Source organism: Paramisgurnus dabryanus, chromosome 20 (genome assembly GCF_030506205.2).
Source record: "Paramisgurnus dabryanus chromosome 20, PD_genome_1.1, whole genome shotgun sequence".
NCBI classification, from domain to species: Eukaryota; Metazoa; Chordata; class Actinopteri; order Cypriniformes; family Cobitidae; genus Paramisgurnus; species Paramisgurnus dabryanus.
This window is the reverse complement of record NC_133356.1, coordinates 29,798,830-29,929,949: the sequence shown is the minus strand read 5'-3', so window position 1 is coordinate 29,929,949 and position 131,120 is coordinate 29,798,830. Positions and strand designations below refer to the sequence as shown.

General features: G+C 37.2%; 3 protein-coding genes across 6 annotated transcripts; 2 read left to right on the top strand and 1 right to left on the bottom strand.

The window, feature by feature from the left end:
* Positions 1–29,711: 29,711 nt before the first annotated feature.
* On the bottom strand, positions 29,712–46,402 carry phf10 (PHD finger protein 10). The gene is made up of 12 exons (XM_065250895.2): positions 46,294–46,402; positions 45,768–45,874; positions 45,513–45,643; positions 45,339–45,422; positions 41,961–42,103; positions 41,384–41,533; positions 40,263–40,372; positions 39,977–40,127; positions 39,736–39,873; positions 31,587–31,695; positions 31,121–31,309; positions 29,712–29,942 (listed from the first exon to the last, which is right to left on the bottom strand). The coding sequence occupies exons 1-12, from the start codon at positions 46,360–46,362 to the stop codon at positions 29,857–29,859; spliced, it is 1,467 nt and encodes a 488-aa protein (XP_065106967.1). The 5' UTR covers positions 46,363–46,402; the 3' UTR covers positions 29,712–29,856.
* Positions 46,403–46,932: 530 nt separating this feature from the next.
* Positions 46,933–66,521, top strand: actr2b (actin related protein 2b). Of its 2 annotated transcripts, XM_065250905.1 has the most exons (10): positions 46,933–47,077; positions 48,279–48,389; positions 48,613–48,627; positions 52,802–53,017; positions 53,967–54,039; positions 54,194–54,330; positions 57,089–57,238; positions 58,416–58,561; positions 62,590–62,722; positions 64,623–66,521. In XM_065250905.1, the coding sequence occupies exons 1-10, from the start codon at positions 47,030–47,032 to the stop codon at positions 64,791–64,793; spliced, it is 1,200 nt and encodes a 399-aa protein (XP_065106977.1). In that variant the 5' UTR covers positions 46,933–47,029; the 3' UTR covers positions 64,794–66,521. The 2 variants fall into 2 exon arrangements, with proteins under 2 accessions (XP_065106977.1, XP_065106986.1); XM_065250914.1 differs by lacking the exon at positions 48,613–48,627.
* Positions 66,522–68,615: 2,094 nt separating this feature from the next.
* On the top strand, positions 68,616–113,822 carry spred2b (sprouty related EVH1 domain containing 2b). 3 transcript variants are annotated; one of them, XM_065250941.2, is made up of 6 exons: positions 68,616–69,032; positions 94,149–94,326; positions 94,544–94,712; positions 95,810–95,874; positions 106,789–106,929; positions 108,164–113,822. In XM_065250941.2, exons 1-6 carry the CDS (start codon positions 69,007–69,009, stop codon positions 108,827–108,829), a joined length of 1,245 nt encoding a protein of 414 aa, XP_065107013.1. In that variant the 5' UTR covers positions 68,616–69,006; the 3' UTR covers positions 108,830–113,822. The 3 variants fall into 3 exon arrangements, with proteins under 3 accessions (XP_065107013.1, XP_065106998.1, XP_065107004.1); XM_065250926.2 differs by having other exon boundaries at positions 106,789–106,965; XM_065250932.2 differs by lacking the exon at positions 68,616–69,032 and adding an exon at positions 79,947–80,587 and having other exon boundaries at positions 106,789–106,965.
* The last annotated feature ends 17,298 nt before the right edge of the window (positions 113,823–131,120 follow it).

Here is a 131,120-nt window from a genome sequence, read left to right as displayed (position 1 = left end):
CTCGGGCACGGTTTGGTTGGGATAATGTGAGCGTGCCCTTAGAGCCTGTTTACACCTGGTATTTAGATGCATTTTGGTCCGTCGGATCACAAGTGGACGACGCTAAAGACATGTGTAAAACAGGAGGTTTGTACCTTGACCACATATGGAGTTAGTTGAAAACACAATCGACCAGATTGCTTTTGTGGTGTAGACGCTCATGTGGTCAAATATGTTGGAACAGCCACAAAAGACAGCCTACTCTCCACCTATTGGTCTAATGTGTGATGTACGAGCACAATGTTTTTCCATCGGTCCTGACTTCTAGCGCGAACCCACGCACGGTGTTCACAACAATCTTTAGGCTTTCACTAATAAAACTGAAGGGCTGCTCTTCACCTCTTTCATTTTTGTTTTATTCTCCGAAATATCAGAGAAAGCTCTTACATTTACACAAACAAAACTCTTGGCAGCATGTTTACTAAGAACACAAGCAGCGAACACTGACCTAATATTAGTTTTGTCAATTTAAACCCATAATTTCTCTCACTTGCATTTAAATGAAAGCAGAGGGACTCGCCCAAAGACCACCCCCTCAGTAATCAGGACAGAAGCGGTCGAAAGTGGACAAAAGAGATGGATTAAAATACCAGGCATAAATGTGATTGTCTCTCTTGTCCACTTGTGATTTGACTGACCAAAACGCATCTTAATTGCAGGTATAAACAGCCTCATAGTATTTTTGCAGATACATCTCAACATATTCCACTAACCCTTTACAGTCTAACTAATACCCTAATGGTGTGTTCACACCAGACGCAGACGAGGCGGCAAGCGCGAGTTATTTCCATATTAAGTCATTGCAATGACGTAAATAGGCATCCTGCTGCGCGATTTTGAGCGTTGATGTGTTATCCGCGCGAGCTGAAAAATCTGAACTTTGGCGGATTTTTGACCTGCGTTAACCAATCAGGAGCTTGCTCTAGCAGTGACGTGATTACAGGAAGCGAGCGGAGGCAGAAAAACAAAACAACAATGAAGGACAATGATCTTCGCTATACAAGACATCTTCGTAATAATTTTACATGAATTAAAAGGATCTTGTTTGAAATTTTTCATTCATTTTTTCATTTTTGCCACCACTTCTGTGTCTGGTGTGAACGCACAGTAATGAGTTAGTTGTCATATGGTTGTAAATTAATGAGAGATAGTTGACATGTAGTTGCAAAGTTATTTATAGTTAGTAATATGTCTAAAAAGTGGACTACCGAAATAAATTTTGCTTGCATCTAATTTGTTATTTTAGGCAATATTTTTTGTGTATTTTTTACTTGGGTGACACTAAGTTGCCGTAGCTGCTTGGTAGACCAGATTCTGACTTGCGTTTCACATAAGGAGCATTATTAGTCACTTATGGTTTCACTAGAAATAAAAACAAAAATTTATGGTTACAAAACTTAAACCATAAATTTTCCATTGTTTTACAAATGTGACCCTTGACCAGTCAAAAGGGTCAATTTTATTTATACATCATCTGAAAGTTGAATAAAAAAGCTTTTCATTAATTTATAAATAGTACAATATTTGGCTGATATATAACAATCAGAAAATCTGCAGTCTGAGGTTACAAAAAATGTTGAGAAAATCGCCCTTAAAGCAAAAAGTTGTCCAAATGAAGTCCTTAGCAACAAATATTACTAATGATAAATACATTTTTCATATATTTACAGTTGGAAATTCACAAAATATCTCAATGGAACGTGTTAATATCCTAATGATTTTTGGTATAAAAAACATACAATTTGGTTGTCAACAAGCCAAAAAACATGGCTAATACAGTTTTACTAAAACAATACAATCTCATCTCGTTGCACAAAATGTCATCACACCCCTAAAGTCCAATCTGTTTTGGATCAGAATTTTCTTTAGGTCTCCACGCTGTGAAATGTAAAAGTTAGATCTACTTTAAAATTACTTCAATTCGTAACACTTTAAATTTAAGTTAAAAAATATTTTATTTTTAGGTGTTACCAATTAAAGTAATTTTTTAAGTTAATCCATCTTTTACTTTTTACAGTGCATGTATCTCCAGTCCATCCTCTGTGTCTGCATTTCTGGTTGTGTCAGTAAATTCGACTGGTGATGGAAAAACTAGAGACCTTTGGCTCCAGACTGCCTGCTCCACAATCCAGCCCACAGGTCCACAGACTGCTCCGGCATTGCGACGAACAGATGGTGAGCACCGCCCAATAATGGGATGACTAGCATTGCACCGTCCTTGCCCTGGTAACTGCTGGGCTGTGCTGGCATTTTCTCATCCTTAACCCCCCCCCAACAGTGATGGCAACCCGTAACACCCTCACTCTCGAGTATGTAAATAAGCTGACAGAGAAGAGCTGCTTTTATCTAAATATGAATAGAATGAGAGGAGGCCGCTCACAGGGAGACAGCGAAAGAGAAAGGGGGGCAGGGCCCAATCCCAACTCCTCCTAACAGACTTCATTATCAAAACATTAGACTTAAACAAGTCACAATCACGCTGATTACAACACTAACATAGATTTACAGTTATTCTAATTCGGCGTAATATTAGATGCTAAATTATTCATCCTTTTTTTGGTCACTGTGTCAGATTATGCACTTTTTACACCTCAATTCTTGTTGTGTACAAATAACATATCGGACTACACGTGGCTTCCTGACCAATTATGACTATCAGAATTATTGACCCATAATAATGAAAATAATGAATATTAAATCAGTAAATGCTAATTCCAATACTCATTGGCCTCCGATATCGTTCTTGAGCATTTATCTTTTTTAATTGGTCATGGTAGTCCCTAGACAATAAAATTATAGAGGTATTGTTGTCATAGCTCCATGAACTCGTACTCCATTGCATAATTCCACATAGCAGCACCAAGACCATCGTCTCTCTTTGGTTACAAGAGAGATTCTGTGTTCCTATTGGTCAATGTCACAGATGTGACAGAACTCGTCATGGATGATGGAAAAAAAATGAAAAAGATGTGGTCAGTTGTCGTGTACTATGATAAAATTATCAAGACTTGCTTCCCGATGTTTATTGTCATTTACAAATCACAATGATATTGATTGTGGTAAAATCAGGCAGTGTTAAGGTAAAAAGCAAATTTAATAGGGTGAAAGCTGATTGTACTAAAACATAAATAAGGTTGTACAAATTTATCTCACAAAATAGTTGAAATGTCATTACACAAACATGCTGTCAGTCACTGACGGAGCAATATACAGACACCTTTAACATTATGAGGAAAACCTTAAAGAGATAAAACCTCATGCTGTATGACAAATACACATTATTAGCTAAACTGCATTACGAAGTGTCTTACTGATTCTGAATTCAGATCAGATTTACATTCAAAGCTTCAAATGCAAATAAATCCACACATTCAATATTATTGCTTTTAGTTGATACTTTATTGACAACCCTAAATAGCCTTTATGGTTAATCTTGTGTGTCGAACCTTTGACTGTGATGTTTTATTGCAGCTTCAATTGGCTAAGAACCACCCACTTAGACAGGAAGAGACATCTAACTGACATGTAAATCATTTGGGCGGAGTTATTATAGTTAAACCTCTAAAAATAGTGAAAAAATAACTAGTTAGAGCAGAAAAAATTTAAATGAAAAAGGTACTTTGGAAAAGTACTATTAATATTAACGTTAATAAAAAAAAAATTGGTGGGATGAATCCTCTCATTGGGTCTTATTCATAAAGCATGCGTACGCAGGTATTTGTTCGTGAAATATGCGTTTGGATGTTTTAACTAACAAATCATGAATCAACAAAAACTTTTATACAAAAATTTCCTCTAAATGTTTGCAATAACTTGAGAAAAACTTAGACCACAAGAACGCAATAATCATAAACAAGGAAAAGAACCCTATAATATATATGTGTGATATATATTTTATATATTTTTCCTTGACGTGTTATGATTATTGCGTACGTGTAGTTGTTCTTACGTTTTTGCATACATTTAAATTAAATTTTAGTACACTCAAAAAAATTGTTTTTCAATCAACATAATTGAATTAAGGAAAACTTTTCCACGAAATTAGATTAGGCTTGTACAACAAGAATACAATAAGTTAATTTAAACAAATAATCTTTTGTTGCACCAACTTAATAAATATATTTATATTGGTCATAAAAATATCTTGTTCAATAAACTAAATTCAGTTAAGGAAAACTTTTCCACGCAATTATTTCTGGTCTCTTCAACAAAAACAAAACAAGTTAATTCAAGCAAAAAAGTTTAGTTAAACCAATTGTCAGTTTCTATATAATTATAATTAGCATAAGCACACGTTAGCATGCTAATGACACATTGGATAAACATGTGAAAAGAGACTGATCTTCAAACACTCATTAACACAGTTAGTGCTTATTAAAATAATTACGTATGTCACATCCACAACTTAACCACAAGCGCCACTCTTCTGTACGATGGTAACCAAACAATTCGTAAAAATATAACACAAAATCTTCTAAATCAATAAGATAAACCAACATTAAACACTATAAAGTGTTTCTCTTTACCTAAAAATGCATAAAATAACACTTAATTAAAAAAATTACTCTCCAAAGGCAGTTGCATGCAAAGCATGCTGGGAAATACAGATTCACGGCCCAGTAAGTAATAGCAACAAAAATCATTAATGTGGTCCCAATATAAAATTATTGAGTTCATGTAATTTTTTTTAAATTTAAGCAGATTGAACATTATAAATTCATTTAAGTAAATTAGACAAGGTGCAAAAATATTTTTTTTGAGTGTATGAAAGTTTTTGTTGAATCATGATTTGGTAGTTAAAACATCTGTATGCACATTTTACGAACAAATTTGTGCGTACACATACTTAGTGAATGAGACCCATTGTAACTGCTGGACTGTATTGAAAGAAACTATTAAACTACTAGAAAGCTATTACAAAAACTTCATAAAATATTAAGTTATGTACACTGAAAAAAAATTATTCATTGAATTTAATCAATTTTTTTAAGGTTAGTGGTTGCAATCAATTTATTTAAGCTACATTTAAACAAAAAAGATTAGTAAAGTAAAATAAAATATAAAACCTTTGTTCAAATGTAGCTTAAATAAATTGATTGCAACCACTTACCTTAAAAAAAGATTAAATCATCTTTTCAGTGTATATAACAATTCTTATCTATTTACAAATATGGAGGCAAATTCAAAGTTTTTTGCATAAATTTTTTTTTTAAAGGGGGACATATTTTGCCCATTTTTACAAGATGTGATTGTAAGTCTCAGGTGTGCCTAGAATATAACTGTGAAGTTTCAGCTCAAAATACCACACAGATAATTTATTATAGCATGTCCAAATGCCCCCATTTGGGCGGGAGTAAAAATGCTTCATGTGTGTACCTTTAAATGCAAATGAGCTACAGCTACTCACTTCCTTACCAACAGACAGTGATCGCTTTCGGTTAAAAATAGATCTGATTCATGTGAATACAGCCTGAGACAAAACGCATATATATACTACAAAGTGCTAACAAACACATTAAGAAAAACTTTTGGGTAAAATTAACCAGTCAGTGAGTGGCTGTGGGTGGGGCTTTATCAGTGTGATGTCACATTAACAAGAGAATCAAAACAGACTTTTTTGATTAATTTAAGATTTTTTTTCATTGTAGGGTGGTTGTTTTCACACACTGCCAAGTACACACATTTATGTCCAAACATCTTGTAAAAGTGGATTTTGCATAATAACTACAATTCATTTTATGATAAGCATTTTCACTCAAGTCTGCGTTTAATATTTACAACTAAGATGGAAGTCATTTGTAAACCTCTTTCTAAACTCTTGTGTTTTGTATAGTGAAGTGTTCGACCCCTTACAGGGTGACAGAACAACCCTCCAAGCAAACAGCAATGCTTCCTCTTGTGGTAGAATAACAGAGAGTTGCTGATTAAGATTGGTTTTGCTGAGGAGTGATAGCAGACGACCAGTGTTAGTACAGCAGGAAACTCTGCCTGTTTCCTCCCTGGAGTCCCAGAAACAGAGTGAAAACAAAGCCATTGATTTGTTTATGGATTAGAAGATCAGCGCTTACGCAGGGCTCAGTTTACACCTAAACAGATTGTAAGTCATCCCTTTCTCTTAAGATGCTAAAACAGTTCGGTAGGTGGCTGCTTACTGGCTCAAGTCAGAAGACCCCATCCAAGATATAGCTTGGGTGCATTTATTGAGACCGATTGCATAGAAATTTCAAAGCAAGCCATGTGATTTGATTGATGTCCATAACACCACTAGTTTGAGAAACCGCTAACGCTATGAGCAATACAAAAACTATCATTTCCTTAATAAACAGCACTAAACAGGACACATTTTGCTATGCAACATTCTCCACGTGGCCAAAACAAACAGTTTGCAAAGCAACAGTGAAGGGAGATCAGTCAGGCGAGGCGTTTGCTCTGAAAGACCTCTGCTCGCTGTCAGGAGGAATGAACATTAAAACTCCCAGAGGTCCAGCGAGATCCACTGACGGGGCCGTTCTGCCTGCCCTGCCTAATGGGCATGGGACACAGGGAGAGTCTGCAGGGCGGGGAGCCCCGCATGCCCGGATTTGTCATTTGCGAGATTTAATTTGTCCAAGAATGAGTCGGAGTCATAGGTCAGTCGGTTGGAGAGCCGACCTGCTGGCAGGTTGAACGTTCACAGGGGGCTAATGAGAGCGCTCGAGCCAATGAACGGAACAAAAGCAGACGGATTACATGGACTGGAATCAATAACACACAGTCACTGGGACTCAAATATCTACCTGAACAAGAAGTAGGACAGCAGAGAGGTTTTTTTAACTTATAGGCTCAATCTGTCCAGCCTGGTCTCACTATTAACATATAGGGCTGGGTATTGGCAAGGGCCTCACGGTACGATACATATCACGATGCATGGTTCATGGTGCAATGTATCACGGTACGATATACAATACATTGCATTGCATGCAAAAATGTAAAAAAAATAGAATTGATTTTTTTTACTTTTTTTTTTAACCAAAGTGCTTCCACCCGTCGGCTTTGAAAGCTGCAGGTGTTTTTTTTTGCCATTTTCTCACTACCGCTAACTTCTGAGACATTGGCCATGACAACACAGTGACAACTACAGCAGCGGCGGAGGAGGTCGTTTGAAGCACACCGAGGGATTTGATGGGTTTTTAGTAGAGATTGAAATATCGATACACTATCTTGGGTCAAATTTATCACGATAGTTAGCGATATTTTAGCACAGCCCTATTAATATAGTAGTATTAATATGTAGGGCTGGGCAAATATTTTTTTTTATTAATCTGTTTTTTTACTTGGTCGATTCAAAATCGATTCTTAAAGTTCACACATCGATTTTTTTCATCTATATTTCCGCGAATGTAATATTAACGTTGATCAAATTACTAGTCTTCTTCACTAGATGTCACCCTCTTTTTTGCCTTGCAAGGAGCGAGAGGTGAGGCTGTCATTCATTCATTCATTGCTTAAAATTATGGTTTCAGGTGCTTCTTCATCGACATTGATGCCACCTTCACATAAAAAGTCAGAGGTATGGAAGCATTTTATATTTCGCAAGCAAGACAACCACAATAGTTTTGTGGCTCTTAATTTCTTTTTATTAATAACCCACTTTTAAACTTCTGTTCACTGTACTTTTTTATAAATATAGTATTTGTATTAAATCTATATTTATTGAGTTGAATTGAGAATCGAGTATAAAAACCGCCCCGAGAATTGGAATAAAAAATCGAATCAAGAATCGGAATCAAATGGATTCGATAGCTTGTAAATCGAAATGAATCAATCTGGAACATCTGAATCTATACCCAGCCCTATTAATATGTATCTTTCAAAAACACAAAACATACTTTTTTGTACATTTAAATAGATGCTGAAACATACAATGTAGACGTATAAATGTAGCATTATAAAATTTTTACAGCTACAAAATGTAAAACATTTACAAATCTTTCATACCATAAAGATTGGTGTATAATTTCCCTTTAACCATTTTATTGATAATGCTACCACCCTAACCCACCCCAAACCCATTCCTTTTTATACAAAAGTTTTAAAAATGCATAATGTATTTTATTTATATTATGAGAAACAAACAGAACGTGTAGGAAAACAACAATACCAATATGGCATTTAAGAGATTTTTTAAGATGCTAATACAGTCCTACCCAAAACAGTTCATTTAAATCATGTACTGTTAGAAATAAAAGCCTAACAGACAGACAAATGTAATCCCAATAATTTATTTATTGCAAAATAGTTAAAAGTGGTTACTTTTAATTTTCCGTCGGTCTTAGTACACGATGTTACTACAGAAGAGTCAAGTTTTAAATAGGAAAAATATCAAAACTCTTTGGTTATTTTTTAGCATGATGCTAATGGTCTAATCAGACTCAATGGATTATGCTAAGCTATGCTAAAAGTGCTAGCGTCAGACCCAGAGATCAGCTGAATGGATTCCAAAACGGTAAAAATCAAATGTTTAACTCTAGGGGAGCTGGAAAATGAGCATATTTTCAAAAAAAGTTGAGTGTCCCTTTATTAATCCACAAGAACGTTAATCCGGCTTCTTTCTGTCAAGCCGCGGATTTCAAATTTCCAACAATAATTGACTGAAAGACAACAATGATGTAAATCTGTGACGTAGCACGCAAGATCCAATGAGCGTTTGATATCACTGCCGTAAAGCAATGTGTCGTAAAGCTTCTTGAGGCGCAATATTTAAATTCAAATTGATAATGAATGCAAAATTTTACTTTAACAGTGGCTGATAAGAACTGGGATCAAGATTGCTGGAAAGGGTTGAATTTGGATCTGTTCTTTGCAATCGTATGATTTGTTTAATATTGTGTAATTCTCTGAAAGTCATGAACATTTCATTTAGTAAAAATGAGTAAACTGTCTTAAATAAATAAGTCAGAAAATGCGACTGAAAACATGTCATTAATAGAGTAAGACCACCAATGCCCATGAATTAAATATTTGAATATTTATGAATATGAATACATACTATTTACATAAGTCAATTTGTTTTCATCTACTTTAAATATTTCAAATTCAATCTCATGTAAGTGTGTTTATGTATGTGTGTGTGTACATTTGTTCCAGTGGAATGCTTGTGATATTGTTCAGGCTGATGAGGTCTGGCTAAAAGTTTTACAGAGGAAGTGCATCAGGACCTAGAGGAAGCCCTTGCCAGTATCCGCCCTCTATCTGCTGCACATGGAAAGGGAAAAAGAAACGCTAATGTAAACAGAAGCATAGCCATAAACTGTCTGATTGAACCTGACACAATGTAGAAAGTGTTTACCTTTTCACTTATATACGTTGATTGATTTTTATTTGCTTTTATGACATCATTGGTTTTGTCCTGTCGCTATCGTTGAAACAACTGTTGATGAATCAGACCTCAAAACAGTGACTTAAAAACAAGCGAAAGAAAAGCTGGAAGGCTATCGGGAGTTTTCGAAGGCTCTCTGCTGGTATTGTAAAGCCGGCTTACTTCACAGCGGGGAGAGCTTTACCTCTGCCAACAGTGTGTGCCACAATTGTCAAAAGTGCCAGATGAATTACTGGATAAGAGCTGAAGAGTAAAACAGTTTGGAAATGCACAAAATAAAGAGCAAAAGTTGTATGGGTTAACTGAAAAATTGCAGGATGGGTTACAATAGAGAGGGCACAGTGTGACTTATACCTAAACATGCTATAAACAGGCTATAAATGATTTACAAAACAATACACTGCACTTAAACAGTATTAGTGATTTACTTATAAGTTTTAGTATAAGTGACAACATCCAACATACAAATAATATTACCAACAACAGCGATATAGCTGAACCGTACACAGATTGTGCAGTGCTTGTAAACAAATCGAAGTATTTGGCAAAATGTGTCAGGTTTGTGACATCAAATCTTTGAAAGTTACTCAGAAATCTGAGATACTCTTAATGGAAATAACACAAATGGCCCATTCCCTACAAAATATTCTACCTAATTTTGAATTTATGTCTGAAGTAATGTTAAAATAAATAAAAAACATGCTTTTTGACAGACAGAAATCATAAAATATCACAAATGCTCTCTGTTTTAATAATGCATGTCCCTGGGGCGTTACCTTTTTTTTAAGTACAATTTTCTACCTAAAAGGTGCATATTAGTACCTCAAAGGCAGTGTTGGATAAGTTACTCAAAAAAGGAATTAATAACTAGTTGCTAATACATCTTCAACAATGCAGTTACATTTCTGTACAAATGAATCTCTCCAAAAAAGATTGAATTACTTCTTTTTAAATCCTATTTAGTAAATAATACAAAGATAGGATTGAAGTGGCTTGAATAAATCATATTAAAGTACATCAATTATTAAATCAGAAGTAAGCCATGTTGCAGATTTGAGTATATATATTAATTCAATTCAATTGTATTTATATAGCGCTTTTCAAAACTGTTTAATTGTTTCAAAGCAGCTTTACGTTAATAAAAGCAGAAAAAAACACAGAAAAATCAGGGGACAACAGTAGCAGCAGATTACAGCGGCTAAAATGAAGAAATACTAAATTCTAAGTTAAGCCAATGTCAGCATTGATGTTTTTGATGTTTTTTTCTAAAGTCTGTATTTAAAAGTGTATAACTCTGGCCCTGAGTGGTAATGAAACCTGTAGATAGTTTTGTTTGATTCCAGCCAATGTCAGCTTACAGAGGAAAAAGGATTTTTTTTCTCTATCATAATCTATGCAAAAGTTATTTTACTCCAACTGAAGGAAGGATTAATACCCTTTTTGTATTCATTTTCTGCCTAAAAATATTTGAAGTGTCCTCATAACCACATACAGTGGAATAAATGCAATATCTTTATATCATTTTATAGAAAACCCTTTGAAGTTCTATAAAAAGCTGATGTTTGTGACAAATATTGTTATTTAGGTTGTTTTTCATATGATGAAATGCCAAATTTTCTTATTTTATGTTGTAAACACTGTCTACATTTCTGGTTGTTAGCAGCAGCAGACAGTAAACACACAGAAAAAGAATGAACTCTTTAGCATGTCGCATTAAAAAGTTATTCTTATTTTACTGAAGGGTGTGAAAATACATTTTTCATATACAGTAAATATTAATTTTTTGTTTTGCACATATAATAAATAGCAAGGGATTATATATGCACACAACCAAAGAAAATGCTGTGAATGGATTCATTTTTTAGAGTAGGACCTAAAATAAAAGATGGTGTATCATTTGTGGCTATCTGTGCTATCTGAGGCAGTCCACACTCAAGTTTCCCATATGTTTACAAAAGACAATTTTTTACCTTATTTTTCATTCGATGATTGTTGGATATGTGATGATAATAGAACAAAAAAAACCACTGCAGCCTTATTCCTGAGAGTGAGAGCTTTCATTTGATATAAGACTTACCCATGTTTGTCATACTTCAAAAAATATGAAATATGTGAATATTAAATCATTTAAAAAATTGTGTGTGTGTGTGTGGGGGGGGGGGGGGGTGATAGTGTAAATTAAGTGTAAATAACTTTCTTACAGTAAAACATATCTCAAAGTGATGCATATCTGCAGAAAGTAGAGAGTCTAAGCTTTCAAACAGTATCTCATATGTGGTACTGGGTCCTTGACAGACCATTAAATATTAAAGGAATATTTTCAAAATAAGATCATTTGTGACCCGGTACAGGGTCCACAGAGTCAAACAAGTTAAAACAAATGAATGTTGGCTGGGAGCAATGAGTAAAGTAATAATATTACCTTTAAAAGAATTAGCTAGTAATGAGTAATATATTATATTTTTTGAGCAAAATCCATGAATGGAAAATTATGAATGAGTTTACAACTACAGCTAGGGTCAGCTATCAATAGTGTAAACAGTTTTCTATATCTAATCCAAAATATATTGTTATTAGCATTGTTAGGCAATATGTTGCTTATATTTTAGTACTACTCTATACTGATACAATACACTTTGAACAGAAGAACCAGACATAATCTTCTTTTCCAACAGCAACACAATAGGAACAAAAGGAACATTTTGTGAATGACAGGTGTTTCAATTCTATAGGAAGATGTCCCATCACAGATTCCTGAAAAGCTGAAAGACACACAGCAAACATTTGACAGCAGTCAAATCTGTGGGTGGATGTATGGCTTGGTACAGAAAGGGTCTAAAAAGGGTTTTCTTCGTCAGAGGAGGGTCCAAATTATTAGTCAGGAACAAGACGGTTTCCTTGGAATCTGTGCCCATTTCCTATTTGACAGTGTAAAGAATGAGCTTTTCCTTACTGTGGCCATTTCCCCCTCATATCCTGAGACCACCCTTTCCATTCAGGCCTGTTACCGATTTAACTGTTTCAACAACCAGAACAGCCTACAAACAATAATCACAATCTATTCAGGTCACCAATATAATTAGCATATACATAGTTAGCATATAAATATATAGTTGGGCTGTCAATTGAAAAAAAAACAACATGAAATTATATATAAACTATAGTTTAATATAGCCTTGTATAATGTTTATTAATAAAACACAGTAATCACTAATATGTCATACAAAGATAAGTGTAAATAAAAAAACAATACTAAAGCGTTTCGTACAGATCATTAAAAGTCCCTTAAAAAAATTAGCCGTGGTTTTACTACAAAAAAAAAACATGGTTACTGTAGTAAAACCATGATAACCACAAAATAATTTTAAAAACTGTTGTTAAACCATGGTTATTGGGGTAAATCATGATTTTGCTGACTGTAATTAATACACAAAAAAAAACATGATTACTAAAATTTTACCACAATAAAGCCATGGCTCATTTTTGTAAGGAATTTCGTTTAGCTTTATTTTATTTTGTTTCATTTTCATTTTATTATATTAATATATTCAATTTGCTTTTACTTTTATATTTGTTTTTGTGTTCATTTTAGTACTTTTACTTTGAGCATTTCTCATTTTATGTGTTTATTTCTAAATAATATATCTATTTAAATTGATTTTAGTTAAGTTGTTTTAAGCAACACTATGTAGTTTTTTACCTTTAAATAATGTCTCTAAAATTATTTCAGTGATAGAATAACTTTTAACTGGACGAATTGTACTGTTGCTGCAACCTGAGCAGCCTCCTAGCTGCTACAAGCACACTCTGAAAGTGACGGTGGAGGGTAGGAAACACAGCCCCGCCCCTCCCCCTGCCTGCAAAAGAGTGTCTGATGTTGCGCTTTTCAACCACATGGGGGAGCTGTAAGTCATTTTTACATGGAAACTACATAGTGTTGCTTTAAGTCAAGATTTTTGTGCCTGAACTTAAACTTATTTTAGTCTATCGCTAAGGCAACATTTACATGAACTTTCATTTCCTTGAAGTTTTTCAGCTAATACTGAGGCTTATATTTAACTTGAACGTTTTTAATTTCTATAATGTTGAACATAAGTCTTTATGGGGCCGTTTAATCTATAATCTATCTTTAAATCAATGTATTTGGCCATTGCAAAATATCTTGCAGGTTTACTGCATTTCACATATTGTCTGAGCATTTTAAGATAGTGTGTCCTTAGTTGGCAGAAGATTGGTCAAGAAGTATCAAAATATCGAATATATCAAAATTGAGCACTCCTAGGGGACAATGTCATGCTCAATATGGCCGCTGTGGTGTACAGAAGTCCCGCCTTCACATTTTTTGTCAAATCAACATACAGTATATTTTTATGTTCCTTTTGTAAATAATATACAGGTCTAGTGCCAAAGAAATTTCTGGATGAACAATTACTTAAATTTTTTTGGCAAATGATTACGCAGAGTTAATAAACAAAATTATTGAAATAATAAAAAGAATAATTCATAATAAAAAATCTCTCCACCAGAGGTTTGGTAAATAAAACAGGCAAAGTGAGGCATGCTGTTGAAAACCATCTTTTATACAATGTCCCACACTAATGGTCAGTTGGATGGAGCTTTATAAAGTGGAAAGTTTAATGGAGTCGCCGGCAAGGCAATAGTGGGGACAGTTCAGCGTGCACAGATGGCTCTTTGTAACTCCTGACACCTGCCAGCTGCCTGCTCTTCAAAATGATGGTGATGGGGGGGAGAGGGGACAGCCTCTCTTCTAAGCTGACTACAGTGGCTGAGGTTGACCCCTTAACCCCTGGTGTCAGACAGGGCCAGCGAATGTTTTCTCTCCTCCCAGTGGGTCTCCAGCTCTTGTCTATGGCCTCTCACAATCCATGCAGTGTCCTGCATGGGAGTCTGCCTGTTTTGGCAGGCCTTTGTAAATGTGCCGGGGATTAGATGCCCTGTGTTTCTGACTTCATTATGAACTTGATTAATCAGTTCGGTTTAAAAGTAACATTGATACTGATACCAGCACAACACAAAACGTTGCATTTTGTATGCTTCAACGAATGGGTCCGATTCTGGATGATGATTGGTCAGTACAGCTTTCCAGATGTGCTATAAAACATTCAAGCTATACATTTCATCAGAACCAGTGTCATATACTTTTACAAAGCATCTCAAGAAGCTGGTAGAAACTTAAATCCTTTAAAAAGTATAAAGCACTTGAGGTTGGGCTATATTGTAAATACTGTATAGCTACGACTGAATTGGTTGCTTAGCAACACTCAAAATATAGCACAGCCTCTCACATATTTTTGCTTAAAGTTTCTCTTAAAATACACAAAGTATTTTAAACGTACATCCCTGCAGCACTTAATGCTCTTTTCATTGACCTCACATTCTTTTTATCTTTTTTTTTTTAAAGGAATTTCAGAAAACAGTCGGACTACTGAAAGTGAAACAGTGTTTAAGCTGTCAGATATGTCTGACACCTGTGATGGAGAAAGATGGATTGCATCGTGCAACGTAAATGAGATAATTGCACTAAATGGTACTAAATGTTTTCTTTGGCAAGTGTTTGCTTTTTGTTTTTAGATATTCGCTGAAGTTGGCAGTGGATTATTTTGAAAAGTAGAGCCGTTGTTTTGAAGAAAAATGCTGGAAATCAGTTACTGATTTTAAATTTGATTGACAGAAGAAGATAAAAATAAAGTATTATAACTGTAAGTAAATTATATTAAGATTATCAAACATTTTATGTGAAAAATACAAATAATCACATAATAAAAATCACTACAGTTAGTGATTATATGAGCAATTTCTGATGTGAAATGACATTTGCAGTCAATCTTGAGTGCATTTATTATCAACATATCCAACTTATTTTGTGCGAGACGCTAGAAAACAATGGGTCTCATTCATTAAGCATGCGCACGCAGACTACGCATAAATTTGTTCGTAAAATGTGCGTACAAATCATGATTCAACAAAAACATTCATACTAAAATTTATTTTACATTTATGCAAAAACGTAAGAACAACTTAGACCACACGTACGCAATAATCATGAACAATGAAAAAATATATACTATAGGGTTCTTTTTCCTTGTTCATGATTATTGCGCACGTGTTGTCTAAGTTGTTTTTACCTTGCAAACATTTAGAAGAAATTTTAGTGTGAAAGTTTTTTTTGAATCATGATTTGTAAGTTAAAATGTCCGTACGCACATTTTACAAACAAATTTGTGCTTATGCATGCTTAGTGAATGAGCCCCAATGTTGCGGGAGCCCCCACAAAACATGATTAAAAACCGGTATGGTAAATATTTACTACACCTGCCATGTATGACCCAGTGGGAGGATAAAATTAAGAAGCGTCCTGACACATCATATGAATATATATTTAATCATTTTGTGTTGTTGCTCGGGGATGAGGGGTCTTTGATTCGCAACTATAAATGCACAGAGGCATACCAGTATCTCTACAGTGGGACAGTCAGTCGAGTGTTTGTACATGAAAAAAAACAAGCAATTATATTTTTACCTTTTTCATGCGTTTGTTTGTTTAAAATGTCCCACCTGAGTTCTTATACACAGCAGTATCTTTCTCATTCAACACATTACGAGTTATTCGAACAAACCATAATAAACATATTAAACTATTACATTTATTCAGTATTGTTTTCGTTTTATGCTAAATATTATTATATCGCTAAGTATGCACAAATACATTAAGAACTACTATAAACATGAACTAATAAGCAGTTTATGTCATAAATATTATGTACTGTAAATGCTTTTTTAAAATAATATATAGTAAGAGAATAAATAAACTAGCTAATATCAGCATATGTTTATCAGAATAATATGTTGTTTTTGAACAATGATTGTATTCATTGTTTCCTGTCAGTTTCTATAAAAGGTTTTACTGGATGAATGTGTGGACACTGATAATGGGTGCACGTGCGCCACATACATATTCGACTCTTGTGAATGAAATGTTTTGTAGAGATTTACTGCATTTTTACCTGCTATTATGGCAACCCCTAACTGCATAAATTATGCTGGTCTTATAGTGGTTCACTGAAAGTCTTACACATAGAAGCTCAAACATGGCAGCGCCCACATTTACGTCAAAAATAAGGTGGATTGAGAAACCGTAATCCGTAATAATCGCACGTTTTTGCACAATTAACTTCGTAGGAATTCATATAAATTAGCCAACTCATAAACTCCCATTTCAATAAGCTGTTTTAAATATTTCAATATTATTGTAAGAAACATAAGGAACCTGCTATAATTTGATGTGTCTAAAAAAAAAATGATATTGTTGTGGCTGTCCACAACAACATCATTTACAAATGAAAAGGACAAGTGAGATAGTTTGGGTCTTCTCGGGTCCGTTCGGCAAAAACACCTTCATTTTAAATGACCTGAGTCTGGCGGTCACTAATATTATACCCGACCCGTGTCCGAGACACATGTGAAACTTTAAGACCAAACCCGCTTGTGTTTCAGGTCGGAGCTTTCCCAAACAAGAACACTCTGAGAAAGTACAGAACAATGTCTTTATAGCAGACTAAAACTACTTCGCTACTGTCCACCTTTGTTCAATGAAAAAAAAACTCTCTGGTTGCATATCTTAGACCTGAAGAACCGTCTTGGCACAACTCTTCATAAACAGCTCAAATTTCTACAAACACCTTTTCCTATTGACACATCAGACAGGATGAGATCCCAGAGGATGGGTTAGACCTCAGGAAGATCTTGAGTCTGTAAATACTGCCGACTTGAATTACATCTTCACTACATTGATGTTGGGAGGTGACTTCAGTCCAACAGCTGTCAGGGCCAAGCAAAAGGAAACAGTAAAATAGGGGCTACAGGCGTAAGATTACATCATTAAATCAGACAATGAGGGCAGAGTACTTCACAGCAACACTATATAGTCATTGTTATTTCGTAGGCCTATATAATTTTTATAAAGTAGTTATAAAGTTGTTTTAACCCATGGTTTGGTAAAATATGGACAAACCCATTGGGTTATAATGTTTCAGCATAGCTTTATTTATAACCCACAGTTACGTTTGTCCATATTTCACTCAACCATAAGTTAAAACAGCCCAGCATTTATTTATTAAAAACTAGGGTTACGCCCGTTTATGGATAGACAGTAAAATAAATAATTTACAAATGTAAAAAAACAACTTCATATTATGTAGTTTAAAGGTGCAATGTGTGCCTTTTAAATGGATCTCTTATATAACATACATAACTATATTATCACAGCTAGATGCCCACTTTGCACCTTTAATGCATAAATACATAAAAAATCTAGTACACCGTAAACATGTTCACATTCTTTAAATTTTAAGTAAAATCAAATTGACCAAATGTAAAATTTTAAGTTTGTCCTGTGGCGGCTACTATGTGTTTTGAAATTGGCAATTCGCAATCTCACCACTAGATGCCGCTAAACTTTACACACACACCACCTTTAAAACAAAAGACTGTCACACTACAAGTAAGGGAATAATGTAGAGGCAGCCAGTAGTTATCGGGAAATAAGCCCCGACAGTGTGATCAGGACCCGATGCGAAGCGCGATAACTACAGGCTGCCTCTACATTATCCCGCTTATTACACGGCAACGTGCCACATAAGAAAAAAACTGGACATGAATATGAATTTGAAACATTTTATTGGCATATTTGTTTTAAATTAACATTTTTATGCTTCCCTGAAACTTTGCACAGATGCATAAAATGATCGTAATACCTTATTAAGATCCTCCGCTTCATACTTGTCTGTCTCCATTTTTTCTCTTTTAGCCAGTCTTTGAGAAGTTTTAATGCCCATTCTGTATTTTTTTGTGTGTTGGCTTCGTAGCTGTCATGCTCTATTTTGTCAAGTTCAGTCTCAGTAAGCTCTCTGTGTCTTGTCGTTGTTTGTTCTTCTATCCACTGTTTAAATTTTTTGTTTTTTCCGTACTTTTTCCGTTTATGTCAAAATTTTAAAATCTTAATGGTGGTTGTCCAGTGTTTGTCACAAGATGGCGCCAAACAGTAATCTTTATTGGCGCGGAGCAATTTTAATCGTACAAGTAGTACCGGCTATGCGTTATTATTTGAAAAGACCGAACCTGCAAATGTCTCAACTGACCAATCAGAATCAAGCATTCCAGAGAGCCGTGTAATAAAATAAATTTAAAAATAAAACAAATTGTAACTGGACATGTTAGAAGCTCTATCCCATGGACACACACGTGAATAATCTACCACATTACCAATACGGTACATACCAATTTGAACCCTAAACTGTCACACCACACAGCCTTAAATCGGAACATCTGTGTGAACCTGTAATAAAATGTACAATGATAAAAGTTTTATTTCACTATAATCTGTCACACCCCTGGGGCGGACCCGAATATGCTAAAGGGTCACGTCCCTCTTAACTCTTCCACCTCGAGGAGTTTCCCAAGACCACCCCAATGACCAGACAGACGAGTATACTATAATTAAAACAAACTTTATTAAATATTTAAAAAGGGAAAAGGGGGAAGGGAAAAAGGGAACTTTAAAATTAATGTGGCTCTCCTTTGCCTCCAGGGCCACTTGGGGAAATGACTGGGGCCGGGGCTCTGGCCCAGCAGTCCGTGGCGCGCTCCGCTTCTCCTGGAGGCAGAATCGAACACAGTCAGGCCAGGGCGAACACTCCACTGATGCCCACAGCACTGGGGGATCCTCGTTCCCACACAGGGCCTCACTGGTTCAGGTAGGTAGTTGCCACAAGCACCGAACAGGTTATTCCACAGGTTGCGTTGCTCACAGTGCCGGGGGATCCTCGTTCCCACACAGAGCTTCACTGGTTCAGGTAGGTAGTTGCTACAAGCACAGAACAGATTATTCCACAGGTTGCGTTACTCACAGTGCCGGGGGATCCTCGTTCCCACACGGAGCTTCACTGGTTCAGGTAGGTGGTTGCTACAAGCACAGAACAGATTATTCCACAGGTTGCGTTGCTCACAGTGCCGGGGGATCCTCGTTCCCACACGGAGCTTCACTGGTTCAGGTAGGTGGTTGCTACAAGCACAGAACAGATTATTCCACAGGTTGCGTTACTCACAGTGCCGGGGGATCCTCGTTCCCACACGGAGCTTCACTGGTTCAGGTAGGTAGTTGCTACAAGCACAGAACAGATTATTCCACAGGTTGCGTTGCTCACAGTGCCGGGGGATCCTCGTTCCCACACGGAGCTTCACTGGTTCAGGTAGGTGGTTGCTACAAGCACAGAACAGATTATTCCACAGGTTGCGTTACTCACAGTGCCGGGGGATCCTCGTTCCCACACGGAGCTTCACTGGTTCAGGTAGGTAGTTGCTACAAGCACAGAACAGATTATTCCACAGGTTGCGTTACTCACAGTGCCGGGGGATCCTCGTTCCCACACAGAGCTTCACTGGTTCAGGTAGGTAGTTGCTGCAAGCACAGAACAGATTATTCCACAGGTTGCGTTACTCACGGTGCCGGGGGATCCTCGTTCCCACACAGAGCTTCACTGGTTCAGGTAGGTAGTTGCCACAAGCACCGAACAGGTTATTCCACAGGTTGCGTTGCTCACAGTGCCGGGGGATCCTCGTTCCCACACGGAGCTTCACTGGTTCAGGTAGGTGGTTGCTACAAGCACAGAACAGATTATTCCACAGGTTGCGTTACTCACAGTGCCGGGGGATCCTCGTTCCCACACGGAGCTTCACTGGTTCAGGTAGGTAGTTGCTACAAGCACAGAACAGATTATTCCACAGGTTGCGTTACTCACAGTGCCGGGGGATCCTCGTTCCCACACAGAGCTTCACTGGTTCAGGTAGGTAGTTGCTGCAAGCACAGAACAGATTATTCCACAGGTTGCGTTACTCACGGTGCCGGGGGATCCTCGTTCCCACACAGAGCTTCACTGGTTCAGGTAGGTAGTTGCTACAAGCACAGAACAGATCATTCCACAGGTTGCGTTACTCACGGTGCCGGGGGATCCTCGTTCCCACACAGAGCTTCACTGGTTCAGGTAGGTAGTTGCTATAAGCACAGAACAGATTATTCCACAGGTTGCGTTACTCACGGTGCCGGGGGATCCTCGTTCCCACACAGAGCTTCACTGGTTCAGGTAGGTAGTTGCTATAAGCACAGCACAGATTATTCCACAGGTTGCGTTACTCACGGTGCCGGGGGATCCTCGTTCCCACACAGAGCTTCACTGGTTCAGGTAGGTAGTCGCTATAAGTACAGAACAGATTATTCCACAGGTTGCGTCACTCACGGTGCCGGGGGATCCTCGTTCCCACACAGAGCTTCACTGGTTCGGGTAGGTAGTTGCTATAAGCACAGAACAGATTATTCCACAGGTTGCGTTACTCACGGTGCCGGGGGATCCTCGTTCCCACACAGAGCTTCACTGGTTCAGGTAGGTAGTTGCTGTAAGCACAGCACAGATTATTCCACAGGTTGCGTTACTCACGGTGCCGGGGATCCTCGTTCCCACACAGAGCTTCACTGGTTCAGGTAGGTAGTCGCTATAAGTACAGAACAGATTATTCCACAGGTTGCGTTACTCACGGTGCCGGGGGATCCTCGTTCCCACACAGAGCTTCACTGGTTCGGGTAGGTAGTTGCTATAAGCACAGAACAGGGTATTTCACAGGCTGCGTTACTCACAGAGCCAGGGGATCCTCGTTCCCACACAGAGCTTCACTGGCTTCGCTACAGTGTATAGACGAAGCTCTTGTTGTCACACCCCGGGCACAAGGCTTGATTTTCTCTCTTTCCCTCTAGGACTCAGGCCACAACAGATGTCATCATCTCGTGTCTCGTCAGAGGCTGGGCAGTTTGAACGCTACAAGCACAGCATACACACCGCAAGTCAAGCGTAAACACCATCAATCAGTGAAACTCACCCACAGCACTCTTATACCACGTCACGTGAATTTTAGATCGTCCTTGCCACCTGACCACGACGACCCCGAGAGACTGGTTGGGCAACAACTGGATCACAATTGAGGGAGAGATGTGTGGTATTCACAGGCCCGGCGTGTCGGTTATCACTTCCCTGGCTCACCTGCACTTCCTCTTTCCCACAGGGCCACTGGCTTACTGGCGGACGGTGCTTTGTCCGTGCTTCCGGTCGACCCGCGGCTCACCCACGCTCTCCTCTCCAGTGGGGCCAGGGACCTCACGAAACACAATAACACACACCAGGATAACTCTTCATACAAGTCATGTACAGAGAAGTATCACGGCGGTTACTCACGCTTGGTTGCCAATAACCTCTGTTCCCTGTGCTCTCGATGGCTCTGTGTCCACTCTTCCTCACGTAGACTCCACAATATTCCTTCGTCCGCTGACTGTCTCTTACTCTCTTCCCCAGGAGAGCGATCCGACCAGCGTGGTCCGTCTGCAAAGCAGCAACACAACGTACACAACGTATACCACAAGCACCCCGTTTAATGTCTGCAAAGGTGTCTTTATACCCTGACTCTTCTCCTCGTCAGCCTATTAGCAACCGCTGTGTTAATTTGCCCCACCTGAGCGTGATCAGACTTAATTTGACTTCGGGGAAACCCCGGAAATGAAATGTGGAAGCCGGGTTCCGCCCGTCGTCCAAATAAAATGTGGAAGCCGGGTTCCGCCCGTCGTTTATACAAAACGTCACCTGGTGACAAAAGTCTTTCAGCTCCTAAAATGTTAACCTATTATGAGCTTTCGTAGATAATCACATCACACAATAGTCTAAAGTAAAAGCGGTGACTAATGGACGGCTGTCAGTTTCTTTGGCTTCTCTCAGAAAGGGGAACGCTTCATCATAGGGTTCCTATAGTACTGCGCTGTATTACCAGGGCCAGCTGGTGTGCTGCATCCTCTTCTGCAGATCCCATCATCTTCTCACTGTGGGTCAGTGTAAATGAGTTCTCCAAGAGGTCAAAGGTAACGCTCCTCTTCCCAGGAGTCCACCCATCCAGAACAACATTCCCTTAAAACAGGAAGGGAGGGCATTGTGCATATGTTGCGCTCACTCATAGGGGCACAGAACCGTTAGGCTGTGACACAGTTTAGGAATGGTGAGGTGTATTAAACTATACCTTTTAGGGAAGCTGAAATGTGCCAGATTATTATTGTGGAGGTTCAACTGGTGTGGCTATATTGGTTAAACCAGAAAGTATACCCGAAAACCAGGTGTTGTTTGGAGAGTGGGTGGCCAATGTCCAGTCCTGATAGTGCGAGCATCTGTAGACATTTTGTTCCACATACTGGCCTACATCATCAGCTGGATATGTTTCAGAGCATTGTGTAGCAGTGTGAAAGGTTGTATATCTCATAATTCACTGTAAGTTGCTTTGGATTTGATTATTTGCCGATGTAAATTTTCTTAAAATGGCAAAATATCGAACGCTTTATCAGACAATAAAATATAAAGTATTTGTAGCCTTTTCATACTTTATTCCTAGTTCCAGAGAAGATGGACAAGCTTGGTTTCAGCTTTAAACAGCACACGCCGACTCCATCTCAGCATCCTAACAGCTCAGACATTGAAGTCATTTCTATTGTGAAGTGACAACAGGTGTAAAGCAGGTGCTCGTGTTTGCAGCCCGCTGCTCAAAAATAAATGAGTGTCTCCATTGCTTAACTGCTGTTTTGTGGTTATAAGTTTTAGAAACAGACAAGGAGGGAAAGTGTGATCCATTTGTTACCCAATCATCCACTCAGTATGCAAGGAAAGTAGAGAAACATTTCATTTAAATCTTGTAATGGTGGTTTCTATTGCATGCGGTTAACTGTTTAATAATTGATTTCTAATAGAGAAATGCAAGCACTCGCTTGACCGCAGGTCAGGGAAGATCAGTAACCCCAGTCCACTTACTGTTCACACGGCACTTTGGTCCCAAAACATTTCCGTAAAATTGGCAGAGAGGCTTCTGTGTGAACACAAACACATCCCCCGTAAACCAGGGATGGGCAACTTCTGTCCTGGAGGGCCGGTGTCCTGCAGAGTTTAGCGCCAACCATAATAAACCACACCTGAAGCAGCCAAATAAGGTCTTACTAGGCATACTAGAAACTTTTAGGCAGGTGTGCTGAGGCAAGTTGGAGCTAAACGCTGAAGGACCGAAGTTGCCCATCCCAAAAAAGAGGACCTATAACATTCCCGGAAAGCATTCTGTGTGAACAAGAAGCAGCACCAATGCTGTAAGATGCCTGCTGAAGTGAGGACGTGCATTCTCACAACCAGAAGTTATGGTTCAGCTCTTTGACACAGGGATTAAACGCAGATCAACATTCACATCTAGAAATGCCTGCAAACTGGATTGAAGCAGAGATCAGGGAGCTCATCACTATCCGCGCTGAAGCTGAGATTAGTCATTAGCATGACAGAACAGCGCATCACGCACTCCTTATGATCTTGTCATAAGCAAAAATGCAGACGTGTGGTTTCTCGAGAGAGGATAATATAATAATAGCAAACTAGCAAACCCTGGTTATGTTTACATGCACAAAATTGTGTCAATTTTGTACGATTGAAGGTTACGACGATACAGTTTACATGCACCCTTAAGATTGCAATCTGATTAAAATGTTCGTTTACATGTACATTTTATAGAATCTGAATCGAACATCTGCGCAAGCACACAGCCAGGGTTACCAGATTCACGTATCAGAACCATCCCAAATGGACATTCATAACTAGCCCAAAAGCATCCCAATGACTATTCACAGCCCAGATACCAATAACTAATGAACAAAATACTTTCATCTTCAACCCGCTGAAAAAAACATCTGGTGGAAACTGTTTAAACAGTAGCTCAAATCTAAACGCAAAAAAGCAGAGGATTTGGCAACGCCTCGCCGCGGACAGCATCTCGCGTCGAGTTCAGGCTTTATCTCTGGATTTAAGTCAAAACGGAGTTGGAGAAAGTTGTTCTTAAGAAGTTTTCGATATAGGTAATGAAAACACATGTTTCAAAAGTCACACCGCTATTTTATTGCTTTAAGTAGCCTAATGTTTCAAAAGTACACATAAACGCGGCAGAATGTACATCGCGTAACCCCAGTAACCTTACCTTAATAATGCGTGAGACTACTGCCTTGCTATTGCGTGTTTCTGTGACAAGAATCATGTGATATAAGAGTTTAATATAAGGCATGAGGCTTGTGCGACTTCCTGCGGCGCCGGCAGAACTGACAGGCGGATGACGTTAAAGTGCCGCGAGAGCGAGACAAAATTACACTTCGTATGATTTCTCGCGGTACTTTGACGTCATCCGGCTGTCGGTTCTTGCAGCACCGCATGAAGTCGAACAAGCTCTGAACTTGAGCACAAATGTTCTGCGCATGTGCACACTGTATTTTTGCATCCGATTGAGAAAATACTACGATTCACGCGTTTACATGCGTACTTTTCTCCTGCGGATCGGAGTACACCACCCCCTTCAATACGATCCAAATTTGCATCCGATCGTCCTCAATCTTATAGATTAAGGTGTTTACATAAAGCCTTTTCAATACTATTGAGCCAACAATACGATTACAAACGGATTATTTGGTTGCATGTAAACGTACCTACTGTGGAAAAAACCTACCAAGACTTTAAAGGAAAACACCACCGTTTTTCAATATTTTACTATGTTCTTACCTCAACTTAGACGAATTAATACATACCTATCTTTTTTCAATGCGTGCACTTAATCTTTGTACAGAGCCTCGTGAATGTTGTTAGCATTTAGCCTAGCCCCATTCATTCCTATGGCTCCAACTAAAGTTTTATTTTATGCCACCATACATACTCGTATAACTACTCATGTAACAGTCTTTAAATAGGGAAAACATGGAAGTGTTTGGTGGCTTTTAAATTCATCCCTGTTTGGATCCTAAGGAATGAATGGGGCTAGGCTAAATGCTAACACATTCACGACGCACTGCACAAAGATTAAAAGCACACGTATTGAAAAAAGATAGAGATGTGGAAGAGCATAGTAAAATATAATAAAAAAAACGGTGGTGTTGTCCTTTAAATATGCCTTTACGGGATCTTTACAGTATGTGTGTGAATGCACACAGATTCTGGAAAATCATTGGCAGTGTGAATAAACCAAAAATTGAACGATCCCAGACAAATCCCGGATGCTTTTTCTGTGTATTTTCCGTAATCTCTGTGTGAAAAGGGCTGACAGTAGTATAGTTTAAAAATGCAATCTAATGACGGAAGATTGAAGACTAATCTCTGCAATAATTCTGTACAAAATTTTGGGTTATGTGGTTGAGTAAAACCTGGACCAACCCGAAACTTGGGTTCGAAAATTTGACCCAATGTACTGAAACAACTCATCTTCACTGTAAAGCTTGAATCAACTTAAAAAAAAATACTTCAATTGGTAACACCTACAATTTTTAACTTATATAATTAAGTGAAAATTTTAAGTTAAAAAAACTTACTTTTTTTGTTTGAAGTGATTGTTTAAGTTGATTTAACCTTTACAGTGAAGGTGGGTTGTTTCAGTACATTGTTGGGTTTTACAAGGTTTATTTTAAAGCGTTTGACATTATTCTGGTCCTTCCTTCAATTCAAGTCTATAATGATTTTTCTTTATTGAGATAAAAAGCATTAGAATGCATAGAAATGTAAGTGGATCATTGTTTGTATTAAACAAAATTAATAACATTATATTTAAAAATAAATTGAAATGCATTTAGTCATCTGTTCCTCCGTTTAAGACTCTGGTATAGCTTGACTGATGGATTTACATAACATTGCTATGCCAAAAGCACTTTTAAACCCAGGGAGTACACTGGGGATTTGTGTGGAGGTTCATTCAGCTTTATTTATACAGTAAAACTAGTGGATGATTTTGCCAGTGGCAAATATAGAGGGGTTATTACTGTCACTATAAATTGTATTATTGCTATACAGTACCTTTCAGAAAAGTAAACATTTTGTATATACAAGGGTAAATAAGAAAGCCAAAATATATTGTGGTAAAGCTTAGGTCCTTAAATTAAAATTAATTAGAACTTTTATCATTATTATTTACATGATGGAAAGAAAATGAACAGGATGTCAACAGAGCTAAAGTGAGTCATTGGTAACTTGATTTGTCTAATGTTATATTATTATGTCAAAGTAAAATGTCTACCACAATGTTTAACTTGAGACAAATCAACTAAAATCCTAGAACAATCTATGGCTGATATATAATAATGTTTATGGCTTTGAATTTCCTGGGGGGACATTTGGATCCCACAATGTGAAACCCTGCTTATTATTTTATCCAATATTAATGTCAATCCGTATATGACAGGATCATACCCAAAATATTGTTGAGTGAATGAAAGCGGAGTAACTGCGCCCTCGTGTGGTTGCGAGAGTTTACGCAGAGGAACTTCACACGGTCGTTTAACTTTTTTCAATCAACCACAACAAACACAAAAACACGAACTTCAGACAATATCTTAGTTTGATTTCTTTGCTGGATTAAAATAAGACCACAACACTAAAATACTTTTTCAACTTACTTTACCAGTAAAGAGTTGCTATAAATTATAATAAATTATATAAAAAAAATACATTTAATTATAAAAATAAAAAGTTATTTTAAGTATATATCAAGAAAGCCCTACTGAAAAATCCATCAAAGACCAGCATAAGCTGGTAGCTGGTTTTAGCAGTCTTCCAGCTTGACCAGCAAAGTCCAGCATGACCAGCTTAAAAAGTGAGTCCAGTACAGACCAGCTTGCTACACCAGCAATACCAGCTAAAATCAAACCTGGAAGACCAGCTAAAACAAGCTCACTAGCTTATGCTGGTATGAGCTGGATTTTTCAGTATAGGGAGCTGAAATGAATTGAAATTTCAAATTAATTAAACTTAAAAATATGAGTGCAACAAGGTGCAATAAGTGCAATTTTTCAGTGTAGCTCTGTTAGATGTGATACCTACTTCAACTGCTATACAAAAAGCTTTAATAAGCCAATAGAAGTAAACTATACTGTACAATCATGCTTGGTGTCAATCTAATGAACAATTATTCAGAAATAGCCAGAAACTGCATCCACTATCTGCTGGTTGTACACACCTTCCTTCTCATAAGTTGGTATATCATTTACTTACAATGCAAACTTTTGAAAAGCTACCTGAAGATGATGAGATCCAGTTACATAACACAAACCGCCAGCCGCCAGACATCAGCCACCTTGGTTTTGGACGAAACAAACAGTGACTACTCAATGGAAAGCTGAATCCTTTGTATTAAAACTTTCACAAGTGTCTCTTTACCAAAGAGTAGGTTGGCGTGTCCATTGTGGTCCATACACACCTATCAGGTGGCACAGCAGCAGTCTCGCATGAAGGTCGCCCCCACACCTGTTACCTGCTGTTTTTCTATTGACCTCCACGTGGCATCTGCTACAACACGATAGTTGCCATTCACTAGCAGTGAAAGGTGAGATGACGGACTTGGGTCATTATGGTATAGTAAAAACACTCTGCTCCGCCCCTCTCATTGCTGCATCATTTGATAACAAGAGATGAGGCATAATGACTTCAACAGGATGGTTTTCAAATAAATGTTTTTTAAGGTTTTAGTTATGACTGAACTAATAAGTCATATATAAAGGAGTAGTTCACTTAAAGAAGGGGCCCATTGACTTACCATAGTATTTTTTTCCTACTATAAAAAGACAATGGACCCCATCTTTAAAGTGGACCACTCCTTTAATATTAGAGGGAGCAACTTAAACCCATTTACTGGCACAGCCCATTATCAAATTAATATAACTCTGGCATTTTTTTGGTCTAGAAGGCTTGGTCTTGTTTTAAAGAGAGTTTTCAAAATGTTTTTGACGGAAGAGTTTAAAATGTTAAATAAAACTTTTTACATTTAATGTTATAAATTAAAAATAATGGAATAATATATATAATATATAAATTATATATAAAAAGAGGTTTGTGTTGCAATTTTAGTGGCCCCTATGTGTCATCAGCATACTCTTAAATATTTAATACATTCGAAAATATTTTAGAAATTAATAAATTACTGTTACTGCATATTAATACTGCTAAAAGGTTTTGAAATATTAAATACATTTTTAGGCCTTTTCAACGATATTTACTTTGTAGTGAAAGATAAAAAATGTACATGCAAAATATTGAAGTAAACTCATCCATTATGTTGGACAAATTTCATCACAAGTTGAAAAAGTATGTGTTAATTTTTTACAAAATTTTTGTGTTATACTATTTAACACATCATGTGTCATTTTGTGTCGATTTTGTGTTAAAATTAATAGAAATGACAACACAAGCTGAGCAAAGCTGCGTTTACACCACCCGTGTTTCAGGCGTCAAAATCGCGTCTATCGCGCCTAGTTTGCCGCTTGAACAGTTTGAATGCATTCGCTCGTCTAGAGCGAAGTAGATGCGCGGAAAAAGCAAGCATTTGACACGCATCAGAGGCAAAATCTGCTTTTTGTGGGAGGGGCAAGTGCTATGCGGTTGCCTGTTTGCAAGATGGCTGATGTTGATCGTGCATTTATCAAGAGAGTTACCGGTTTGTATTAAGTCACCTTACTATAAGGGGAAAATAAACAGCGCGGGTTGATAAACGTCACGTGACTCAAAAGTGAAGAGTGTATTACAACTGACACTCTCCAAGCGAGGTCCTTTTTATTTCCGTCTCAATAGAAATAAGAACTTGTGTCGTATAGCTCCGGGTGACTGCTCACGGACAATATCAAGCCTTCATGCTGAATGAGTGACTTCGGGCGGGGCTGCCGCCACAGTAGCAAGCAGGCTCATGATTGGTTAACGCAGCTCGAAAAAGTTCAAATTTTTCAACTTGGGCGTCAGATGCAAATTCATATCAAATGCGAAATGCACAAAAAGCACAATTCGCGCGTACCGTGCCAGACGCTCAATTCACGCGAACCAGCGAACGAGGTGGAATTGCTTCGACCGCTTCGCGCCAAACACCTCATCCGCGCTGCGAGACTTCCAGGCGCGCATCAACGTGTCTTCACATCGACTTAACATCGAAATCACTTGCGCTTCACGCCTCTACCGCGGCTGGTGTAAACGCAGCATAAGGGTAACATACACAAAAATGTTTTTCCAATAATAACACTGATTGTTTTGTTTTAACACATCCGTTTGTAGTGTGTAATTATATAACAATGTGTGTGCGTGTTGGTGTGTGACAAATACAATCTTGAATCTAGAATGATCAAAAGAGCTAGACAATTATTAAACTTTATTTATAACTATTTTAAACAATACAAAATTTTATACCATAAAAAAGTACCCATCTAAAAATAAAAAATAGTTACAAAACAAACAAAACCTTAATGCAACATAGAAAACATTGAATGGGGTTGTCATAAAAGCAGTAAAAAAAATGAATATCAAAATTCAAGGCTTTGGAACTTATTTGGATTTTTTGGGTGTTTTTGCCATTCCTTTTTTCTGAGGTGTAGATATCTCTTTGTTGCATAAATCACAGACCCAGCAACCTGTCGCAAAAACAAAGAGAAACGTTTAAAACGTGACTTACAGTCCGGAAAATAAGTATTTGACACATCAGCAAGGGGATTTCTAAGTGGGCTATTGACACCAGTTGTAGCCATCAAGCCAAATATTGAATTCATACAAAGAAATCAGATTATTTAAGTATACAAGTTGAGTCATAATAAATAAAGTGAAATGGCACAGGGAATAATTATTGAACACATGAACAGAACAAGGTGCAAAATGGCATAGAAAGCCAGATCATCACCTGAAATCTGTCAGTATTGAGAGAGAAACCCTACCCCCTATCAGTACTAATTTACATCAGTTGCTTTAGTCCTAATTGATGGCCTATAAAGGCTTCTCATTACCCAGGAGGCACACAGGAAAGACTTCATGATGGGTAAAAGCAAAGAACTCTCTCAAGATCTTCGTAATCTTATCGTAAAAAAAGCATTTTGATGGGAATGGTTATAGGCGCATTTCCAGTATGCTGAATGTTCCTGTGAGCACTGTGGGGGCCATTATCTGGAAATGGAAAGAGCATCACTTCACCATAAACCGGCCACAATCAGATTCTCCACGTGAGTTTTCCAAGAGCCAAGAACCACTTGGGCAGAACTTCAGGAAGACCTTGCATCAGCAGGTACTGTTGTTTCAAAGAAAACTATAAGCAATGCACTGATGGCATCCATGCATGCTCACCACGCAAGACTCCACTGCTGAACAAAAAGCATGTTGAGGCTCGGTTAAAGTTTGCGAAAGAGCATTTGGAGAAGCCTGTGGATTATTGGGAGACTATAGTATGGTCAGATGAAAGCAAAACTTTTTTTTGCTAGAAGCCGTAATCACCAAAAAGTCTTTTCTACAAAGTATTAAATAAAGTGGGTTCAATACTTAATCCCCTGTGTCATTTCACTTTATTTATTATGACTCAACTTGTACACTTAAATGTTCTGATTTCTTTTATGAATTCAATATTTGGCTTGATGGCTACATCTGGTGGAAATTTTGTGTCAATAGCCCACTTAGAAATCCCCTTACTGATAAAAATGCTGATGTGTCAAATACTTATTTTCCCCACTGTATCTGGTCATTGTTAAACCAGAGAAAACAAAAGGCTGTGCGTACAAAAACATTGTCGGATGATAAATTATGTTGATTTATGACTTGATGGACTCACCTAGAGGAATGGAGTCCATGCCCACACAGAAAGTGTGGAAACCTCGGTCACATTTATCACAGAACATCATCTCCTCCTCGTGGTGCGGCTGCTCGCAGACGGTGCACGTCTTGCACTCCATACATTGCCATGGGTACATCTTTATCTGGGACACCAACCCCGGGCTCATATCCAGACAGGACGGGTGACCTGTACATAAAGCAAGGCTTTTGCTACAAATCAACACGTTTTTTTCAATACCACGACTTCCAGGATTCAGGCACTTAGGAAAACTACTTGAGATATAACAACAAATCGTCTTCAATCATTTTAAGACAATGGTGACTTTGACCTTGTGGCCTCAGCAGTTACCAATCATCATGAGTGCTGTTCATATCTCTACATATAGAATACAATAAAGAAACACATGCTAAATACTAAAGAGTGATTTGATTTGGGGTTATTGTTTTTGAAAATGTTGACTTACCGCTGTTTTGGCACTGGGAGCAGTGGATGAGGGCTTCTGGTTTGCCTCTCTTGTTGGCCTCCTTACCCTTCTGACATATGCCACATATAGCATTGGGAATGACCTTAGGCTGCAACGGCAGAGCAATGCTATAAACGCCATGGCGACCAAGGTCATGTGATATTATACTCGAATTAAACACAATAGGATTTTTAAAGATACATTTACAGGTATATATTTGTCAAATACCCCAGTTAGGACCAAATCTATTATTAAGGACAAACATTTTATCAATGTAAAAATCGGTAACACATATTTATTAACATTAGTTAATGTAACTAAGGCCTAGTCCTGGCTTGATCTAAACCCCACCCTGTCCGGGATACCACCCCATAGAAAATGTTAACAAATACAAACTTATTGTAAAGTGTTACCAAGAAATCAAGAAAAAATCCTGATTCAAAATCAGTAACACTTTATTTTGATAGTCCACTTTCGACATTTGACTAATTATAAGTAACTTTCCAACTACATATCAACTACCAATCTTTAGAGAATTAGTAGACTGTCTGCTTAATATCTACTTACACTTTATTGTGATGATATCTCAACAGACATTTAACTGACTATAAGTATCTTTTCAGGTGCATGTCATCTTATTCCACTAACCCAAACCTCTTCCCTAACCCTAACCCTTACACTCTACTAATACTCTAATGACAGTTAGTTGACGTATAGTTGCAAATTATTGAAAGGTAGTTGGCATGTAGTTGCAAAGTTATTTATAGTTAGTAAAATGTCTAAAGTGGACTATCAAAATAAAGTGTAACCTCAAAATCAATGTCTATTATGTAAACTTTTTTTGTGCGTGAATACAATTTTACTTGCCAATTTCAGATCCAAAATGTTACTAATATTATTTATGCCAGTTATTTGGTTGGAGAAACAAAGGAAAACAAACAAACAAACAAAAATAAGCACAAAATAAAACAAACTGCAGAGACCCATAAAACTTAAATGAATGTTCCACTTTCATTTAAAGTTCTGATAATTTACTCTAATTTTACCTTATATAAGATGTTTATGTCTTTCTTTCTTTCTTCAGTTGAGAAGAAATTAAGTTTGAGGAAAACATTCCAGGATTTTTCTCCATATAGTGGACCTCAACAGTTTACAGTTTCAAAGGACTCTAAACGATCCAAACTGAGGCATAAGGTCTTATCTAGCAAAACAATCATCACTTAAAAATATTAAAAAATGATGTACTACTTTCAAACCACAACTACTCGTCTTGCACTAGCCATGTGACATGCCAGCACAACCTTACGACGCAATCATGTCGAAAGGTGACGCATGACGTATGCAAAACTACGGCTCCAGTGTTTACAAGTGTGGAGAAAGAGGAGCGTTCAGACGTTGTTGTATGTGTGATTCTAATAAGTGTCTTTGTGTCAGTTTATTGTTTAAATGGTCCACAATTTAGATTGTTGACGTGATTACGTAATACATAAGGTCCCACGCCTAGTGCAAGACGAGAAGTAGGGGTGCTCCGATCAATGCCGATATCCACTAAAAATACATGGCCGATCACTATTATGAATTGGACGGCCAATCTTATTCACAGCTTTTTCATGCACTACGGCTTTTGATCAGTAAGTCCTTATCAATCTGAAATCACTGTTAGTTTGACTCGTTTATAACATGCATTTGAAAAAGCAACACTTGTCAAACATAATCATTATACATATTCTTTATTATCATTAAAATACCTGAAAAGGTTTGAAGAACAGCAATATAAATATATCCTTAAGACATTTCCTGGAGCTGCGTGTCATCATAGCTGCGTGTGTATTGTTCTTCATCTACAGCACATATTAAGTTTCTGCACAAGAGCGCCCACTTGCTTTTGGATGTAGTGGCATTTCACCGTAATTCATTGAGAAGCATAGCAAGCATCATCGGCCGATCGATCGGCGCATCCCTAACAAGAAGTTTAAAAGTACTTTTTTTACAAAAATGACAACCGTTTCGCTAAATAAGACTCTTATGCCTCAGTCGGATCGTTTAGAGCCTTTGAAACTACACTGAAACTGTAAACCATTGAGGTCCAATAAAATCCACTGTATGGAGAAAAAACCTGGAATATTTTCCTAAAAAAAAAAAAAAAAAAAAAAAAAAAAAATTAATTTCTTCTCAACATAAGAAAGAAGGACATAAACACCTTGGATGATATGGGGTTAAGTAAACTATCAGTATTTTTTCATGAAAGTGGAGTAATCCTTTAAAGGGATTTTTCTCGTTTTGGAATCCATTCAGCCGATCTCCGGGTTTGACGCTAGCACTTTCAGCATAGCTTAGCATAATCCATTGAATCTGATTAGACCACTTGCATCAAGCTTAAAAATAACCAGAGATTTTCAATATTTTTCCTATTTAAAACTTGACTCTTCTGTAGTTACATCGTGTACTAAGACTGACAGAAAATTAAAAGCTATTGAAAGTTACCAAGGGGACTATTTTCAGGCAGTGCAAAATATTATCTATCTGCCTAGAAAATCATGACTTTTAATTTTCCTTGTCTTAGTACACGATGTAAAATAGGAAAAATATCCAAACTCTTTGGGTTTTTTTGTGGGATGCTAACGGTCTAATCAGATTCAATGGATTATGCTAAGCTATGCTAAAAGTGGTACAACCAGACCGGGAGATCAGCTGAATGAATTCCAAAAAGGTAAAAATCAAATGTATAACTCTAGGTGAGCTGGAAAATGAGCATTTTTTCAAAAAAAAGTGGAGTGCCCCTTTAAACGTGACCCCGTCTGTGAAACCTAGATTGAAGTCTCATAATCTGATGATGAGATTAGGAGCATCAAAGTTTGATTTCAATCTTTCACATGATAGATTGTAGAAAAATGTAAATCACTGAAATGACTTTAACTGGGTTTTCACAGACTAGGTCACAAATGTACAAGACCAGCACTTCACCCAGTATTCAGTATAGACACTTTCAATCAGTGCTCATCCATTAAGAAATCGCTTTACAATCTAATTTCTTTAAAACCTCTTTATTCAAATGTATAACTGTGACGGTTAATCTATATACTGACATGTCAAAGGCTCTACTATAAAAACCATTATACTGAAAAACAACAAAGGCTTATGGAAAGTTGATGGCCAGGCTTCACGATCAGATGTTAGTCAAGCTCACCGTTAACAAAAGGACAAAAGCCTTCAGTCTGTCACAGTAGTATAGGTATCGGCTATACTATCGGTATCACATCGATAAAAAACACATAACAGAATCCAGAACATTTTGTGTTAAACACTTTTAACAATTGGGGGAAATAAACAAGCCAACAACATACTGTACAATGAGAGGATCAACAGAAGCTGGACCTACCGCGCTCTCAATAAATTAATGGTTTCAAACATACAATGATTTATTGTGACTAAAACACACATTTGAATTAGATCCAGTAATAAAGTCTAACCAATGTATCCAGATTTCACAAATACATCTGTTGATGATGATATGGCCGTATTCAACATTTTGTAAGAGCCTTTAATAAATAAAATAATTCTGCATCTATATATCTTGATAATACCAGCCACTGAAGAAATCTACATATTTTTGTATATTTTTGTATTTGTAGGAAAACCTTATAAACTTATTACACCTGTTTTAACTTTCCAAAGGAGAAAAATGTAACACTAGTTTGCTTACTAAATATATAGCAGTATTGTGGGACACATCATTTCATGCAATACTTTACTTCAAGATCTGCACAGTATGCATACTGCAGTAACAGTAAGAATAGTAAGGTAGCATGCTACTGTTATAACTTACACTGCGTATAATTCCTGAGACGATGTAACTACAGGGAAAGGTAAATGTAGGGGGGAATTAAAAATTGTAAATCCTTTTTTACCAGGGTAACACTCTGTTAAGAAGAAAAATTTACGAATATATCAAAACCATTTATTGCACAATAACGTTTAAAATCAAGCAAATGTGGGCATACTACTCAAAATAAATCATGTTTTGTTTTAATATTAAATATCAATATATTTAATGAACAATATACTAAGTATACCTTCCTTTATATCAAGAGATAAAGAATTAGTATTACATTTATGTAGCAAATGCTTTATAGTATTGCTGGTGTAAAGGTAAACCTTTTGCTGATCTAGTAAGCATTCTGTCAAGAACAAAACAACTTACACAATTCAACCAGAAGCAAGCAAAAGAAACACTGATATATATCAAGTATTATAAGGTGCACACAGAGTCAGTGTAGAAAATCACTGACATTCCCTTAACATCATGATTTCATATCAAACATTAGTTTGACAACCAGTTTATGTCTGAAAGAAAGTAACGTATCACTATTAAAGAAGTTAAATAAAGCCAAGTTTAAAGGTGCACTCAGTAGGTTTGTGTGTACGGGGTCTTCTTTAACCCAGAGAAGGTTGTACTTAGCAATACCGTTTTTTCTGGACTATAAGTAACACTTTTTTCATAGTTTGGCAAGTACTGAAACTTCTAGTCAGTTGCGACTTGTACGTCAAAATTATTTAATATGAACCAAGAGAAAGCATTACCGTCTACAGCTGTGTGAGTCCGCTCCTGCTCCTGTATTTATATAATTCAATGGATTCAGTGATGTGGAATGACTAGGACCTTTTTGAACCTGATTTGGCTTTTCGTGTTAATTTAGCCTATTCAGCCTCTTAATTATGTTCTGTATGCTATTATGTATTGTGTAAATAACTGTTAATGTTACTTTAACATGTACGGACACCTATTCAGCATGATGTTCTGTGCTATTGTTTAGTTGAATAATTTGCCTTTTCAGATTAAATGTCTGTTCTTCGGCTTGGATTCTGTGAAATCATTTTCTAAATTAACGCGACGTATAGTCCACTGCGACTTATATATGTTTTGTCCTCGTCAAAATAAATTTTTGACTGATGCGACTTATACTTCGGAGCGACTACGGACTAGTATGCAGTATGCTACTATTGTTACATGTGAATACCAGTACATATCATCTTATCAAGAACACATGGTTGTTTTATTAGTTAGTTAAAAATAAAAATTTGATATCATTTTCAGTTTCTTAAAGGGACAGTGCACCCAAAACTGAAAACTGTAAATATTTATTCCCCCTCATGTTATTTGAACGCCCAATGTCTTTTCTTTGTTCTTCTGGATCCAAATGCCGATGTTTCCATTTCAGTACACATACTCTGTGGCATTTTTAGGATGTTCATCAATAAATAATTTGTAAAAACTAAAACAACACTGATATTCACAACAAGAAAGTAGAGGAGTAAATGTCTTCAAGACAGTTATATGATACATAGATGTGGGCGATAAACCGGTAGGTATGATAAACTGGTAGAAATTTGTCAACTGCTAAATATCTTGGACTAACGTGTCTCTCTTTTACTCTTTCCTCTGCCAATGACGAGTTTTTCCGGCAATACGTATGTTCGCCATTTACCCACAAATAAAACCCAGAAGTATTCCCTTAGGATAAACAGTTCAAACTCTGTGTATTTTTGATCATCGCTCTGCATCTGTTCTCTAACAAAAGTCCTTCACAAAAATAGAATTATCTCAGCTTTTTTCTAAACATGTGGTATTTTTTTAAAAACCTACCCCACCCCTTCGAACTCGACCACTTTTGTCATGTGGTTTTTACGTCAGTAAAGGCGGTGACAAAGGGTCACATGGATATTAACGTCATTGACAGGAGACTGCACTGCCCCGTGTCAATGTTTTGAATGGCAATTTTCTCACGATTTACAAGTAGTTGAAAACATTACAGATATTGATAGTAATCAGCTGGACAAAATATATAACACTGGCCTAGTGGTTTTGGACATTTTACTGCAAATATCTTACAAATTGCACCTTTAAAACATACATTCTCTGGAAGGCATTAAAAGTTTGTGAAAATCATAAAAAATGCTGCCATTGGCTGGCAACTTTTTCCTAAAAACGCTGGCGGGGAAAAGTAAACATTTGTAAAGAAGCACCGCAGTTTTAAATCAAGTGATTTTAAGCCATTAAAACACAAACAACAGAGCTAAATTTGTGCATTGTTTCTGGGTGAGAGGAGCTTGCAAGTAGCGCATCAGCTACTCATTAAGCTCATGAGCATTTTTGTCACTTTATTGGCCTTAAAATCTTTACAAGTCTTTACAAGTATCCTCATAAACACAACCATTTAGGTCTTAAGAAAAAATAAAAGTAAACAGCTGAAAAAGAAAATGCATGTTTAACAGTATATTGGCCCAGGACTTTTGGGTCTTAAAGGGAAAGTTACCTAATTTGCTCCTGTCTGTCAATCATCTTGATTAAATCACTTTTCTACCTTTAATAAGATATATATTATTTATTATCCTTATTTCATTATTGACTGTTTATCTTCAGTGAACTTTTGCTTTGTTTGTTTTTGGTCTTATTTTTTAGGCTTGTATAAGTTTTTTGCAATATTATTGATATTGGTAACAAGAATTATGAAAATTCTATGGTATCAAAAACTTTATTAACACGAGACTTTTTTAACAATGCTTTTTTTGTAATGGATAGTGTAATGATGATCTTGAGATAAGATTTTGGTCATATCGTTAAGTGATTTATTTAACGCTTTTGGGTCATTTTGAGGACTAAAGGGTTTTCTGGTTATTATGGACCCCATCGACCACCATCCACTTCCATAGTTACCACAACACCCCAAACAACCAAAAAAAAAAAACACACTAGGGGTTCAAATGACATAAGGGTAAGTAAATAATCCAAAAATTTGAATTTATGGGTAAATTTCATTAATTAAATCACATTAGAAATAGGGAAGATCAATATGATTTAATTGTGGAAAACAGTGTTTAATGTCTTCCATATCTTTCTAAGTCAGTATTATTTTGCTTTACTGTCATAAATCGATCGGTCCGTGCAGCGCACATGATGTCAAACTCACCTCCGTTATCTGGGGTTGTTGGAATGCGGTGACGCACGGCTGTATGTATTTGTGCTACACATATCAGAATGATAGCTGAAGTTTGGCATTCTGGGGTGCATGGCCTGCCCCCAAATCCACTGAACCGTATCTGAGACCACCTCTGCAAAGCATACACTAGCCAAATTAACCATACTTTGGGGTCAAACGTACTTAGGTACGGTACGGTTCACATAATGCGAGTACATCCATAAATAAAATAAGATTTTCTAGTATTTATGGTATGGTGATAGATATATTCAAACAGCTCTCAATGGGCAGAACCTCAATCAAGCAGAAAATATCCTTAATTTGTAAACTTTAATAAAACATACAATTAACTCTTTCACCGCCAGCGTTTTTAAAAAAAGTTGCCAGCCAGCGCTAGCATTTTTCACCAAAGTTTAATGCCTTCCAGAAAATGTTCTTCTTTAAATATATAAACATACAATATACCAAATGAAAGAACAAACCCTCTGCTTTCAAACAAAAAAACCCGTTTCATCCTACCTTCAGTGGTCCAATCTCGTCAATGGCGGGTAAAGAGTTAAATAAAAAAATAAAATAAAATGGTTTAAACACATTTATGTAAGAATATATTATCATAATCATCTGTCAAAAGTGCTTTTTAAAACTTTGTAATGGAGGGTTTACTGAGTGCACCTTTAATAATAATAACGGTTTTATGTCTATGAACTAAAAGTTAAAGTAAAACTAATAGTGTTTAGCAGCCAATTGAAAAAGCTCACTCGCCTTTCATTTTACCTGACAGGCAGGTTGGCAGGTATAGACAGAGGTATTTTAAGCTATATGAAGTACTGTTCACTTTATCTTAGTAAATAATAAGTATATCGCAGCTAAACTAATGGCAGTACCATACAAGAAACATTATTGCTCCAAAGGTCTGTGCAAAACACAGAAACTGTCACTGGGTTTCTGGCACACAAAAAAAATAAGTGCCACTATTATAATGGAAAATAAAATCCATTGATGAGTGCAGTCCCAATCTATGACCACCAGGGGGAGTGTGTCTGAGTATGTGAGTGCATGTGTTTAACAGGACAGAGGACGTCTCTGCTAAAAGTGCTGGAAAAGAGCGGTGTCAAAAAGTGGAGAAGAGAGATGTTGAGTTATTAAAAAGATCAGGGGCTTTTTTCTTCTACCTTGTACCCAGGGACAGATTTGTGTTGGATGGTGCGAGAAGTGCCGTCTTTGCTCTGGGTCCCGCTTCGATCTTTGCTCTTGACTTTGTTTCCACTGTCTTGGCTGTCTCCGTCTGAAGTGTTTCCAGACGAACTGTCCTGTAAGTCAACAAAAACATATATTCTAATTAACCATATCTACTGTATATAAAAAGTCTTGTTTTTTTAGAAGTCAGGGAGTCTTGATAAGAAATTGACTTACTGAGGACCCTTTATTTTTTTTGGCGTCTTCTTTCCCATCTTCGCCATCATCAGAGTCTCCATCGCTGTCCAGAGCTGGCAGCTCAGGGTCCAGTGGAGGCTCATACAGCGCTGTGTTCATGGGTAAGTAGCGAAGTTCATTTGGAGAATACCTACAAACGTTAAGCATTAGATACGTTCAAGAGTGACATCCTGTGAATTTACAAACCAAATGTAATCAAATGTATTTTATGTGCACAGGAGGAGCCGGAAGTACTGCATAAAGGATGAATTACTTCATGAATTACCTTTTGTAGTACTCTTGAAACTGTCCAGGGATTAGGGCAACCGGGTATGGACCTGTCTTGGTTCTTTCTGGAGGAAGGATTTTGTATTTCCCTTGCGGTACCTGAATAATCTACAGGTGAAAGAGAAAGATTACAGACACAAGCAAAGACAGATTTGATTTTGTCACAACAAATATATGAAAAATTTAGGGCCAGATTTACTAAACAGGGAAAAAAGCGTGAATGCGCAGTTTTTTAAAAAATGTAGATGGAAGTGGAAATTTCTGCAGGTGATCTACTGACAAGGGTTGTACTTGGATACAATTTCAATGTTTGTTAAAAAGAAAGCTATTAAAACTTCAAATTTGTGACATATTTAATATGCTTGTAATCTTATTTTGTGCCTTCCCTTATTTTATTCTCCTTTCTTCCCTCCCTTGTTAGTATATTAACTTGATTTTTATTTGAAATCCATCTGAATTTTATATGATGTTTTTTTATATGATATATTCTGTAAATTACTGAACAATACTTTATTTTCTCATTGGAATAGTTTTTTTGTAATTGCATTTGTTAAAGTTGCCATTACAAAAATGCAAAAAATGTATGCACAGGAAAAAAAAGGTGCACGTTATAGAACCCAGGCGCAAAAATCTTTTTTCAATAATGACCAATGTGTTTTAATACATGCTTTTTTGGGCGTTAAATATTGGCACAAATACCAGTAAAATGACTAATGCAAACCTTAGTAAATCATGTTGCGTGATTCATTTAAGTATTCACATTCCATAAATTTCGTGTCTAAAAGAGAAACGCCTATGCAAGAGTTACAATAACAACTGTGTCCACACCTTTCCAGTGCAAAATTTTTACATCCTGACAGTCATTTTTAATGGCAAAAGAGGTGTTTGCACTGACGCAAGCCCTTAGTAAATCAGGCCCCTAAATGTTGACTTTACAAAGTTACAACAATTTGAAAGTTAGGATGAAGTCTTTGTGTTATATTGAATGTATACTGAATGTTGTCCTTGCTACTGTGCTGGTTGCTTGCTAGCTAGTGTGATGCTAGATGTCAGGCCAACATAATAAAGTTATTAAAAAAAAACAACAACTAATAAACAAACATTAAACACTCATCTTACATGTGTTTGTAGGTCAAAATAAGCTCTTCTCTCCTCCATCCGCTCTCGGTTGAAATTACTATTGAATTCAGCAGCTTTTTTAGCAGCTTTCTTTATGTACTCTGGCACTTTACTGGCTTCAACTTTTTGAGGGTTTTGCTGCTGCATTTGCTTAAAAAGTCAAGAGAGTCAAATTAGCACAAAAACACTTAGCAAAGTAGCACCAACCTTGATCACAATTCCTGAATAAGCTTTTAATTTTAATCAAAAAACAGGCTTAAAGGCGGAGTGCACAATGTTTGAAAAACGCTTTGGAAAAGGGAGTTGGCCGACTACCAAAACACACTTGTAGCCAATCAGCAGTAAGGGGCAGGTCTACTAACTGACCTCCTTGCCGGGGTTGCGTACGTGTGGGGCGGGTCTATCAAAAGAAGGTCCAGATTCTATTGGGGTAGGGGCGTGTATGTTTGGGTGATTTCAAATGTCAACATTGGCTTTCAAACATTGTGCAATCCGCCGTTAATAAGAATCAAACAAACATTACTCTTTGCTAAATGAACTGTTATTAAAACAATCAGTGTGTGTGTCTGTTACTCACTGCACTTAGTGTGCTCACAGAATACTCTTTGGTTATCCTCTGCCGTTCTTTTTCTTGGAGTATGACGGAGTACTCTGCATGTTTGGCTGGGTACTCTTTAATCATCAGATCAATGACCTCATCACTGCGTAAGGCAGTAAGACCTAAAGAAGAAAGGTGAAGGGTCAATAAGAGACTAGAGTCAAACACTGACCACTATTACATACACACCAATAATGTGATAATTTCCAACAATCAAGAGAAAGGACTTAATCACAGTTAATGAAGATGTGTACATGTTGTAAATGGTTATTATCGCCATACCCCAATGTATAGCAGCACAAAGGGTAAAGTCATATACAGTAGGTGTGTTACTGCCCATTGTTTTAATGCACTCACCTAAAGGATTATTAGGAACACCTGTTCAATTTCTCATTAATGCAATTATCTAATCAACCAATCGCACGGCAGTTGCTTCAGGTCATTAAGGGGTGTGGTCCTGATCAAGACAATCTCCTGAACTCCAAACTGAATGTCAGAATGGATAAGAAATGTTATTTTATCAATTTTGAGGGTGGCATGGTTGTTGGTGCCAGACGGGCCGGTCTGAGTATTTCACAATCTGCTCAGTTACTGGTAGTGATGGCCAAACGAGGCTTCCTGAACCAATGAGGCTTTCCAGCCCATTGGTTCGCCAAAAGGTTCATTTACCCGAAGCCTCATGAAACACTGTGCTCTTCAGTGACACCTGCTGTGCAAAGCAATGTATCGCACACGCACACAAATCTATTCATTTTGAGCAACCAAATTGTCATGGTGTGGGCTTTTGAATAAAGTATATTAAAGAAAGTATTTTACTCTGCTTGTGTTAACCTATGTACACACAACTCACACATACACAACTTTGTGTTCAACTATACAGTAGTTCTTGAGTTAGTGATAACAGTGAATGCACAAAATAAAGAAATGAAGAGTTTCGTTGCAAAACGAGATAAATCCATTTTTTAACATTTTTGTCAAAACATGTTTATTATTACGTTATCATGCATGTATTTTTAAGTTATGAAGGTTTAAATCAAAACAAACCAACTGCAGTTGCATTGAAATTAATTGGAATGCACAACCAAAAAACAAGATTTCTGAACAATTAAAAAATGGTGGTTATCTCGTTTTGCAACGAAACTCTTCAAATTATCGTGAGTGCAGTGCTTATTGAACTGGGGCTGCAATAGTGCAATGCTTATGGGACTGGAAGTGTGGAACCGCAAACTGCAACACAGAAAAGGGTTTACTGGTTTTTATTTAGAAACAAAAGTTTTTTAACAGCATTTGGATTGAGGCGGTTTCTGTTTTTAGAAAACACCCTATCACAGGGCACTGATGATGCTGGACAACATAAGAAGATCAGTGCCAGCTTATATAAATTGGGATATTGGACCTTCTGTTTGTTCCAATATCCCAATGGATCCTCAGTCCTTCTAGGTTATCCCTAATACAGTCTAGTCTTATAATAATAACAGCAGCAATAATATATATAATAATAACACTACTACTAATATAGGCTATATAATATAATTACGTATTATAGGTATTAGAACTAGACATATGCTAATTTACTCTAATGATCTACTGAACTAGGCTATGTATAATTTACTCTAATAATCTACTAAACTAAGTGTAATATAATATATAATACAGGCTATGATATATACTGATAACTATACTAGAAACTCACTACAACCTTGCCACTACTCGCTACAACCAACACTTTAACATCAATGCAAACGTACTGCAAAACCCACAAGAGGCGCGAGTTTCGAACCGTAAGCGAAACTCAGAATGAAGCAATGACGTATTCAACAGAAAACGAGGCCTCGTTTGTCATCGTCACGTGATTTTCACGGAAACGATACAAGCCTCGAATCGGGGCTTCATCTGGAACGCCCCTTTTTGCTCGACACAAGCTCCGGAGCCTCGCTTCAGATGTCCCATCACTAGTTACTGGGATTTTCACGCACAACCATTTCTAGGGTTTACAAAGAATGGTGTGTAAAGGGAAAAACATCCAGTATGCGGCAGTCCTGGGGGCAAAAATGCCTTGTTGATTCTAGAGGTCAGAGGAGAATGGGCCGACTGATACAAGCTGATAAAAGAGCAACTTTGAGTGAAATAACCACTCGTTACAACCGAGGTATGCAGCAAAGCATTTGTGAAACCACAACATGCACAACCTACAATGGCAGAAGACCCCACCGGGTACCACTCATCTCCACTACAAATAGGAAGAAGAGGCTACAATTTGCACAAGCCCACCAAAATTGATGTTAAACACTGGAAAAATGTTGACTGGTCTGATGAGTCTTGATTTCTGTTGAGACATTCAGATGGTAGAGTCAGAATTTGTCGTAAACAGAATGAGAACAAGGATCCATCATGCCTTATTACCACTGTGCAGGCTGCTGGTGGTGGTGTAATGGTGTGGGGGATGTTTTCTTGGCACACTTTAGGCCCCTTAGTGCCAATTGGGCATCGTTTAAATGCCACGGCCTACCTGAGCATTGTTTCTGACCATGTCCATCCCTTTATGACCACCATGTACCCATCCTCTGATGGCTACTTCCAGCAGGATAATGCACCATGTCACAAAGCTCCAATCATTTCAAATCGGTTTCTAGAACATGACAACGAGTTCACTGAACTAAATTGGCCCCCACAGTCACCAGATCTCAACCCAATAGAGCATCTTTGGGATGTGGTTAAGCGGGAGCTTTGTGCCCTGGATGTGCATCCCACAAATCTCCATCAACTGCAAGATGCTATCATATCAATATGGGACAACATTTCTAAAGTATGCTTTCAGCACCTTGTTGAATCAATGCCACGTAGACTTAAGGCAGTTCTGAAGGCAAAAGGCGGTCAAACACAGTATTGGTATGGTGTTCCTAATAATCCTTTAGGTGAGTGTATATTGACATTTACATTGTCTGTATTGTTGTTGTTAATGAGTACTGACCCTTTACAATAAATAAAAAGTTAGCCCACAGGCTATTTTTCATCTGTTGCCCCTTGCCAAATTTTAAAAGGCAACAAATGCCAAACACATTCCAATGTCATATTTTGATATTTGGCACAGTGACAAACAAAGAAATATAATGACAATGCTGTTGCCATGTTCTTCAAACAGTCTCTGGGTAAAGATAAGAAGCAGAGACGTTTTGTTCAGGGAAACTTGCTAATGTTATGTTTACTACGAATCTGTGCTTAAGATGCATGACACAAGGTACATGAGGTAATATTACAAAAATCTCATTATAGCATCATTATGAGGGTGCCTGTAAACATAGTGACTGCTACAGTTTATGTAAATGCTACAGAAAGTCTGAATAAATGAAGTCTTACCTAAAGTACACTGTGTTTCCGTAATGACATTCTGCTCTCTCAGATACAGTTTCTCTTTATGCGACAAGTCTCTTCTTTCCAAATCTAGTGTAAAGTGGAACAAAGGTCATAAGTTATCATTTAATGTTTTGGGAGGGGGACCCACAATACAATGATTCAGTTCAATGCAAATACCTGGATATTTCCGTTTAAATGATGTGACTCCTAAATATTCACTGACTTGCTCTTGTAACATGTAATACTCTCCTGTGTCATCTGGAGGCCATTTGTATTCTGTTAGGTTTTCAGCAGGGAAGTACGTTGCTCTATAATAAAGCAAGAAAGATTCAACACAGAGCAATATCATCATGGTGGAGTAAAACTTACATAATGACTTTAGTTAGATAGTTTATGCATCTTTCTTGATAGTGTGCTGAATGTGCTGCTCACCCCAGATCTTGGTTGGATGTGTCACAGCTCCTGGAACTGTCACCTGAACCCATCCTGCGTCTCTTTGGGGCTTGACTGCCATCGCTGGAGTTCTCCTCAATCTCATCCTTACAATAAAAACAAAATCAACAACAAGAGTTTGTCAGAAAAACTTACGCCAAAAAACACATTTTGTAAATTAGCCAATACGTTTCAAAGCGCAACCTAGATCGAATATTTATAAAATCATATTGTATTTTCCAGACAGACTGTCGTGTAGTTGTCCGATAAACAAAAGAGTACATTTAGGATATATTTTCTTTACTTTATATATATTTCACGTCCACGCGCATAATCCACAATAACAATGTTCATCATAATACGCAATCATCTTTGTTTGTATTGATTGAATGTCTTCACCTCGGATACATAAAGACGACTGTGGCGCGTATCACGCTATTTAGGAGTTAAAAAATGCACTCATATGCTAAAATGTAGTAACCATGGTTGTGCACTAAAATGTAGCCACGAAACCACACACACAAACCTTCATAGACTGTGTTCCTGGAGTTGCAGGATTGCTATCGCACGGTCTTGGCGACAATACAGTTGCCATGTTGTTGTTCTTTCTGCTAATAAAAGAGTGTCACATTCCGACTGGAAAGTGGGAACGCAAAGAACGGTTCCGACCGAGTATAGGTTATTTTTCAATGAAACTAATATAAACGTTTCATTGGTAATTTCTTAATTAAATTTGTATTTAATATTGGTTGTACAAATTTTTATTAAATATTTTACGTTTTTATATGTCAAGTTGTATTCTTTTTTTTTTTTTAAACAATTGTGAACGTGGTAAATTAGGTTTATTACTAAATAAAATAACATTTTAATACATATATAAAAACAAATATTACATTGTGTTTAATTTGGAATTATGTTTTTTACTATGCTGAAAGGATATTACTAAAAATAAAGTAATATTTTATACAACACAATATAAACAATATACAACACAATAAATGTTATTAATTTGATTTTTATGCGACGTTAACCCCGCATTGTTTGATATGTTTACACATTTATTTACACTATATGTTCTCTTGTCTGTATTTATAACAAAATTATGAGTTCTTTAATGTTTTACAGCTGCGCGCGCACTGTGTTTGCTGCGCTAGTGCCTGTTACCGGAAGTGAAACCCTCCGCTGCTGCTACTGCTGTTGGGTGGGTGAAGCACTTGATTCAGAAAGTTGGGCTGCCTCTGACGGCTCCTGGGCTTTGAGAAATGGACAGCCAAGGACGAAAAGTGGTGGTTTGCGACAACGGTACAGGGGTAAGTCCGAAAATGTTACACCCAGCATGTATTTGTTGACTCGTTCAGCTTCTGTGTAAAGTTAAATGACAGTGAGACAGACAGAGCCCTAACAGGAAGTCATGAAAGATTAGCGCAGCTATGAGGAATGTCTGACAGCTGCACTAAATTCATTTAGCCCTCTACGTGTTATTTCATCAACAGATGTTTACATTTTCCTTCTTCGTATTTTACCCGTTTACATTCCAGTGTTGTTTATTCTAGACTTTTACGCCTAGCTGTACAGTTTATATTTATCCGATCAGGGGATATGAATCTGTTTATTGTTATACAGTATGGTTGGACCATGTAATGGTGTAACTACTTCCTCACTTTACCATTCGCGTTGTTGGTGTCTTAACTCGATGAAGATCTGATTTAACATACGAGCATTAGGTCATTACACACATTCAATTTGTTCGACTTTATGCGGTGCTGCGCAGACCGATCGGTCTATGACTTCAAGTACCGCGAGAGCGATACGATAAAAAGTATCCTAATGGGCGATTCGCGTCGCTCTCGCGGGACGTGATGTCATAGACCGATCGTTCTGCGCAGCCTCTTTTGCAGTCGAAAACCTATTATAACCAATGCATAATATCAATTTACACATAAAGATAAAATAAAAATTCAGATAAAGCAACAAAAAATGTATTTAATTTTGGTTTACACACCAAAGTAATTAAGTAATGCTTGCTATCAATCGACTCGGCAATTTGCGGGCGTAATCTTGCCCTAAGGTGGCAAGGGCAGGTTTGAACAAAAATATTTGTAATGCATATGTAACGACAACATTAAAATGTTGTTTTACTGTTTGCGGAAAAGTTTTAGTGCTGTATTCTAAATAAATAAGTGGCTGTGTGAGAAGTTGACATTTTAGGAAGTGTCACAAATTAAAACCACAGCCAGCACAGCCCAACTCTGCTTAATATATCACAAAAAAGCCTCAATATGATGTGGAATGTACTGTTCAGTTGATGTGAGAAACAAAGCAATAGTTTTACACCAGACAGAGATACATTGGGGGAAATGTTACTTTTGTTTGTCTAAAACAGAGCAAAATGTGTCTGCAGGGAAGCATTCACAGTGCAATAAAGTCAGTTGTTTAAACAAAGGATATTATCAAGAAACAGATCAACACAATTCAATTCACCCACTCTTTCTCTCTTTTTCAAACCATTAGTTTGTCAAATGTGGCTATGCAGGATCCAACTTTCCAGAGCACATTTTTCCAGCACTGGTGGGCAGACCCATCATCCGATCCACAGCCAAAGTGGGCAACATTGAGATTAAGGTGAGGTTCAGATTGCTTATTGCTTACTCACTCTCTACTCTCTGCCTGAACAAATGGTCAACTTTCGAGTTTGTCATTTTACTGTAAGAACGGCAAAACACAAAAATGAACTATAAAACATGCATTTTAGTTGTTTTATTGTTTTTAAGGAAAGCCCTTATTTTCTCCTGTCCTTTGTTCATACTTAAATTCTTTTCTTCTTGTTCTTCTTGTGGTGAAGTAGAATAACAAAAAAATGGTAAGTACAATCTGGCGTGTGCTCTGTTTAACACTTATTGCCTGCTGGGGAGAGTGTTGCACCATGCATTATGTCAAAAAGTGTCCATACAGTTGCCTTTAAATGGTCTTTAAGTGTGTATTGTATGTCTTATCCTTTTAATATACAGGGCTGGGCAATATAGCCACAACTCTTTACAGTTTTTAGACATCTAACAAAATATCATTCAAAATATCTGAAATATCTTTTTGCCCCCAAATGGCTTAAATGGTTGTGTGTGTTTTTCAAATCAGAGAATCGTAAGCTGCGTTAATTCTATTAAAGTTTTTCACAAAACTTTAGCATTTTTTTAAATGTCGTCAAAATGACGGTGTTTCCATTAACCAATGTTATGCAACTACAACGCCATTTATTTGTCTCGCCTTAAGTTATTCCAAAACCTGGACAACGGGTGTGTTTGACTTTATACGGTACTGCACATACCGACATGCGGTGACACCAAAATATAGAGCAGGCAACTCCTGAATCACTCGCTCGCGCTTGTCGGTTCTTGTGATTTTTACACATATACACTTATACACACACACACACACACACACACACACACACACACACACACGTATTTAATTTCAGTACCTATTATGTAAATATATATATATATATATATATATATATATATATATATATATATATATATAGCTGCTCATTTCAGTACCTATGTGTTTAAACAGATACAGATTTTGAGGAATAATCAATTGTTTGGAGATATATATATATATATCTCCAAACAATTGATTATTCCTCAAAATCTGTATCTGTTTAAACACATAGGTACTGAAATGAGCAGCTCTGAGAAACAGCCAATCAGAGCAGAGCTCAACATTATTATTCATGACTCTTTCAAATAGGGTAATAACAGACCATTTCATTCTAAAGACAACTCCTAGGGTTGTAAATAGATATGTAAAACCATTTCTGGATATTTTTTGCACTTAATAATGCCACATACCTTCAATGTAGATGTCAGATAACAGTTTAACAGATTATTACAATGCATTCTTTATTGGCACCTTTAAAGAAAGATGACTTTTGATCATGTTTTCATAGCAGTATATTTGCAATATATTCCTTTTTCAAATTGCCTGCTAAAATTGTGTAATGCAGATGTAAAGCACAAATTATTACAATTTCCAGTTTAATTTATTGAAGTAATATATGGAAGAATATTTAATTGGTTTCATGCACTGTTCCTCCACCAATAAACAACATATTTTACAATACATACAACAATAATATCTACCTTTATGTATCAGAGTTTTACATTTAAATAAGTAAAACATTTTTGAATTAATGAACTGTTCTGAATTACAGAAATGAGCCAAACTTATGATTCAGTACATCTGTTTTAATGCTCTCTATAAAGCTGGTGTGTGTATATTTTAGCGGTGAGATTGCGAAATGCTAACGGTCAAATTAACAGTCAAATTAAAATATATATTTACAATGTTGTTTTTTGTCATTAATATCAGTAATATTATATTTTATATAAAATTATATAATTTTTTTCTTTAATTGCCCAGCCCTGCTTATGTTTTGTTTGTATTTTTATATATATTTTAGCTGAATTGCAGTGGTTTCTCATTCATTTTTAGTTCGGGTTCTGTTTAAAATTTATTTTTCTTACAAATATTCACCTCAGTTTAGGGAAGATGGAAATCATACACTGCATTTAGTCTGCAAATGTCTTTGTCAGAACATGGCAACTATTCAAACCCACACTAGACGTTATAGCTGAAGTTCCTTAGTCTCCGGTCCGAAATAGATTTTGCAGAAGTTTAAGGGAAATGATGATGTCTTTGCACTTCATGTTGCTGCCTGTCCTCATTTCTTTGTATTTTAAATAACCTCTGGAATCTTAAAATAATGTTTGAGGAACTAAGAAAAAGCTAATAAGAGGGCTTAAACAGAGTTTAATGTGTCATAAAGAATTTTATTTCCCTAAATATAGTTATGTGCTGAGTTGCATTCAACACGTACTCTACAGCTCCATATTTTTCCCTATTCAGGTGAAAGTTGATGAAAGCATGATATACCCAGGAAGTCAGTCAGACAGATGAATTTTAAGGGCAGCACGGCTCCATTGAAAACACATGGCAGCATCAGACACCTCCTGTGTCAGTGCCAAAGTACACCCTGTATCTGTGCTCTCCACTGCAAATGCATACATTACCATATAGTGCGTCTGTTTTGGTAGTTATTCATGGAAATAATAATCTTCAGTGCACTTTGGGCTGCGGATGTGAGTGATACTAGTTTAAATCACATTACTTGTTAAGGAGAGGTGTATTGTTACTTTAGGTGATCAAACTTATTTTTCATATATACTTCTGAGTCGACGTGCAATTAGCAGACGTGTAACCCACAGTAGCAGTGCAACAGCCAAAGAAGAAGCAGCTTGGCCAGTAAACCCACAAACGAAGAAGCAGCAACTTGTTGTGTATGATTTGAGAAGACCTGCAGTGAGGGAGGTAAAAAACAGCAAATTTTTATTTGCAGTTTGAGTTAAATCACTCCTCAGCTTGGTCCATTTTTGTTCTTACCGTTCCAAGTGAAAATGCCTATGAAGAAATGCGACACAGATTTTTTCTGGTTCTGGTAGACCAATCACAGCACTTGCGCTATGCATAGATTGGCTGCTTTGTTAAAATTGTGTCAGAAAAGGTCACAAGAACGTCACAAAGTTTTTTTTATAATATTACGTAATATCTTTATCTGATAATTTTTTTTGTACCACCTCGGTTGGGGTTCCAAGTGAGCTGAGCTGATACTAAAACGTGATGTGAATACACTGTAGATCACTGATTGGTCTGAGAGAATAGTCACCAGCGTCATCGCTAAACACAAGATTAGCTTTACCTTTGTGCTTGCGCTGTCTCGAGCAAACTATTTAGCGGTAAAAAAACATCCAAAGGCTGAAAATCATCATACCAATGTTAATTAATTAATTAATTAATTGCGGCACATCCGCAAATCATGTGAGACAGAGCTACAGTGACAAACGCGATGTTCAAACATCTATTCATTGTGGTGAATTTTGATTTTGTGGTAGACAAATAAATGAATGTATGGGAAACACTGCATTCCAACGATGTTCGCTCGCACTTTTTGTCTGATGTCACAGCAGTAGGCAGCGCAAATATAACGACGGCTATAATCCCTCCCAATCCGAAGTGTTACTATACTTGATGGAAAAGCTAACCAAGCCAAAGTAAGGTGAGCTGACACAACCTGACCCGTGGGGTACTATGCAATGGAAAAGCAGCATAAGAGTGCAGGTAGCTAAAATGCGCTGGCGACTACTTGGGACACTTTTGCAACCACATAGCAACGCCATGGCATCAGGACATTTTTGCATGAATAGACATCAATCGCATTTTCTGCAGGAAAGTTTTGTGACTAGTGGGTTTTGTTGGTTAAAGAGTGTGACAGAAAAGCATGCGTGAATAAAAATGACTAACACAGTTGATGCATGCAGATTTGCAGTTCTGTGCATGCTGGTTATAATGTAGACTCACTGGGGCCAAACGCTTGTAAAGTAATGTTTCATGTACAAATTTGATTGTTTCGAAAAGAAAGTGGTACTTTTATTCACCAAAGAGGCTGTTTACACCTGGTATTATGTTGGTCTCACAAGTGGATTAGAAAGACAGTATTCATGCCTGTTCACACCGGGTGTTTAAATCCGTCTCTTTTGTTCACTTTTGTCCGTTTCTGATTACTTCGAGGTTACGGTCTATAGGTGAGTCGTTAAAACACAAGCAGTAGAAATTACCGGTTTAAGTTTATATCAGAGTCTGCTGCTTGTTGTGGTTTAAAATGGACAAGCTCAAAATGTTTTATACCCCATTTACACCTGTATTTAGCATTGTCCACAACACATATTAATACCAGGTGTAAACAGGGGCAAAGTGGCATGTAACTGTATAGTCAGGACATTGCCGATGTAAAAAACAGCACCATCACCATCTAGTTCCTCAAATCTAAACAAGCAGCATTTCTAGCACACCCCACGTTTTCTCCAATTTGGTACTAGATAATGACTTGTCATTTCATCAAACATAGCTAAAAGCTAGCTGGTTTATTAACTTAAGCTTAGCATTGCCTTGCTTGATAACCCTTGTCTTGTTTTTCCCAGGATTTGATGGTGGGAGATGAGGCGAGTGAACTGCGCTCAATGCTGGAGGTCAACTATCCCATGGAGAATGGCATTGTCAGGAACTGGGACGACATGAAACACCTGTGGGATTACACTTTTGGACCAGAGAAGCTCAACATTGATTCGCGCAACTGCAAGATCCTCCTTACAGAACCTCCAATGAACCCCACCAAAAACCGTGAGAAGATCATAGAGGTGTGAATGCGATTTGCCTGCAGTCAAATCACCTGCATGAATCTTGCAAAAACCTCTGTACCCCAAGCAAATAAACAAATTGTTACTATATTAGAGTAAAAACTACAGTAAGCAATGTATATATTATTATAATTTATAAATTATTTACAATTAAAGTTGAATTATATATTGGTATAATTTTTAATAACATTTAAGCATAATGTTTGTTTATATATATATATATATATATATATATAAAACATTAAGATTACTTCTGAAGAAGATATTTTTAAAAGTAGATGAAAATGTTGCCCAATATATTTAAAAGAGTGTGGACTGTTTTAACTCATAAAAATGGTAGGGAGATCGAATTTCTTTGCTGCTTATTCCCGTCAAAAAGGCTTTTTGTCTAATTGATTCAGCATTTCAGACTGTCAGTCGCTTTTTAGTCTCTATATAAGATTGTTGCCAAAATTGTGTGTAGAAGTGCTGGTTTCATGGGAGGTTTCTGGAGACGAGCAGCAACGCAGTCACTTAATCATCTTCACGTATTATTAACAGCAGCTGTTTGTTCGCCCCAGCCTCTCATCCGAGTCGTCTGTATCTCTGCTTTAGTGCAGCAACGTTCAAAACACAACCTTATGTTTAAACCAGAGTCATAGAAATATCATTAGTTAATTGCTCAAGCATCACTATTATTACTGTTGTGTGTACCTAAGGATTTAAACAAACCAGCATCACATCTGACTTAACCTCTCCTGTGCCGTTTGTGCTGTGGGGATAAAAGATACCTCATAGTTTGTTAAAGAGATCATGTATAGTTTTCGTCATGAAAGTCATACATTGAAGCCATATTTTGTCTTAGCAACTACTTAGCAATGTTTATTATGGTAGCAAGGACCACTTGGCATATAAACCTGCATCATTTTTCCAAGTTCACCATATTTGTCTTCATACCATTGTCCTTTAGGTCATGTTTGAGACGTACCAGTTTGCAGGGGTTTACATCGCCATCCAGGCTGTGTTAACACTGTATGCTCAAGGTGAGTGACTCCAGGCACTGTTATAAACACATTTGCCTGTCGCCTATACAAACTTTTTGTCTAGTTTACTAAAATGTACCACTGAAGTGATATCAGTTCATTACTCTGTCACTTGGGATATTGTCTTAATGTTTGTCTTTTGGGCTACACTCAGGCCTTCTGACAGGTGTGGTGGTGGATTCGGGCGATGGTGTGACCCACATTTGTCCCGTTTATGAGGGATTTTCTCTGCCTCACCTGACAAGAAGGTTGGACATTGCAGGCAGAGATATTACACGTTATCTCATTAAGGTACAACAGGATCTTTCAGCACATTACATTCATTTAAGAGTTGAGAGTATGTATAGTGGTGAAGTCGGTTTTACTTTATCCTATAGCAGATGTTAGGATGTTTCAAGTTAATTGTTTGCAAGTATAATTTATTATAGACACTGGCCTTGTGGAACTTTCAAAAACTGATCAGATGATGTGAGTTTGGGTCTGTTAAGCTTGATGTGGCAAACACATTTTGGGCCCTATTTTAACCATATGGGGCCGATTGCACCAGCTGGGCGTAAACCTGGTCGTAAGACTACTCTGGACGTAAAATGCAATTTAAGTCAACATAGAATATAAACCTGTGGCACCATCTAGCCATAGCGCACGTCTGAGACTTAGGGCCAGATTTACTAAACAGGGCAAATTAGCGCATGAGCGCAATTCCAAAAATGCGCTGATGGGAGTGGTGATATCTGCGGGTTATTTACTAAAAAAGCGCTAATTAAATAACACAGGCGCAACAGCTGATTTCCATAATGACCAACCAATGTACTAAGAGCAGCGCAAATTAGCGCATGGTTGCAAATAAGCAGAGATGATGCTCCTGCAGGTGCATGTGATATACAGGCCGATAAATAAAGGCAGAGAGACGCGTGAACTTATCTGGTAAAATGATCCTGGAAATCCTCTCCCTTCTACCATGCAGTCTCTGATTTCTGCGATGTCTCCTCCTAGCAACAACAATTGCAGCCATTTCGAGCGCAAAATGATTTAAGACATGCTTTTTTTCGGCGTTAAATAGTCGCGCAAATGCCATACATAACACATGCGCAAACATTAGTAAATCGCGTTGCGTGAATCATTTAAATAGTCTCCTCCCAAAATGTTTGCGTCTGAAAGGGAAACTCCTAGAAATGCATATGCAATCAGGTCAGTCGCAAAAAGAACTAGACCACACCTTTTCAGCGCTAATGATCCACTGCGCGTCTTTAGTAAATTCCGACATCGCTATTTACCGCCAAAATGATGGTTTACGCTGGCGCAAGCGCTTAGTAAATCTGGCCCTTAAACTTAAACGTAAATATAAAGTATTGACTTTTTTAATGGCAAAAAAAAAAAAATTAAATGTGACGAGACATTGGCGCGTCTAATGCACAGGATACGCAAGCATGGTGCTTTCATGCATGGTAGCGAGTCCGCCAATGAATTATATAATAAAATACATAAATACTTACAAAGACACTGTAGAGAACTTAATAAACACTTTCATTTAATTTTGTTTGAAACTTGAGCTGTTATGATGAATCTGCAAACTATTATACCCTATGCGAACAGTAAACGCTTTCTAGGGAGTGTGCACTGGTAAACATGAGGAAAGCTCTCATATGTCATCTATTAGCTGGTGGCAGTAAGTGTACATTTTTACCATAGTAAACTCAAATGGCGTCTAAATTTCACTGCGGTTAAATGCATTCGCGGGGGCGCGCATCATCTACGCTGAGCGTAGCTGCGTCTGGTCGTAGTTTCACATGGTGCAACAGGCGTAAATATTTTTCACAATGTCAGATGTAGCTACACTGCAAAAATGACTTTCTTACTTAGTATTTTTGTCTTGTTTTCAGTAGAAATATCTAAAAATTCTTAAATCAAGATGTATTTTCTTGATGAGAAAAATGACCTAAGAAAATAATACTAGTTTTTAGACAAAAAATATACAATTTAAGTGAATTTGTGCTTAAAACAAGCAAAAATATCTGCCAATGGGGTGAGAAAATTTTACTTAAATTAAGTGTTTAAGAAAAACGAAATCTTATTTCACAATTTTTTTTCTCACCCCATTGGCAGATAATTTTGCTTGTTTTAAGCACAAATTCACTTGAATTGTATATTATTTGTCTTAAAACTAGACGTATTTACTTAGGTCATTTTGCTCATCAAGAAAAAGCTTCTTAATTTAAGAATTTTTAGATAATTCTACTGAAAACAAGACAAAAATACTAAGTAAGAAAGTCATTTTTTGCAGTGTAAGCCCGACGTAGGACTACCACCCAACTTTTTTACGTCTGGCTGGTGCAACTGGCCCCTGGCTTATTTTGCATCCGTGTGCAGTTTTGACCTGCACTGACATTTGTGCTTTTTCAGTTGCTTAAAAACATAATAATGACAACAGTCTCACAACACTGTGTCCAGCACAAACTGGGCTACAATATTATGTGAGCAACATGTATGTATTTATGCGTGGTTTTTGAAAAAGCAAAAGTCACTGATAAGTCCACAAAACCCATACAAAAAATGTTTTCACAAGACTTTTCAAAACAGGACCTTGTAGTCTAGAGTTTTTCTTCAAAATGATGTGAAAATCATTCTTCCTACTCATTCACATTAAGCAATATATTGATTATATTAAGCAATATATTGCCAAGTAGTGGATGTATGCAACTTTTTGAAAATGCATGTCTATTTAATATATGACCTATAACAAAAAGTTACAAAATGAACATAATTTATAACATGTATAATAATAAAACATATAAAAGGTAAAAATAGGGGTAAAGTTTGGCCCACATCATAATTGAATTTTTTTTTTATTTGGCCCTTGAAGAAGGGTAGTTGAAGACCCGTGCTGTACACAGGCTTTGCATATCATTATTATTCTTTATGAATTATCTTACAAGCATCCAAAGTCAGACATATCATTGAAATATCTTATTACCATGTATTTAGTGCATTACAATGCTAGATAAATGAGAATTTGTGAGCGTTAAAATTTACAATTTGTCGTGTCACACAGCTGCTCCTTCTGCGAGGTTACGCCTTCAACCACTCTGCAGATTTCGAGACGGTGCGCATGATGAAGGAGAGTCTATGCTACGTGGGATACAACATCGAGCAGGAGCAGAAGCTGGCTCTGGAGACCACTGTACTGGTGGAGTCCTACACGGTCAGTTTTATGTGACTGGGAGAAATTTCATGAACCGTTTTAATGCAGAGTTGCATGCTATAAAGGTGTTAACAGCCTGTGGAGCAGTAATATAACTCTTGCTGAAATGTTTGAAAGTAACAGTTCAAATGTTACAGGATGTGAGGCAGAAGTTTTTCTGGCAGGAGTTTTTAGTGTGTGGTTCACCGATTCCCACTGGGATGAATCGGTATTCCGTGTAGTTTCCATGGTAATACGCTTTTTGGACTGAGTTTAGCAGCAGGAAATTCTTCAGTTTTCACTTTGAGTGAAACAGCACAAACCGCTCTGTTCTGACTGGCTGCTGGATGTGCTGGATGTGTGTGGCCTCATGGGGGCAGTAGTGAGGTGAATATTTTTTTTTTTTTGAGGAAGGGAGGCGTTTGCAGGCAAGCTGGTCAAAGTTTTACTCATCATGTACGCTGTGTAAAGGCAGTAAAATGTTTTGCCAACAGTTCCCCTTCTACTTTCTTTTCGAAACCTTTTTCTGTTACGAAAGAATCAAACGAAACAAGTTTTGAAACAAGGAAAGCTGTGTAATGTCGCAGTTGCTTAACCAGCATGTAACATCATTTCCTGCGTGGCCGCAGTCTTTCCCCAGCTGGGAAGCTCTGCATTTCCGACCTCTGGACACTCCTCAATGGGCTCTTTATATGCTCCTGCACAGCCTGCTCCCATTTTTCTCATTAGTCATCACGGTTAGACTTGGCTACGGGTTACCCTTCAGACCTAAGACTTTGTTCAGTCGAGCCAGTTTAACAGGAACATCCAATTATCAAGGCAGATTTGAAATAGTGATGCATGTGATAAGCAGCTGGCCAAATGTTGACACGAGGTGTGGTTATATACCTCAGTATTTATCGATGAGGTTTTATAGCTGTTTAGTTGCCGTTGAAGATGTGTAATATTGCAAGTGAAGTTTCGTGCACTCAAAGAGTGTGATTATGGATCACTACAACAATATATATTAACATTTAGCTATATGTCCTGTAACATAAATATGACGAAAAACAGAATCATCACAATATTCACAGTCTTGCTTAACTTCGGCACAATAATCATAAAAATATTTTGTGAAAATTCAATATAATAACGTAATTATATTAAAACCTTCTAGTATGTTTAGTAAAACTTTCAAATTCTTTCTGTGTTTATGCAGCTTCCCGACGGTCGTGTTATTAAGGTTGGGGGCGAGCGGTTCGAGGCCCCGGAGGCTCTCTTTCAGCCTCACCTCATTAACGTTGAAGGGGTCGGGGTGGCCGAACTTCTCTTTAACACCATTCAGGCAGCAGACATTGATACAAGGTGAGCTCACATTTCCAGTACTTGTATTTACTGTAGTTTGCTTATGGCCTTACAGCTGTTAAAGGATTAGTCAATTTTCTTTAAAAAAATCCAGATAATTTACTCACCACCATGTCATCCAAAATGTTGATGTCTTTCTTTGTTCAGTCGTGAAGAAATTATGTTTTTTGAGGAAAACAGTCCAGGATTTTTCTAATTTTAATGGACCCCAAAACTTACTTAACTCAACACTTAACCGTTTTTTTCAACGGAGTTTCAAAGGACTCTAAACAAGAAATTATCTAAGAAAAATTAAAAATATGCACTTTTAAACCACAATTTCTTGTCTAGATCCGGTCCAGCGCGACCTAACGTAAATGCGTAGTGACGTAGAGAGGTCATGTGTTACATATATGAAATGCACATTTGCGGACCATTGTAAACAATAAACTGACACAAAGACATTAATTATCATTCAAAATACAACAACGTCGGAACGGTCCTCTTTCTCCACACTTGTAAACACTGGGGCGGAGTTTCGCATACTTCATCCATGACCTCTTGACGTCATGACGTTTTGCGTGAGGTCGCACTGGCGCATTACAGGACCGGATATGGAAGAGAAGTATTGGTTTAAAAGTGCATATTTTTAATTTTTCTTGTCAAAAATGACAATCGTTTCGCTAGATAAGACCCTTATGCCTCGTTTGGGATCGTTTAGAGTCCTTTGAAACTCTGTTGAAAAAAACTGTTACGTGTTGAGTTAAGTAAGTTTTGGGGTCCATTAAAATGAGAAAAATCCTGGAATGTTTTCCTCAAAAAAAAAAAATTTTCTCTCGACTGAACAAAGAAAGACATCAACATTTTGGATGACATGGTGGTGAGTAAATGATCTGGATTTGTTGAAAATGGACTAATCCTTTAATCCTTAGATAAAGAAATACACTAGTAAACATTCAAACTGGATCAAAAATGTTTATCAAAGGTCTCCGAATACAAGAACGGTTATTGTATACAAAGTTTAACTTTTATGAAAGGTTTTGATCCACTTCAAATGTATAGTTCACACAAAAATGTCCATTTGCACACCTTCATGTCATTCCAAACTTGTATGGCTTCATCTGTAGAATTCAAAACGAGATTTAAACAATAAAACAAATTAACAAGTAAAATAAAATAAAATCAACGAGTAAAACAAAGATTTTTTTGAGTAGGTAATTTCAAAAAAGTAGCCCTCCAGATTGTTTTATCCATTTTGTAGCCTTTGCTCACATAAAGATTGGAGACCTTTAATATAAGTTCTCCATGAGACTTATATTATTCATTCATGCATAGGTTTGTGTGAGCAATAGACTGAAATGAGTCACTATTAACTGAAAATCCCATAAAAATCATTCAGGATGTGAAATGAGTAAGGATTAAATTAAAGGAATAAATCCATTTTCTTAAAGGATAATTCCGGTATTTAACACTTTGGGTCTCATTTCTGGTTTGTTTTGGATGAACTACAGTGATGGACACAGAAATTTTGACAAAGGGTCGTGTCTTGAGTTTTTGACTTGTTTAGAAGCGTCTCTTGACTGCTTCAGAATGAAAGTCAATGACCGTGCACAAACATGTCATTAAAACAACACTTAACGTTCATTTTCAAAACTGTACTACTCACCGAGTGGTGCGTGGTGTTCGTTGATGTTTAAAAACAAGTTGTGAAGCGAAATACAGTTTCTGTCGTGTTTTATTTGGCATTTTGTAAAATTCCATTGATCTCTCTTGTAAGACTCATTGCTCGCTGATATATCACTCCGCCACTGGGAAACAGAAAAGGGTCGTTTACATGTGGTTGTAGTTTTTTCGCTCGGTTTCTCTCAGAAGAATTTTTTTCCCATATTTGTAGGGCTGGACCAGAATATTTGAATATTTGTTCCGTGGATTGACATTCGATTTTCAGTTTTGAGATTCGAATATATATATATTAATATTTCACAGCGTTAATGCAGAGCTTTTGCCAAGCAGGAAGTGCGCTTCACGCTCCCGCTCTATAGGTGGCGCAGAGAGCCCAACATCCATAGCCAACAGCCACCAAACGCCACCAGTGGAAGAGATCGCCTCGAACGGAAACTGCGCTTCCTGCTTTGGCATTCACGCTAATAGTGTTGTAAATAACGTCCAGTTTCTTGCAAAAACTGATTGATGTGCTTCACAAGACGTCAATATGTCACACGGAGTTATGGGGGATTACTGTTGTATTGGATATATATGCTTTAGCTCTTAAAGTGTGCGGATCGGTTGACTTGCATGACAGAGCACTGGGGTTTCTGCAAATATCTTCTTTATTGTTCTGAAAAAACATATTGGATGGTGTAAGTGTTATAAATAAACATAATTTGGAAAGTATGCTACCGTTTTATTAGTTTGTTGAACTTCGTTCATTTATTTTCGTTGTTTTATTTAAATAGCCTTACAGTTACCCTTTACGTTGTCAGTAATTACTGTGCTGTTAATTTCTGATACGGGAGTGTTTGTTTGTTAGAAAAATGTAAGGCTACCTTATTAAAAGTGCTCTTGTGTTTTGTTTCACTAATGCTGTTCTCGCAGGACGCGTGACAGGCATGCCGAGTGTGTTAACGCTTCAGACTCAAATATAGAGCGGAAGTATATACGCGGTTGTGAGGTATCTGAAAAAATAGTTCCACTATAGCAAATAACACGGATTGAAATCATACATTGCGCCAATATATTTGTTTTTAATCATCAACGAACACCACAAACTACTCGGTGAGTAGTACAGTTTTGAAAATGAACGTTAAGTGTTGTTTTAATGACATGTTTGTGCATGGTCATTGACTTCCATTCTGAAGCAGTCAAGAGACACTTCTAAACTAGTCAAAAACTCAAGACACGACCCATTGTCAAAATTTCTGTGTCCATCACTGTAGTTCATCCAAAACAAACCAGAAATGAGACTCAAAGTGTTAAATACCGGAATTATCCTTTAAAAGAAAAATCCAGATAATTTACTCACCACCATGTCATCCAAAATGTTGATGTCTTTCTTTGTTCAGTCCAGAAGAAATTTTGTTTTTTGAGGAAAACATTGCAGGATTTTTCTCATTTTAATGGACTTTAATAGAGCCCAACATTTAATACTTAACTTAACACTTAACAGTTTTTTTCAACAGAGTTTCAAAGGACTCTAAACGATCCCAAACGAGGCATAAGGGTCTTATCTAGCGAAACGATTGTCATTTTTGACAAGAACAATAAAAAATATACTCTTTTAAACCACAACTTTTCGTCTAGATCCGGTCGTGATGCGTCAGCGTGACCCCACGCAATACGTCATGACGTCTAGAGGTCACAGAGGACGAACGCGAAACTCCGCCCCAGTGTTTACAAGTGTGTTGAAAGAGGACCGTTCCGACGTTGTTGTATGTGGAATGATACTAATTAATGTCTTTGTGTCAGTTAATTGTTTACAATGGTCCGTGCAAAACACGTGACCTCCCTATGTCACTACGCATTTACGTGAGGTCACGCAGGAAAGGATCTAGACAAGTAGTTGTGGTTTAAAAGTGCATATTTTTTATTTTTCTTATCAAAAATGACAATCGTTTTGCTAGATAAGACCCTTATGCCTCGTTTGGGATTGTTTATAGTCCTTTGAAACTCCGTTGAAAAAAACTGTTAAGTGTTGAGTTAAGTATTAAATGTTGGGCTCTATTAAAGTCCATTAAAATGAGAAAAATCCTGCGGTGTTTTCCTCAAAAAAACATAATTCCTTCTCGACTGAACAAAGAAAGACATCAACATTTTGGATGACATGGTGGTGAGTAAATTATCTGAATTTTTCTTTCAAGAAAATTGACTATTCCTTTTAAGGGTGTGAAAATGATAACAACGTTTAAACTTTGCAGAAGTTAATTTTTAATAATGAGAAAGTAAAACCGTAGCATATAATAAAATGTACATAGCTGGGTTCTCTTACCTTTTAATTTAAGGAACATAACCCCACCATAAATGATCTCTCTCTCTCTCTCTTTCTCTCACAGGGCTGAGTTCTATAAACACATTGTTTTATCAGGAGGATCCACCATGTACCCTGGTCTGCCCTCTCGACTAGAGAGGGAACTTAAACAGCTTTATCTTGAGCGTGTACTAAAGGGTGATGTCAACAAACTCTCTGTAAGTTTGCCCACTTTTTAATGTACCATACATTTATATATTGGTTAAGATCTTCAAAAAAAATTGAGACCACATAATAGGTTCAACGATTGGCATGAGTAGATTACATACAGAGTGCGCATGATGCGATATGGGCGACGCGTTTGTCATGAAAACACACGCTATTCGCCTCAAGCGTGTCTTCGCCCAGGTTGAAAATATTCAACTTGAGCGAAAAATTTGCATGACATGAAGATAAATCCTGCGAGTAATCTAGAGCTAGTAACCATGGGTTCACACCAGCCGCGTTTGAGGTGTCATTTTGCCGCTTGAACATTTTGAGTTTACTCACTTCATTTGCGCGTGAAAGCCTAGTCATCGAGGGCTTCTGCGACTCCGCTCACTTCCTGTAATCACTCTAGAGCAAGCTCCTTGATTGGTTAACGTGTATTTTTTCCTCCAAAATTTAACTCCTTGTTAAAAGTAAACTTCAGTCTCTTTTTTTCAATAACTGGAAATAGGGATGTTCATATTCACCGGTTAACCGAAGGTAAGAAGTTCTGACTGATTAATATTATCAGTTAAAAGAAAGAAACTATTTGTTAACGCAAGGTGCGTCGACACGTGCCTACAGACGTTTCGCAATTTTTCTATCCTTAATTTGTGAATGTCCTGTAAAGGACGCAAATAATTTCTGCCCTGACAGTCTGATAAATAATCATTTATATCAGAAAGCATTTGTACTACATATGTGTCCATGCTTGAGTATGGTTTGAAAGCTGCATGGGGACGCGCATGTGTGCACAAGATGAAACGGTCCGTCTCCGCCTCACGCACGTCCAGACAGACCTTCGCTGAGCGCCTCTGTCCTAGACCCTGACCATAACTTTTCTGAAAAAGAGACAATCCGCCCTCTTTGGGTATTAATCCAACTGATTGCATGCTTTTTAATAATGTAATGTTGCGTAAAAATTTGACAATGTATGAATCCTGGTTCTGTTGCAAGTTCAAATAAAAGAAAATGTTTGTATTGTTTTTATGGGGTCACAGAGAACCGTCAACTTAAATTTTTTTTACTCCATAGCAAATAAATATTAAAATCTTATCAGTTAACGGTTTTCGGTTAACAAGCTGCGGTTGTTGGCCAAGAAAATTAACTTAAATGAACATCCCTAACTGGAATAATATGGGTTATGGCATATGCAGTGCAGTCTGTATGGTCTCAGAAAGTTACGAAATTATGAAATGTATTTATACAGCTCAGAATAAATAAACTGTTTTAACAGTACAGTCAATTCATATATCTCAAACGATCAAGTAAATTTGAACCACTTTAGTCAATTTTTGTATTGTAATGCCACTTTTACACCAGCAGGGGGGGTTGCATCACCTGCTCCTGCACAGTGGTGTAAAAACTTGTCAGTCGAGCAATTTTAACAGTCCGGTTTAAACACAGACCGGCCAGCTGAGCTCCATCTCATTTAGATTCTGGCCATTGGCCTGGAAAAGCATTTTGGGGAGCCTCTGAACCGGCCGCATGTCAGGCCACTATATATAGATGATCAATTACAGATGGCATGTTTGATACGGGTGAACGGCATGTCTGTCTGCTTGTCCTGAAGCCAATTAAAAACCCATTTACTTTACACGAAGGCCTCCATGAGAGCCTTTCAGCCACCTGTTTATGGTGTGTTCAGTCTCTGAGAGTGGATGAACACCGATCAGCTCCAGAAGAGTTCACATACACTGTACACCTCATTATTCTCCCATTCGGGTTCGCCTCTCAATTCCCAACCGGACAGTGTGGCTTTTTATATGTTTTAAAGAGATCCATTCAAAGGGTTTTCTGGTATGTGGGTCAGTGTCCGCTCTGTTCCCCCCCTGAATGTCTCGTCACGCTGTCTGTTTAATACCCCCATAGAAATTCAAGATCCGGATCGAGGACCCTCCCCGGCGCAAGCACATGGTGTTCTTGGGTGGGGCGGTGCTGGCTGACATCATGAAAGACAAGGACAACTTCTGGCTGACGCGGGAAGAGTATCAAGAGAAGGGTGTACGCGTTCTGGAGAAGCTCGGCGTCACAGTCAGATAAACGGTTCCCGTAAGGCCGCTCCGCTGACTCCCGCATCTGTCGAACGACCTGTTTTACGTTGCTCATCTCTTTTGATGTAGATTGATGGATTGGGATTGTGAAGAAGGGTACTGGAGATGTATTATTAGTTTTATTTGGTTTGGTCCTCTGTCCCCGCACTGAACTTACCAGTAACATGGCAATGTCGTCATCATCAGTCACCTGCTAACATATAGTGGCATATGTTGGATTTGGGTCATTACTACTATGCAGAACATTTTTATGTGCTGGTAATATTTGTTAATATACTTGATAAAATATTAAATTAATACTTTTAAATATGAAAAAAATGAATGTTATTTTTATCATAGTATCACAATTCAAAAATTGCAGGTGTTTATTCCATTTATTCTCATTTCAAATGAAATATTTCAAACTATAATTGCTTTCTAGAAAATATTGTTGATTTTAGTAATCTGTTTGTAGTTTATCTGTCCTCAATATCATCATCTTTCCCATTAGTGTTCTGTAATATCTAGTTATTGATTAATGATGTCATCATCCTAGAAGTGACATCATTTTAGTGAAAAGCAACAGCACATACATTAATTTTATCATTGGAATATACACATTTTTACTCTTAACTTCTTTCTTTTTTACAGAAATCAGTATGGTAGTATCAAAATTTCAAATGATTGTTAAAAATATCGAAGTTAATTACAAATTATCATCCTCATGATGTTTATGGTTGGGTTAGATTAGGCATTTACTTTTATAAAAATAAAAACTGTATGCAACATATTCTTTTTGAAAAGTTAAAGTTTTAAAGGTACTGCATTATAAAAGTCATCCAGTTATGGATGGGAGCGAGTAAAATGTAATATGCAAGAGCTTACAGGCTATTATGTTTATGACAGGCATTATCATCACTATTGCATTAGAACAGATACAAGCTGTAATGAATTCTTACAGCACCCATTCAACACTGTTTACTATGTGTCAGTTAGGTGACTGATGACCTAAATGCTTTGTCTTCTCATAATGCCTTTTTTTCTGAGGTGACCACAACTGAAAACAAGCAACCATGAGGTTATTTTGTTTTCATTGTGGTCGAGAAGCTTTAACCCTGTATAGATTGGGTAAGGTTTCTGTCCCTCTTTGTCATATCTGCCTGTTTTTGTTTCAAATGCTTGTCCGGAATAACAAGAGGGGTTAACATGTGCTTTTAAGGGGTTTAAAGATTGATCTGTGACTCTGTGGGATTTTTATAAGGTATTTAGTCAGCTACAATGTAAAAAGTGAAGTTTAAGTTGGATCAACTTAAAAAAATTACTTCAATTGTAACACCCTAAATATTTAAGTTCATTCAACTTAAAAATTCCCTTCAATTGGTAACACCTTAAAAAAAGTAAGTTTGTTCAACTTAAAAAAAAAATAATATAGTAAAATTAAAGTAATTTTTTAGGTTGATCCAACTTTTTACAAGCCAAGCTTGTCTTTGGCTAGATTGTAGTTGCAAATTGTTTTTTGGCAGACTTCGCCATATGTTTTAGCAGTTCAATGAGAACTGAACATCCATGTTGTTTTATTTGTTATATATATATATATATATATATAAAGGAGGGAAATTGAAATGATTTTTTTCTTAGCTGTCCAATTGTTATAATTATTATTTTTTACTTTTTATTAATTTTTCTTTTTTTGCAGTGCTGTCTGGCATAGAATAAAAGAAAATCGTTTTATACCGCTCATTTGGACAGTTTCTTTTATTTGTATAAAGCAGTATGGGATACTCATAGGTTTTATTATAACATGCTACATGGTAAATCTGATGTGGTTATTTGTTAGACATTCATACACTATATAAAAACAGTGATATTTGAGTGTTTTGTCTGCCTCATATTGTTTCATGTATGCATTAAGACGCCACATATTTGTCCAGTAAAATAATTATATTCTTATCCAGGGCCAAGCACAGTTACACTAAGAAAAATGTTAAAAAAATTAGCTTTCACTGCGGCAGTACCCTTTCAAAAAGTACAACTTTGCATATTAGTACATAGTTGAACATATTGGTACCGTCATCAAGTGCATTTTAGTACCAGAAATGTACTTATTGGTACCAAATGTATAAATATCTTAACATAAATGGCACATAAAGAAAACAACATGATTCATATTTTTCATATTTAATTTAACCTTCTCTTAAGGTGTTTCTGATAATCAAAAAATGTCCATAACAGCCAGTTTAGATTCAATTCTATGATGAAATGTCACATGGTTACAAGACTACCAGAGGGAATGTCACAATCTGAAAGTATGTTGGTTTAGTTGTTGACTGTGAAAACAAAGACAGTTAACTATATTAAAGTGAGCATGAATGTAACATGAATCAGCTGCCAGATTACTTTATTGCATGTAAGATAGACTTTGATAAGAGTAAGGAAAGCTGGCCATAGTCATCATAATGTGTCTCTCAAAGAACACTTATTTAATGAAGAAAGCTTCTAAGGGAGTCTTGATTTGAAGTAATCAATAAGGAATTTTGACTGTCACTGGTGAACATGCGTCTCAGTTCTCGAATATCTCTGCTCCCTTGATCAAAGCTAAAGTCTAATCCTGAGCTTTCCCCTCCGAGTCAGAAGATACACAGATAAGAACTATGTGTTTTCCACCTTTGACCCTGATTACACCTTTTGGAGGAAGTGATGCACTAAAGTAGCACTTAAAACGCCTATGTTGTTGTGTTAATGTTGGATATCACTGCCTATAGGGTGAACAAAAGATAAAATGTATTTGCAAGATGTTTCAATTACTTTTGCTGATACAGTGTGGTTACTCATGACTAATAAATGCATAATAAAAAAACGTATTGGAAAAGAAATTAAACAGAATATCAAGAAGGCACCTGAAGGCTGCTCAACCAAAGTTTCATTGTACATTGTAAAGTGACATTAAGGTGGTTCTTCTTCAAAATAGAAATTTAAAACTTTTAAAAAATGATCAAGTATCAAAAGACGCACACCTTTTTATATTAAAGTAGCTTATATGCTGCTTCTCTGATTTTTAAAAATGAATGATAAAAAATATTGTTACTATAGGAACATACAATTCAATGACATGTCATGGTGCATAAATATGTGAGTTACGTAGTTATAACAAAACTATATGTACTATAAAAAGTATAAAAATGACTATATTTTAAATTCTTAATTTTGATGTTTGTTTAAGTAATTATTATTTGCATATTTCACATTTCAATTTGTAAATTCTACATTTTAAAATATGACATTATATTATAATAATTAATATATAAGTATATTATAATAGTCAATAAAAAATAAATCTTTTATTTTCGTTATTGTTGTCTACACCAGTGGTTTTCAAACTGGGGGCCGGGGCCCCCAGGGGGGCCGCGAGATGATGCTAGGGGGCCCCAGTTTTATGACATTTTATGAAATACATTAATTTGTCATGAATTCTGTGTAATTAAACCTAAAAAAAATAAGGCTACTAACCAAAAGCACTACTTTTTTGAATAATTTTATGTTTTTTTATTAAAATGTTGAGTTTTAGAACAGTTTTTTGTCACAAATTTTCTTTGGGGGGCCGCGAAGGAATGCGCGGTACACAAAGGGGGCCGCACACTAAAAAAGTTTGGGAACCACTGGTCTACACTACACTATGAAAAGTTCATACCAACATTACAAATTTGGACACAAATGATGTACACACGGTTTGCCCCCTCCTCGTTTAAAAGGCATTCGTCCTGCAGTGTGACGTCATCGCTTCCGCCCTCTCTTCCTCCCTCCCCCCGCGCGCCGCTGCTGCTCGCGCTCGGGCTCGCGCTGTTGCTGCACAATATCCAACATGGAGTAATCAGAGATGGGGCTCGTCGGGGCCACCCTCAGCACCATCAACACATACTTCAACTACAATACATTCAAGCCATTTTAATGACCAAATCGTGGGAAATTATTCGTGGTGTTCGTTGATCTCTGTATATTTTTTATTCTATAATCCATCAGCAACTGGTTAAATCCAGTGAAAAAAAAGAAACGAAAAACCCACCAAGACGGAGACGGAGAGCAAAACGATTCAACAGCAAAAACGACAACAAAACACCCTATAGCTGAAGGAAATGTGAGGAATTATTTGTATAAGAGTGACATAAAAATGACAACCGACACGAGTGCACCCGCTGTGGGATTTTTTTGTAGGTGAAACGAGAAAAATGATTGAAGAAACACACCCAAACGAGTAAGTACCTGAAAAGAAATCTCTTTTTTTTGTTGTTGTCTTTGTTATGTACATTTGTGCTCGTGCCAGATCTTGTATGGCGTAAGTCATTTAGATTGTGTAGAAGACGGCGCTTGAAAAGTTTTGTTAAGTGTTTTGCGTTGAAATGTTGAGTGGCATTGTCAGTGGACGGGGGGATCGGGCCCTCTCCCACGGACACCCTGAAAGGGTGGGGGGATTGAGTGCGTGTGGATCGGAAATATTTTGTAAAGGGATTTGATGTTTTAAAGGCCCTTCCTTTAACATTCTTTGTGTGTGTGTATGTGTGTACACGTCACATGTTGTTTTGCGCCACGGGGCATTTTTGTTTGTTTGCTTTTTATTTTACTCGCCAAATATATATTTTCTTGTCATCAAAATGCATTTGCGACGAAATGCTTTTTTTTGTGTAGTGAAGAAGCGTGCTGCATTGGTCGGGTATATCCGCCGTTTGATTTGTGTTTTTGAATCGCTCTCATTTGCATACAGTGCTTCATTCATAAAAACACCATTCGGCTCGATGACAATGCGTTTAATACACTAGAAACATCGCCAATGGGCGTTTGCTGCTCGAGCTGTTTACTGAAGTAAACTAGTCCTGCAAATGCTAAAAATGCAGCTTTTGTAACTCACAAGTGTTCGTCTGGATCGTACGCCTAATAATATTACATTTAAGTGCAAACGCGTGGGCTTTTAACGTGGGGTTTAATTATGGACGACCAACATATTTTCGCGTTTTCGCCTCTAGGCCTTTATTATTTATTTATTTATTCGCAGTCTCGACAGCAGGCTACGTTAGGTCACGTCTTATTTGTCATTTCATTCTCAGTATGATGTCCTTTGGTGACTGAATTCAATAGGCAGTACAGGTTAACAATAGAGTCCTGACGGATGAATTGAGTCAGTGTGAAGCGGAAGGGTGAAGGGCAGAGGAGTTTGTTTGCGCTCATTCATAAAAGCTGTAACCTTCATTCATGACTGCAGCCACGCGATCGCCTCCGCGATAAGACATATGTGCAAATTAAAAGCTCATAAGTACGGATTGTCAATATATCATGATAAAACAACAGAAGACATCACAAATTCTAATGGATTTAATTGTTAGAATAGGAATATGACTAGTGTGTGTAATAATGTTTTTAATAATAATTTGGCCCAATAGATCACCAATAAATCCTACTGGAATAAGAGCGATAACACACTAGCCTGGGCCCCAGTTTTATGACATTTTATAAATACATGAATTTATCATACACTTTATGTAATGAAACCTCAGAAAAAATAGGGCTTTTAATCAACAGCATCACATTGTATAATGTAATATAATGTAATATGTTTTGTTTAATTAAAAATTTCAATGATTTATGTCATTAATTTTCTTTGGGGGCCACAAAAGGGGACCACCTTACACAAGGGTGACCGCAGGCTGAAAAGTTTAAGAACCACTGCACTAAATAAAGGCATTTTGTAATGGTTTTAATTGTAAACACCTGATAGTTTATAGTAGATATGTAATAACCTTGCTAATAACATAAAGTTACATTGTTATTAACTTGTTATTAGCCATATATCGCTGTCATATATCGCAGACACATGAAACAAAACAATTTGAAAAGCATCTTACACTTTTTTGTTCCATACAGAAGTAAGAGTAATTGGGTAGTTATAATAATAGATATGAAACTATGTTTATCATTGTAAATGTTTGTAAGGGTATATATACATTTTAAACCTGTCTGCCATGTCATTTAGGGACTAGCAGTTTGAAAATCTTTCTACTTATGATAAATGTAATAGGGCTGCATAACAACTTATTGCAAATAATCGATTGCAGGATACAAGTTTTTGTTTACCTCATATATTTGTGTGTACTGTGCATTATAATTATGTATATATACATACATGCATGCATGTATACTTAAGAAATATTTACGAGTGTATATACATTTTATATTTATAATTTATATAATATATAAATATGAATACTTAATATATACACCCATTTTTTCTTAAAATTATACTTGTGTATTTATATATACATAATTTTAATACACAACACACACACACATATATGAGTTAAACAAAAGCTTTAATTCTGCAAACGATTAGTTGCGATTAGTTGTTATGCAGCCCTAAAATGTAATGCAACTTTGACACAAACAACACATACGCTCACACAAAACACAGGCAGATCGCTCGTGTCAATGCTATTGATCTTGTTAACCACATTCCCAAACTAACATGTTTGACTTTGCCGGTAAATAGTGCTGAAGACAACAATGTAAAATGACTTTGAGAAAAGGTCACTCCGACCATTCCCAATCCCTCACCCTGTGTAGGAATAATCGATTTCAGATCCACATATACATTTTACGAAAATACTCTGTATAAAACGTTTGTGTTGTTCATTATCCTTATCGCTGGTTGTTTTAAATATTACATAACCTGCTACATACGGTTGGTGTATTGTTGTGTTACTCTAGGCCTTATTTTGTTTAGTTCAGTTCTGTGCATTTGAGCAAACCAGTAGTTAGTAGGAGATCTGGATGACATAGATTTATTAGAATTCCTAGGAATACAACATGAAACGCTGTTTTAGTCATCTCCTCCCCTTTTTTGTTGGCTGCCACAAGATCTTGCCTAACTTCCTTTTTTCTCTGTGTGTCATTGTCTAATATTTTTGACATGCTTGCCAGATCTATAGAAATAATTAACCTCCTTAATGTTTTAAAATCATGAGTCCTCAATATAGAAGGACAAGCTCAGCAGTTTTAAAGTCTTCTGCATTAATTTGATTTTAATATGGATAATGCTGGTCATTTAATTCCCTCTAAGAGGATATGGAGCATTATGTAGGAATGTTATGCTTTGTCTGGAAAAAAGCTTTACAGAAATCTGCTTATATTCTGAACGATTGCATTTCTTGAAGTGTAATAAACAGGGGATTGAACACAATGAACAAAATTTATGCATTTTTAAGTTATGTAAATCATAAATATTATGAAATATTGCACTAGTAGTGCACACAAGTGCCAATGAAATGCTTTGTGCTTTACTTTTGCTTTGTTTTTTCCTTCCCGTGTTGGATGCACTTGTGTTATGTAACCGATGCATGGATATTGGAGTTGGCAGGGAAGTTCGGGTCACATAATAGCACAAGTTAAGTGAGCTGTTGAGATTCTAGATATGCTGTTGTGCAACAATACAGTAACATATTATTAAATGTACCAATACAGTAACCATCTAAGTAAAACTACAATCAGTGCTTGTATGACAACGGTTCTTAGAAATATCAGATGAGAGAAAGGCAATTTTGTATTTGTCTGATAGAAACGTGAAGTCAATTGCAGCAGTTTTATAGCTGCTGTTCAGCCTGACAGATTTCCATTCAAAGTTCAAGAACTGCTTTTCTTATTTCCCATTATCAGACATCCTGTTCGTCTTATAAATGTGTTTTACATCCTGTGGAAAAGACACAGGAGCCAGATGCATCTTGGCTCTTAATTTTTTATTTGATTGTTTCCTTAAATGTTTCTTCAGTCAGGCCAAGTAATAAAATGTGATGGTTTATTTGTGAAGGCCACTCTGCTGTAAACGGCCTGTCCAAACATAGCTCCCCGTCTTTGGGTTGTCAACTTCTCACCCCTCTGTGGTCCTGCTGAGAAGAGAACACAGATAGCTCTTCAGTCACAGTCCAGACAGGAAGCCATTATCTGCGCTTTATTGAACCTGTTGTTCTTTTTCATTCAATGCGCTCCTCCTGAAAAGCATTGGGGAGCCGAATGAGGTCCTGTGAATTTCACTGCCCTCGTATGGAAATGTGCATGTGTCCACTGGAAGTCCGGTCAACTGCACAAGTTTTTGTATTCAGACTGCTTCCACAGGCCACTGACCGGCCATTCAGCAGTAAGCCGATGAATAATGATGACGGTTCTGCAAACAGAGCGAAGTAGATGAATAGTAAAGCAGTGCTTTAGTCCAGCTTCTTTACATTTGTAATTTCTAAAGCCTTGTTTATACTCGCACCTCACTCTGGATGTACTATTCTTTGAAAAGACAGGGGGCGACTCAGAGTAATCAAGTCTAAAACTAATAACTGTCTAATAGAAGTATATTTGTACCGGATCGTGTGCACCGAATGGCCGAACTTAATCTTTTGTGTGCGCAACATAGGTCAATTTTCATGTTTCCACACGAACATATTAAGTGGCGGAAATCTCAGCGTTCAGCACAACTCTTCTGTCAAACATATAACATAATTCGGCCCACAGAAAGATTTTTAGTTACTTAGTTGTTTATTCGTTTGACTATTGATGTAAACGTTTACGTGTCGCGTTTAAAAGTGCGTGTTAAACGCTTGTCAACGTGCTGTTTTGTTCTTTCAAAAGTGCGTGAGAGGTTGCGCGTCTTTCGTTGCTACCCAATCATGAGCCGCGCTTGTTACTCAGCTGCGGAGGGGTTCGTTAGTTTAAGTCACAGCTTACATTGGCGACACAAGCAAAGATTAGAAGAAACGTGCAAAAGATAAAAGATAGCTCATCTCAATATGAATGTATAATAAGTATATCATGTTGCTTGCTATGCAGTTACACATAGAGCAGTAATATTATTTTTATACAGAGATGGTACATAACCAATTCAATACTGTGACTTAAAATTTTTTAAAATAAATCAAAACAGACAATTTTTTGGTGGCAAAAATGTAGGCTAATAGTTCATTTTGTTAGTTTAGTGCAAGGTTTTAGTAGAAAAAGTTTAAGAGAAGGTTAAGAAAAGATTTACCTACCATTATAAAATAATGTAAAAAAGTATGTTATTTAGTGGAGAACTTTGCAGCAGTATTTTATTTATTATTCTTTTTTATTTTATATATATTTTATTTATTATATGTGAATAAAAAGTGTAAACAAATTGTTAAAAATAAGTTTATAGTAATAAACAACCTGCAGTTCAGTTTGTTTGCATTTTTTCCCCTTACTATACTGAAAATTAACCGAACCGTTTCTCAAAACCGAGGTATGCACCGAACCGTGATTTTTGCGCATGGTTAGACCCCTAATAATATATCAAAATATATAAATATGAGAACATGAATTAAAACAACAATCTCTATTAAACATTATCATTTCATTAACATTTTTATTTCAACAAACAAAACAGAAATCTAAAGGTTCCTTTAAAATTTCCATTCCTCATCCAGTGCTATGTTCAAAACAAATACATGCCAATAGTTTTGAATCCTATGTAAATTAATTCTTGTTTTAACTAGTTAACTTTTCAAACTTTATTGTAAGTGTCAAACGTGTCATCTTTAAAAGTGCCTGCTTTGCCACAATGGCCACAAGGTCGGCCTTTTTTTGACGCAGAGCCGCACGCAAAGTTACTTAAAATGTAGGGCACACCACCATGCGCAATGACCACTCAACGCACACGACCGTCCACTCCGTGATGACGCCATTTTTGCAGGACGTGTCAAGTATAAACCAGGCTTTAAACTGAATATGATCCTGGATGTGAACAATAGCAGTGGTATTATTTGCCACCATTATTTAGTGCTCTTTGTGTCCTCTCTGGCCTTAAGGGATGGTTTTCCCCTTCTCATATTGAGAAAGTGGATTATGATACTGAAAGAAGCTCTGTCACCAAATATGACCAGGTCATATGATCATATCTATTCATTGATTTATATTACACATCATATCTATTCATTGATTTATATTACACATTCATTTCAGGAAATAATATTACTGAGTTAGGCATAAATAAAATCTTTTTGTAAAAAACCAACAGTAATATAATTTTATGTTTCTTCTTTATTTAAGTTCGCAGATGTGTTTTAGACTAGATTTAACACAGAATGCATTCTTGTTTCTATTTTAACTATAAGGCAATTTAATAATTTTATTGTTAAAAGCATACAGAAGTATAAGCATGCACTGGTATTCCCTGTGCCTCTGTTTTGTATCTGGGTGTGAGATGTGGGCCAGGGAGGCAGGGTTAGAAAGACCTTATCTTAGGAAGTAACAGTCTGCCGTTATCAGGTTTGGTGCAACTATTTAACCCACCTGCCAAAAGGGGCGAAAGTCATGCCCTATGAATGATATATTTGTTTCTCATTTCTCACCTGGAGTTTTTTATTTCTTTATATGTGAGTATGCCCTGTGGTGTGCCAAAGGACGAAACAAATGAGTTAATGAATCACTCAGAGTATTTATAAAGTTAAAGAAAGCTTTCTTGTATGGTATACTAGACACTACCAGAGATGTGTCTAATTTGTTTGAATTAACGTGAGCTTTTACATTACTTAAAACACACATTTAATGAAATTCAGTTTAGTTTTTCACCTTCATGACAACCAAACCTATATAAATTTATTTTATGTAACACAAACCAAAATGCCATAAGCGCAATGGTTGTTGTTGATCTTTTTCATACAACTGAAGCACGGTCCCATATTACCAGCATATAGCTTATAGACTACATTAAATCTCTGAAGTTAAGTTTATTTAAATGTTATTTTCCGATATACTTTGTGTAAGGGTGTTAACGATTAATCGCGATTAATCGTTAGCAGAATAAAAGTTTTTGTTTACATCATATATGTGAACTGTGTATAATAACTTTGTATAAATAAATTTAAACACATGCATGATTATGTTTTAGAAATGTTTACATGTGTATATACATTTGTATATTTATGTATAATTAATATTAGATATAAATACTTAATATATAAAAAAAAATTCTTAAAATTATACATGAATGTGTTCATATTTATATATATATATATATATATATACATATTTATTATACATAGTTTACACACATATGTGAAGTAAACAAAAACTTTTATTCTGCTAACGATTAATCGCGATTAATTGTTTAGTATCCCTACTTTGTGTACTTCTGTGATTTGGTGTATTTCAGAATAAGTATTAAAGTGTAAAGGTATTGTCTTGATTTCATCCATTCAGAATGACCTGGATCAAGAAAAATTGACATTGCATAACATAATGAAGCCAGTTAATTGGAGGGGAAGGATTTGTTGGTGTCTTTAATTATATTGTCATCATCTAAAAAAGCAGTAGGCAACTTGATGGTTTGCATTACAGTGATTTTATCATGGTTAAAGGAAAGGCTTTGTTAGAACTCTTCTTGCTATTAAATATTATTATACCACAGGGCTGTTGAATGCTTTATTCTGATTGGTTGAGAAATGTTCCACAGGTGTGAATGTATTATTTTTCAATGAACACACACCTCACCTGTCAAATGTGTAAGGAATAATTGACGACGGGCCATTGAATTATAAGAAAATAATGCACACCCAAGGTGGTAATGTAGCACGACGCGAAGCTTAGCATTATTTTAAAATAATTCAAAGGACCGGTCCCCAGAGTCAATTATTCCTCTTATACCATGGTTACCACAAACATCACTCTGGTGCCTATTTTTAAAACATTTGACAGGTTAGGTGTGCAGTTTACAGAAAAATAATCAACACCCATGGAACATTTCTCAGCCAATCAGAATAAAGCATTCAACAGACCCATGGTATAACTTAAAATAACCACCAAAGCAATGTTTGTGGTAACCATGGTATAAGTAGAATAATTGAATCCGGTCCTTTATAACACCTTGGATGTGCATTATTTTTGAATAATTCAACGGCTTGTTGTCAATTATTCTTTACATAGATTAAATTAATAGATTGAATTAATTATTTATTTCCTTTATATATTTCTTGTATATGTTTATTAGGAGTGGAGAGCACAGCGCACTGCATCTGAGACAGTGGCTACATGGTTTGGTCCCATCCCCCAGACCTCACGTGTTTGCCCTTGAAAGAGAGAGAGAGAGAGAGAGAGAGAGAGAGGTGTTGCAACACCCATGTGATAACTATCATGTGTTCATATGTCTACTGAATGTCCGCTGCACCGCTGGACTGAGTTCGGACTGAATTATTTTCACATTCGTCTCATACAAGTGTAATTTTTTTGTTTTATTAACTTTTGTAACTCATGTGTTATCACATTTAGTGCTATAGGCAAAAAAAATGCGTGTCACCAGATTGTATTTGTAGTGCAAAATCAAATGCGTTGTACTGCATCCCAGAAAACGGCAAGGAGCACCCACTCAAAACTATCAATCAAACCTTGTGCGTGGGTTTTAACTTTTGCCTATTACATGCAGCACTGAGATTATAAATGTCCAATCAAAACATTTGAAAAGCCCAAACATGTGCATGCATGAGAGTTCATCTACAGTACATGCTGCAGATGTAGTTTTCAATGCATGATATTTTAAAAGCATGGTTTAGGCAGAATACTAGACATATATACAATATGAATTCTAAATCTGTATCTAAATCTGAGATTAGGAGCATCAAAGTTTAATTTCACATTGATTTTAATATTTGATCTAACTCAGTCAGTATTAAAAATATTAATGTTATATATTCACAGAATGCTCTTTACGGTATGTACTATGTAGAAAACAGTCAATCACAAAAATGTCTCTGTTTTCTTGTTGCTAAATTGCTTGTATTTACAGCCATGACTAAAACGTTTTTGCATATTTTATTTGAATGCATGAACTTTCTGGCATGTTTACCCTTTCAAAATATAGTCAAGTAAATAGTGTTTATCCTCCTATAGGAATGGGTAGCTATGGTTACCAGAGTTTGTTTTGCCCCTTATTGTCATGTGACTCAAACAACACAATGTCATGGCACATATTTTAAATTATTTTACAAGGTGGATAATGTGTATGAATTCATCTGACCTCATAATGCAATCGGCTTTCACTTCAGCTTCATTAGGATAGGGTTGCTTTTTCTGAGAACCGTACGTTTTTGTACGATTGACATTAATTTGTTAAGGATTTTGAATGGCCAGTTCCTTTACTGATATTGAGAAAGCAGTGTGGTCGGTATGAGGCTGATATAACACAAATGTAATTACAGTAAATGAGAGACAAACAGAAAATTGGCGAAAACAGCATTTTTTTCACTTTTTTTGAACATGTGCTCATTTTCCAGCTCCTTTAGACATTTGATTCTTAATCCATTCAGCCAATATCTGGGTCTGGCGCTACCACTTTTAGCATAGTTTAGCATAATCCATTGAATCTGATTAGACCATTAGCATCACGCCAAAAATAACCAAAGAGTTTTGATATTTTTCCTATTTAAAACTTGACTCTTCTGTAGTTACACTGCCCGAAAATAGTCCCCTTGGTTACTTTTAATAGCAGGGGACTATTTTTCGGGTAGTGCGTATTATCACTACGCCGGCTGCAGCCATGTTACATCAGCAAAGTCCTCGATTATTACGCCGGAATGAGAGTATAGTTCCCAGACATATCTGCCTAGAAATTCGAAACATTAATTTTCTGTCGGCCTTAGTACACAATGTAACTACAGAAGAGTCAAGTTTTAAATAGGAAAAATATTGAAACTCTTTGGTTATTTTTTAGCATGATGCTAATGGTCTAATCAGATTCAATGGATTATGCTAAGCTATGCTTAAAGGGCTAGCGCCAGACCCGGAGATCAGCTGAATGGATTCCAAAACTGTAAAAATAAATTTTTAACTCTAGGGGAGCTGGAAAATGAGCATATTTTCCAAAAAAGTGCACTGTCAGAAATAAAGGTACAAAACTGTACCTTTTCTGTCACTGGGGCTGTACCCCAAGTTTCCGTTTGATACCTTTACAGGAATACAAAACAGAATACAATTTTGGGTAGATTACCGTACCTTAAGGACCTACATTGTTAGAGAAAAGTCAAAATATGTACCCTAGGTGTCAGTGGGACAGCACCCTTTAAAAGGGTAATTGTATGGACCATTAGGTACAGATATGTAAACATTTAGTACCAATATGTACCTTTGAGATACTAAAATGCATTTTTGAGGTACTAATAAGCTCTCTTTGGTCCCAGAATGTATTTTTGAGGTACTAAAATTAAAACCTTAGGTGCAAAGCTGTACTTTTTGAAAGGGTACAGCCCCAGTGACAGAAAAGGTACAGTTTTGTACCTTTATTTCTGAGAGTGTGGAGTGTCTCTTTAATATTTATCCATAAGACATGTACTGCGGATCTGATACATCACAGTACTACTTGAATAAAACTTTGGTGCACACCAGAGTGTTATTGTGTGTGAAGTCACGATAAAAAGTGTATAATGATTGGTCATTTTACCGTCTATCAGACTTTGGTCTTTTCATTAGGAACAGCAAATTTAAGAAAACAGAAAGCTTGAAAATATTTGTCACCCAATACCAATAAAAAATTTCAAATATCGTCCGATATATCGTCCACTGCAATGAATCGGTCTATCAGTAATATATTCAAAATGGGCACCTCTTAAAGGTGCACTGTGAAAATTTTAGAAGGATCTCTTGACAGAAATGCAATATAATATACATAACTATATTATCAGTGGTGTATAAAGACCTTACATAATGAACTGTATTGTTTTAATTACCTTACAATAAGACGTTTTTATCTACCTCCTTATATGGAAGTCGCCTTCATGTTTGACAACAATGACGACAGCTATCGTAGCTTCCCATTGAGCTTGGTTTCAATTCGCAATCTCAACGCTAGATTAATACCCAAAGCCTCCCCCTCCAAAAACATATCAACAATCCCAACTTCCTAAAATGATTGACATGCATTTTTTTCAGTGATTTCTAATTTAAGTGACATCTATGCTCTAGTTAGGACATTTGTTACATAGATTACACATAAAAAAATACCAAAAAAAGAACACAGTAACATTAAATTCACTTCTGTCAGGTTCAGGTCAATGACTAGGCCAGACGTAATGCTCAAAATTGTATTGGTGAAATATCCCATTTACAAAAAGCTAAAACATCCAACTTACTATTGATAAGATAAACACTTTCATCATTATGCCTCTGTACAAACAATGGTTAGCACTTGACAGGTCTTTAGGAACAGCTCTGCCGTTGGCACAAATGATTGATGGGTTTGAAGCAGGTGTTTACATAACGTGTAGGCTCCAAGTAAGCGCTCGGCGTGCGTGTAGGTGTGTTGTTTGATATAAAGGGGTACAGTAATTGCGCTGGTTCATGTGCGGCTGAGCCCACACCCTCCGCGTGTGTGGGTGTAGTTGGTCGTAGCTTTAGCCGGAGGTGTAGGCGAGTTGAAGCTCACCCCGAATGGAGATTATATTCTCGGCACGTAAGACTGCCAGAGAGCCACAGGGAGAGAAGAAAAGACAGGAAAGCGAGGCAGAACAGGGGGAGATTTCTGTGCTTGTAGGCCGGGCGGCTCAGAGGAGAAATGGCTGCCTGTGGATGACTCATACCCCAGCATTCCCAGCGTTTGTCAAGGAGACTGAATCATACAAGCTTTCTCTCTGCTTCCTCGGCCAGCCCGGATGCCGCACGAGGCTGCGGACATGCTGAGGCTGGTGGCACGGCCCGGTCTCCGTCCTTCTGAGCGTGCCCGGGAGACGGTCGCCACGCTGATGCTGTGAGATACGCAGGGATGGCAGAGCATAGCCGGTAAGCCCGGTCAAAGCAGGTTTTTCTGGATTGTTCGGTCTGCGTTACTCTGTCTCCGCCTGTGTCTGTGGTATAATGCTTCAGCTGCCTGTTGTTTCTTTGGAGGCTGATACAAAACACAAGAAGCTGCTTTGAATGGCAAAGGTTGACGGTTTCCGTGTGGCATGTGTTTGAAGAACGTAAAACAAGAAAATGCGTGAGAGATGTTGGCTGTTGTGTTAAAGCTATGGCAAGCCATGCATTACAAAGCTTTTAGTTTGGGTACCATTGGAAAAAAAACATGAGTACACACATCTTTGAGTGGCTTATTGCTTTTAACAGCAACAATATGATTTATCAATATATAAAGATTATATCAATAGGCTGCTTGTGGTTGTCAATCAGTAGCAGCTAGGCACGTGAATATAGATCGTGTGTGTTTAACAGCATTTCACAAGGGCTTAAACACAACTCATCCAATCAGAACGGTTTCGCTTTTAGTTTGTTGATTTAGTCTTAATATGTGGCAGTATTGACAATATTATTGTGATATTTAGTCTTGAAATGTGCAGTAGCTTTGGCTCAAGTGCCACAGGCCTTTATTGCAGCCATGCTGTCACACACACACACACACACACACACACACACACACACACACACACACACACACACACACACACACACACACATGTTGGTGTATGTGGTTTACGGGGACATCTCCATCAGGGCCGCATTAATGCATGGGCTTACCTGGGCTTAAGCCCAGGGCCTCGGGCTAGAAAAGGGCCCCGAGATGCCGGAAAAAAATAACAACCGCATTTTATAAAAAGTTGATACTCCCTTTAAAATTATGCCTAATCGCTTTGCTTTGAATGTCCGTGCGTGAATGCAGTTCCTGCGCAAGAAAACCTCTCACTTACTGTAGGCTACCCTGCAATCATTAGTGAGCTTTTTAAAATTTCTGTCTGAAATATCCATTATTGCATTTCTGATGAACAAAAACGAAACTGAGGACGCGTTTTTATCTTAATATGAAAGACAACATGTTCATTAGATGATTCCTCGTAACATTTTAAAGCCAAGATGTACAGAACAGCACACAAAGATATTACACAAAACATTTTTGATAACTAAATCTAATAAATAACAAATTAGATTCTGCCTCGGAAGCCACGGCTAAGTTCAACGATCTTATTTCATTTTGAGATTTAGCGTGGCAAGGAAATAAAAGACAAGAAATTACATATAATTTGTTACTGTAAATTAAGCTTTATATACAATTCCTTAAACGGTTCATTTATAACAAGAAAACACTGAAATTAATCATTTCATAGACACTATATATGCTTTATTATTTTGCACAGAAATATCTGATTGCTTACTTTCACTTTGATCATCTCTGTATTCACTTGAAACAACTGATGTTTCTTATAACATTTGTTTCAGGAATCTCTTTTCTATCATTTGAAAGTTAACACCGACCATATTATTAAATCACAAGAGAGACAATTGTGTCAGATTCGGTAGAGATATTTATATTCGGTGTCATCACCGAAAAAAAAAAACGGCTTACCTGTTTTGTAGCTCAACTTTTGACAAGTTAAGCAACCTTTTTAAATACATTTTAAAACTTATACTTGTCGAAAAAATCTGTTTTTTGATGTTTAGTTTGATGAACGCCTAAATATGATCACGCAGAACACCTAGCGCGTTCGGCTAAATTGAATGTGACAGCATGCAACAGCGTAACATCGACACAACGGAAAGCAATCCAAAACTTACAGAACTTAAATTAGATCAGAATTTACCTTTATAATTAATAAAAAAATAAAAACAATATGAAGTCAGAATCAATAAGGTGCAGAACATGGGTGCAAAATGCCTTAATGCGCAGGGGAATAAAACACAAGCCACAAATAGTTTAATCAGATAACACTAAATAATCTATAAATTAAATAAAAACAAAGAAATATTAAAATCAATTTTAAAATAACGAAAGTATAGAATTGCCTGTTTTGTCTTTTAAATTGCAGAAACAAAGAGACTTGAATTTCTGAATATAGACGTGTAGCCCTGTCACGGGATTTATGCTATTAACAGACTTTAAAAATATTTATTAAAAGCTACTTTTTCACATATTATTTACTTAGTATTATCATAATAGGCTGTATATTTTTTATATTGGGAGAAAGCTGTTATATGTGAAATCAGATAATGTGCACTCTTATACAGCCAAAATTAAATGATCCTCATTTTATAACACATTTGCGACGATTCGACTGTGCAGTAGTCGAATCAGGCTTCTCCTGTCAAAGCATCGAATCTTAGACTATTCGGGTCACCCTATAGGACTATGTGCATATGTTATGCAGTGATATTTGTGTATATTGTGGGCATTCTGATATGGTTTTAATATTTTGTTATTGCATTTATTCCAGCAAAATAAAAGCCTGACAACTTGCACTTAGTGCCCTGCTAAAAAAACAGCATACCAGCAAGACCAGCATATGTTGTGTTTTGGTGCTGGTTTGCTAGTGAACACCAGCTAAACCAGCATCAGCACCAGCATTAGCACCAGCTAAACAAGGACCAAACCAGCATTAGCACCAGCTATACCAGCACCAAACCAGCATTAGCACCAGCATCCCATGCTGGTCATACCAGCAAGACCGGCATATGTTGTGTTTTGGTGCTGGTATGCTGTGACCACCAGCTAAACCAGCATAGACCAGCATAATTCCATGCTGGTTTGATTCTGTTTTTATCAGCAGGGTTATTATAAAGATTGTGCGAATGTAGGCTGTAATTCTGGTGGATGAAGGGCCCCACAAAAGGGTAAAGCCCAGGGGCCCCTTACAGTGTTAATGCGGCCCTGATCTCCATAGACGCAATGCATTTTATACTGTCCAAACTGTTATATTCTATTCCCCTTACCTACCCCAGTCCCTAACCCCAATGTCACAAAAACCTGTTGCCAGTCTTTAATCTATGAAAAACTACCATTTAGTATGTTTTTTTAGCGTTTCAGTTTATGGGGACACTCCCTGTGTCCCCGTAAACCACGTTTATAGCATAATAAACATGTCATTATACACTATTCATGTCCCCGTAAACCACATAGACCAACCCACACACACACACACACACACACACACACACACACACACACACACACACACACACACAATTATCCAGCAGCATCCACAGTGTTTTGTGGGTCACCTTTGTATATTTCTGTTATAATTCTGTGATAACACTTTCTTATGTAGGAGCTTTATGGGATTGATTTATTTGATGTGGTGGAGAGAAAAACAATTTGATATACAGCGTTAACAAAAATAAACTTCATGAAAGTATGCAAATTCCAATGCTTTGCATTCCAGTTCTTTGCTCATAGTGGGCAGCGATATTCTCTCAAAAAAAGTTTATATTTTGCAACAATGTGCACAGACAAACTGGGCGGAGTTTTTTTTGTGATTGTTGCAGGCAAAAATCCTTGATCTTGCGGCAGGTTTTCTTAAAAAATGTGATGGAATATGTGGGATATTTATGTAATTTTATGCGATGAAATTGCAGGAACTTGCAAAAATTGCGGGAACTTGCAACAATTGTGGGAACTTGCAAAAACTGCTGGAACTTGCAAAAAATGCGGAAACTTGCAAAAACTGTTTCACGAAAATCTGCAATTTAAGTGCGGCCCCCGCATAAATTTGCGGACTTCGGCTGATTATGCATTAAATCATGCGATCGAATAATCATGTTTTTCTTAAGGGACCAACTGGGGTAGCAAGCAGCACCTCCATTTGTGTACTTACAATTATATATATATATATATATATATATATATATATATATATATATATATATATATATATATATATATATATATATATATATATATATATATATATATATATATATATATATATATATATGATTGTGAATATCACTGTACAATTGTAAGTACACAAATGGAGGTGCTGCTTGCTTATATATTTATGTATATATATATTAATGCAATATTTAGTCTGCATATGGATTGATAGTATTTTTTGCCCAATATTCAATTTTAACTGTTAAACCATCTAGTTATGCATTTGGCAGATGCTTTTATCCAAATCAACTTTTTGAATTACAAGGTATACATTTTATCAGTGTGTGTTACCTGGGTTCGAACCCATGACATTTTGCACAGCTAAGTAACGCAATGCTCTACCACTGAGCTATACAAGAACACTTAATACTGATATTTGTCACTTGCTCACTTATTTGAACTTCATTAAAGGATGATTCAAAGTCAAACCAGAATAAAAAAATTATTACATTAATTACTCACCCGTTATGCCGTTCCACACCCATAAGAGAGGGCTGTGCGTCATCGCGTCCCAAACGACCCAAAATAGAATCCCCAAACTAGTGTAAAGAGAGAGAGAGAGAGAGAGAGAGCTTCACTTTCAGTTTTCTTTAAAACGATTGCATCCTAGGGACGAAAGTGATCGATTAAAGTACAGCGTGAGTGCATGCGAGTGTTGGGGGGGCGATCTCGGGCACGGTTTAGTATGGTTAGGTATAATATGAGTGTGCCCTAAGATCTTTTAGATGAAATCTGACAGCTTTCTGACCCCCGCACACATTGGAGACTGACACAGGGGAGAAGCAGATGTGGAATAAAGTCATACTTTTGCTTGTTTTTTGCGAACAAGAAGTATTATCAATGCACCATTGTGCCCTATTAAAATTAAGCTTAAACCGCTGTAGTCAATTTGACTATTTTAATGATATATTAAGTGTCTTTCTGGGCCTTGAATGTGGTAGTTGCATTACTGTCTATCAGGGATTAACTATCACTTTAAAAAAACACAAGGTTTTGATCATGTTTAACTTACCGAAGTTTATAAACTCTAGCTAGTTTATTACTGCATCATCAAATCATTTTTAGTAAACACGGATTGGATCAATTTAATTCAACAGGCCAATATTTCATTGTTTTAAACAATGTTAGATTATGCCACAGACATTCGACTCAAAGCCTTCATCGATTATCAGCATTTTTTATGTTATAGACGATATGACAATGGTTTTAAATGTATTAATAATTTGCCATTTTATCCAGTGATTATAATTTTTTTTACATCAAAGCACCTTTTTGGCTAGTTACATGTTTGTACATGATGTATGAAAATGGTCATTCAGTCCTATGGTACTCTATAGTACTCTTTGGTTTGCTTAGTAGCTCGTATTCCATTTGTTGCCTGTATGTTTTGAATTAAATAGACAAAGAAACAATTACTCATATTTATTTGTTTGGTTGGAAATTCTTTTGGAATGATGTTTCAAGCATCTCTGGGTAACCATGACCACCCAGGCTATATTTTCCATCACTCAGTGGAGAAGATAACGGATTGAATTAATTTTGGAGCCATGCTGTCATAATTCCCTGAGTTGTCCATTGTTGATTTCATTGAGACTCTGGGAAGAGGTGGCGACATATTATTTAAAGCCATTAGAACGCGGACAAGTCCACATTGTACGGAAACCATTGTGCCCTATTGTAATGTTGGTGCCCGCTGATTGTAATCGAATAGACTAAACTATGATAAGAAAAATCTGCCTATCAACACTCTTAACCGCAATTCCTCCACAGCCTCCAAAATCCCAGCAACATGGATTCTGCAAGATCTTTTGCTATTTAACTACTGTAAACCTGTGACTTTGAAACTAAAACTGCACAGAGTGGGTTTTTTGCTTGCTGTTTGACTGTGGGTAACCAAAGAGTCTTTGTGAATCTTTATGGCCTTTTAATATGGATAGTTAAAGAATATACGTATATATATGAGTAGTAATTTGCATAGGTTTTGATTAAGTCTGTGTGTTTACACAGGCGGTTGTAATGTAGGATCAAGCTATCACAGGTTTTTGCTTAAGTTAAGTTATGAGTTAAATTTGTCTGTCCAGGTATTCATCAGGCTAATTGAATATTCACACGTCACCGCACGTCTGACTTGAGCATTTACATGACATTTTAAAAAGTCAAATAATTGCTTTTGTTTGATTGTAACCAAACTTGCATGGAAAGCAAATACGCATTGCACGTAAATAGGGTTGGGTACCGAAAATCGGTGCCAATAGGGAACCGGTTCTAACGTAAACGGTAGTAACCAGACCGAATACGAATGAAAAATTCGGTGCCTGATTTCGGTTCCTGACTTTTCTTTACCGCCACCTGGTGTTCCGATATGAAGATTTCAGATGCAAAAGCCTCTAAAATGCCATCTGAGATTTTCTATATATAAAAACCCAACCGATACCCAACCCTACACGTAAATGTGCAATAAAACTTTTTCTTTTCAAAAGAATCATAAAGTTTAAATTCTAGTTTAGTTTAGAAGTTTAATGTGAGAGCCTAAACCACAACATATTCATGTTTTGTTGAACCGATAAGATGATAAGGTAAAAACATGGATCTTTTTGTTGTTTTTAGTAAATACGAGTCAGGCACTTATGAGTGGATGAAGAAAGAGGATAGGGGATCTTTCTCGCTTTGTTCCGGCTCCGATGGTGCTTTTGAATGTAAGCTGCAATGCAGAAAGCTGCTTGTGTTCGGGTTGATAGGGAGTCTCACCTGTGCTCTACTCAGGCAGTCATTTCTTGGCCGGTTGTAATATGGGGTGTGACGCTGGATCGGCTCCCACTGCCGGACAGATGGGAGAGAGGCCGTGATGAGACGCCTTCCAGGCTGGGATGGCAGCGAGCAGAGGGAATCGTGGCTTTCGACGCCTTCGTACATTCTGTTGTGTGTGTGTGTTTCTATGCGCTCCACATCATGTCTGTTAGATGCATTTATTACTGTGACCCTGTTTTTCCTCCAGAAGCCAGATGGTAGATGTCCCAGCATTCTAAAGAGACTTTAAATATTCTCAGTTACTTGGAAAAGATGACCAGGTGTCTATCATTATTTAAAGTGAACACATAAATGGGTGACACCTTATTTTCAAACCACTGTTGTATATTTTTACCATTATGTATGAAAGGACACTCATTATATTCATTGGTCAGAATGTTGGGACGCTGTATATTGCCCTCTGATATTTAGTTTAGTTTTTAAGTTATATTTTTGCCTTTATTTAACAGTAAGTGAGGAGAGGAGAGGACAGAAAAGTAAAGGGAGGATAAAAGGGTATGGGATCGGCAAATGACCATGAGCCGGGAATCGAACTCGGCAAAAGTGCGAAAGCACCTCATGTCGGGGCGCTGCCCACTACGTCTTCGGCTCCGACAGTTAAGTTTGCTTTGATAGCTTTAATTAAGTGATCAGAAAATGCTGATTTTATAAAAAAGATTATAAAAAAAACATTTTAAAAAAGCGTTAAAGTGTTAAAAAGTGACTAATTAGTGGACCCACAGACTGACAATCGGGATATGATCTGTCCCATTTACACTGCTGTGCCCTCCTGCCTTAACCACAGTGTAATGTTGAAAAGCTCACAGCATCTTTAAACTGTACGTGGGAGAAGACGAGGGAAAAGAGCTGATTTTTATACATTTCCAGATCACAGATGGATGGAGTGACTCACTCTCTCACACACCCGGACATAAACACTCACACATACTTCAGTGACATTTTCACTCGCCATTCTGTGTATAACATCCAGGTTCTGTCACACGTCCTCTTTTACATCCCTCTTTTTTCACTTGCATTAATACTAGAAGATGGATGCTTGCATACAAATATCACTTTTCTGTCTTAACTGGTTCACTTAACTGGTTTAACTTTAGCTTTAATGATAGACCGATAAAGACCGATATATCAGCTAGCTAGACGCATTTCTGTGGATAACATCTAGATTCTGTTACACGTCCTCTTCACTTTACTGGTTTAACTTTAGCTTTAATGATAGACCAATATCGACCGATATATCGGCTGAATGACTTTCTGTGTATAACATCTAGATTCTGTCACATGTCCTCTTTTGCATCCCTTCTCTTTCACTGCCATTAATGCTTAAAGATCGATGCTTGCCTACAAATATCACTTTACTGGCTTAACTGGTTCACTTAACTGGTTTAACTTTAGCTTTAATGATAGAGCGATATAGACCGATATATCGGCTAGACGTCTTTCTATGTATAACTTCTAGATTCTGTCACACGTCCTCTTTTACATACCTTCTCTTTCACTGGCATTAATACTAAAATATCTATTCTAGCATACGAATATCACTTTTCTGTCTTAACTGGTTCACTTAACTGGTTTAACTTTATCTTTAATGATAGACCGATAAAGACCGATATATCAGCTAGCTAGACGCCTTTCTGTGGATAACATCTAGATTCTGTCACACGTCCTCTTCACTTTACTGGTTTAACTTTAGCTTTAATGATAGACCAATATCGACCGATATATCGGCTGAATGACTTTCTGTGTATAACATCTAGATTCTGTCACACGTCCTCTTTTGCAACCCTTCTTTTTCACTGGCATTAATACTAAAATATCTATTCTAGCATACGAATATCACTTTTCTGTCTTAACTGGTTCACTTAACTGGTTTAGTTTTAGCTTTAATGATAGAGTGATATAGACCGATATATCGGCTAGATGCCTTTCTATATATAACTTCTAGATTCTGTCACACGTCCTCTTTTACATCCCTTGTCTTTCACTGCCATTAATGCTAAAAGATCGATGCTTGCCTACAAAATATCACTTTACTGGCTTAATTGGTTCACTTAACTGGTTTAACTTTAGCTTTAATGATAGACCTATATTGACCGATATATCGGCTAGACGCCTTTCTATTTATAACTTCTAGATTCTGTCAGATGTCCTCTTTTACATACCTTCTCTTTCACTGGCATTAATACTAAAAGATCTATTCTAGCATACGAATATCACTTTTCTGCCTTAACTGGTTCACTTAACGGTTTAACTTTAGCTTTAATGATAGACCGATATATCGGATAGACGACTTTCTGTGTAAAACTTCTAGATTCTGTCACGTCCTCTTTTTTATCCATTCGCTTTTACTGGCATTAATGCTAAAAGATTGATGCTTGCATACAAATATCACTTTACTGGCTTAACTGGTTCACTTCACTGGTTTAACTTTAGCCTTAAAGGAATAGTCTACCCATTTGCCATATTAAACTATGTTATTACCTCAACCTAGACGAATTAATACATACCTATCTTTTTTCAATGCGTGCACTGTACAGCGCGTTGTGAATGTGTTAGCATTTAGCCTAGCCCAATTCATTCCTATGGTACCAAAAAAAAGTTTTATTTTGTGGCACCATACTTACTTTAAGTGGTCTTTAAATAGGGAAAACACGGAAGTGTTTGGTGGCTTCCCTGTTTGGTACCATAGGAATGAATGGGGCTAGGCTAAAGGCTAACACATTCACGACGCGTTGTACAGTGCACGCATTGAAAAAAGATAGGTATGTATTAATTCGTCTAAGTTGAGGTAATAACATAGTTTAATATGGCAAAAGGGTAGACTATTCCTTTAATGATAGACCGATATATCGGCTAGGCGAATCTTTGATATCTATGTCCATTTGGGCAATAAACAAAATCATTTATTTGACATATTTTCAGTTAAATATTGTGCTGAAAGATGCTTTCATATTTTTTATTTGCTAAAACTTAAACTATTCACACACACATAATGTGTATGTAGCTTGAATGTACTGTAAGTAACTTTGGATAAATTCGTCTGCCAAATGTAAATTACGGGGCTTCCATTAAAACTCACATCAGACATATCACGGGTCACCTTTAAAAATATGCTCCTTTGTGATTTTGTGTATGGTATTTGAAATTAAAACATGTGGTGGAAAAAAACATATGAAGTAATCATGGAAAAACTTGTAAATTGAAGTGTTGTTGATAATTAACAAGACAAGTAGTACGTTTTATGTTTAAGCCGCACATATAAAAGCCAAAATCCTGCAGTGCAATTAGACCGAATTTCACACGTTCTCTCAGGTATATTTACACCTTTTGGTTTTGTGCATATGCTCCTGTAAAAACAACCTCGTCCCCTGTAACCTCCAGACACCCGACGGGACGTGATGTGATGACACGACAGCTGCAGATTAGAAAGGAATCACCATCTCTCCAGTCATTCAATTATGAAAAACAGCTAGTTTTTTTAGGAGATAGGTTTGATTTGATTTTAATTAGCCGTAGATATCCAATGACTCTGGCATAGAGACAATCCTCTGGCCTGGCCGTCTTACTGTAAGTACATTAGACAGTGCTGCTCCCGCAGGACGTCCTCACTCATTAATTCTTATCCCGCAGACAGTTTTTTTTCTTCAGTTTTTCCACAAGAGGAGACGCATGTATGTAGGCACAGAGCCAGTCACTGTGTATAATAATTATAAATGGCTCATAGTACGTGCTTAAATGGTTGCTTTGCTCTGTGGGTCTTTGTTTTTTAGAGTTATTCATCTATTGACATTAGACAAATCAAACTGTCCAGCTTCTAAAACAATGACATCAGATCCCAAAGAAATATTTTATCACTCGGAGGTTGTGCTTTTATGGCTCAGGAGATTCAGTATCAGGCCTCGGCTATGTTAGATGTTTCTTCTTAAACAACTGTTGTCTTAAAGCATAAAACTAGAAAGTAAATGTGCGCCTAGCTCACATTCTTTGGTCTTGCCAGGATTTTGATGAGAAAGGTTTGACTTCATATCGAAAGCTCTGACTTTTGATTGCAAATCTTATCACGTTTTGAGACCTCTTGTTGAGATCTTTATTGAACCCAGCTTGATCTCACAGGAATTTGTACGTATTTTATGAGTTTGCTAATGTGAATCGTAGTAGTCTGTTTTTTATGTGTTATGTGTTTTACACAGGGTTGGATTATCCATAGACGGAATTGGGAGAGTGTCCTGGGGCACCAGGCAATGGGGGGCACCAAGGGCTCCAGACTGCAGCCAAAAAGTACTCGCGCGTGTGCGGCCCCCTTGACAAAACTATGGAATGCGGGATCGGGTTTTAAACGCTTATTTGCATGACGTGTATATCGTTTTATGTTACCATGCGCTCAGTTGATTGTACAGATAGGTCTACGCAGCCCGGGTAAAGTCAACACATCTCACTCAGAACCGCGAGGAGATGCGCTGGCGCGAATTTAAAATTAAACATTGCAAAGATGAGAGACAAAGAGAGCGGGAGAACTTTTAGCCTACATAACACCAACAACATTATAGATGAGAATAAAGGTACATCAGACATCAGTGCCAAGTTAAGGAAAGCCGGATAAAAGATGAGAAATGTGTGAAGGATACAAGTAGGGCCTACTGTATGTAGATTGCCCTACTACTCATCTCATTACAGTATGCTATCTGGATATAACTTATTGTATATGTATCTTAGGCCTATGCCTAGGATTAGTGAAGGGGGTTGTATGATTCTTTGGTTCATAACTTACTATTCTAAAAGTTTCATCAATTGTGCATATGACATGTTTGCACATAGAGTGACAACTTCATAAAGTTAGGTCTATTTAGTATTTTTCAGTAATGCAGTTATTTGGGAAAAATGTGAATAATTGCATTGCAGGCTGATTTAAGGTGTGCCCTAAATTTTCTGCTGGCACTCCTAAAATGTTCAGTCAGGGGCTACAGTGCTCCTAATAATAAAAAGTTAGTCTGGAGCCCTGAATGACTAGAGTTCAATATAATATATATATATATATATATATATATATATATATATATATATATATATAAAATTTTGGGGGGGAGGGGGGCACTTGAAATTTGGTCACCCTGGGGCACTTCACTGTCATACATTGTACGTGGGTTTGAAAAATCTGCCGGTGGGCATACAGTACGCACGCACTCTTCTGATGACAAAAACTGCGTCATGCGCACCCTCACGGATGCATCAAAAAACGGTACTATACTTCTGTCTCAAAGGGACATTCCACTTTTTTTGAAAATATGCTAATTTTCCATTGAAACATTTGATAATGTGTAGTTGATCTCTAGCAGTTTTAGCATAGCTTAGCACTGTCCATTGAATCTGATTAGATCGTAAGCATCGCGCTAAAAAATAATCAAAGAGTTTTTGTATTTTTCCTATTTAAAACTTGACTCTTTGTAGTTACATTGTGTACTAAGACCGATGGAAAATTAAAAGCTTAGAAAATCGCAACTTTTAATTTTCTGTCAGTCTTAGTACACGATGTAACTACAGAAGAGTCAAGTTTTAAATAAGAAAAATATCGCAACTCTTTGGTTATTTTTTTAGCGCGATGCTAACTGTCTAATCAGATTCAATGAATTATGCTAAAAGTGGTAACGCCAGACCCAGAAATCTGCTGAATGGATTCCAAAAACGGTAAAAATCTAATATTTTAACTCTAGGGGAGCTGGAAAATGAGCATATTTTCAAAAAAGTGGAATGTCCCTTTAACCCCAACGTCGCAGGATCGAAGGCAAGTTATACGAATGTGGTTGTACGAATGAATACAAATTACCTCGTAAAATACATACGGATTGCCATGAGAATGTTATGTAAAGGAGATGTTTTGTGCACATGCTAAATGTCTGAGAACATCTCATTGAGATCTGAAGTTGTTGTACCGTCAAACTTCACGGCCGAATGCACATGAAGCAAAACTACTTGCCACGTAAAGACACACCATTCTTTTCAATTTAGTCATCGCTTAACACTAGTTTGGATATGTTAACTTCTGGATGAATTACACCTTTAATCTGAATTGTTATATGTTCTTCAATAGAACCCACTGTCTAAGAGAAACATAAGACATTAAGTAGTTTTCATATGTGATATTTCCTGTAAATAGTTTGTGATCCTGTAGCTCTGTTGTTGTTCCTGTTGTTCATCTTTCTGTAGCTTAATTGATAAAGCATTGCAGTATCAATACAATGGTCATGGGTTCGATTCCACACATACTGATGAAATTCCTACCTTGTAAATCACTTTGGATACATCTCTCACGAATCCATAAATGTTAATGTAAATCCAAAAGAATGAAATACATTGTGTGTGTGTGTGTTGACACGTACGCAAGGCTCTTCCAATCCTCAGGTTTAGTGTATTGATTTAGTAACTCTCTGGTCTTGAGACGGGCCCTCACCTCCTCACCCGTCCTCTCTGGTTAATTATTGAAGACGCCGGTTCAGGTTACCATATATGGCTGACTCCTGGCTTTCACAGCATTACAGAGGAAGAACGCTTGAGTTATATGAAAGTAAACCTGGCTCAGACCTTGTACTAGTCTGAGTGCATATGCCTCTGGGGAAGACTTTTTTTAATTGATTTTCGTAACTGTCTCGTGAATTTAATGTGTTTGGCTGGAGGTGTTGATGCTATGCGTGACATCATCCTGTAAAGCTTTAGATGAATGGAAAATAAACCAGACTGAATATCTTGACATTTACGTAACTCTCTCTGACATGGTAGATTCAAATGTTTAATGTAAGAAGTATGTGACCCTGTCTGTGAAATCCTAGTTCATAATCTAATTCTGAGATTTGGAGCATCGAAGTTTGAATATTTCACATAAGTCTCATCTCATTTCTTTCTCTCTCTCAGTGACAGTTACATCGTGCGCGTCAAAGCGGTGGTTATGACCCGAGATGACTCGAGTGGAGGATGGCTGGCACAGGAAGGAGGTGGTCTCAGCAGGGTGGGCGTCTGTAAGGTGATGCCCGCTGAGCTGACCGGCCGCAGCGACTTCCTCATCCACGGCGAGCGCCTCAAAGACAAGCAGGTGTGTGGCACGAATATTCATAATCTTTCCCCTCAGGCGCCGCACGGAAACCAGCCTGATTTACAACCCGAGGAGTTTTGCATGCCGGCTTTTTTTCCAGGGAAAATCTGGATGCGTTTGTGATGTGATTTGCAAGACGTTTCCCTTTAGCCCCTGTCATTGCTACAGCAGACGGCGTGCTCTGTTTCTGAAATGTCTCATTTGTTTTGGCTGGCAGGTGATCTTGGAATGTTTCGTGAAGAAGGATCTAGTCTACACAAAGGCCACGCCCACATTTCACCACTGGAAGGTCGACAATAAAAAATGTGGCCTGACGTTCCAGAGCCCCGCCGATGCCCGTGCCTTCGACAGAGGTGTGCGGAAAGCCCTGGAGGACTTAATGGAGGGTGAGAACACACATTACAGTTAGAGAAACCCAACATTAGATTTGGCCTAAATGCACGTAACCAGGGTTAAAGATGCTTCATTTGATTTTTTCCACTCAGAAATGTTTCACATTGATTGTACTTGATCTACACCCTAACATGAAATGAAGACTTTAGTCATTTTATTGTAAAAGAAAAAGCATTTATTATACATAAGGTCGGGCCACCTCATGATAACCTTTACTGTTTTCTTAAAGGTGCTGTAGAATATAAAACTGTATTTATTTAGGCATAGATGAATAATAAGAGTCTCAAACACGATTGTTTCCTCCTTCTTATGTAAACTGCAAAAGACCGGCCAATCTCAACATAACACCGACTGTGACGTTACAGTCGCAATGTACGCACCCAACATTAAATTGCACATTAAATAAAGTACAGTGTTGTTACAATGCTAAAAACAAAGTTGTGACTGCTGAGTTAGCGCTATATGCTAGTTAGTGCTATATGCTAACGTTAAGGCTGCCAAGTTCTACCATTGACATAACATAAGGTGTGTTTACATACACACAGAGCTACTGAAGGAGCTGCTCTGTGAAACAGCCAATCAGAGCAGAGCTCAACATTGTTATTTCATTCTGGTGACAAATCCTAGGGTTGTAAATGGACATGTAAAACCATTTCTGGATCATTTTTGCACTTAATAAAGTTACATACCTTCTATTTAGATATCAGAGAACAAATTAACAGATTATTTTAAATGCATTCTTTGGCACCTTTAATGTATTGTTCTTAGGAGGCATTAAACAGCCATCTTTGGCACTTTTTAGGGTCAATTAATTTAGTGTTTTCAGAAAGATATAAGCATATTTTACTTGGCATTTGACGGTCCACAGGGTGCAGGGCTCTGAATTGTCCTGTGTTACAGACAGACGTGTATGTTGGTGTAGTTATGTACTTTGATATGTCTGTCAATCAGTCTTCAGGGTCATGTGAGCTAGTTTCACTGTCTGCTCCTCAGCTTCCTTCTCTCGCCAGCCTCAAATACCACCATTAACCGACAGGATATGTGAAGGTCTGTCGGCTCACGTCTCCTGTTTACGTGTGTTTTATTTTAGGCTCCACAACTTCCTCTTCAACACTCCAAAATGAGGCTGAACTTGGGGATGACGATGTGTTCACAGTAAGAGCCTTTTGTTTTCAACGGATTATATACGTTTGTGCATTAAACATCCTACTGATGCATTATATTCTTTTTGGCTATACAACAACAATTCCAAGTTATAGAACCATAATATATCTAAACAAAATATATGTTTAAAAATCAATCATACTAAAACATTTTAGGGCCACAATTATTTTTAACAATTATTTTCATAATTGATTAATCGGGCGATTATTTTTTCAATTAATCGACTAATCGGATAAAATATATTTTCAATAAAAACATTTTTAACTGTTTAAAGCTAAATACGGCACTAAATTATTGTATTCACATGCAGGGCCCCAGACTAACTTTTTTCACTAGGAGCACAGTGGCCCCCAACTGAAAATTTTAGGGGCGCAACCAGAAAATTTAGGGGCACATAGCATAAATCAACATGCTAACCAAATATTCACCTTTCTACTAAGTAATACACTGTTATTACTAATAAATACTTTGATGATAGATGCAGAAAGTACAATGTTCTGTTTTAAATTCAGTGTCACATCCAAAAAAAAGGTCAAATTTACTGGTCACACATGTGCGACTGGATGTAAAATTCAGTAGCACACTCTCAAATTTTGGTGGCAAAATGCCACCATTTGGTGGCAGTCTGGAGCCCTGACATGTAAAAGTGTAGTTTTAAGCGTGCAAAAGCCACACACTACTACAGAGTTTACTAACATAATCTTTTTGAAAAAGTTTGTGCAGCTTTTAAATACTAAAACATCTGTATATGTCAAAATATAAATAAACAAACAAACAAAAAAATCCTTAGGGATGTGCTGGTGAGGAAATTTGGCCACAAATTAATAAACAAATTTTAATCTTTAACTTTAGACCATGATAAAAATTAACATTATTCATTATAAACAAAATAATTAAGCCATGTGATATGAAAGTGATACATGCATTGTTACAGAAATAAAAACTTGGATTTCCCTCTTACTTTAAAACAGATGCTTAGTTTGTGGTTCAATACTATTTTTATGAAAACCGAACAACAATTAAATAAACACAAACTCACTTATATTAAAGGACAAAATTAAACCTATATTAACCAGCGTCCATTTCCGTCATTGTCTTGTCAGGGTTGCCAGATCCACATTACAAAACCAGCCCAATGGCTATTCAAAACTATTCCAAAAGCATCCCAATGACTATTCACATCCTAAAAACCAACAACTGATCATTTCCTCTATAACCCGCAAAACATCAACCTGCAGAAAAGTTTAAAAGTTGCCCAATTTAGAAGGACATGGCAACGCTGCTGATGGGGTACACCGCCTTGCTTTTAAACAAGCTGGTTGTGTGGTGCGAAGAAGCGCCTGACTTTAAGGGGCTGTTTACACTTGGTTTTAAGATGTGTTTTCATCGATCGGATCACAAGTGGACGAGAGAGACACATTACGTTTACACCTGGTATTTAAATCCGTCTCTTTTGTCAACTTTCGACCGCATCTGTCCTGAATACTGTGAGGGGGTGGTCTGTGAGACGGTGGGCGAGTCTCTCTGCTGTCATTCAAACGCGAGCGGCAGTAATTATGAGTTTATATGGACACAAACTTATATTATGTCGGAGCCTGCTGCTTGTTTAGCAAGTAAACATGCTGCACAGTGTTTTGTACGTATATTTGTTGGAGCTTTCTCTGAATTTTCAGCGCAATTGATGAAATATGATCGCGCAACTTTCACACACTTGCAAAACGAAACTACGGAGAACACCCGCAGTAGTTTTATCAATGAAAGGCTAAAAATAGCGCTGTTCACCGTATGTTCACGCCAGAAGTCAAAAAAAGACGTAAAACTTGTGTTTAATACCTCAGTTTAGATAAATGGGCGGAGAGAAGGCGGTCGCGTGTGGCTGTTCGAACACATTCAACCACATTGCGTTCCGCAACTCCAAAGCGATCCGATCGTAAGTGGTTTCGACTACCTCTGAATGTGGTTGAAAGTGGTCGAAAGTGGACGCGTTCAAAACGTTTTGAACACTGTTTACACCTGGCATTAACGTCGTCCACTTGTGATCCGATCGACGAAAACGCATGTTAATGCCAAGTGTAAACAGCCTCTAATTATAAGTCACAGCGTGCTGTATAAAGCGATGGTGCAGGAGCATGTGACGTCACAGACCAAGAAATCCATCATTATTTAAGTTAAAAAACTTAAAACCATGTTTTTGTCTTTTATTGTTTTGGGTTTTGTGGAGAACAGAACACCAAAAAACATGACTGTTCAAGATCTGGTTACCTTACAGTCAACGAACAGACATGCATTGACTTTTAAAGTATTATATTTTTAAATTACATTCAGCAGAAATATTGGGAAAATAAGTGCGGGGGGAAATTTGCTTAATTGCGTTACAATCCAAAAGTCTTTGTGATTTTAAAGTATGCTTCATTTATTTAAGCAAAATTCTATTTGTTATTATTAATGTCATGTATGTTCTTAAGGTTTTGTGATGATATCCAAGACATGTTCCTGACTTTTAGCCGTTTATGTTGTTTGAAATGCATGTACTCTTTGAAAGTAATGTTTAGTTACTTCCGCTTCCCTCCAGCTTTCATGTCTACGGGTTTTATTTGAGTGTGTGTGAAGCGTCCCAGAAAAGCCAGAGTCCTTGTGATATTTTTACCCGCCGAGGCCACTGTGGAAAAGATGGCTCTTTGTTTTTTGAAGATGGTGGATGCGATAGCAGCGCGGGCAGGTTTCCTGTGGCGATGTTTCAGTGGGCCGTGCCGCCGTTTGGCTTTTGCCCACATACTGTCCTTTTGTGACAGTCACAGGAGACAGAGAGCAGCAGGCGGGGTCAGGAGATGACTTCCTGCTCGCCCCAGTAAAACTATCATTAGCAGCTGCTTCCTAGCTAACTGCCGTCCTGATTTACTGCCGGCCCGAGTGGAAGGAGGGGAGGGGGGGCATGCACAGGGGAAGCCTCATGGCTCCTGTTTCACTCGCTGTCTGTCTCGCTTTCAGGCCAAAAGGGTAGACTGCTAAGCCAAGGACCCTGAGCTGTAAAGGAAACTTAATCCGGTGCTTCTTTCCGTCCTGGAATTTATGGTTGCGCTGTTGGTTCAGAAATCAGAAGCATCAGATTTACTACCAAGTGCCGGTTGTTTTTTAACACAGATTTAGTTTGTCCCGGAAGTGAGTGGACTGGATTTACAACTCGGGCGATTATGTCGAGGGGAGCTGTTCTTTGCCGGGACGTACATTCCTTCTGACGGTTCCTCGTGAGCTAACCTATACTTAACCTCAGCTGGTTTTAGCTCATTCGGATCTGGAAAAGGACTTAGCCTGCATCTCTAAATGCTGGGCATTTAGCAGGGTGTGTCCGGTGTCGGGCTGGTTGTGCTCACAACACCTCCATCCGCATCTGATCAGAGATGTCTCTTATGCCAAGCACAGCTCGACCCTTGCTAAAAAGAGTCAACTGACCGAGAGATAAGGTTAAACGAAGGTGTTCACGTCCATTAAAATGAGGAATGTGATGTGTTTAGTTATTGTGAATGGCATTGGTCAGTGATCTATTCTGTACGATTGCCTCATAGGTGTTACATCATTCACTACATTGATGTGATGGACAGAACGAAAGGTTTTGTGTCCAGTGAGTCATCAGCACACTTCAGCAGTGCAGGACTTCATGTCCGTCCTCTGGCGTAATGCTGACATAACCCCATTACAGCATCATAACACAAGCAGCACACCCTGATGCTATTTAAAAATGTTATTATGGCTATGATGTGTCATCAGTTCCTAAAGGAAATAAATTTGGTACGGCCGAAATTTGGTGTACTTACCCTTTACTGGGCAGACCCAAATTAAGCAACGTCATTGACTCGGTTGTTAGCTGATAATCAGAATGAAATGTCATTAAGTAAAAAAGCTGTAAAAAATAAATATTTTTTAATAGTTTATCCAAAAAATTTAAACTTTGTCATTCTCAAGTTGTTTTAAACCGGTATACATTTCTTTGTTCTGCTGAAAACAGAAGAAGATATTTGAAATCAACCAGGAAGCTGCCGTTTTTGAAAAGCGCGACACTTCCATTGGAAACAATTGAAAATATACGCCGGCTGCCAGGGTAAATGCCTTGGTGTGCACGCTACCTTAAAGGGATAGTTCACCCAAAAATGAAAATAATGTCATTAAAGACTCGGAACACAGTTTAACCCTGGAGAACCCACAGGGTCAAATTTGGCCAATGTTTATTGCTGCTATCCAAAATCTTCTTGGGTTCTCCAGGGTTAAGATGTTTTATATTTAGTCCGAGAGCTTGCTGACCCTTCATTGAAAATCTATGTATGGTATACTGTCCATGTCCAGAAAGGTAATAAAAACATCATCAAAGTAGTCCATGTAACATCAGTGGGTCAGTTAGAATGTGTTGAAGCATTGAAAATACATTTTGGTCCAAAAATAACAAAAATTACGACTTTATTCAGTCTTCTCTTCCGGTTCTGTTGTGAATCGCGTGCACCTGACTAAAGTCACGTGACGCGGCTGATGTACGACGCGACTGACGTGTTATATGGTGCGCCCCAGCTGGTTTTTTGTGTGCGCCCGAGTTCGTTTACAGTCTGAGGAAGACACATGCTGTAGTTTTAAAGCAACACTATGTAGTTTTCATGTAAAAATGACTTACAGCTCCCCCATGTGGTTGAAAAGCGCAACAGTGCCTGGTATCAGACACTCTTCTGCAGGCAGGGGGAGGGGCGGGGCCGTGTTTCCTACCCTCCACCGCCACTTTCAGAGTGTGCTTGTAGCAGCTAGGAGGCTGCTCAGGTTGCAGCAACAGTACAATTTGTCCAGTTAAAAGTTGTTCTATCACTGAAATAATTTTAGAGACATTATTTAAAGGTAAAAAAACTACATAGTGTTGCTTTAAAAAAATACTTTGCAAACATGTCTGAGGATAAAACATCAGACACCTCACTGCAGTCACGTGACTTTAGTCTCATGCACGCCATTTACAACAGAGGCGGAAGAGAAGACAATGTTGAATAAATTAGTAATTTTTATTATGTTTTTATTTTTAAAATGTATTTTCGATGCTTTAACACATTCTAACTGACCCAATGATGTCACATGGACTACTTTGATGATGTTTTTATTACCTTTCTAGACATGGACAGTATACCTTACATAGATTTTCAATGAAGGGTCAGCAAGCTCTCAGACTATATATAAAACATCTTAAACTGTGTTACGAAGATGAACGGAGGTCTTACGAATTTGGAACGACATGAGGGTTTTTGGGTGAACTATCCCTTTAATGACAGAATTTTCATTTTTTGTTGAACTATCCATTAAAAGGTGTACATACGCATCTTCTGAAATCTTAAAATACTGTTTAAAGGGCCGCTAACCTAGATGTTTTCAGCAATATTAAAATAGTCTATGGTTTCCCCGAATGTGTCTATAAAGTTTCAACTCAAAATACACCACAAATCTTTCATTATACGATGTTGAACATGGCTATTTTTGGCTGCAATGAAAAACGTGCTGCTTCTTTAAATGCAAAGAAAGCTTCTGTTCCTCTCCCCGTATGCAAAGTATGGTGTAGAGCGCTTACAAATGTTCTCTGGACTACATCAAAACATGTGTGTCTGACAGAAGATTGAACTATGTGCTCATGAGGCATAGGCTGTGAGTGGTTATGGTTGAGGTGTAATCAATGTGACATCACATTGATAGGGGATCCCCTCAACAGCCTGTTTTGTGTGACTGTTGCAGTTTAAAGGAGATTACACAAAGAAGAATAGATGGATTTGTATATAACAGGATGTTTCTGCACACACACTGGTGACTCATTTTCTACCAGAAACACATTTAAAAGTGCATTTTCTATGTTAGGGGGGCTTTAATGCAGTTATTAAACATTTTTGAAAGTATTTTTGTCAGACTGGTTCTCGCATGTCATGTATATTCACTGTAAGTATAAATATATATAGTAAACGATATTTGAGAGGTAACAGCAGATTTGCTAAGACAAGATTTTTAGAGAATAACTTTGTCTCTTCCTTACACAAATCTATCATACAGCTTTGTAAGACAGTCTGCAAGTTATATGAACTACTTTTATGATATTTTTACAGTGCTCTTTGTCCCTTGGAGCTTGGTTGTATAAATCACATCTATATTCTACCTCACTATTTTCCTTCCATGTTGGAAAAAGTCTCCTTTTGTGGGTTGTAAAGTTTTTATACTGTATTACTCATTGTAGTGACATACTGCTGACACTGAAAAGCTCAAACCTGAACCTGAAATTTGAACTATTGTTAACTTCTACAAATTTATTCCGATTCAAGCTCAGAAAAAACTGGCACGGACTTTGTTTTGGGATGCATATGATTTATAATATACTCTTAAATAAGTAGTTTAGGACTATTTAGATCATGTGTGTGTGTGTGTGTGTGTGTGTGTGTGTGTGTGTGTGTGTGTGTGTGTGTGTGTGTGTGTGTGTGTGTGTGTGTGTGTTGAGGGAAATTATAGAAATGCTAGAAAAACAGCTTCCTGTGTAGCAGTGGGGCAGGATAAGGGTTTAGCTGTATGGATAGCTCACAGTCAGGGCTCATGGGATGCTCAGGGGAAGTGGGATGTGGAAGACTAACAGTTCTGGGAAGAGCAGAAAAAATGAGGTGGAAAGAATCAATGCTTCTTTTATGTTCGTGCTAGAGAGCCTTTATTTCTTTATTCTCTACAGTCCTTAGCGGCACTGTGCGTCTATGTGTATGTAAAGGCTCTCAGGACCGCTCACAGAAGTGGAAAAGGTACCAGTGCCCTTTTACCCTCGGGGCATCCCTGCTTCAGACGCAAGGTGCGTCATTATAGGCAATTTAACTTGAAGCTCAATTAGTTCCAGTATATTTTCTCTCCCTAGATTGTTGAGGAATTGGAAAAGCCTTTAAACCCTCGTCACCGTGGAAACCTATAGATAACTTTTCTGCAAGAACAACCAGGCACGTAGCCATGTGGCCACACACTGACCACACTTGCATGCAAGGAACAGGCATTTAAGTAATTGAATCAAATTGCTTGTGGTTGACCTGAATGGCAAAACAATTTTTTTATTGTAAAGGCCTGTTCACACCAAATATGATAACTTTAAAGCTTCCTTGGTTATTATTGTTTCTAAACTCTGTACTCCATATCGATTTATCCACGGGCCTGGTTTTAATCATTGCTTCTATAACTTGTGCTCTTAAAACTGGTCCTCTGTCAGCTACATTAAGCTTTGTCCGGCTGTAGCTGGTTTAGTATACAGACGGTTTGGCCTGCCCGGTCTGGATCGGTCTGATGTGGTTTCGTGCCACAGGGTGGCCAGCCTGAGTCTCTTGACTTAATTGAGCGGGCCCATTTGTGAAATTATCCAAAAGACTTCAGTTCCCCAAAGCTCAATGCTCTCCCCCTCCCTCATTATCTCGCCCTCCCCCACCGCTCCACTGATTGCGTGTCATTAACAGTCCGGTATGGGCCCTGCTGCTGAGAAGGTATTCCTTTGAATTAGAGTCGGGCCACATGTGCCTTTGAACTCTCTTGTTATCTCTGCTACGCCACACTTTAGAGCTTTTTCGATAAGATGGCTGATTTCGTGCTGGGGGCTAGCGATTTAGTGTACCCTGTCTTGTTCTTATATGCTCTGTACCAGAACCTAATGAGCTGCCTAGATAAGCGTTTAGCTAGGTTCTCTATGCGAAGGCTGCTCCAGAAGTTTAGAAGCTTGTTTATGCTGAAATACATGATTTTGAGGGCAGGATGGCATATATCTTTTGTGGAGAAGGCAATCCCAGAATGCACTGCAAAGTTCAAGATTGCAAGTATAAGAAATTACGAACATTGATTACAAACATTTAATACAACTAAAAATTTAACTAGTTCAGTTTGACAAAAATAAATGGTTTAACCCAGTATTTATGTGGTAACCCTGCTGAAAAAAAAAACAATAAAACCATTACAGAAAATTCTAATGGTTTCCATTAAAATACCAATAGAAACCATTAGCTTTTATCATTAAAACCACTACACTGTAGTGTGTTTTGGGCCATATTCCATTACTACCAATAAAATTCCAAATAAAACCATTAGAATTTCTGTGATGGTGTCTATTGTTTTTTTTTAGCAGGGAATACCGAACTCATTTGAAATCTGTTATAAGTTACCACCTTAAATTAAATAAACTAGTTCAATCTGACAAAATTGAACCGTTTACCCCAATATTTATGTGCTATGTAGTTTTATATTTATTAGTTTGTCGTTGTTAGCTTAGCACAATGCTAACACCAAACTAATTTGAAATCTGTTGCACGCTACCACATAAAATTAAATAAACTAGTTCAGTCTGACAATTTTTTTTACTATTCAACAAAGCATTCATGTTTTTTTTATAAAAGTTTGACATTGTTAGCTTAGCAACATGCTAAACTATTGGAACCATTAACTGCCTGAAAATGTAAAACCACTTTGGTCTGACAAACATTTAGGGGTGGTTTCCCAAACAGGGATTCTCTTAAAAAAGGACTAGGCCTCAGTTTAATTAGGAAAAATAACTAGTTTTAACAAACATGCCTTACTAAACTTTACTTGTGTGCATTTTGAGGCAAAACAAAGGGCACTGGTTTATTTTAAGATATGTCAGTGCAGGTTGTTTTCAGTTTGGACAGCTCTTACAATTATTTTAGTCTAGGACTAGTCTAATCCATGCCCTGGAAACCACCCCTAACTGTTTAACCCAACATTTATGTATCCTTGTCCAAACTATCGGTCTCATTTTTCAGTTACTGCCTGAAAATGAAAAGCCAGTTCAGTCTGACGAAAATTGACAGATTGACCTAATATTAACGTGTGGTACATATTTTTATTAATTTTGCATTGTTAGCTTAGCAACATGCTAATACCAAACTCTATTAGAATCAATTGTGAGTTACTGCTTCTGCAGTGTCTCGAATCATTTACTTGTGAGGGTATGATGCTTTTTTTTTAAATAGCTCCCTATTTAGTCAGCTAGCTTACTTTTTTCCTCCTTGTCTCATACCGTTTGAGTCTTTGGCTCAGTGTAACCGTCTTAAAGTTTCTGTGTTTTTAATTATCTCCAGCGCTCCGGCCTCAGCTATCCTCCTAAGCGTATTTTTGAATCGTGTCGGCTCAGGCTCTTGGCAGTGCTCTGAGGGACGCCTGTATTATTTTTGGCCAGCAGTTCTGAGGTCTTTGTATGAACATGAAGGGCTGTCCAGGCCAGATCGTGGCAGCGAGAGAGCTCAGGCCGGGCCGCAGAGGCTTCTGTTCCGCTCGCCCAGCTGGAGTTTAGCCTCAAACATGGAAAAACAGGAAAAACTCAGTTTGAATGGCATCGCATTATCCAAACTATGTGATCTAATCTCTATGTATGGGTTGGATCTTCTAAGTATTTGTTCCTGTGTTGACATATTTCCAATTGAATAGGAAGTTTGGATAGGACATATAAGCCAATAGCCTATTAGATACACTTTATTTGATATTTGCTTGCTAGAAAGTATTATGGAAAGGACTAATTCCTGACAAATTTTCATTCAAGACTGCAACAAACATTTGGTTACGTCTGTAAGTGCAAGATGAGTCATCAATTTATAATGTCTGTTTTTCCAAAAGAGAAGACAGTAAATCTAAAACTTAAAATTATTCATACTGTAGAAGCACACTGGTATGTAGATGACCTCAAAGCTCTCTATTCATTGCAACGAGCTACTTTTACTAATATTTAAATTTCACATATATCACTTTTTTAAAGTTAAAAATGCATGTGCTTTGACTCCACCTGGCAGGTGGTTATTGAAGGCATCCGGTTCAGGCAAAGGAAGGATCATATCCAGACTTAAAGCCACTAATCGCTTCCTATCCACCCATCCGCCTTGCATGCTGGCCTGTCTGTATGTCTGCCTGTTCAGTGTTCAGCCCAGATTTGTGGGCAGCTGTCTACCTGCACCATTCATGTCTTCCTTGGTAAAAAAAAATCCTAATCCAGTTTGCCAGACATAACTGGTCTTCCATTTAAATCAACTGAGCGCAACCTTGGCCAGACTGGAAGACCTTAAAACAGCCAAGGCCGGCAAACCCACTTAAGCTGGTTTAACTTCCATAGCTAACTAGCTAAACCTTGCCTGTTAGGCTTTTGGTGTTGTGCCCATAAGTCTCATATGTAAATGGCTTCTTTGCATGTGAAATGAGAAACAGTGCTTTGTTGTGCTCACAAATGGGTTGCAGGTTTGTCAGGTCTGATATTTTTAAGCTGCCCTGTCTCGCAATAATAGCTTCAGTCTGGTCCACACTATACCTTCAAACATGTAAATTGTTATTATAAATTCTTCAGTATCTCTCTTTCTGCCGTGTATTGCTCGCTTTAAGATGGTCATAAATGATTTGGTCTCGACCAATGAGGTGCTCCATTGTGCTGTGTGTGGTGATGTTATGGACCAGAGCTGTTGGTTGTGTGTGTGTTTAATGGCCTACATCCCAGCATGCTGGAATCATTTGGAGTTCCTCTAATAACAGGGAGACTTTTTACAAATCCTGCGGCTTGATTTTTTTGTTTAATTGCACGGTGAAGTTGAGCCACGTCATGTCGGATCGACTGCGCTGACGTTAATGTGTATGTCTGCGTGTTCGTGCACATTATATGGCCGTGCGTCTGGTGTATTATGTTTACCCAGCCACCCATGAGGTCATGGAAAACTGCGTTTATTTGGCGAAACACCTGCTCGAAAGATCTTGACTTCTTCTTAAAAGACTGACCTCAATTTCCTGGACAGTACATGTACAGTTTTCCTTATGATATATGTGTATTTAGGAGCGAATGCTCTGGTGTTTCTTGCAGATGTCTCTGGGTTATTCAAGGCTATTTCTGTGTCTGTTTTCCAGACCGCCACTGATAGTTCTTCAAATTCGTCTCAGAAGAAGGAACATACAACTCAAATGGTGGCCACCTCCACGTTTTACGAGCCGCACCAACACCGCTGCATCCTGCAGTGCCGGCCCCATGAGCGCTACAGTCTGGAGCAGGTGCGTGAAGAGCTGGAGACTATTCAAACAACTCAAGTAATACAATTTTACATTCATTTATTTATACTAAGGGTGCCTAATTTAGATTGGGGAGTCAAATTTGTTTTAGGGGAGGCTTTTTTACTTGGTTTATTCATGCAGAGCACATGCACAACACATGCTCTTCTTGAGTTAAAAAAACCCAGGATCAGCTTTATGCTGCTTTAAAAATTGGGTAAAACAAAAAGGGGTGTATAGCTTGTATACTTATAGGAACCAAAACACAAAAATGCCCAAATATATGGCCTAATATATACATTCACACATTTCGTATAAACTTTTTTATTCAAGTGATTTACAGTACATAACAAGGTACAGTGTTCCCATGGGTCCTTGAAATCCTTGAAAGTTTGTGAATCTGGGGGGAAATCAAGGCCCTGCATAGATACAGGTCATTGAAAGTGCTTAAATCTATTTATGCAAGAAGTTTTCTGAAAAAATCCATATTATTCCCTGTGTAGTGTAGGATAAATCATAAAAATTCTAGACTTTATAAGCACACGCGGTAAACTGTTCCCTTTAAATGTGTATATCTTCTGTATGCGAATGTTGATTCATACCAAAAATTTTTTTGCATAGTTGTGTTTGACACATGAAAACGTCTCGGGTTGCGTGTGTAACTGTTTTTCCCTGAGATGGGAACAAGACGCTGCGTCTCCCTTTCCATACTTCCTACATCCCTATAACTCCGTCTTTGGCAATATTTCAGATAGCGATATACTTCCTGGCTCCCGCATCACCCTGTCTTTGTCATTAAGCCTCACCATTGGTTGAATTTGATATACACATTCAGATGCACTTACCCCTGAAGGAGTCCCCAAGTGTCACCGCAGTGACGCAGCGCGAGTTCCCTCGAAAGGGAACTGTAACATGTATCTTAAGAGGTAACACGATGTAACCTTGCTCTAACTTGAAATGTGTCTCCACATTTAGTCCTTGAATTTGAGGGTATTGGACCTGGATAGTCCTTGAAAGGTCCTTGAATTTGAAGTTAACTAAGGTGTGGGTACCCTGAAGGTATACATCTGTGTTCCCTGGGGTTTGAACCCATTACCTTTGCACTGCTATATCAATTGAGCCACATGAATTTGTAGACCTAATGTTGGATGATTTTGTGCAGTTAATCCCAAAAAATAGACTTTTCTCCAGAAATTGCATGCCGATATCTAATTGTATTGTTTATCATGTCTTCCAGAAGTTCTCCAGGAACCTCTTTCCATTTGAGGATGAGGAGATAGTCCGCATCAATCCCCGCGAACGCTGGGTTATCACGGGCTACGAAGACTACCGATACGCCGCCGTACCGGACAAGTTCAACCAGCCCGATGACTCGGACTCGTACGTTCACATCGGCAAGAACGAACCCTTAAAGCACGACTACAATTACCCCTACGTGCCCAGCTCGGACTTCAGCCAGTGTGACATCAAGAGCCACCGCGCAGGCACAGAGGGCGGAGTGGTGGCTGCCCAACCGCGGCCTTTCAAGTTCAAAGGCAAGCGAAGGAAAGAGGACGGCGAGCGATCGCGTTGCGTCTACTGCCGGGACATGTTTAACCACGAGGAGAACCGGCGCGGGCAGTGCCACGACGCCCCGGACCCCATCCGGACCTGCATCCACCGGGTCAGCTTCATGTGGTGCGCGGACAGCATGCTTTACCACTGCATGTCCGACCCGGAGGGCGATTACTCCGACCCGTGCTCTTGCGACACAGGCGAGGAACGTTTTTGTTTGCGCTGGATGGCCCTGCTGGGTTTGTCGCTGTTGGCGCCCTGTCTGTGCTGCTACCCGCCGCTGCACGTGTGCCACCGCTGCGGCGTGGCCTGCGGCTGCTGCGGGGGGAAGCACAAGGCCGTCGGCTGAGCCCACCACCGCCCGCCCGTCCTCCTTCCCTCCCGAACGAACCTTACGTAGGCCTCTTAGAACGCAAGCACTGAGGAGGGCAGGAGTGGAAATCACGGTCGGCTCGCTGGAGCTTTTCTGGTTCCGGAAAGAATTGGTGCATTTAACTGGCTTGAAAAACTTTTTCTGCTCTTTCGTTTTGGTTATATAAAAATATATATATAAATATATAAGAATATATATGTTTATATATATGTATATGTTCTTTTCTTCCTCTTTTATTGTGGATGTTTCTTTCGATTTCGTGCAAACGAAATTACCCTTCTTGTCAGGTGGCTCTCGGAGCCCATGTGTCATGCATCACTTATGCAGGTACTTTATATTTTTTACACTGATTTTACGTTTCAAGAACTTGAATCGCTTGTTATTTTAATGTCGTGTGTGCTCGATTTGACCATCCATCGTTTTGATTTTGTGTTGGTTCGGTGTGGCCGGCAAAGGGAGGTTATAGCTGTTTACTCTTCCTGAGCGGCTCCTTAGATGAACCGACATTTATATCCCAAGCCCTTTAACCATTAAAGGTGCTCTAAGCGAATTGAAGCGTTCTAGACCATAAAACATTTTTTGTTACATACCGGAAACATCTACTCACTATCTGCTTGCTGCCTGTCCGCTGATCAAACTGTAAAAAAACGCGATCTCTGTAGACAGCCCAGGCTTCACAAACGGCAATATCAACAAATGGCCAAACCTAGCAATCCCAAAACAAAACAAAGTATTCCAGCCAATAAACGACAAGAAGGATTTGGGGGTGGGGGTTGGGCGCGTTCATGAAAGCACGGAAGGGAGGGGGAGGGTGAGGAGTTAGCTACGCTCCGTCTGTTTGAAAACAGTTCAAACATCAACAGGAAGTGACGTCGCACATTATTCGCTTAGAGCGCCTTTAAGAACAATAACATTGAGATTAGCTTGAGACACTAAATCTGTAGTTGGGTGGAGTGACTGGGTTTCGAATGCAAGAGTGGATTTTTACTGAGTTTGAAGGAGAGAGTATGTTGATGCTTGTGTGTGTGTGTTTGTGTGTTGTAAAGGAATGATAACATTGTATCACAGCATAGTATTGTTGTTATTATTATATTTAAGCCAAATTTACATAAGCTGCATTGATTATGTATTGAGTATATGTAAATACTGTATACTCGTATGTATATGTTTAAAAATCGAATTATTGTAATCATCTTCGACAGCCACAGATGTGCTCCGGCCGTTTTCCTTACTCTTTTGACTTTTTCGACGTAAGGGTGGCTTTTAAGTTAAAGCGTATTTCAGATCCAAAGATTATTTTTGTCATATTTATTTTCACGGTAAATCGAATCACCAGCCAAAGGGAGGAAAAAACTGAGAAAATTGTTGGGCAGAGACTCACAGCCATATGGGAAAGTTGAGTTTCCAGCTAGCTCACACTGCTTACTCTGCAAAAAAATATCTTTTTTCTCATTCAATATTTTGTCATGTTTTCCAGAAAGAATATCTGAACAGCCTTGAAACAAAAACACATAATATTGTGCAATGCATGGGATGCACCGATACAAAAAAATGCTGAGATTTATTTGGTTACTTAGAGTGACATCAACCGATACCGATTGTTGTTTTTAAATTCTTGTTTCGAATTATTACGCCAGAGCATAAAAACTGCGGAGTGTACAAACTGCAATTCTGTTGTCATTGTCACCCAATTCATAATAATCAAGGGTTTTTCCAACCCTTTTCATTGTCAGGATATAATCTGCCCTGATCATCACCTTTTTTTAAACAACCGGCAAATGTCTGATAGTGCTAAAAACTGCAGATACCGATAATAGGCCGATATTTTGGTGCATCCCAAGTGCTTGTTAACAGAGAATTATGTAATTTATTTTATGTATATTTATTTTTCTTAGCCCATTAAAAGACATTATGAAAAAAATCTAAAATTAGATATTTCTATTTGCCAACGCACTGTACAAAAAAGTTTGTTCAACTAAAATGTTTTAGTTCATTCAGCTTAAAAAATATTAGCTTTGTAAAAATTGTTGTTTTTTTAAGTTGAATTAACTTTTAAGGCAGCCAGGTAACTTACTTATGTAAGTTGAACCAACTTTTTTTACAGTTTGAGGTTAGTTTACTAACTAAATTATCTGTAAACAAGCCTTAATATGAAACATATTTTTTGCTTCGTAGAAATGTATCTGGTTTTACACTGTACAAAGTAAAAGGTTCTACTTAAAAAACTTACTTCAATTGGTAACACCTAAAAAATGTAAGTTTAATAAACTTACTTTTTCTTATTTTAAGTGAAAATTTAAGGTGAAAAACATTTTATAAATTAATTTATTTGTTAACACCAGGGGTCTCCAACCTTTTTGTGAGCAAGAGCTACCACAATGGATAAAACAATCTGGAGGGCTACTTTTTTTAAATAGTCAATACTAAAAACTTTGTACTTTATCTTGTTGATTTTATATTACTTGTTTTATCATTGTTTAAAATGTTAACATACATAAAAGAAGCCAAGCTAATATAAAAATATGTAATAAATAAATATTAAAATTGGGCTATAAATAGAATGTGCTTTGGCCCACAGGCACTACGTTGGGGACGACCAGTTAAAAAATCTTCAAATTTCTAGGCGTTACCAATTGAAGTGATTTTTAAATTGATCCTCTTTAGTGATTTAGATATTTTTACTACAAAACAAGACGAAAATATTGATAAAAAGATGTTTTGCAGTCTATTTGATATTCTATGGAGTGGAACACTAAACCTTTCCCTTACTGACAGATGGCCCATAATTTGTCTTTATGGTATAGAAAAATAACAGAAAGAAGGAAGTAAGGAATAGTTGTCTCAAAGATGTTTCCAACTCCAATCCTGTTCTCTGAAACAGAAAAATAAGCTTGATTTTAGGGTGCTTTAAAGAGGGACGTTTGCCAAACCGATCTCCATTTCCTACATTACAATAATGCTACTTAACGCCTTAATTTTGTCTTACGAGAGCAAGACTTTATGAGAACACAGTAAAACGAATCAGTGCTGTTTCTCAAAGAAGTAAAAATAAATAGATATTTTTCTATTCTCTTAAAATAAAAACAACACCCCAACGCATAGGCCTTTGTGTTCTAAAAAATAAAAATCTTGCTCCAGTTATTTGTGGGAGTCAAACGGCATGGTACAATCTGTGAGATGGCTCGTATGTATCGGGTCTGTCTCCATCACCTCACCTGACCCTGTGAAGGACTTTATAGTGCTTTATGCTAAATAAATTGTCGAGCAACAAAGCATTACTCTGCATTGATATTCAAACTGTATGTGAGCATTCAAATTAATGTACAGTGTACATGCATCAAATGTTTGTGTTGCCTCAAATTCATGTCCTCAGAGGTGCTATGTTCTCTTAAAAATAAAGGTTCTTGAGTTTATCAGTGAAAACCCAGCAAAGAGACACCTGGTTTTTGTCCAGATGTTTTCTGGATAACGGTAAAGCTCTTGCATGTTATTTTTTGTTTATACTGGGTCTAGTTTTCATCTGTTAAACATGCAATCCAAGTTAAATTAATTTTTCTGCCTAATAGACATTCCTTATTGTCCAAACAATCTTTCAAAATTGAACAACTTTCCTCTTACTTTTCAACCCATCTCCTGGCTCACTTCTGGTGAGCCCACATTTCACAATTCAATTGATTTCAATGAATAAAATCCATATTTTTCATTCATTCAAAAATATGTAGAAGTAAAATGGGTTTCAACTCTAAATCAACCAAATTAAATGTTGGGTTATTTTCAGTCAAGCACTGGGTCAAAAGGGAACGAGCTCAACCCACTGGGTTTTAATTTCATCTATGCTGGGTGGTTTTAACTCACTGTTGGGTTGAAACATTTGCTGGGTTAATTTAATTCAACGACTGGATTTGTCAATTTTAACCCAATGCATTGGTTAAAAGTAACCCAGTATTTTTAGATTGCTGGATAAATGTGAATTAGCTGTAAAGTGCCATTATATGCACACTCTAAAAATGTCTGGGTTATTTTTAAACCATAATGGCTAAATATTGGACGGAACATACCGCTGGGTTAAAATCGACTCAATTCTGGGGGTTTTTAACCCAATTGTTTGGTTATTATAATATGCTTGGTTATTAGACATGTGTTCTGTCCAATATTTACCCCTTATGGGTCAAAAATAACCCAGACAGTGGGGTACAAGTTTGTGCAAAACCTTATGATTCATGTTATCCCAAACCTCAAGTCTGCCTACTTTTAAAAACGAATAATTTTTTCTGGAACCTTTATTTTTAAGAGTGTAGATGTGATACTGTGTGTTGAATTAAGTGTAAAGACATCTAATTTATGTAGAGACCCCCTGTCATTCACTGGAGTCTTTTTTTGGTGGGCGACGGAGAGGAAACAGATCTAATGCCTCACTGTGTCTTTCATTTACCACGTGTCATTTCTGTATCTGAATCTGTCAGCTTCTGCAAATACCAGTGTCATTCAAGTTTAGAGAAGAGCTGAATTTTATTTTTCTATCTGTGGTAATGAAACATTAACCCAAAGCATTCTCTATATGTGCATCTGTCCTGGTGAAACATCTCTCTAACCACACACATTTACCTGTTTAAGAAGTGCCTGAAACATATTGTTAATCTCTCTCCTTGTATATGAAAACTGAAAAGAAACCGACAAAAATTAAATAAACCCTATTGTATTGATTAGTTTTGTTTTTTACGATCCGAATTTTTACCTCTGTAAAAAGGCGAAAAGATCTATATCGAGTGTATGATGTACATTTTTATTTCTATTTTTTTTAATCGTTTCTAACATGTAAGATCAATGTAGCTCCTGCTTTTAGGAACAGATGGGATGAAAAGAACGGACTCTGTAAATACAAGCTGATCATATCGGAGCTACGTGACGGCCTGGCCGCTGTGTAGATCTACATGTTTGTCATAGGTCCCAATAAAAATGAAAGAAACCAGTAACGCAAGGCTTGCATTTGTTCTGTTTAAGTACGTTTACTTAAGCAATAAAATTGTATTGTTTATTTCTCACCTTCATGTCATGCAGGACACACCCACGATAAAAATAATGATGAATATTAACTTGAATTTCAACCAGTGGCGGCCGGTGACTTCTCTTCCGAGGGGTGCGAATTCAAAATATGTGTTTGTGCATTATGTGAACCTATGTGAATTATGCGTCTTGTCAAAATACGTGCCTGCTGCACACGCATTGAAATGGTTTATGATAGAGACGCTCACCCTCACAAAATACTCACAAGACACGAACTTAACTTTACACTAAACTCTTGATGCACATGAGATAAAGTGAGTATCTGGCAAACGCGAGCATCTTTTTTATCATAAACCTTTTAGACGCGTGTGCAGCAGGACATGCGATTAACATGACGCTCCAAACACATATTTTGAAATGACGAGTCAAACACATAATGGGCTACATACATGTTGTGACGAGCTTCGCATCGTGCTCTCTCGAAAAAAAAGTCACTGGCCGCCCGCTACTGATTTCATTACATATGCTCACACACAAAAAATAATGCTTTTAGATAATGTATATACCGAATACAGATATAGACGACTTCTGTTGGTGTTTGTAAAACAAAGTATCTGATATTTTCCCTGACACCTCATTTTGTTTCACATAAGAAAAAATTGAGGATAGTTTATTGATAGGCCTACAAAATTAAAGATGTAAATGAAGGATGAGAAAAGATGGCATTTTAGTGTAAGCTGTTTTCAAATGGCACATATTATGCAAAATCCACTTTTACAAGGTGTTTGGTTGGACATAAATGTATGAAAAAACACCCTCTTTTTTTATCCCCGTTATATCAAAGCAGTCTCATTAGCAGTATTGGGGTTAACGCATTACAAGTAATGTGCATTATGTAATAATATTACTTTTCTGAAGTAACGAGTAAAGTAACGCATTACTTTATAAATGTACACATTAATATTTGAGTTACTTTTTTAAAAAAGTAATGCGAGTTACTTTTCAGTTTAATTCATTCAATTTAAAAATAAAATTAAACTGATAATATCGTCGTTGTCCGATGAAAACCACGTCCATTTTGCCGATTTTGAGATTTTTCGACAGATTGAATGTCCAGGTTAATTTCTGTATACAGTATGCTTCGCATATCTAAATGGCCAATGAAAACTTGTGAAATCATGTCATCTGATTTTCACGTATATCCATTTGGTGTCAAAGCTGTCAATCACGCCGCGTATCTCCCGCCCTGTGGAAGCATCTCGCCGGTCTCGTGAAGTTTTTATCGAAGCTCAGCACTGGATAGCCGAATAAACTGGTGAGACAATAGCCGTTTCTCAATACCAAGTAAGACAAACTCAGACTTGTATCCTTCGTAGGTCGAACTTGCAAGTTCAGACTCGGAAGAACGAACTCGTGACGCGAAATGCATTCTGGGTCCACACAAGTCTCCTCTGATGCATCCTCGATAAAATGGGCGGATCAAGAACACATCCGGGGATTTTTGTGAACTTGGGCTTGATGCGAACTTTGAATTGGAACAGTACTTGGGCCGCGACTGATGACGTTTCACAAGTCCACAAGAACACAAGTACAGACAAGGGCCCTGTCCCAAATGGCACACTCCGGACTTGTGGTCCTCCTCAGAGTCCACACTTTGATGACATCACGTAGTCCAGACTTTAGGGACCCTTGATGGGAGTCCACGTGGGTGCACCTGAGTCGTATTTTGGGACAGACTCGAGCGTCACACCGGAAATAGGTAGAGAAGTTACCCGTCAGTGTGAACTCCTCCCTTCCGTCGTCTGATTGGTCTGATTGCCCTTTCGCAAGGACTTCTGGGTTGGTAAAGTGCGCGAAGCCTGCTGCAGTGCGGGCTTCGCTGAAGACCGCATCAAGGGGGGAAAGGAGGCGCTGATGAGCATACTTCAAAGCGTAAAAATGACAGATGGGACACCCTACGGACTCGTACACTAAGCGAGAACGCGCAATTTAAGGCCACGAGACCGAAAGTCCACATGAAGTGCGCCATTTGGGACAGGGCCATAAACGCATATTGAGAAACGGCGACTTTCCTTCATTGAGGTAAACGTTTCCCCCCTGACGCCAGACGTACGTCTAGAAGTGACAAAATTACGGTAGGACTGTGCAAACAAAGTATCTGTCTAGCATTACCATGTCAGTGTATTGATTCATTGTCTCTTCATAGTATGCAAGAGACATTTAATAAATGTATAATTAATATTAAATAAACTAAGGGTATTTATTAAACTAAGACGTAGGCTATTTAATAAACTGAGCGTATTTATCTGTCAATATGAAACGCGACTTGGCAATTCTAATTAATGATCGGAAGAACGCGTATGGACCACCGTTACTGTAAAATATGCACGTATGTCCATTTAAACTCAATTTTGGTCAAATGTGGATATATCATTACACTGGCAAGAATATGGTTACATGTAAAGATGCCATACCAAGTATGACAACGCTACATTCAACTGCTTTTGAAATTTTTCGCTTCCTGAAAAGTAACCGTTTTAGTTTCATTGGGCAGTGACGATACTAATGTAAAATTACGCACTCTTTGCGCCTGAGCGGGAACAGTTTGAGTCAGAAACGGAGATGGCAGGCCAGAGCTTGACATTTTTGCGATCATAAAAACACTTGCAAGGCCTGAAAGAGATCAAGCCTCAGCCAAGTAAGAAAAAGTAACGCAAAAGTAACTAAAAAGTAACGTAAGCATCACTTTCCATGAAAAGTAACTCGCAACTTAAAGTAACGCAATTAGTTACTTTTTTTGGGGAGTAACTTAATATTGTAATGCATTACTTTTAAAAGTAACTTTCCACAACACTGATCATTAGACATGCTGATTTGATTCTCTTGTTAATGTGACATCACACTGATAAAGCCGCGCCCACAGCCACTGACTGGTTAATTTTACCCAAAAGCTTTTCTAAATGTGTTTGATAGCACGTTGTATCGCTAATGTGGCTAAAGATACTATTATCTCAGTATTCACAGGAATCATATCTATTTTTAACCAAAAGAGCTCCGTGTCCGTTGGTAAGGCAGTGAGGAGCTCATTTGCATTTAAAGGCGGAGACACTAAAACAGCGCTATTTTGCTCCCACCCAAATAAGTGCATTTTGGATATGCTGTAACAAATGATCTGTGGGGTATTTTGAGCTGAAACTTTACCTCAGACGTACAGTATATTTAATCTTGTAAAATTAGGCATAATATTGACCCTTTAATGGGGTAAATTTGAATTGATGGAGATTTTCGCCTTTGGTCTTATATCATGCACTCATTGACATTTAGCCATTAGTTGGCCCATGCAAACTGTTTTGTGTCCCTCAGTAAGCTGTAATAAATCCAAAATCACATATATAAACACACACACACACACACACACTCTCAAATTAACATGTTATGCTTTTACACCGGATGTAATGCTTTTTATCCAGACACTGTGACTTCAATGCTTGGATCTGGACCCAGAAGTCTTTGAGCCCCTTCTGTGGAGCCCGAACATGTGAAAGCCATACAGGACATTAAGCTGTTTCGCTCGAGATGTTTTTGAAAAAACATATGGACAATTATCTGGCAAGAAGAAAGGGGGTGGGGGTGGAATGTCCCCAAAGGCTTGGCCTGCTATGCTGCTTGGTGACTGCAAATAGCATCAACCTCCACATGTGCAAACATTTAAGACGTATTTTCTCATAATGAGGTCACTTTTCTCTTGCTTTAAACGAAAGGAAACAATTCCTTACCTCTGCCGAGGGCCCTTTTGCTCGTGGAGTTTGGAATTTTGATTTGGATGTGTGGCCCACTAAAGGTTTCTAAATAGCGCCTTTATCTAGAAAGAATCACGGTTTAGGTTTTAAGCAAGTTTGATCTTTTGATATTCCAGCAGGGCCAGTTCTGCACCAGATCCTGCGCGGTGTCGTCTGCTGTCTGGGATAAATGAATAGTTCAACCAAAACTGCTGATAACATTATTAGTAAATAATATTTGTTCCTCAAACAAAAATATTGCACCGTGTGAGACGACAATATCAGAGTCGCATGAATACTTTTATTAAACTTTACACGCTCATGGTCAGTGGCGACCAGTGTTGGGAAAGTTACTTTTAAAAGTAATGCATTACAATGTTAAGTTACTCACCCAAAAAAGTAACTAATTGCGTTACTTTGTTACTTTTCATGGAAATAAATGCTTACGTTACCTTTTAAGTTACTTTTGCGTTACTTTTTCTTACTTTGCTGAGACTTGATCTCTTTCAGACCTTGCAGGTGTTTTTTATGACTGAGAAACTCTGCATTCAGAAATTGCATATTTCCATCGCAAAAATGTTGAGCTCTCGAATCTCCTTTTTTGACTCAAACTGTTCCCGCTCAGGTGCGCACACATAAAGTGCGTAATTCTACGTGACTATGTTTAGTTTTATTCAGTACATTATTATTTTTTAATCGAATAATTAAACTGAAAAATAACTCAGATTACTTTTTTCAAAAAAGTAACTCAAATATTAATATTTACATTTATAAAGTAATTAGGGGTGTGACGAGACACTTAATCCACGAGACGAGGCGAAACACGAGATTGGGTTCACGAGAACGAGATGAGACGATTATTTTATACTTTTTAAGAAACCCTCAATGATAAAATAAATGAATAAGAAACTGAAATCACATTATTTTTAAATGTTTAAACTAATCAAGGACTGTCCCTAACAATTATTTTGCTAACTGATAATGAAGTAATTTGTTATTTTGGGGTAATAAAAATAGACCCAAGTGAGCAGTAGCATTTAAAATTACATATTAACGAAGATGCAATAATAATTGGTTCAAATAAAGTATTAAAACCAAGTTACATTAAACAACATTTTGTGGCCTATGAATAAAAAGCATTGTATGTATTATAACAAATGCCCGCAGGGGGCGATAGAGGACTCGTCTCGCAGACGATGTCTTCACTTTCACTTTAGACGGAGAGAAACGCTTATTTTTAGTCAACCAATGTTTAAATCCATATTAATATTTAATATATGTCCATTTCCTTACACTAGAAATGATACAGCCACTGACATTTTTTGAGCAAGATAATGCAGACATTAAATCATGTAAACTCTGAGTGAGGGCTTAATCTGCTGAGACACATCTGACAGTGATCAACAGACAAACACAACGCGTCTCAGACTTTACACATTATTGGAAACCTAAACAAAAAAGCAAATGCAGTAAAAGACAAATATAATGCATGCACTGTAAAAGTGTCAAACAGAAAGCTGCATCCTCCGGAGGTCGCATATGCAGGCTGCATACGTCATCAAGGTTTATTTTAGATCATTAACTGAACATTACAGTCACAAGTCGTGAGCATATTACAAGAAGTTGCGATTAACTAAATAATTAGTAAACTTTATAATTGTTAATAGTCTCTAATTAGACAGTGATGAAGTAAATGCAGTTTAAAAATGCGACCTCCGAAGGATGCAGTCTTTTATTTGAGAAACGGCCAGCACCTGCACCACAAATCTCGCGAGACACATTTGATCTCGTCACACCCCTAAAAGTAATGCCTTACTTTACTCGTTACTTTAGAAAAGTAATAATATTACGTAATGCACGTTACTTGTAATGCATTACCCCCAGCACTGGTGGCAACATTCCAAGGTTTGTTATTCCCAAAAAGCTGCATAAAACTAACAACATAGCCTCATCTGAGTATTTTCAATCATCTCGATAGGTACGATTTAATAGTTATACATAAATGAAATGTGCATAATGAATAACCTACATGAGCTTTTATATGCAAATGCATCTTAAAGTTGCTCCGAAATGTTTTTTTCTGGGTAACATATATGAGCCTGATCTTACAGGAGTTCATACATATTTTACGAGTTGGCTAATAAGTGAATTGCATAAAAGCCTACAATTGTTATAAAAAAAAAAAACAATAATGAATCCCTAACCCCAGCATCACAGGGGTGAAAGCAGATTGTACAAAAACTTAAAAAATTGTCGTATTAATTAAAGGAGTAGTCCACTTTATAGATGGGGCTCATTGACTTACCATAGTATTTTTTTTCCTACTATAAAAAGTCAATGGACCCCATCTTTAAAGTGGACTACTCCTTTACTACGAATTAGCCACCTTATAAAATACATACGAATAGCAATGAGATTGCGTTGCATATATCAGATGAATATTTCGTGTATATATAGGCCTCTTTACACATCTGGCAAGTTGCTGGGGGATAACTTGCAGTCAACATAAATTCATTCAGGGTGATAAAAGACCCTGTAATAACCACTGGTTGATTGTGTGTTATCCCTCATGGAAATTGCATTTGGTGATTTTGGAGTCAGTGGATTCCCCTTTTATTATTTGGGCAATGTCCAGGCCTTTCGTCAGAATTTCAGCGCATGGGTGGGTAAATGATTCCAGAATTGTAATTTTCGGTAAACTATTCCCTTTGAGCTACTGTTGACCATCCTGTTTATCCTTGAGCACAATGCAGTTGGATGTGCGAGTTGTTGCTGTTGTTGGACGCTGGTTTCCTGTCTGCAGGCCGTGTCAGACAGCTGCTTCTGCTCTGTTCCTGTTTGCTTGTTTGGACTTGTTTTCCCACCTGTTGTTTGTCTCCTGCTGTAGGTGTTGTTTTTAGAGTCAATCAGGCACAGATACAGACGCTCTTGTCTAGACTCATCAGTACAGCAGTCATAGTTTAACTGCATGGCCACTTCCTTACTGAATCTCACCAAACAAAACCAGGACACATTTCACCTCTATATCAAATCAAATGTATGTTTATACCAAATTCTCATTGCTGTGATACAACTGAGCATTTTTTATATGTTTTATCCACATTTTTTCGACAGTTTCATCGGACACACATGCATTGTCATGGTTACGCACCTAAACCGAGAGTACCTTTTGATCTGTATTTATATAATGGTCTGGCTACTGGCTAAACTGATGTCTGAAACAAATACCTTGTTGAAAATAAAATGTTTTGGTTTGCTAAAGATAAGGGGAGATGACGAGCATGGATCACAACTGTGCAGAGAGGTTTGGCAGCTGAGCAAGAGATCCGTACCCAAAAGTGCATACATTCATTTTACACAATCATGTTAGCTTAGTGTTGTTGATATGTATATAAATAAAGGCAATTCACTTATCAAAAATAAATTGCTGTAAAAGTTGTTTTTTATTCTACGTGGAGGTCTACCGGAAGTTGTGTTTAGTCCACAAAATTTTTTCTAAAATCATTGCATATTACAGTAAATAAAATATTTTAGTGATCAACACAGAGAATAATGCTGATTTTTTCATAAAGCATAAATACTTTAAAAACAAAAAATAACTTAAAGTTAAAATTATTTAAAACAAAGTAAAATGTAAGTTTTTTAGTGCATTTTTAAATGTTTAATGTCATTATTAACACTATTCTCAATGTTGATTATTAAAATTATTTACTGTAATTCACAATGATTTTCACAAAGAAATCAGCATTTAAATATTTTATAAAAAATAATAAATAAAAAATGACATTAAATGACAAAAGCATCTACCATAATGTATTATAAATAATATTTTTTACTCTTAAAAAATTAAGAGACCACTCCAGTTTTTACTTTAATCATAATTTCTAGATGTATTGTGACCATTTCAGTCCAGTGTCTGTTGAATTTCAACAAAAGCAAACCTCAGGAGTAACATAAAGTCACCCACCAGCAAATATAAAAGACTGAGAATTTTTTTTCCTAAAATGCATGTAAAAACATCAGTATTTTGTTGTTAAGAAAAGAATTTGAACTTATTTTCTTTACAGTACTGAAGATCGGAAAACAGCATTTTTCTTTTCTTAATTTTTTTGTATTTCGACCATGTTTTCCCCATTTAAATTTTCAGTAATTAAATGCAAATAAAAACCTAATTTTTATAAAGATTTTGGCAGAAATGTTGTCGGTAGTTGACAGAATAAAACAAAAATTATCATTTAACTTTTAAATTTTTTTGCTATATATATATATATATTTGCAGCTTTGAGTCTTTGACCTTAGTAAATATCTCTCAGATCCCCCCTGACCTCTTGTTTGTGTCGTCTGTTATTTGTGTCTAACTTCCTTTGGACAGAACATTGTGGTATCAGGATGTTATTGTGAGCAGATAACAGCTTTGTGTCTACACATCCTCTTACTGGACAGGGAGGGGTGAAGTTTTCCCACAGTGACCAACCTAGAAAAGCCTACTGTATATTTGTAAGCCTCAGTCTGGGTCTCTTTTCCAACCTGTTGCTGTTTGTCAGTAGGCACTGACCCTTGGTTTTCATACACTGGCCTTACATTGAATGAGGAACCTGAGCCTTAGACTTTAACCAATCACATATTTTTACACAGACAAGCACCAGAATACCATAGAAACACTCTTGGAACACCTTAGCAACCACATGGCAATGCCCTGGCAATCAGCCATAACACACTGGCATTGTGGCATCGAGTTTTGCATGGGCAAGCTCCAATCGCATTTTCTTTAGGTTCAAGAATCCAGCTATAACTTTCAAAAACAAGATTACTTTGTGACTGTTGTGTTTGTTTCTATGCAGTCATCTGTAAAAACAGGCCATTCACTAAGAAGTGCTGAGATTGTTTACTGTGTCCGGCCTTAGCTTGTTGCCATGGACAGGAAGTAAAAATTGTCCAGACCCTGATGAAACTCTCATCCCGAAGGGAGAAAAGCTGGAGTCCATGTGCTGTCTTCCTCTGTAAGCTCTCTTTGTTTTTGTACTTTAGTTTATGGAAAGGATTAGTTCGAGAGTCTTATATATAGTATCATGATTTTTATTATTCGTTAATAAATAACATTCTGATTTATAGGCTATGGTCCACTTATGTTAGTTATATTTTGCACTAAACATGTTTAGTTTATTTTCACCCTCCTTTCTTCAAATCCTTAGAATAAAAATGGACATCTTTTATTTTTGCTTGCTGTGCATTTGAGAATAAGGAGGGATCCTGTAGCTCACTTGGTAGTGCATTGTGCAACGTTCAGGTCATGGGTTTGATCCCAGAGATCACACATGTAAGGAATAATTGACGACTGGCCATTGAATAATTTCTAAAATAATACACACTCAAGGTAGTAAAGCACCTTTTCACCTGACATAGCTGTCGAACATTTCTCAAACAATCAGAATAGAGCATTCAACACCCTTGTGGTATAAATTAAAAGTATATCTTAATGCAATGCAAGTTGCTTTGTACGGAAGAGGATTAGGGCCACTGGTGAAAAAAATATTTGAATTCTGACTTTATTCTCAGAATTCTGACTTTAATCTCAGAATTCTGACTTTAATCTCAGAATTATGACTTTAATCTCAGAATTCTGACTTTAATCTCATAATTTTGACTTTAATCTTAGAATTCTGACTTTAATCTCAGAATTCTGACTTTAATCTCAGAATTCTGACTTTAATCTCAGAATTCAGAATTCTGACTTTAAACTCAGAATTCTGACTTTAAACTCAGAATTCTGACTTTAATCTCAGAATTATGACTTTAATCTCAGAATTTTGACTTTAATCTTAGAATTCTGACTTTAATCTCAGAATTCTGACTTTAATCTCAGAATTCAGAATTCTGACTTTAATCTCAGAATTCAGAATTCTGACTTTAATCTCAGAATTCTGAATTGTGACTTTAATCTCAGAATTCAGAATTCTGACTTTAAACTCAGAATTCTGACTTTAATCTCAGAATTCTGACTTTAATCTCAGAATTCTGACTTTAATCTCAGAATTTTGACTTTAATCTCAGAATTCTGACTTTAATCTCAGAATTATGACTTTAATCTCAGAATTCTGACTTTAATCTCAGAATTTTGACTTTAATCTCAGAATTATGACTTTAATCTCAGAATTATGACTTTAATCTCAGAATTCTGACTTTAATCTCAGAATTTTGACTTTAATCTCAGAATTCTGACTTTAATCTCAGAATTTTGACTTTAATCTCAGAATTCTGACTTTAATCTCAGAATTCTGACTTTAATCTCAGAATTTTGACTTTAATCTCAGAATTTTGACTTTAATCTCAGAATTCTGACTTTAAACTCAGAATTCTGACTTTAATCTCAGAATTATGACTTTAATCTCAGAATTTTGACTTTAATCTCAGAATTTTGACTTTAAATTCTGACTTTAATCTCAGAACACTGCTACAACCTGAATGGATGCTGGTGATTATGTTAGGGGCGGGGCCATGCTCGGTGGCTCCGGTGCGTCATCGAACCACTGTTTTAGGCCCGCCTAAATACATCTGGACACACAAAAATGTGGAAAAACTGTTTAATGATGTAACTCCACAATTCAGTACTACATAGGTCAATTTGTAACATGTTTCAGCAATACATTTCTAACATATATAAAAAGTGTTTACAAACAATTCTAATGATTTTACACGGACAAACCTGCAGCTTAAAATTGCAGCATCACAAGGTCATTTACATTTTATACATTTGGCTAATGTTTTTATCCAAAGCTACGGAAGAGGATTAGTACGGAAGAGGATTAGGGCCACTGGTGAAAAAAATATTTGAATTCTGACTTTAATCTCAGAATTCTGACTTTAATCTCAGAATTCTGACTTATCGCCCCTAACATAATCACCAGCATCCATTCAGGTTGTAGCAGTGTTTGACAGTTGAGACAGACAGCAGCCTTTCGGTTTTGGCTAGAGGGGATACAGTAAACGCTGAAATCCCGCGCGATGTTGGGGTTAGGGTTAGGTTTGGGGGTAGGATTAGAAAGAAAACTATGATTAGAATAAAACTGCGCTCTTCCGGCGAGATTTCATGAGATTTGCTGTATCCCTTCTAGTCACGTCCGCAGCTTTCCGGCGAGTTGGCGTGGTTTAAGTTCCGCCAGCGGACACGCCCCCAGCGTTTGAGAGGAGAAAATCCAGCCTGTTTTTTTTCAATATTTTGACAACTTATTTTATTTATTTAGCCTCCTTTTAATCATTCAAATTTCGTAGTGGTTAATAACACATTTTTGGTGCTGTCACATCCTGTATTTTATGGGAAAGAAATTCAGTATGTTTTCAGAGTACATTCATCTCTTTTATTCCAAAAGATAAAAAAAAAACTAATAATTTAATTCTTAATAAATCACAGCAGCACATTCTTGACTAATAAAAATGTTGGTCAGGTCACTCGTTTTAAGTGGAGTAAATCAAAGATGAAGATGCAGTCCGTCTGTAAAACTCCCTTCTCACTCCTCCTACATTCCCTAGAATGTATGATATCATTTTTGGGCTCAAGAAGAGACCGTAGAAACCATGCTGCATCTCAAAGCTCCCTTATTTCCTTTAATGTGTGTGTGTGTGTGTGTGTGTGTTAAGCGTTGCATTCCCTCCCACCAAATCCGAGCTCTGTCTTCAAGCCCAAACCAGGGAATGATTATTAAAACGAAAATAATTGTTATAGGGACCGAACTCGACGTAGACCATCAAAGGGCTGCTTTCGATTCGATTTGGGCTTTGCGAGAAGCTCGGGGCTTGCGGATTTGACAGATCTTATTGGGGCCTAATTTAAACGGGCCCCAGCGTGTCTGCCTGCCTCCCTTTGTTTACATGGTTGAAATCTGAAACAAATGTGAACATGACACTCCCCGTCCTTTGTGTAACTCCACGCAGCTTCTCGCACAGTTAGCAGCGCGTGTCTGCGTGTGCATGCGCTCGACTGCAGTGTCTACAAACTCTGCTCTTCATAAACGTGCATGTGTAACAGCTTGTTTACTGTCTCTCATTTACTGTGTGTACTGTAAATAAGACCTGAAACACTTTTACTGATCCTGATAGACAAGACATGAAGGTCTTTTTAAGAAAAGTGAAGAAAAGTCAGGCTGGTGCCAACCAACAGCAATAAGTATAAACATTTGGGTATTTGGGTCAATCTGTCATGTAACATTTCCAGGTGCTGTTTTACCCCAAAACCTAAAAAAAATGAACTATTAACATTTTATGCATGTATATAGTAATTACTTTATTGCAAAGCAAAATAGTACTGTACCAATTTATACAACATGACAGTCATTTATGCTGAATGATGCATTACTCTTTTAAATATTTATGTTTTGGAAAACATCTTACATTAACTTTCATTATTTATTTTAATGAACATTCTTACATTAAACATTGCAATAAAAAGCTTAAATAATAAAACATTTTAGTTTTCATATGCATTCACACATTCCAATCCAATACATTTTTTAAATAATTTTGTGCCTATTAATATAAACATTTATTTTTTATTATTGAACACTGAAAAAACTTAAAGAGTTACTGTCTCTTGTCGAGTATAAAGTTCAATGTCTCTGGTATATGAAGAGAGACATGCTTATGCAGAACAGGCATTGTGTGACATGCGGTTCTTATGAAACATCGTCCCTGTTTTCTCTGCTCCATCTCTATTCCAGGAATGGAAATTGTCTCTCTTCCTCTGATGGTTCCTCCATCCCCTGCCACATTTACATTTCCTTATGCTTTGTCCATCTGCCTTTGTTTTCTTTTTATACAAACTCCCACCTCTACCCCCTTTTTTCCAGAGGCCTTTTCTGTTTTTGTTCTGAAAATGACTTCCTTCCTTCCTTTACAAGCAGCTCCCCTGAGGCCGAGGGGAGGTGTGTCCGACTCAGTCTCATATGTAATTATGGCCTCCTCTCTCTCTCTCTCTCTCTCTCTCTCTCTCTCTCTCTCTCTCTCTCTCTCTCTCTCTCTCTCTCTCTCTCTCTCTCTCTCTCTCTCTCTCTCTCTCTCTCTCTCATCTTTAATATAGTAAACAAATAGAAAGTATTATATTTGATCTCCTTCATTTAAGGCATTGAATTGCTTATTGGCTGATTTTACTTTACTAATATCCAGTTCAACTCTTCAGTTTAAAAAAATATATCAGGCATTGTAACCATTTTTCATGAATCTATCCGAAAAATGATATTTCAATAAACTGCATCTAAACCTGCAAAACTTTTTTAATGTAAGCTACTTCATATCATTGGATCAGTGAAGTTTAACATAGGTAGTGTATAAGGAAGCTTAAATTGGGTGGTCTGGCTGACTTGCCCTCTATAACGCTCCTCTACACACATTCATGGCAAAAATAGAAAATCAGAAAATAAAACGCTGACTAATGCAAGAGTGCAACAGTTCTCCTCGTGCAAAGCGCCTTTAGTTTTAGTGTTAGGGCCTGCAGACGGCAGTGTGTGAGCTGTTGCTCAGGAGAACAGAGGAACATCTGTGAGGAATTCAGCGCTGTTCCACATCAAAGAGTTCAATAATGAGCTGCTCTCTCTCTCAGACTTTCAGACTGTGGTCACCACAATCAACTGATGCACACACAAACCCCAGCTTACATGCCATGTAGGGTATAGTGTTTTCATCTATTCATTTATTTCTTTTTATTTTGTTAATGTTAGGAGTGTAAGCAGAAAAGTGGCGTGTGGTGTTAGAAACTTTGGAATGCATTAAGCTTATAAACAAATTACATTTCGCATAAAAAAAAATGATGCTTATTTCAAGACTTTGAATTATTTCAAAGACGACAACCACATTTTTGCCACAATTTCGCATTGCTGAGCCTTTTTTGTAATTCCTTTCTTCACATCAGTGACCCCGAGTCATTATCATTACTGAAGTGCAGAAAAACATACTGTAGTAAAATACAAAATCTGTGATGCATCATTTAATCTAACACAAAGACGTGAAATAAATGACATTTCAGTAAGAAAAAATGACTTATGTGCTTAAATGTCATTTTAATAATGTTTTTTTATTTATTTAGGTTATATATGACAAGAACTTCACCTAAACTTTTCCTAAAACTAATAAAACCTTGAACCAGTTTTTACAGGGGCGGTTTCGCAGACAGGGATTAGACTAGTCCTAGACTAAAATAAATGTAAGAGCTGTCCAAACTTAAAACAACTTGCACTGACATATCTTAAAATACATCAGTGCCCTTTGTTTTGCCTCAAAATGCACACAAGTAATGTTTTTAGTAAGGCATGTTTGTTAAAACTAGTTATATTTCCTAATTAAACTAAGGCCTAGTCCTGGTTTAAAATAATCCCTATCCAGGAAACCACCCAACAGTGTTTAAATAAATCCATGTTCTTTAGCGCCATCCAGTGGTCAAATTTAGTAGTTGCGACAAATGGTCGGACAAAGAATGAAATTCAACAACTCAGCATTGTTTTACTAATTTGACCACAAATAATTAACAATTAAATATAAAAAAATGTACAGCAAGAATAATAATTCTGATAATGATAAATGATTAAAATATATGTTTTTTTTTTTTACAAAACATTTTTAGCACTATTCATTATAACATTTTACACATTTGGCAGACAGTTTTATCCTTAAACACTTAAAGTGCATTTCAAACAATACTTTTTTTATCAATATGTGTGTTTCCTAGGATCAAACCCATGACTTTTTCACTGCTAACACAATGCTTTACAAGTTGAGCTACACTACAATAAACAAATACGGAATTATTTTTTCATATAGAATTTTATACTGTATTTTATTTTATTTATAAATGTGCAAATAAGGACAATTTATTTAATATCTAAATATATTTAATATCAAAAATGTCAAGCACGTAGACGAGTATGAAGAGCAGTTTTACACATTCATTTGCAAATAGTGATGAAATGACACTGAGGCTGTTGTCATTTGAGCACTGGAGGGTTGTCGTGTCATTATGCTCAGAGTCGCCCGCGGGGCAATGAAGAGCTGTTGGAAATATGTAGTTTGACTGGTCCCATGGCAACAGTTGGGTCAGAGGGGACATATTTTTTGTTTAAGCCTTTTGAAGGAAGAAAAGAAAGCTGCTTTGAGAAGGAACTGCCAGGAGTCACAGCATGCTATCACATGAAGGACTACTTCATTACACAGGCGCAGTGTGCTAAACAGTAACAGTATAACCTTTGAAATGAGCAATACAACCTATTGACTTTCTAATGCACCCTTGTGGCTCTGTTACTATACATATTCTGGAATGCTGCTGGGGCTTTTTTCTTTAAAGCACCAGAACAAAACTACCATGTGTGTGAAGAATTTGTTATTCAAATCGAACCAAGTTTTACAGTGAGTTAAATTATTACATTAATATGCTAGAGAGAAAAATACGAGCACTTGGGAAAAAATTACTTCCAAATATAAAATTGATGAGAAAATTAAAAAGATCATATAAAGATGTCACCTATTACAAGGTGCTGCTCTCAGATGAAAAGAGCTCAATTTCTTTGTGCATATATTATCCCTGATGCTCTTTCGCTGTGTTTATGAGGCTGGCGTGGACTGGCAGGGGCAGAGTGGAAATTCAATTTGGCCTCCGGTGCATGAGATTCATGTAGTGGAAAGGCAAGGGAGATTTGACCTTGTTTACAGCTGACTGCTACTAATCTGCCAGTAAATAAAGAGTTATTTATTTCTACATTTAAAATCATTTTAATCATAGAATGAAGTCAGTGCTGTGGCTAATGGCAAAATAAACAGGTAGGCCTATACATAGGACCTCAACATACTTTAGAGTTCTATGCTGTTTTAAGTTTATGCCCATGCGCTTGTAGTGGAGGCATGATATAAATATATAATATTGTATACTTAATATATAAATATCACACATATAACAAATATGACAAATCATGCATATCACAATGCGATGAATGCAAGTGCAGCATTTTAACATGAATGTGACCAGCAGGGGGAGACAGAGACTAATCAACAAATAGATATTCAGCACAGTACCGTCTTGGTTTTAATTTTACAAGACCTACAAAGCTACAAAGCTCTCTTACTAAAGAAGGCAGCTTTGTATACTAAAATATAAAAAAGGTAAAATAAATGTTTTTATTTTTAGTGCGTCACTCGCTAAACCAGTAGGTGGCGGAAATGCACAAACAGCTGGTCATTTGCAACCACCATAAACTTTATGAAGAAGAAATCATAATTGGCGCTCACGTGCCAGTAACGGGTCATTAACATTAAACGAGATTTTTTTAAACGTTATGGAGGGATTTAAAAAAAAGAAATTACAATTTAAATGCATACATACATATGTATACATCTCTTGTCCTATATATATATATATATATATATATATAGGACAAGAGCTGCATGGTGTCACTTGGGATTTGAAGCGTAACATTTGATATCACCTTCATCTTCTGTTTGGGAAAAGAACAGCATCAACATTGTGGTAAACTTTTCCTGTTCTGTTTCGTGAAAGAAAGGCGAACGGATTTGACAATATGGGTGAGTTAATGACTTACTTTTCATCCATTACATTTGTGGATACTAGGATGTCTATCTTCCTAGTTAATTTTTTTAGTCGTGATATCTCTCAAACGCGATTATTTTATAACTCAAAGTTGGCATCTCTCGCGATACTTTGATACCCCGATCGGCCCGCGCAGGCCTCATGAGTCATGACGTTGAACAAGTTGTTTATCATCAATTTTGTTGCGTCAATGAAACATACCTCAAGTTATGTATCCAATATTATACTCCTCTCAAACATGTACAACTTCTTAAACATCCTGTGAACTTCTGATGATTGATGGCGCAAGGGCTTGGCGTGATGATGTCTGTGTCACAAGCGCATCTGCGGAATGTTGTTTCGCGAGGCTTTTAAAACTCGCGAGTTGCGAAAGAATAATAAAGTGAGTTGTGAGGTGAACAGGTTTATTCAATGCCATTCTAAAATATAAATGCTCTTAAAGTTGGATTGTAACGTTAACCAAAATAAAATTGAAGTACCAAATATTAAAGCAAATGGCAGTGTTTAAAACCAAGGAGCAACCTTCCGATTTTTTTTTTATTGAACAATTGACAGTAATGTAGATACTACAGCAGTGAATACGATAAAAAACGATAACTTAAAATTTCATTTCAAAATTTGATAACTTAAAAGAGAAAATAAAGACATTGTTGCTAGGGAGGAAGCAACCACTCGATCTCTCTGATGAAGCCAATACGGAAGTGACTTAAACTGCAATTCATCGACTGGCCGCTAGAGGCTCACTCCAAAAGGGAGTCAATCCCCATAGACCCCATGTTAAAATGTCCAACTTTATAGCAGAAATAAATATGTTTACAGCCTCGTACAAAAAGTGATTTTGTTCTATATTGCTAATATTGCCAAATTAAAGGCGTTGCCACTTGAGTGACGGGTGAACAGCCAC

What these genes read in the sequence shown, in the direction of transcription:
- phf10 (XM_065250895.2), bottom strand. Translation starts at nt 46,362, where the DNA reads ATGGCAACTGTATTGTCGCCAAGACCGTGCGATAGCAATCCTGCAACT. An exon ending in CAGGAACACAGTCTATGAAG is followed by an intron (nt 45,875 to 46,293) that starts GTTTGTGTGTGT and finishes TTTTATTGTAAG; the next exon opens with GATGAGATTGAGGAGAACTC. An exon ending in GGAAACACAGTGTACTTTAG is followed by an intron (nt 42,104 to 45,338) that starts GTAAGACTTCAT and finishes TTTCTTCTTTAG; the next exon opens with GTCTTACTGCCTTACGCAGT.
- spred2b (XM_065250926.2), top strand. Translation starts at nt 69,007, where the DNA reads ATGATTGAAGAAACACACCCAAACGA. An exon ending in GAAGAAACACACCCAAACGA is followed by an intron (nt 69,033 to 94,148) that starts GTAAGTACCTGA and finishes TCTCTCTCTCAG; the next exon opens with TGACAGTTACATCGTGCGCG. An exon ending in AGCGCCTCAAAGACAAGCAG is followed by an intron (nt 94,327 to 94,543) that starts GTGTGTGGCACG and finishes TTTGGCTGGCAG; the next exon opens with GTGATCTTGGAATGTTTCGT.
- actr2b (XM_065250905.1), top strand. Translation starts at nt 47,030, where the DNA reads ATGGACAGCCAAGGACGAAAAGTGGTGGTTTGCGACAACGGTACAGGG. An exon ending in ACCGTGAGAAGATCATAGAG is followed by an intron (nt 53,018 to 53,966) that starts GTGTGAATGCGA and finishes ATTGTCCTTTAG; the next exon opens with GTCATGTTTGAGACGTACCA. An exon ending in TTACACGTTATCTCATTAAG is followed by an intron (nt 54,331 to 57,088) that starts GTACAACAGGAT and finishes CGTGTCACACAG; the next exon opens with CTGCTCCTTCTGCGAGGTTA.